This window comes from Pelophylax lessonae, assembly GCF_965119305.1.
Source record: "Pelophylax lessonae genome assembly, chromosome: 10".
In the NCBI taxonomy this organism is placed as follows: Eukaryota; Metazoa; Chordata; class Amphibia; order Anura; family Ranidae; genus Pelophylax; species Pelophylax lessonae.
The window spans coordinates 78,175,054-78,319,232 of NC_138777.1; the positions used below are offsets into that span (position 1 = coordinate 78,175,054).

General features: G+C 43.5%; 2 protein-coding genes across 2 annotated transcripts; both read left to right on the forward strand.

The window, feature by feature from the left end:
- The first annotated feature begins 5,166 nt into the window (after window positions 1-5,166).
- On the forward strand, window positions 5,167-75,919 carry TSPAN32 (tetraspanin 32). The gene is made up of 7 exons (XM_082271094.1): window positions 5,167-5,376; window positions 9,837-9,951; window positions 27,307-27,404; window positions 37,410-37,484; window positions 56,002-56,103; window positions 63,627-63,710; window positions 75,670-75,919. The coding sequence occupies exons 1-7, from the start codon at window positions 5,311-5,313 to the stop codon at window positions 75,832-75,834; spliced, it is 705 nt and encodes a 234-aa protein (XP_082127220.1). The 5' UTR covers window positions 5,167-5,310; the 3' UTR covers window positions 75,835-75,919.
- A 57,421-nt stretch (window positions 75,920-133,340) lies between these two features.
- LOC309565691 (vacuolar protein sorting-associated protein 26C) lies at window positions 133,341-134,305 on the forward strand. Its single transcript, XM_082270663.1, has one exon. It carries the CDS (start codon window positions 133,378-133,380, stop codon window positions 134,269-134,271), a length of 894 nt encoding a protein of 297 aa, XP_082126789.1. The 5' UTR covers window positions 133,341-133,377; the 3' UTR covers window positions 134,272-134,305.
- Window positions 134,306-144,179: the final 9,874 nt, after the last annotated feature.

The window sequence follows — 144,179 nt, forward strand, 5'->3', positions numbered from 1 at the left end:
CTGAAGCGCCTCCAGAGGCTCCTCAGAGAGTCAGTCCACATCTTGGCGATTCTCCCATTCTGGCTGAAGAGACCTTAGTTCCCTCTAGCCTTACGTCTCAGTGTCGGGTCCCCTGTCAAGATCCCTCTGTTTCCCGATCTGCTGTCTCAGAGGGGCCTATGCCACCCGAATCCGCAGAGGCTGGATCTTCAAGTTTGGAGGCTGAGAGGCGAAGGTTTCAGTCCTTAGGCTGTTCTCCTGGAGTCATTTATACTCTCTTGAAGGCTAGAAAACCTGCTAACAACGCAGTCTATTCCAGGATCTGGAGTAACTTTCTAGCATTTGCAACAGGGAAAGATTTCAACCCTATCAACCCCTCATCTTCCAGCATACTGTCTTTTCTCCAAACAGGATTGAACGTGGGGTTAGGCCTAAGCTCCCTCAAAGTACAAGTCGCCGCAATCTCGGCAGCAACCAATAAAAGATGGGTGGAAGATCCTTTGGTAGTCACTATCCTTAGAGGAGTACTAATGATCCGTCCACCCGCTAGGCATCCTTTTCCTCAATGGGATCTATCTCTAGTTCTTGAGGTCCTGTCCGGTTCCCCCTCTTCCCCTGTGGAGCAGGAGTCCCTATGGATTGTGGCACTACAAACAACCTTGCTTGTAGCCATCACCTCTGGCAAGCGGATTTACGCCCTAGGAATAGGCGAGGAGCATATCGCCTTTTTCCCAGACATGGTTGAGCTTCGTCCTTTGCGAGATTTCATTCCAAAAGTTTCATCCTCCAGTCATCTTCTCGAACCTTGGGCGTTACCGGTTTTTCTGGACCCAGAATCAAACACCCATCACAATCTAGACATCTTTAGAGTTCTTCATGCTTACTTGGAAGCAACAAAATCTTTTAGGTCCTTTGGAGAGGTTGTTCATCGTTCCCTTTGTAAGGAACAGAGGCAAGAAGGCTACCAGCAGGACCCTATCCTGCTAGATAATCAAATTAATCCAAAAAGTCTACAAGATCAAGGGCTTGGTTTCTCCTTCCCAAGTGAATGCTCATTCAACCAGGGCGGTTTCAGCTTCTTGGGCGACAAGGGCTAATGTGTATTTGGAAATGGTTTGCAGGGCCGCCTCGTGGTCATCTCGACACACCTTCTTCAGACACTACCGTATCGATCCTGGGTGTCTCACAAACATTGAGTTTGGAAGAAGAGCTATTCAATCAGCTATGTCTTTTTCCAATTAAAAATTTACTTATTTGGTATTACCCACCCTTTTTAAGCTAGTTATTTATCACTGGCATGCTGCCATGTAGGCAGCAGGAAAACGGAAAATTATATGATACTTACTGTAATTTTCCTTTCCTGGTGCCTATCCATGGCAGCATACGCTCCCTCCTGATGTATTTTATATGACAGAGAATGCTGGGACAGGGGGTCAGGCCTTAATTTCTGCTATTCACTAGTAGGGATGATCGAACGGTTCGGGTCGACCATCGGTTCGGCCCGAACATTGGGTGTTCGAGGTTCAGCCAAATTTAGAACTTTTTGCCCAAAAAGTTCGGAATTTGGCAACCAGAACCGACCAAAATGCAATGGTTCAGGAAATGGGCTTTAAAAGCCTGTGATTGGATCAGAACCATTAACAAAACCCAATTGAGGGGGAAGGAGAATGCTAGGAATGTGATTGGAGTGACTAGGGGGTCCATAGTCCAATCATTAGTGAATACGCCCCCCAGTATATAAGATAGCCCCCGCCAAATTCCTAGCATTCTTATACGGGACATGGAAGAGAGTGGAATGCTGTTCTGTTACTTCTGTTACAAGTGTTACAAAGTGTCATTTAGCAATTTTTAGTGTGAGGAAAGGGATATCTAGTGTAGTTAGAGTGCTCTTTTACACTTTAGTTAGCTTTAATTTATTTAGTTTCTGTAGGAAAAGTGTTAAGTGTAAGGGGACCGTAGTGTAGTGTAGGGTTAACTGACAGTGACTGCTATGGCAGGGTGACCAAACCCTTCCATAGCAGGGTGACCGCTATAGAGAAAAGCTAGTTTCTCTCAAGTCACTTTTGCTTCTGTAATATGGCTTCGCCGCCGCCAGCATTCCTTTTGGCTGCAGGCGTTGCTAGTGATTTTTTGAGCACATGTTTGGAGTCAGACATGACATCTGAACATGTGTATAGGGGGTATATATACACACCCATGTCTGTATATATACACCTAGACATATATAGGTGTGAAAGGAGCAGAAAAAACGACTTGCGCTAATGAAATAATTAACACCAATATAGTTATCACACCTATATATGGCTAGGTGTGTATATACATATAAGTATGTGTGTATATACACCACTATACACAAGTTCAGATGTTTTACCTGCCTCCAAAGAACCCAAAAAAATGCCCAAAAAAACGCTAGCGTCAAAAAAAAACCGCCCAGGTGTGTTGTTGCAGGTATTTTTTTGGGGTTTTTGGAGGCAGGCAAAACATCTGAACTTGTGTATACGGGTATATATACCACTATACACAAGTTCGATGTTTTGCCTGCCTCTAAAGAACCCAAAAATATGCCCAAAAAAAAGCCTGCTACTAAACTGGCAAGGTGTGAAAAGCGAGAAGCCAACAACCTGTGTTCTAAGTGACAAAATACAAACAATCTTTTTTTTTTATGGTTCTGGACATGCTACAGAGCTGAAACTTCACAGGTACACCTTTTAGAATCTCTTTTTTTTTTTTTTTTTTTTTTTTTCAATAATTGTCTCTCTATCAAAAATGACAATTTTTAAGAACTTATTTTGTGTGATTAATAGTCCCTGGGGCATGACCCAGAACCCTAGGCACTTTTTAGGGGCATTTATTGCGTTTTTGCTGCATTTACTAATACTAGTGTAGCCTGCCCTCCTGAAACTTTTCATGCAGTATATTACAATGCATTTTTAATTGGTATCTGCTCACCATTTAAGCACAGTCAGAATTGTTAAGCCCTGATGAATGGGTGTGTTCTTTGTGCTGCAGCCATCTAGGTAAGTTTGTATGTTTATTTTTTTAGTATCCTGTACTTCTCTTTTAACTACTTGCCGTTCCGGAAGATTTAACGCCCTTTTTGCTTTTTGGCACTGTGTTACTTTAACTTACAATTGCGCGATCGAGCAGAGCTGTACATAAATGAAATTTATATCCATTTTATCCCACAAATAAAGCTTTCTTTTGGTGGTATTTTGCGCTCTAAACAAAAAAACACTGACAATTTTTCACTTTTTGCTATAAAACATATCCAATAAATGATCAGTGGTGATAAGTGACTTATAGCGGGATAGCGATATTGGGGCGGACATTCTGATACTTTTGACACTTTGACAGTGATCAGTGCTAAAAATATGCACTGTCACTGTTTGTTCATTCATGTGGTGGAGCACTTGACTACCTGAAGAACAGCACACATTATTAAATAGGTTGTGTATTTTTATAGACTTTTGGCACATATAAAAACTGATTATTTGCACGTAGTTTATTCTTTTGGATTATAATATAATACGTTCTTGCTGTTATTATTTTACTTTTAGTTTGCTGTATTCTCAAGCCTATTATTCACCATTGGGGATGCATGACTGTCACAGAAAGTTCATCACATATATAAGCACTTTATAATAAGGAAGATTTTCACCTCTCTAACAGGACCTTACTTTATTTTGGTTCTTTTATTTTTAATGTGGTTCACATTTAAAGGGGCGGCAGTTAGTGGTTATGTACACCTATTGGGTTGGCTGCTTCAATGATTATTGTTAAGCAGGAAATTATATTTCTGATGGGCGTTCTGCATACATTCTGTGTACAAAACAGCTCCAGGTAGCCATATTGCATTTTACAGCAAATTACAGCAGCTACAGATTGTAATTTTTAATAACATTCAATTACAATAGGACTTGTGTCACAATTGTATACGCTATATTATTCTTTATTTGCTATTTATTTTTCCCACGAAAGTGGAGTTACCCTTTAAGAATTTGATAAACTAAAGTAAAAAAGAAAGGTGACATAAATTGAAATCTGTCAATGCCAAACATGGCATCCAACCCTAAAGGCCCGTACACACGTACCGATCGTCGGCCGAAAAGCTTCGGCCGACGACCGATCTGCCGATTGTAGGCTTGTTAGTATGATGCCTCCGACAGCCGACAGCGCACATTCGGCCGAAAAGAATCTGTCATGCAAGCATTAAAATTTTTGTATGCCGACACCAGAGCGGCCGATTGTTCGCCAGTCAGTTCAGATTTCGGCCGACAGACCGCAGATTTGCAAGACTGGGCATGCTCAGAAAAGGAAAAACACACGGAAAGTTAACCATTACATGACATCACTTCTGCAGTCGGCTGTAGTCGGAGGACAAAATTCTTGTGCAGTCTTTTGCACTTTTCAACAGACACCGACAGCCCTGGACAAAAGACGGCCGATCGTTCGCCGACGATCGGTACGTGTGTACGGGGCTTTAGGGTCCTTTCACGCGGGTTTTCCGGCCAGCAGACTCCGTTTTTCTCAATGGGGATCGATCCGCTGATCCCGCTGAGCAGGCGGATGACAGCTCCGTCTCTGCTTATTTTGCAGAGGCAGAGCTGTCAGATCCCCGCTCTTCTCTATGGGAGATCGGATGATAAAGGACCGTCTGTTCGTTTTGATCCGATCCGATCCTCCAGATAGATGGAAAATAGCGTTACCATCCGTCCAGATTTCACAGACAGGATTGGATGGAAGAGCAGCGGGTGTCAGAGGACATTTCACCGCTGACATCCGCTGCTCCATAGAGGTACATGGAGCATCCGATCAGGTGCACCTAAAAAACTGACAGGCAGACCGGATCGGAAAGCTCGTGTGAAAGGGGCCTTAGCAAGTAAAGGGTTTTCTTTTTTTTTTTTTTTTTTGTACATGATTGGACATTTGGAGGGGACACATGTTTACTTCCAATCATATTTAAAAAGGATTCTCTGATCAAACTGCAGCATTTACAGCAGAACTATAAGGGTTTCCACTTTTACCCTGTACAAAAATACAAAGAAAAACATGGATACCTTTGTAAATCCTGCAAGTTTCATAGAAAACTTTACGATGACCTAGAGTAAACTACATATCCCATCATGCATGGAGTTCCTGTCTTGGCCAGTTTGTCACTTATCACAATCTGCAGTGTCGACAGCAGGAAGGCGTTAGTCAGAGGGGTTAATGTGTTTAACATGTTGCAGGCTCAGTTTCTTTCAGCATGTGTGTTAACGTGTTTTCCGCAGTTTAAGGGTCCATGCCAGCTGTACCAGTATACCAACGACGTGTGGCACTGAAGGGACAACCATGGGACATGAGATGTTGGTTCGAGTCGCCAGATGCCAACTGCTGGTCAGCTGCCTCTTCATCCTGGTAATGACATCATTTCTGTTATTTCATAAGATATCGGAACTTACAGCAATGCTTGCAACTTTGCACCTGTGAAGTATACATTTTATATCTCAGATCAATGATTTGTGATGCGCATGTATTTCTGTGTTTTTAAAGTGATTTCTGTGCTATAGGCAATTTATAAAGAAAAATGTGATGTATGATATAAGACGTGATAAATGATAAAGCAAATTAAATATGTAATGCAGTCATACTAAATCATGGCAGTTGCAGCAAAAATGATAGTGAGAATAAATAGTGCAGCGCATAAACAAACAATATAAATAACTTAAAAAACAAAAAAAAAACCCCTGATAAACAATAATCAATGTGAAAGTGTTAAAAATTAAGCAGTGCATATCCAGAGTGAATAAAAGTATATAATGTCCCAAAATATAAATGTTTCCTTCCCAGGAAAATCCCAAGTGACACTCAGGAAAGAAAGCAACACAGGAGGCTTGCCAGAAAGCCAGTGACCCCCTTTTTATAGAATGGTCGATACTCGCTTTGTTAGCAAAAGGCAACGACCTGCATCATATAAGGTTCCCAATTCCAATAGATGTCATGCAATGGTTGAGCGATCGTCCATTAATCCTCAGCCGCCCAGATCATATAGGAAATAAAAGCTCCACATAGCATGATACCGTAAAATCCAGATAGTTTATTAACCAGTTCTGGACCGGAAGGATTTGCTGCCTTAATGACCAGGCCATTTTTTTGCAATTCGGCACTGCGTTACTTTATCTGAAAATTGCGTGGTCGAGCGACACTGTATCAGAATAAAATTGATGTCCTTTTTTGCCACAATTTGAGCTTTCTTTTGCTGGTATTTGATCACCATTGCGATTTTTATTTTTTGCGCTATAAATGAAAAAAAGCGATAATTCTGAAAGAAAAAATAATATTTTTCACATATCCCCCCCCCCCCCCAAAAAAAATTAAAATATTTTTCATTCTTTTAGGCCAATTTGTAAAAAAAATTTACAAGAAGCATATTTGGTTGGTTATCGCATCTACAAACTAGGGGAAAGATTTATGTAATTTTTATTTATTTATTTATTTTTTACTGTGATTTTTAGCGGGACTTCGACATAGCGGCGGACAGATCGGACCTAACTGACATTTTTGACACTTTGGGGGGATTACTGACATTACTACAGTAATCAGTGCTAAAAATATGCAGTTACTGTAATAATGACACTGGCAGGGAAGGGTTACCCTAGGGGTGATCAAAGGGTCAATTGTGAGCCTAGGGGAGTGTTTTCTAACTGTATGGGGGAGGGACTTGTGAAATGACCACAGAGACCTATTATCCTATATAGAAGGATCACAGACGCTTTGTGATCATTTCAGTGAGAACAACTGTCAGTTGTGTTTACAACAGCAGACCGTTGTTCTCTCAGCGGTGAGCGATCGCAGGTGCCCCGCAGCAATCGCACCCACTGGTCCCGTGGATCAGCATCCCTGCTGCCTAGTGGGGGTGGGAGCCCGCCGGTGGCAGCATGCACTCGCCTCCCAGCACCACTCCCGCAAACCAACCTACCCCTACGTTGAAATGGCCATTGAAATGAATGGGATTTTGCTTGTTGGGCGTTTTGGAACTTCAGAGATGAGCGTTTTACGAGCTGAAAAACGCTCAGGTGTGAACAGGGCCTTAATGCTCCGGTGCTGTACGCTCATTGTATAGGCAAGGAACTACACTTTGCAGGGTATGTGGCTTCCACATACTATTGGCTTATTATTCTATGCAACTGAGACCACTGCTTTTATTAAAATGTTACAGAGAAGTTAAACTATTTAAGCTCAAGGCCTTTTTCTGACACTTTTGTTTACATGTATAAATCTGTATTTTTTGCTAGAAAATTAGTTAGAACCCCCAAACATTATATATTTTTTAAAGGAGGGGCCCTAGAGAATAAAATGTTGGATTTTGCTATTTTTTTTGGTTATGTGGTATTTGCAGTTTTTCAAATCCAATTTTTCTGGAAAAAAAAACACCATACCAAACTTGTTCCGCTTTAAAATTGCGCATGCCCCTGCAATGGCCACAAACAACATAACTTACACAGGAGGTCTGGTGTTAGAATTACTGCCCATGACCTGACGTTTGCGGTGATACCTCACATGTGTGGGACGATCGTTGTTTGCGTGCGTGCGGTATCGACGCGTGCGTTCACCTTTGCACTTTACATTTGATTTTCTTTCATTATTTTTTTATTTTTATGCTGTCACTTTCATTTTGTTTTTTGATCACTTTTTTGATCAGAATGTAAATATCCTTGTGACAGCAATAGGCATGTGACAGGCACTCTTTATACATCACAGATCCCTCCTTTGCCCTTAAAAGCATTTGATCACTCCAAGGTTTTTTAAAAATGGCTCAGTTTACATCTGAGTAACCTGAAAGTGATGTGATGTCAACCCAACAAAGCCAGGGGGAACGTCAGCAGATCCAGCAATCCAGCAGATAGTTAGCCGCTAGGATTTCTTCTACAAGAGAGCCAACTGTCAGCTCTAAAAAATGGTCTTGCCGACCGCTCACATGGGTGCTACTGCGGCAAAGTGGTTTGTTATCGTCCATCGACGTAGACCTACGTTGCTGGACTCCTCCCCTTGTGGGCGGTGCGCGCGCGCCGCCGGAGGCTCGCTCCCGCTGTATTCAGTTACAGCGGGAGTCGGGCCAGGGGAGGAGCGGCGGTGATCACCGCCGCTCTTCCCCGATCGTCGGGGATGGAGTGTGGAGATCCGGCCGCTTGTGTAAACAAAGCGGGCGGATCTCCTAAGTGACAGGCAGGGTCAGATTGAATAGCTGAACCTGCGATCTGTGCCTATGTCACATAGTCCCCTCCCCCCACACACGTTAGTAAGCACCAGGCATACATTAACCCCTCCCTCTCCAATAAAAGTTAACTCCTTCCCTGCCAGTGTCATTTTTACAGTAACAGTGCATATTTATAGCACTGATTACTGTAGTAATGTCATTGGTACCCCCAAAAGTGTCAAAAATGTCAGTCAAGGGTCCGATCTGTCCGCCGCAATGTCGCAGTCCCGCAAAAAAAATTGCAGATCGCCGCCAAATCGCCACCATACAAGTTAAAAAAAGTTAAAAAAAAACAATAAAAATGACATAAATTTCCCGTAGTTAGTAGCTGCGATAACTTTTGCGCAAACCAATCAAAATACGCTTATTGCTATTTTTTTTACCAAAAATATGTAGCAGAAAACAAATTGGCCTAAAATTTTAAAAAAATTTAGATTTTTACATTTTTTTTTGGGGGGGGGGGGAATTTCATATAAAAAATTTTGAAAAATATTGTTATATTTTCAAAATTGACGCGGTTTTTTTGTTCATAGCGCAAAAAGTAAAAATCGCACAGGTGATCAAATACCACCAAAAGAAAGCTCTATTTGTGGGTAAAAAAACAGACATAAATTTAATTTGGGTACAGCGTCGCACGACTGCGCAATTGTCCGTTAAAGTAACGCAGTGCCGAATCGCAAAATATGGCCTGGTCAGGAATGAGGTAAAATCTTCCGGTCTTAAAGCGCTTAAAAATACGCTCATTGAGAATTTTTTTTTCAAAGACATGTAGCTAAATACATTTTGGCCTAAATATATGACAAAAATTTAATATATTGGATATTTTTTTAACTGTCAAAGTAGAAAAATATTGTTATTTTTTTAAAATTGTCGCATTTTTTTATTAATATCGCAAAAAATATAAAAATCGCACAGGTGATCAAATACCACCAAAAGAAAGCTCTGTTTGTGGGAAAAAAAGGACGTAAATTTCGTTTGGGTACGGCGTTGCATGACCGCGCAATTGTCAGTTAAAGTCGCACAGTGCCGAATCACAAAAAGTGGCCTGGACGTAAGACAGCAAAATCCTCCGGTGGTAAAGTGGTTAAACCCAAAAGCAAACATTTATCATATTGTGATGTCTGCATTAGTTTCCTTTTTTAGGCTTTATTTTCTTTATTTTCACAAGGTGATCTGGCCAGTAAGTTTGTTGTTTTTCAATAGAAAAAGCTCTCCAACAAATGTAGCAGTTAGAGGGTTGAGACAAATCATTTACCACTGACAGGGGTGCTTATAATGATCAGCTTTTATTTATTAATGTAAATCCTTTATTTCAAAAGGAACAAAACTGTTGTTGTAACTGCTTGTGTAACTGCAGTGTGAGCTAGAGTTTGGCGTCAATTTGTTTGTGTATTTCAATATGCTGGTACACCTAACACTCCTCTTGCCCCAGACTGACAAGGTTTATGTCCAAAGGTGCCTCCTGTGCTCCTTCATCCAGAGTGGAGGCAAAAATCCTAAAAAGAAAACTAATGATTAGTAAACTGCAATAAATTACATTTTTGGTTTTGGGATTAATACCGCTTTAAGAGATATAAAACAGGAATTTCTATCTGAACTCTATTGGTGTTTTTTTTTTAAGATCTTGGCAGCGGGATGTTGCTTTGTGACAGTAGTGACCGGTCTGAGTCCTCACTTCACCATACTCATAGGAGCTTCCCCATCTGAGAGTCCTATCAGAGACCTGCACTTTTCCAGTAAGTAAGATTGCTTATCTACTTTACAGTTCATTCAGACAGTATTCACAGAGCTTCACTTTTTCCACATTTTGTTATGTTACAGCCGTATTCCAAAATGGATTAAATTCATTATTTCCTCAAAATTTAACAAACCATACCCCATAATGACAATGTGAAAAAAGTTTGTTTAAAATCTTTGCAAATTTATTAAAAATAAAAAACGAAACAAATCCCATGTACAGTATTGACAGCCTTTGCTCAATACTTTTTGAAGCACCTTTGGCACCAATTACAGACTCAAGTCTTTTTGAGTATGATGCTACAAGCTTGGCACACCTATTTTTAAGCAGTTTCTCCCATTCTTCTTTGCACAGTAATTTTCAGATCTCTCCAGAAATTTTCAGTCAGGTTCAAGTCTGGGCTCTGGCTGGGCCACTCAAGGACATTCACAGAATTGTCCCATAGTCACTCCTTTGTTATCTTGGCTGTGTGCTTAGGGTCGTTGTCCTGTTGGAAGATGAACCTTCGCCCTAGTCTGAGCGTTCTTGAGCAGGTTTTCATCAAGGATGTCTCTTTGCATTGCTGCATTCATCTTTCCCTCAATCCTGACTAGTCTCCCAGTGCCTGCCACTGAAAGACATCCCCACAGCATGATGCTGCCACCACCATGCTTCACTGTAGGGATAGTATTGGCCAGGTGATGAGCCGTGCCTGGTTTCCTCCAGACATGATGCTTGTCAGGCTAAAGAGTTCAATCTTTGTTTCATCAGATCAGAGAATTTTGTTTCTCATGGTCTGAGAGTCCTTCAGGTGCCTTTTGGCAAACTCCAGCCAGACTGTCATGTGCCTTTTACTGAGAAGTGGCTTCCGTCTGGACAACTCTACCTTACAGGCCTGATTGGTGGAGTGCTGCAGAGATGGTTGTTCTTCTGGAAGGCTCTCCTCACTCCACTGATAAACACTGGAGCTCTGTCAGAGTGACCATCAGGTTCTTGTCCACCTTCCTGACTAAGGCCCTCCCCCCGCGATCACTCAGTTTGGCAAGGGGCCCGCACTAGGAAGAGTCCTTGTGGTTCCAAACTTCTTCCAATTACAGGTAATGGAGGCCACTGTGCTCGTTAGGACATTTAATGCTGCACAAATTTGTACCCTTCCCCAGATCTGTGCCTTGATACAATCCTGTCTTTGAGGTCTACAGACAATTCCTTGGACTTCATTGCTTGGTTTGTGCTCTGACATGCACTGTTAATTGTGGGACCTTATATAGACAGGTGTGCGCCTTTCCAAATCATGTCCAATCAACTGAATTTACCATAGGTGGACTCCAATCAAGTTAGAGAAACATCTCAAGGATGATCAGTGGAAACAGGATGCACCTGAGCTCAATATTGAGTGTCATGGCAAAGGCTGTGAAAGTGTGAATTATTATATATAATGAGATTTTTTTGTTTTTTATTTTTAATAAATTTGCAAAGATACCAAACAAATTTCTTTCACGTTGTCATTATGGTGTATTGTTTGTAGAATTTTGAGGAAAATAAAAAAAATTAATCAATTTTGGAATAAGGCTGTAACATACCAAAATGTGGAAAAAGTGAAGCGATGTGAATACTTTCCGGACGCACTGTATCTTCAGCGTATTGTGCGTTTTATTTCAGTTTAACATTGCTTAGTACTCATTGACTGGCAACTAGGCTAAAATCTAGAGTGAAAGCGTACTAGCACACCAAGCTGTGTACGTCAACAACATGGAGAGACGCACACACAAGAAAGTTCCCTCAATGTTAGGTGCTGACCTCATCTATATTTATAAGAACAGCAAACTAAAATTATGATAACCAGTAAGAAAATAATAAAACTGAACTCCAGCAAAAAGCTAAACACACTGTTAGAATACTAATTTAGGAGTTGTTTTAGTTACAGAATGATTTGTGTTTTTGTCCATCCACTCTTGCACTGCCACACAGTATAGCTGAGCTTGTGATCTTATTTTTCAGTCTTGTAGTGCATAGAAAGGGGGGGGGGGGGCATGTCACACTGTCTGTGTCTAAAGACACAGGCAGCACAGCTAAGGGTTGAGCCTGCATGAGTGCCCCCATAGCTAATGGCCCCGCCCCTCACTTCCTCATCAAATGAATTGATTGACAACAGCAGGAGCCAATGGCTCCTGCTGCTGTCAGTCTGCCCTGTGAGGAGCGAGAGAGCAGAGAGCCACTGCTCTAGGGCACAGCACTGGATCGAGATTGGGTTCAGGTAAATATAAGGGGACTGGGGGGGGGGGATCCTGTGGCACAGAAGATTTTTTACCTTAAAGTAAAAAAATATAAACCTTTAGAACCACTAAATAAAATTATTTTTAATAAATTTGCAAAGATTTCAAACAAACTTCTTTCACGTTGTCATTATGGGGTATTGTTTGTAGAATTTTGAGGAAACAAAAAGAAATGTAATCCATTTTGGATTAAGGCTGTAACATAACAATACGTGGAAAAAGTGAAGCGCTGTGAATACTTTCGGATGCACTGTAGACTTCCATTGCTTGACTCTCTCTGGAAATTGATTTTACTTATCTCTGATTTTAGCGCTTTCTGAAGCTCTGCGTGACACTCAGGCAACCAGTATTTTGGACATATTTATTTTAGCCCTGGTTTGCTTTAACAGTGTAGTAATATTCTTTATGATAAAAAAAAAAAAAAAAAAAAATACATCTAATAAACTCCCCCAGTTTATATCTGGGACGCCTGATTTTTCTCCCATTCTGTGCTTGGCCATATAAAAGTCACCATACTACACTACTAAAATTGTGATACCCACTTCCAGCTAAATTTGATTTTATTTTCAAAACAGCGGGTAGGAGTCAGAACTTCTGTATATATATTTTTGTTGTTGTTGTCTGTGTCTTCACTGAGGAAATTTCCCCTCGCTTTCTGTCCTGGTGACATCAGAACAGGAGAAGAGGGGTTCAAGTGTCATCCAGACAGGAGGAAACAGATGGTGCTTTTCCACTGCATGGAACCGAACGGTTCAGCTTGCTTTTGCATGGTACCGCATGGTACGGTGTTGGAACGGTTCGGTACGGTACTGCGGCGCTTTTCCACTACATGGTACCGAACGGTACGGCTCTCTAAAACAGTACCATCCTTTGCATGCAGCTGACTGTTTGTCTACTAGCCACTGATTGGTCAGAGAATCGTTGTTATCCCACCCACTTACTTTAGTACTACTTTAGTGGAAAAGCAAACCATACCAAACCGTACCAAACCAATCCAACACCGTACCATGCGGTACCATGCAGTGGAAAACCAAACAGGGCCAAGCAGGGCCAAGTAGAGCCGAGCCGTTACTTGCGGTGGAAAAGTGCCAATAGAGAAATAAAAACCTGGCAGATGTTTTAACCTCTTCTGACTCCAATAAATAAATGTGCATTGTTGCATCACTATAGCCATTAGAGAGAATTACCATCACGCGATGTATCTGTGAAACCCTATACTAAAGAAAGGCCAAACCTCCCCAAATGGAACACAGACTGCAATAAAAAAAATCGACATATAAATAGTCTAATGAGAACACCAAACCAAGGTCCAAGAGTCCAATTTGTTTTTTAATCTTTATTTATAGAAACATTTTCCATACAATACCATATTTAAGAGAAAGCACCAAAAGGTACAACAATAAAGTGGTTCAGACATTGCACAGCTGTAATTGGTCGAAGGCATAAATAATACCAGCAAGAAATTGGAAGGGGCATGAGGCCATCATGCCTCCAAGCCCCAAAAGTTATAAGCATGTACAGCAAAAGCACGTTAGGTTGATAAAAATAAAAAGAAGATTTATATTTTTATATAAAGGCAAGATAGGTACCACAAATATGAGCATTTCTGCAAGACAAAAAAAAGTTTACCATACAGCCAATGGTCATCGGGAATTACTAGGGGGGAGGGGGCCCACTACACAGCCTTGAGGCTGTGATAAGGGAGAACTCCAAAGGGAGCTAGATGTACCATCGGGTCTCAGTTGTATTTCTAAGACATCAATTTTCCATGTGGCATGTTTCCAACCATCTGCTTGCCAAGTTCAGTAGTAAAGTAGATACAGTGCCTTAAAAAAATATTCATACCCCTTGAAATTTTCCACATTTTGTCATGTTGCAACCAAAAATGTAAATGTATTTTACTGGGATTTTATGTGATAGACCAACACAAAGTGGCAGGAAAATGAAAAATGGTATTGCAAATTCTTCACAAATAAATATCTGAAAAGTGTGGCGTGCATTTGTAGTCAATATTTTGTAGAACCACCTTTCCCTGCAATTACAGCTGCAAGTCTTTTTGGGTATGTCTCTATCAGCTTTGCACATTTAGAGACTGAATATTTTGCCCATTCTTCTTTGCAAAACAGCTCATGGCGCTCTCAGACTGGATGGCGAGCGTCTGTGAACAGCAATTTTTAAGTCTTGCCACAGATTCTCAATTGGATTTAGGTCTGGACTTTGAGCCATTCTAACACATGAATATGCTTTGATCTAAACCATTCCATTGTAGCTCTGGCTGTATGATTAGGGTCCGCCCCAGTCTCAAGTCTTTTGCAGACTCTAACAGGTTTTCTTCTAAGATTGCCCTGTATTTGGCTCCATCCATCTTCCCATGAACTCTGACCAGCTTCCCTGTCCCTGCTGAAGTAAAGAATCTCCACCCTCCCCAGGGTGATGTGCAGTGTTTGTTTTCCATCACACATAGCGTTTTGCTTTTAGGCAAAAAAGTTCAATTTTGATTTCATCTGAGACTGAGGCTGTATCAAAACCTGTGTACCCATTGGCCTGGTTTCCTCCACAGTACAATATGCCTCCCTATTGGACCAGTATGGACACTCTCTAGACCAGATGAATCACACACTGAGCACCATGAGCAGACCTAACTCACAGATCCTGCACTCTGTTATGCAGAAAGCAACATAGAATTTGCCCTGTGCTCCTCTGATAGGCAGAGCAAAAAACGATATTCACTCTCTAGTACCTACCTAGGAGGGTGCTACATACACATAGCTTAATATAACCGCTGGCATCGGGAAAACGCAAATTGCAGCAAAATCACTTCACGATTTTACTGTAATTTTGCAATGTTTTGCGGCTTGCGGTCAAAACATTTCTATCCTAAATGTGATTCTTCCGCAATTAGTAGAGGGGGGCCCAACCTCCCCTAACCGCAGCAGCTTCTAAACAATCCTAAAAGCCGATGTGTACTGTACTGCAGTTTTTGGCTAAAGCTACTGGCATTTTTATAATGTCCAGTGTGCATGAGGCCGAAGTGTAACCTTGTGTTAGAGTTCTATTATATGAGTGCAGTGGAAGTTTTGTAGTGTGGGAGGTGAGCATGCGAGGACAATGGTTATCTCTATAGATTGCCGTTATAGATGATGCCCAGCAGGAAGGGCAACATAAAAAGATTAACACACAATCTACCAGTCCAGTTCACATCATCACTGATAATATATCTACAATTTGTAATGACATGCACTCTTCCATGTGCCTGGGAATCGCTAACATACATATACTACACGTGTCTACTGTCTGAGTGAGCAAATTAAGATAGCCAAAGGCAGACCTTTTAGGAAACAGCAGACTTTTTGGGATTTAAGTGCTTTTTTTTCTGTTTTTTTTTTGCAAAATTATGTTTTATAATATATATATATATATATATATGCTGTGTAATGTAAATAATTAATATTACACATTACTTTAAAAACACAAACTCATATTATATAATAAAAAAATACTAGGCTCCATTCAGTAAAGCAGAACGCATGCGGTAATGCGGTATTTTGGTGTCCAGACATATTTTCCGTAAATATCGCATTCAATGCTGAAACTGTCAATTAACTATGCCGTACCTTAAAACACTGAAAACGTTTGCTAAATACCACATGATAAGGTTTTGAATTCAACTCACAGAAGGAAATAAATAATTGAATGCATGCGGTAATTAAGTAGTGGTCCAGGCATGCAGTATTTAAGGAATGTAAACATATAATAGCCAATTTTGAGTAGTTTCTGCCTTTGTTCTCTCAACAGTAATGCAAACAAACCTAAATATGGAAATAATTGAGGTTGATTAACTTAAAAATTAACTAAAAGAAAAACTTTTTTTTTCGTTTTGGGCAGGGTGGAGTTGAATTAGAATGAAGGTGGATTTTATTGTTGTCTGTGCCCCTATTAGAGTGATTCATCTTCTCTATTGTCCTGTTTACCATTATCAGTGAAAGTGAAATGAAAAGAAAATCCCACATTTTGGGTTGTCCCCAGAAAAGTTATAGAGGGGAAATCTTCCAATGGAGACACAGATGGCAAAAAATTTAAGAAAACTAGCTTAGGTTATAACCCTCCCTTACTTTATCTCTACTCTATAGTTCTACTTTAAGGCAAAGAGACTGTGCAATTTGCAAGTTGCTCCAGAGCTTCAGTACACGAGGTAAAGCTTTACTTCACAAAGAATACCCAATTACATGCAAGGAAAAAAAAACACATTTCTCTATCGTCCATTGACAAATGCAGCCTCCATCTTCATTAGCCATTGGGTATGCTGCCCCCTGCAGGAATAGTTCTAGGCAGGAAAAAAATTATTTTCCATGCCCACGGGGCTGTTCCCATAGGCATAACCCACACACCCTCTGCTCCAGCAAACCAGTTTATTTCTGCCTAGAGAAGGAGTAGGACTTAGGTTTCCTGCTGGGATTTCGGTCTCAGTTTTTTTATTCTTTTCAGAATATTTTTTTTTATTTTTCTTTACACACTTTGCTAGCTAGTGTTTAGGGGGATCCTCCTGGTGATCTACAAGCAATGCTGACTGGGGTTTTCGCACTGGATAATCTAGATCCTTAAGTTCTCCCCAGACCGTGAGCAGGTTATACAGTAGTCCCGCATTAGGCCTCGCCACGACGGTGCCCCTTTCCGGATGGGGACGAGCCTGTGAGTGGATGTCTCGCTGGGACGCGATGACCTGGAATGCCCTCAGTTCCAGCGTACCCCTCGGCTGGCAGCACCCCCACTGGGAGGTGGTCTGCCCACAGTGGAGCCCACCCGGTCCATGGTATGGTGAGTAAATGTGGCCACCTTGCCCCTTGGGGGTCTTGAGGGAATGTGGGCCCTCTCCTGGGGATAATAAGTCCTGGGCTTCCTAAAAGATCCCCCTGGCCTGTCAGGTACCCGGCCCTGTGCCCTGTCTCCCTCTCCTGTTCCCACAGGGGGCGATATAGCTGGGGCACCTGGCATCCTGAGAGGGGTGTCATTTGTACCTTGTTTCTTGCTGGGCCTGGTTGTAGATCCTTGAGGCCTTCATTTTGGGTTCCCTGACCGCATGGCACACCGTGGGCACTGCCATCTTTAGTGTGGGCAATGTAAAAATGTTTCCCATTGACTTGTATAGGGCAGCCATTTTCCCTGTGCTTCCTATTGATTTGCATTGGCATCCATTTTTGTGTAGTCCTCTGGTGCTACACAGGCAACGTGACCTTTTACATCCAGGCTGATGTCAAATCCTGTGATTTCTTCTTCCTGCTGCTCAGGCTGATTCAGGAGGTTTCCTCTGGAGGTGGTACAGTACTGGGGTCTTTGTGGGCATATCCCTGCACACTCTGTTGTTGGTGTATATTTAAGGTTGGACTCCGCAGGCCGCTGCTATCAGCGGTGGGAAATGTAATCATCATTTTAAAGTGACAGTACTTTTTTCTGTTACATTGAATATGGAGTCCCAAGCTGTAAATTCACCCTCAGACCAGCTCAGTGCGACGTCAGGACAGTCCGGATCGCAGACGCTGACCGCGATTTCAGCAGCTCTGAAAAGCCTGGCATCAAAAGTTGATTTTGTAATGAAAAAGGTTACTAGCCAAAAACGGCCGCTGCCTTCTCCATCATGGTGGGGTCCTCTGATTCAGAGACTGATATGGTCACCACAAACGCCCCCTACTTGAGAGGTCACTGTCCTCGCAGTCAGATGGTGAAGAGGAACTGTCTTCTTTAGCTGCAGCACGGGAACACGCTTTGGTGGAAGCCCTGATTGTTTCAGTTAAGGAAACGTTAAAATTGGCAGTTGAGCCCACGCCGGCAGGGACGCAGTGGCTTTTGGCTCCCGTTAGACCCAAAAATCGGGCAAGGTTTTCCCTTGTCCCGAGATTTTTCATGATATTGTGAATGACCAATAGCGGCGCATAAAGCACGTGCTAGTAGTGCCTAAGCACTTTAAATGCCGTTATCCCTTTGGGGAGATGGTCTCCAACCATTGGACGGTGCCGCCGAAGGTGGACCACCCTGTTTCCAGGTTGAACAAATCTACTATAGTGCCTGTGGAAGATTCCCGGGTTTTTACGGATCCGGTGGAAAGGCGGGTGGAATCCCTTTCCCACCATCTTCACGTATTGGTGGGTTCTATTCTAAAGCCAGTTTTTGTGTCTGTTTTAGTATCACAGACGGTTATGGAATGGATTAAGGTTCTGAAAGGGAACTTGGACCCTGACATAGTTCCCCAGGAGCTGATGGAACTTATGGACCAGATGGCTCAGGCCCTGGTGTTCCTGTTTGATGCGTCCATAGATGCAGCTCTCCTGGTGGCCAGAGTTTCGGCTGTGGGGATTGCCCTATGGCGCATGGTTTGGCTGGAGAGCTGGTCGGCTGACCAAGCTTCCAAGAAAGCCCTGACAGATCTTCCTTTTCTGGGAGAGCATTTGTTTGGCGACTCACTGGATGAGTTGATCAGGTCTGACTGGTGGGAAAAGTACTCTTCTTCCTCAATCCTCCAAGGGTAAAACACCCCGTACTAAGCGGGGGCCTTCCTTTATCGTGGTTTTTGCATGCCTCGCGGGCGCAAGAAAAAGGTAAGCCGTTCAAAGCTTCTGGAGGGACTAAGAAGCACTAGGGCAAACCCAAGGCCAGTCAGCCCAGTTCTGTGGACAAGTCCTCTTCAGCATGAAGGGGCACCCTCACCTGCTTCTGGGGTGGGGGGATGTCTGCGCTTCTTTTGGGAACCCTGGACTTCCTTCATTCAAGACAAATGGGTTCGCAAACTGATTTGTTTCGGGTACAAGATTGAATTTTGGTCCCGGCCGGGGGACAGGTTCTTTCAGTCAAATCTTCACCTGTCCCCTGAGCATTTGAAAGATCTCCAGGAGGCTGTGCATGATCTCCTGGCTCAAGAAGTGATTGTGCCGGTTCCTCCGCAGGAACACTCTCAAGGTTTCTATTCAAACCTGTTCACAGTGCCCAGAAAGGAGTGCAAGGTTCGTCCAATCCTGGATCTCAAGGCTCTGAACCGCTTTGTGCGGGTGCAGAAGTTTCGAATGGAGTCCATTTGGTCAGTGGTGGCATCCCTAAATCAGGAGGATTTTCTTGCTTCCATGGATATCAAAGATGCGTACCTGCACGTTCCCATATTCGAGGGACATCAGCGGTTTGCAGTGGACGAGGAGCGTTTTCAATTTGTGGTGTCACCCTTTGGTCTCGCCTCCCCTTCCAGAGTTTTTACCAATGTCCTGGCCCCGGTACTGGTTTTGTTTCGTCAGAGAGGTATTTCAATTTTGGGATATCTAGACGATCTCCTGTTGCGAGCAGACTCTCATTTGGATCTGTTGGGCAACATCTCAATTACGGTTCAGACCCTTCAAGAATTCGGGTGGACAATCAATTTCAAAAAGTCTGCTCTGATGCCATCCGTATGGGTCACTTATCTAGGGCTGACTCTCAACTCTGCCCTGGCGAGGGTCTTTCTCCCCTTGGACAGGCTTCAGAAGTTGCAAAGGGTGATCAGGTTGCTGATGGAAACATGAGGGCCTTGGGCCTGATGATATCAACCTTCGAGGCGGTCCCGTTTGCTCAGTCTCACTCGAGGCCTTTGCAGAAAGAGATTCTGGCGAAATGGAACATGGACCCTCGGTCATTGGACCAAAAGATTCACTTGAGCCATCTCACGAAGTCGGCTCTATCCTGGTGGCTCCAGTCATCTGCCTTGTGTCAGGGCAAGTCCTTCCTGCCGCTGTTCTGGACAGTGGTCACCACAGACGCCAGCCTGTCAGGCTGGGGTGGAGTGCTGGGGAAGCTCTGTGCCCAGGGGATTTGGTCGACAGAAGAGTCTTCCTTGCTGATCAATATTCTGGAGCTCAGAGCGATCAAGCTTTGCCTGTTTCACTGGACGTGTCGGCTACGTGGGTCCCTTGTTCGGATTCAATCGGACAATGCCACGGCTGTGGCTTACATCAATCATTAAGGGGGCACGCAGAGTGTCCTGGTGGCCAAGAAAGGTGGCTGAGATTCTGGTATGGGCAGAGGACAATGTTCCGGCCCTTTCCGCAGTCCACATTCCGGGTGTGGAGAATTGGCAGGATTACCTGAGTCGTCAGGTACTGGATAGAGGGGAATGGTCCCTTAATCCGGAGGTTTTTCATCTCCTCTGTGTCCAGTTGGGGACTCCAGAGGTGGATCGGTTTGTGTCTCGCCTCAACAGAAAAGTCCAGCAGTTTGTGGCCAGGTCTCGAGATCCTCTGGCCAACGCCACAGATGCCTTGGTGGCTCCTTGGAGCCAGTATCGGATGATTTATGCCTTTCCTCCACTCGTACTCCTGCCGAGGTTTCTTCACCGAGTGGAGGTGGAAGGCATTCCGGTCGTTCTGATGGCACCAGACTGGCCTCGATAGTCTTGGTACGCAGACCTGCTAAAGCTGGTTGTAAATCCTCTGTGGAGACTTCCTCTGTGGAAAGATCTGCTGTCTCAGGGACCGATCTTGCATCCTGCTTTATGGTCGATTGCTTTAACGGCTTTGCTGTTGAAAGCCAGGTGTTGAGAGATAGAGTTCTTTCTGACTCTGTGATTCCCATGCTGTTGAAGGCTAGGAAGGCGACTTCTCAGAAGATATATAATCGTATGTGGAAATCGTACATTTTGTGGTGTGAATCGCTGCAGCTGCACCCTCGCTTGTTTTCTATAGCTAGGGTTTTGGCCTTTTTACAGAAAGAGGTTGAGCAGCGGTTGGCTTTAGGCATTATCAGGGGCCAAGTGTCAGCCTTGGCTATTTATTTCCAACGTCAGTTTGTGTGATGGTCAGTGGGAAGAATTCATAATTGTGAATAAGTAAAGTATCTCCACTACATATGACAAATATTCCTAACAAGGGATTAGACGAGTAGACCATTGTGATATGCATGGACATTGTATTATATTTAAAGAGATTGAGAGTTTTTTTGCAACAAATGATGTACTGTATTTACTTGTATTTTCACAAAAAAAGTCTCTAAAAATCTGGCGAAATTACAGGAGAAAATTAGTATTTTTCACGTTGGATAGAGTAATGGAGGGTTAGAACCCCTATCATTTTTTTTCTTTGCCAGCTGTGCCCCCCATGGGGAGATTTGCCTTAACTTCCTGTCCTATTGTCAAAACAGGAAGTAAGAGGAAATCCCTGCAAATTAGGGAATCCCTTAGTGTCCCACAGGTCACCAGAACTAGTGTCCCTATTGGAAAATTTCCCCTTTATTACTTTTCAGGGGACAAGACAAAATTTGGGTTTTTCTTTTATTTCACTTACACTAGGCAGGACAACATTTGTTAGCCAGCCATCCAACTTTGAGATCAGTAGATATTAGGAAGGCTTGACGAGCAAGAGTAGCCAGCCAATTTAATAGTGTGTAGCTAACCAGGCTCTGACAGGCCATATTCTCTGAGACAGACTTAACAAGAGAGCTTATGAGAGAGAGATTTTCTATGAAGCAGGTTTGAACAGCTTTTCTAGCCTTCAGATTCAGACCAGGCAGGCAATATTTGCTGCTTCAAATGTCAGACAGCCACTAAGCTTTGTGAGCAGTGAACATACAGCTACAGGAGAAGATATTTAGGCTAGATATGAGCCAGAGAGGTAGAGCCTTACAGCTTTTGGTGCCATTTATTAGATAGACTTGATGAGTAAGAGGAGCAATCATAACTAGTGGTGTGCGGCTACCTAGATTTTTATAGACCATCTTGTCTAGACAGGCACAATTCGAGACTCCATAGGAGAGAGTAATTGTCTTCTCTTTTCTGATTATCTAGATTCTCTTTTGGCTTGATTATTTATTATTGTTTGCATTCAATCATCAGTACACTATTGGCCAACCAATAAACCCACCCTCCCTTTTTGTACATGTATACAGTCCAGACAATGGTTTATAGGAATGAATAAAAGTTATATTTTAAATACCTATGGTTTATGGTGCGTAAGGGAATGCACCCTTCGTTCAGTGTACCTTTACATCCTGGTCATCGACAAACCAGCACTGCAGTAATACTTGGTGACGTGGCGAGTCCAAAAAGTGCAGTTCAAGCTGGTGCGGTGGCTAGCACAAGTAGTGTCCCACAGCCACCAAGAATTCAAAGACAGGCCTGTAGAGTCCATAGTGTCCTTCCTGATGCACTTGCAAATCCTGATTGGGAGCCCACCACTTCTGCAGTGCCCGCACTTCCTCCATTCACTGGCCAATCAGAAATTAAGGTTCAAACAGCGGATTTTACTCCCCTTGGATTTTATGAGCTGTTTTTCACAAAAGATCTGTACAGATCTATTGTGGACTAGACGCCGATCAATTTATCACCGCAAACCCAAATTTGACCCTTGCCAGAGAATTCGCATGGAAACGTATCACTGTTTACAAATTTAGAACCTTTCTAGGCCTATCCCTCATTATGGGCATTACTAAAAAGAATGAGTTGCAGTCATATTGGTTCACTGACTTAATTCATCATGGCCAGGACTAGATACGAGCAAATCTTGCAGTTAATGCATTTCAATGACAATGAATTCTGTCATCCTTGGCTCCTCGTAAATTACTTCAACCAAAATTTGCAGCCTTGTATACACCCCAACAAGCTGTCTGCATTGATGAGTCCCTGATTAGGTTTTCTGGCTGCCTTGTTTTTCAAACAGTTTCTCCCCAGCAAGCGTACCAGATATGGGGTCAAGATGTAAAAGCTCTGTGACAGGGCAACTGGCTATACATGTAGTTTCTATATTTACTAGGGAAAAGATATTAGTGTTGAGCCCCCTGACTACCCAGACTACATAGGGAGCAGAAGCAAGACTGTTTGGGACTTGGTGTCACCCTTATTCGGAAATGGGTAGCATTTATACGTGGACAATTATTACACAAGCATGCCACTTTTTAGGCACCATTTTGATTCTGGAATTAGGGCATGCGGCACCGTGCAACCTAATCACCAGGGCTTCCCCCAATGGCTTGTAGATGCTCAACTTAAACGGAGGGAAGAAAGCCTGCTTGAAGTGTAATAAATTGCTTGCAATGAAGTGGAAGAATACACACTGATGTTTTCGTTCTGTCTTCCATTCAAGCAGATTTAGCAGTCCAAATTATAACGGCGACTGGTGTTGTTAAGAAGCCCCTCTATGTCCACAACTAACATGGGAGGGGTGGACTTCAACGACCAGAAGATGGTGTCCATTAATTGTCCATAAGGCCAGATGCTGGTACAAATAGTTGTCTGTATACTTATTCCAATTGGCTCTGCTGAACGCTTACGTGCTATGCAAAGCATCAGGAAGAAGTGGATCCTTCCTAAAATTCCAGGAAGAGATAATCACAGCCCTTCTGTAGCCAGAAAGTGCTGTGGTCCAAATTCAAAATCCAGGTGCAGTGAGCCGGCTGCATGAGAGGCATTTTCCAGATGACCTCCCTGGTACCTCTACCCAAAGGGCACCCCAAAGAAGAAGAAAACACGGATTTAGGCGTGGCACCCGTTATTTTTGTCCCTCCTGACCTGGCCAACCTGGTCTCTGCATCGGGGACTGTTTCCATCGCTACCACGAACTAATGGAGTATTAGTATAGGGTACAGCACGGCACAGTCTAGGGCACACTTTCACGCAGGGTCTCGAAAGATGTTAAATGGCTATTGCATTTTGAAAGACCCTAGCCCGGAATGTTTAAAGTTTTTTACAGTTACAAAAAAAAGTGTAAAACAAAGTTTTAAAAACAAAAATAGTTGTTTTATTGAGTTCATTGTCTGTTCTTACTGTTTTACTATACTTTATAATATACTGCTATACTGTAATGTTTTATTGTTACTGGTTTTCATTGTTAACCATAGTTTGCTTTGCAGATACCGCCATTCTACTGTTTTACTGCACTGTATACTATTATATTGAAATTCTTTATTGTTACTGTGTTTTATTGTTAACCATTGTTTGCTTTGCAGGTACATCCATCAGCTGCAGCGCTGATTTGTTTATCCTGACAGCAACAGCATTGGCTTTCAGCATATATGTAAATCAATGATTGCAGCGCTGTAGGAGGTGATTTCACCTCCGCAGTTAAAAAAAGAGCATATATGGCGAAGCATATGTGATGGGGTGGACACAGAGGGCGGATCTCCCCAATGCTTCGCCAAATATTTTTACCACTTTTCTTGGCAGAGATTTCTTCATCCACATCGATCAATGTGAATGGAGGATTCTGTTATGTTCTTTTTTTTTTCTTTCAGCCTATGCACGTATGCCCATCATTAGAAGTAGGTGGATGCTGGGAGGTCTAATGGTTGGCATACCACACACTTTCTGGCAGAGATTTCTTCATCCACATTGATCAATGTGAATGGAGGAATCTGTTAAGGTCTTTTTTTCGTTCAGCCCACAGGCTGCTCGGAAAAAAAAAGAACATTACAATATATGCCCAACAAGGACTTTGAGTGGTCATACAGGGATGGTGCCTGCAGGTTTAGGCATCATCTTGGTATCGTTTTTCCATCCGGTGGTCGGCTTTCCTGTAAAAGCAATCCTAGCAGCTAATTTACACAAAGTTGTCACCTGAATGATATATTGCTCACACATAACATGGGTATATGTGGAATTACACCCTAAAATGCATTCTGCTGGTTCTCCTGAGTATGGGAATACCACACGTGTGAGACTTTTTGGGAGCCTAGCCGCTTACAGGTGCTGAAAACCAATCACCGCCATCAGGATTTCAAAGGGCATAAATTGCTAATTTCACTTCCTTACTACCTATCACAGTTTTGGAAGCCCTAAAATGGCAAAATAGCACAAACCCCCAAAATGACCCCTTTTCGGAAAGTAGAAACCCCAAGCTATTTGTTGAGAGGCAGTTTGTTGAAAGTTTTGAAAATGTAAAAAATAAAAAAAAACAGCGTCTGGCGTGGGCCAAGAAATAAGAACAAATGTATTCAATTATAAATATAGATTTAAAGTAGTTCCTCATTAAAATCTTATATATATTTTTGTAATTCCAAAAAACTTTAGATTTTTGGTCTCTTTTATATCAGCACCCAGTGCTTTTTAAGCCGCTAGAAGACAGAAGAAAAAAAAGGTGCGTTGCAGAGATGCAGGGATTAAAAAAAATATATAGTTGCAGGGGTGGTGCAGGAGGTGAGGCAAGATGAAAATCTGGTACTCAAAGGCAGGTTGAAATATGGAGATATTCTGATTTCTTTAAAAAAAAATTAAAAAATAAAGTAATTAAAGCAAATCTAAACACAATCATTAAGACTCCGTTCACACTGGGGCGACCTGTCAGGCGACCTGGTCGCCTGACAAGTCGCCGTGGGTCGCCTGCCATAGAGCAGCACAGGACCCGTTCTAATAGGAGCGACACAAGTCGCTTCCGACTTAGAAAGAGGGTCCGGAGCTTCTTTGGGGCGACCTGGAGCGACCTGCATTGACTTCAATGATATGAAGTCCGTGCCGGCCGCTCCGAGGTCGCTGTGCGAGCTGCGCACCGCGACTTCACAGGTCGCCCCGGCAAGTCGGGTCGCCCCAGTGTGAACGGGGTGTAAATCTGAAACAAGTTGTAATTTCTTAATAATATTTAACCACTCCTGGTTTTACCCCCTTACTCCTTAATGAACAGGCCATATTTTGCGATACGGCACTGCCTTAATTTAACTGACAATTGAGCGGTCATGCGACGCTGTACCCAAATTAAATAGATTTTTCTTCCCACAAATTGAGCTTTCTTTTGGTGGTATTTGATCACCTCTGCGTTTTTTTTGGTTTTTGTTTTTTGTGCTATGAACAAAAAAAGAAGAAGAATTTTGAAAAAAAAAAAAAAAATGATTGTTTACTTTCTGCTACTAAGCACAGCCAATAAAAAAATAAAAACATTTTTTTAATACATATTTTTGGTAAAAAAAATCCCCAATAAGTATACATTGATTGGTTTGCCCAAAATTTATCATGTCTACAAACTAGGGGATAGATTTATGGCATTTTTATTTATTTATTTATTTTACTAGTAATGGTGGCGAACAGCAATTTTCAGTGGGACTGCGACAATGCGGCGGACAGATCAAACACCTGACACTTTTGAGGGGACCAGTGACATCACTACAGTAATCAGTGCTAAAAATATGTACTGTTACTGTACTATTAACACTGGCAGGGAAGGGGTTAACATCAGGGGCGATCAAAGGGTTAAATGTGTTCCTAGCCAGTGCTTGTGTAGTTTGGGGGAGGCGCTTTTATTAAGGGAAGGCATAAGATCTGTGTCCCTGCTTTGCAGGAACACAGGTTCAGTGACTTCACTATTGACAGAACTGCGATCTACCAGCTCGCCTTTCTGCCTGTGTACTAAACAATTGGCTGATGCTGGCTGACATCGAGTCCACGGTACCCGCCGCTGGACTCCTGCTCTGTGTGATCACAGTGGAAACAAACCTTCCCAGGCAGTGTCATTAGTACAGTGACAGTGCATATTTTTTTAGCACTGATCACTGTAATATTGTCACTGGTCCTCAAAAAGTGTCAAAAGTGTCAGTTAGTGTCCAAATTATCTTCCGCAATATTGCAGTCCCACTATAAGTCGCTGATCGCTGCTATTGCTAGTAAAAATAAATATATAAATAAATCCCAGTTTGTAGACGCTATAACTTTTGTGTTATAGTTAAAAATGTGTTATAGTTAATTTTTTATGGAGCAGAATACGTATTGGTCTAAATTGATGAAGAAATTCAATTTTTTTTTCATTTTTTTATTGGATGTGTTTTATAGCAGAAAGCAAAAAAATATTGTGTCTTTTTTTTTTTTTTCAAAATTGACAGTCGTTTTTTTTGTTTATAGCGCAAAAAAAAAAACGCACAGAGGTGATCAAACACCACCAAAACAAAGCTCTATTTGTGGGAAAAAAAATAACATAAATATTGTTTGGGCACAGCATCACACTACCGCGCAATTGTCAGTTAAAGTGACACAGTGCCGTATTGCAAAAAATGGCCTGGTCATGCAGGGGGGTAAACCTTCCGGAGGTCAAGTGGTTAATTACAATGAAAAAGTGTATGCGAAAACATATTTACTAAAGTCAGCACTATCTTCTCTATTTAAAGTCCTTTTCTCTCTCCAGTGATCCTATATGGCAGCAGTGTCTGTGTGTTGCTCCTTCTCACAGCCCTGGTCAGTGCCGCCTCTGTTCAGCGTGAATCTCAAACCTTCATGGCAACTGTAAGTAGATAGAGAAAGTGTGTATGGAAAATATGCATTAGTATAAGAACTAGGAAAAGAAAAATAACCATTCCATTCCTTAAAAGAGACCGTTAAAGCAGTAGTAAAGTCCACTTTGTGATTTTTACCTACAGGTTAGCCTTAAAAAAAGCTTACCAGTAGATAAAATAAATCTCTCCTAAGCGTGCACTGTTTAGGAGATATTCCCCATGGATGCCGCCGGTTAACTCCACCAGTGCATGCGCTCTGAAGATCCAGCATACCGTGCCGTATCTTCAGAGCTTTGTGCATGCACAGGAATAAAGTCATCGCGGCTTCGACCAATCATACAGCTGGAGGCCACAAACCCGGGAGAAAGACCAGGGGGAAGATGGAAACCCTTTCAGGTGTGACAGTGTGCCGCTGGAGGGCTTCGTTCTAAGGTAAGTATTTAACAATGTGCTAGTATGTGATGTTTACTAGAACATTATGCAATTGCCTAACAGGTGTTTTTTTGGGGTGGTTTTTTAAACTGCTGCAGTTTACTACCGCTTTAAGCAGAACTAAACCCATATATTTAACAGTGTTAGAAAACAGTGCTGGGTATGCTAACTGTGCTAACTGTCACATTTGCTTGTGCCCTCAACCAAACTGTCAAACCATCAAATGGCTGGTATCATAACTGATCACATGTGCAGCACCTTGGCAAGTATAATTATTTGGAACACTGGTGCGCTGCTATGGTATGATAAACTAATAAAAAACGTGTAACTGTAGGTGCTGGTGAACTGCTGCTACCACTGTATCAAGCTCTCTGAGTCTTGAAAAAATGCTACTCTAAAATAATGAAAATGGTGCGCTGTTCAAAATAATCTCATATCTATATAAGGGGAAAAATCAAGAAAAATAATATGTTCAACATTCGTGTACCAATAAGCATACATTCATTTATATCTGTGTAATAATATCCAAATCAGTGCATAACATTACAAAACCATATAAAGAGTGATGAAAAAAAAATATATATATGCAAGTGCACAAAAAAGTATTATAAATATATAATAGGAGATTCTGTTCTCAAAAATGCCAAATAGGTGAATAAGGCCACAAAGAAACAGTGCATATGGCGCTCCACAGAAATCTTTAGTGATGTGTGGGTGATTTCAAATAATTCCAACCACCTGGTATCCACCTCTATGTGCAATGCACATTCACCAGCAATCATATCAAGGTATTCCTCACAGGGATCCAGCTATCTTCCAAAATGAGTGAGCTCCATGGGCATATTTGAATAAAACAAGATGGGTTCATCGTGCAGTACGTTTAAAATGTATTAATAAAAGCAATTTCATGTATCACACATTTCAAAAACTTATTAAAAATGTATCAAATGGCACAGGGCAAATGAAGCTTGTATTGCGGCTCCAGCTCATCTGGCATGGGTCACCGGACCTAACATCACAGGCTCTTCCTACGCGTTACGTCACTTGTCACGTGACTTCCTACATTTTTAAGGCAGATTACAAGTTTATGAAATGTGAGTGTAATGCATGAAGTTGCTTTTATTATTACATTTTAAAATGTACTGCACGATGAACCCATCTTGTTTTATTCAAATATGCCAGTGGAGCTCACCAATTTTGTATTGAGGTGAATGGGGAAGATAGCTGGATCCCTGTAAAGGAATACCTTGATTATACTGCAAGTTTTTTATATGTTTGCAGGTGAGTGCGCATTGCACATAGAGGTGGATACCAGGTGGTTGGAACTATTTGAAATCACCTACACATCACTGAAGATTTCTGTGGAGCATCATATGCACTGTATTTCTTTGTGGACTTATTCACATATTTGGCATTTTTAAAAAAACAGAAGCTCTGTGCACCTATTATTGAGAATTTTTCACACTGCTTGTTTATATTTTTCATCACTTTTTATATGGTTTTGTGATGTTATGCACTGGTTTGGATATGATTACACAAATATATGAATGTATGTTTATTGTTACACAATTGTTGAACAGTGCACCATTTTCATCATTTTATATTTTACCTTTGCAAGTATAGAGTAAACCAAGACTAAGATGGCAGCTTCATTGGTTATAACAGATAGAAGGGTTTAGTTCCGCTTTATTATAATATCTGCTATAAAAACACATTTCTCTTTCGTTCATTGACAGACACAGCTCCATGTATACATAACCATTGGGTGATACTGCCCCTAACAGGAGTAGGACATTAGGCAGAAAAAATTCTGGCTACACCCATGGGCAGTCCCAGGGGATATACTTCCTCTCTCTGCTATAGCCACCCAGTTTTTTTCTGCCTAGTCAGGAGTAAGGACCTAGTTCCTTAATGGGGTCTTTGGTCCTGGCAACATTTTTTAGATAGGAAATGTTTTCCTCCTGAATTTTTCCTGTGAGATGTACAATCAACTGTTGGACTAGCCGACGGGCTAAGTGACTAGATCCAGTGGTCACCGCAGTCTGGCCAGCGAGCACGCGCAGACCTCGCAGTCTGGCCAGCGAGCACGGGCGTGACATAGCCCCACTGGACGGAGCTGGCCTGCGAGTTAAATGCCTTGCGAGGTCGTATACAAACAGGTCTCGGCCTGGGTCGCTGCGTTCCTCCTGGCTGACAGTCCCCCATTTCGATGGAGGGGATTCTGTCTGGTTCCTGGTATGATGAGTAACTGTCCCCCTCTCTCCTCCTGGAGGGTTTTGGGGTAGACATGGGCCCCTCCTTGGGACAGTCAGACCCCCAGGTCCCTCTCCCTCCCGCAGGCCCCCCCCCCATCCTTACCGAGTCCCTAAAAAAGGAACGGACAGAGGGTGCACCAGCCTAGCGCATTATCTTTAAAAAAATGTATTAAAATAAAATGGCATACACATTGTACTCACAAAACAAGTTGGAACATGGGCAAACATGTGCAATCAAGGACTACCAAGACTCTCCACTGGGCTTCCTCTGCTGATGCAGGCTGTGGTGGGATGTGGACCTCCAAAGAACCGCTTACGCTTTTCGGGGTGTCCCGCCTTCATCAGAGCTTGCAGAGTCCCTCATTCTGCTCCCACCCCCTCCACATACGCTTGGGCTGTTTGGGTGGTCTGGCCACTTTCTGGGGGGGGGTGGGGGGGATGCATCGCCAGCGACCGGATGATCGACTGTGCGGGTCTGTACCTGGCCGCGGCTCTTACCAGGGCCCCCCGGCCTGCCTGGATCTGTCCTTGAGGCCTGGTCTCCCAATCCTGCTAAATCCCAATCCCTGTATGCCTTGTGGTGCCGCGCGGGGCTGCCATTTTGTTGTAGCCTGTGTGTTCTATACACAGGGGCCATGTTTGTGTAGTCCAGCGGCCATTTTGCAATGGTTTGCCATTGTAAATAGAGGCAGCCATGACAGTGGAGCCCTGTGGGCATCGATTTCGGTGGTGGGAGCCCCTCCTCATCCCTTGGTGCTGACCCCTGGATCATTTTACTTCCTGATCATCACACATGTAGTGCAGATTATCCGCGTGGCTACAGGTGCTTATCTCTGCGGGTGGTAAGTCTGGTGAGGTTCTCTCCCTCTCTGCTGAGGATTGCTTGGTGCTTTGTGCCTGGTGACCGGGTGGTTCTTCCAGTGCGGTGGGGGTTGTCCCTTAGCAGTGTTTTACACTTTTTTATGTGGTCCTGGTGACCCATGGAGTCTTTGGAGCAGCTTTCTCCACCTGATTCTGAGGCTGCGGGGCCCTCCGGGTCCCAACCATCCATTCATGCACTGACAGCAGTCCTGGAGTCCCTTGTGGTGGAGGTGGCTTGCAGGCGATGGGCTTGCAAAAAGCGCCCCCCGCCTTCCCCTGCCTCATCTGTCTCATCAGATCCTGAATCTGATTCAGCTGCTGCGAACGTGGGTCACCCTGATGGGTCTGCAACATCGTGCCTGGAATCCTCTGATAGTGAGGATGATTCCTCCACACCTGCAACTGCGCACAAAAAAGGCGCTGGTGGATGCACAGATTGTTTCTGTGTGTGAGACCCTGAAGCTGGAGGGCGCATCTGAAGCTGCGATGGAGGCATAGGTGCCCTTTGGCACTCACAAGTCATCCAGAGTGGCAAAGGTGTTTCCTTTCCCCGCCTATTTTGACAGAATTGTTGGTAAAGAGTGGGGGCAACCAAAGCATCCCCATGGGGTCCCTAAGCGCTTTACTTGGTGTTACCCCCTATGAGAAGTCCCTTCTTAAAAAGTGGACTGTGCCGCCGGTGGTGGACCCTCCTGTTTCCAGATTAAACAAGGCAACCATGATTCCGATTGAAGGTTCCCCTGCCTTTAAGGATCTGGCAGACCAGAAGGTGGAGGCTGTGGCCCGCTATATTTACACTCTGGCTGGTTCAGCAATGAGGCCGGTATTCACCATTACCCTAGTGTCACAAACTCTGACCGAGTGGGCTAAGCTCTTACACCGTGACTTGGAGGGGGAACAGCTCCTCCCTGCCTTTGCCGAGCTGCCGTTTATCTGTGATGCTTCTTTGGATGCGGCTCCCCTGATGGCTCATGCGGCTCCCCTCTCTATTTTGGTGGTGGTCCTTCGGCATGTCTTTTGGCTCAAGTGCTGGTCTGAGGATCAGACTTCAAAAAAGGCTTTGAATGGTCTTCCCTTTCAAGGAGATCGCCTGTTTGGAGCTACCCTGGATGACATCATTAAAAGCCTCACAGGGGGGAAGACCCTCCTTCTCAGCTCATAAGAAGTTTTTTTGTCCCTCAGGGTCAACTGACAAAATGTTTAAAGCCTTTCAGGGCCTTTTCAGGAGGATCCAAATGAACCTGGTTTGGCAAGCCAAGATCGGGCTTCTCCAGACCCCTGGACAAGGCTCCTTCAGCATTAAGGTGTGCCCTCACCCATATCGAGGATGGGGGAACGTCTTTGCGGGTTTCTGGACCAAAGTCATTCGGTCTGGCTACAGGATCGAGTTTTGCTCTTGTCCCCCGGCAAGTTTTTTTCCTTCCAACTTGCGCCTGTCCCCAGACCGCTTACAGGGCCTGTTTGGGGCGGTACAAAACCTGTTCCTTCAAGGGGTGATTATCCCGGTTTCGACTTTGGAATGGTTTCAGGGTTTTTACTCAAACCTGTTCACAGTTCACAGGAAGGAAGGCAAAGTACGTGACGTCCAATCCTGGAAACTGTTTTGTGTGAATACAGAAAGTTCAGAATGGAGTCCATTCGAATGGTGGTGGCATCCCTGCATTAGGGGATTTCCTTGCCCCTATCGATATTAAGGATGCCTACCTTCACATTCCAATATGTGCCAGTCACCAGCGTTTTCTCTGCTTTGCTGTGGGAAAGGAGCATTATTAGTTTGTGGCGTTACCCTTTGGTCTCACTTCTGCTCCTCAGGTCTTCACAAAAGTGTTAGCCCCAGTGCTAGCCTTGCTGCCAACAGGAGATCCCGGTACTGGGCTACTAGCAGGATTTCCTTCTGCGAGTGGAGTCTCCCTCTGCTCTGGTGGACAACCTGGAGATCACAATACGAACTCTGTGGGAGTTCTGCTGGATTCTGAACCTTCAGAAGTCTGCTCTGGTTTCGTCCATGAAGCTGGACTATCTGGGCCTGACTCTGGACTTCTGTCATCAAGCGTCAGTGACGCAGGTTTGCAAGGCGGCCACCTCGTCATCAGTGCACACTTTTACAACGTTTTATAAAGTGGATGTGTTGGCATCTGCGGATGCTTCTTTTGGCTGCAAGGTTTTGCAGGCTGCTGTTTAGGACCTGATCCTCTTTGAGGGTGTTTTGTTTTTTTCAGGTGGGAATTTTTTGGTTGTTCCCACCCCTCATGTGTAACACTGCTTTGGGACGTTCCTATGGTTATGAATACCAGGAACTGTGTTCGTCAATGAACCAAAGGGAAAATGGGTTTTTTTGACTTATCGTAAAATCCATTTCTCTGATGTTCATTGACGGACACAGCACCCATCCCTCTGTGGAACTATTATTCTCCTGCTGGTTACAAAACTGAGTGGCTATAGCAGAGAGAGGAAGTATAGCCCCTGGGACTGCCCATGGGTGAAGCCTGAATTTTTTTCTTCATAGTGTCCTACTCCTGTAGGGGGCAGTTTAACCCAATGATTATGAATACAAGGAGCTGTGTCTGTCAGGGAACATCAGAGAAATGGATTTTACGGTAAGTCAAGAAGACAATTCATCTTCGCTTTTTCTCTAGGTTGCAATTTGTGTGTCCTGAGCTACGTAATCTAATTTTTTTTCTCTCTCACCATACTCTCCCCTCTTTTGCTCGATTGTATAGACCTCTATAAAAAATTTACTATTCAACTATCAAAAGTGTCATAATACAGTATATTCAACTTTTTATCAAGTCGTTAAATGATTGCATTTGTAATTTTCAAATAATACTATAAATAAAAAGTAACATTAAAAAAAAAGCATCAGTGAATTTAGCCAATCATTTTTTAAGCACAACGTTTTTTACGGCTCACATAAGTAGGAGCACAGCAGTGTTGTGTTGGTTACATAGCTTGTATTGCAATAAAAAGTCAAAGGGCAAAAATGGCCAAGCTAACCATTGTTGGCCTTTATAGCTAAGCCCCTTTAGTTTTTTGGTGTGTAGCAGAATTATGACTCGCTATAAAGGTAACATCTGTAAAGCTGTTCTGCCCTCTACTGGTACTGTATATTGTTGCTCTGCTCTGTTCAAAAGAAAGAAAACCTAAACGTTCCTACCAATAAAATAAATGCTTGACACAAATGAGTTTTATTTGGTCCCACATCAACATCCAAAATGTCAGCACTCCATAAAATCAACCATTTTATTGAAAATGCATTAAGAAACTCAAGTGGGATAAAGACATAACCCCATCAATTGATTTAAAAACATGGTACATAGAACAATGTGGTGGAATAACCTACGATACCCAGCCAGGACAATTGGTTTATTATTGGTGCCAGATACTCGACACTGTTAGTTTCTGGCTTAAGGCTGCCAGCGCCAAGAACATTTTAAATACCTGCTGGCAATTATAAAAAAAAATAAAAAACGTTACTATTGTTTATATTACACATGAGCACAGCTTATGTGGAAAGTGCTTTGCTGTACACAGCACTGGCCTATCTCTTGGGGAAGAGATCAGCATTTGAATAGGTTTACATGAAAGCCATAACAGATCACAGTTGGAATGCTTGCAAGACATTTTATGAAATTATTTTTTATTTAAGTGTCCATTCTGCATCACTACACCTAGGACCGAACACATGAAGACAAGGGCAAAATGTAAATGCATAACATACTATTGTGCAAGGCCACCACCTATGAGGATCCAGCCCAATCACACTGGCAGACAAGGTGGCAGTCTGGGACCTTTTATTATAAACAGTAATGTCTTATTAAATGTCAGCAGCATGATGTGTGAGTGGGTGTGTGCCACTCCTGGCAGCACTGCTGCCCTTTGCTATGGCATTTGTTTTTTTTTAATACAGTGGCGATGGGTGGGAACGCTTGTTGGGTTCATACTGCTGGATCAAGGACCAGTGTCATAATGACTAAAAGCGAGGGAAGATTCTAAATTATAAGTTGTCACCCAAACAGGAATAGCTAATTTCTTCTCACTTCCTGTTGTGCTTCCAGGAGAGGTAATAAACGGTGTTCTTCACAATTAGAAATTGTGATACAGCTAGCAAAAAAAAAAAAAAAAGCATGGAGGTTTTAATATTTCCAATTCTATTCAAAATGGAAAAAAGTTTTGGGCTTTAGATATACTTTAAGGGCATATTTATGTGAAACAATTAAATTCAGGTATATAGTGCATCCTAGAAGTATTCACAACTTTACTTTTTCCACATTTTGTTATATTACAGTCTTATTCCAAAATGGATTACATTCATTATTTTCCTCAAAATTCTACAAACAATACCCCATAATGACAAGAAGTTTTTTTGAAATCTTTTAAAATTTATTAAAAATATAAAATGAAAAAAAATCACATGTACATAAGTATTCTCATTGAGCTCAGGTGCATCCTGTTTCCACTGATCATCCTTGAGATGTTTCTACAACTTGATTAGAGTCCACCTGTGGTAGATTCAGTTGATTGGACATGATTTGGAAAGCTACACTCCTGTCTATTTAAGGTCCCACAGTTAACAGTGCATGTCAGAGCACAAACCAAGCCATTAAGTCCAAGGAATTGTCTGTAAACCCTCCGAGACAGGATTGTATGGAGGCACAGATATGGGGAAGGGTACAGAAACATTTCTGCAGCATTGAAGGTTCCAATGAGCACAATGGCCTCAATCATTCGTAAAAGAAAGAAGTTTGAAACCACCAGCTCTTCCTAGAGCGGGCTGTCCAGCCAAACTGAGCGATCGAGGGGAGAAGGGCCTTAGTCAGGGTGGTGACCAAGATCCCGATGGTCACACTGACAGAGCTCCAGCGTTTCTCTGTGAAGAGAAGAGAACCTTCCATAAGAACAACCACTTCTGCAGCACTACACCAGTCAAGCCTGTATGGTTTAGTGGCCAGACAGAAGCCACTCCTCAGTAAAAGGCACATGACAGTCTACCTGGAATTTGCCAAAAGGCATCTGAAGGACTCTCAGATCATGAAAAGCAAAATTCTCTGGTCTGATGAAACAAAGATTGAACTCTTTGGCCTGAATTACAAGCGTCATGTCTGGAGGAAACCAGGCACCGCTCATCACCTGGTCAATACCATCCAATACAAGTGAAGCATGGTGGTGGCAACATCATGCTATTGGGATGTTTTTCAGTGGCAGGAACTGGGACACTAGTCAGGATCAAGGGAGAGATGAATGCAGCAATGTACAGAGACATCCTTGATTAAAACCTGCTCCAGAGGGCTCTGGATTTCAGACTGGGGCGAAGGTTCATCTTCCAACAGGACAACGACCCTAAGCACACAGCCAAGATAAAAAATCGTGAATGTCCTTGAGTGGCCCAGCTAGAGCCCAGACTTGAACCAGATTAAACATCTCTGGAGAAATCTGAAAATGGCTGTGCACCAACGCTCCCCATCCAACCTGATGGAGCTTGAGATGTCCTGCAAAGAAGAATGGGAGAAACTGCCCAAAAATAGGTGTGGCAAGTTGTAGCATCATACTCAAAAGGAATGCGAGGCTGTAATTAGTGCCAAAGGTGCTTCAACAAAGACTGTAAATACTTATGTACATGTGATTTTTTTAATACATTTGCAAAGATTTCAAACAGACTTCTTTCACATTGTCATTATGTGGTGTTGTTTGTAGAATTTTGAGGAAAATAATGAATTTAATCTATTTTGGAATAAGGCTGTAAAATAACAAAATGTGGAAAAAGTGAAGCGCTGTGAATACTTTCCAGATGCACTGTATTAATGTGCCATTATTTTAGCACATTTACTGGTTGTTCTGTACTATTTGCCATCTAGATGAGTGGTAGGTTCAGATTGAATCTGTACTAGGTGGTAAAGGACAAAAGTCAGCATATGCAGATGAGGATTTTAGGCTAAATTCTTTTTCTGCAGCACAGCAAATGTGTATTATAATGTGGTAACTCCCAATAGAAATCATTGGTGAATCCTAAGTTTGTTCACCCTTTGTATGTTCAGCATTGAAAACCATTTTGAAAACCATAAATATTCCAATGCCTTAAATGCTGGTTTGGATGATGATTCCACGACCCACATTTTTATTTGACAAAAGGAATATCCAGATTCTGTAGTAATTGCAGCAAATAAGACTTTAGTGCACAAATGTGTTTTAAATATTTGAAAGATCTTCCACTAAATCAGGCAATCATCTTCATAATTATGTTACCTCATCAACTTTTTTTCTGGTACTTAATTATGTAATTTAATATTTTTAAAATAAATGCACTATGCAACTCATTTGTGCTTTTCAGGTTCCACAACAAGTGGCTGTACTATCTAGCATTGCCAGCAGGTGTCAGTGGTATACACCATACAATTTTCCGTTGTCTTGGGAAATAGCGAACTATACATTTCATTTTATTTTTAATTAAGAGTCATTTCTTTTTTCTGCAGGCATTCATTGGGTTTGGCTTCCTGTTCTGTATAATAATGGCTGGATTAACCTGGACCCAAGAGTATAAAAGTCAGGTAGATTAATCATTCTGTTTCTATCATACGTGTGATCTTTTATTATATATGGAATGTATGTAGAATATGAACAAAGCCATACATAGATCCTCAATACATTTTTGAATAAGATTTTATGTATAAATTGGAAAGTTAGATTTAGAATCATAAAGCAGACTATACACAGAGAAGATCTCCTTGCTGGGGTAAAATATTCCCTTCTCAGCAAGAACTGCTGGTAAAGATCATTCTACATTATTGCTAATTTTCGGTGGGTGTGAGTATTGAGGAGCACCCTGTACAAAAGTTCATAATGCTCAGAGGTCTTTTTGAAATATTTATCGGTAAAGAGCATTAAGTAAATCCAACGTGTTTTAAAGCATCATGTTTATCCGACGTGTTTTGGGAAAAGGCCTTCCCCTTCCTCAGGGCTGGAGCAGTAGAAGTAATTTGAATCATGATGAGTCCGTAATGCCGATAAGATGTGACAGTTTTTATCAAGCCTAAAAAAAGGGTCCTATTGCATCTCATTATTGTTCTAATTACATGTACTGCTCCAACCCTGAGGAAGGGAGAGGCCTTTTCACAAAACACGTTGGATGTACTTGATGCTTTTAACCAATAAACATTTCAAAAAAGATCTAAGTGATATGAACTTTTGTACTGGGCCCTCCTCTATACCTACCCCGGAGTTAGTTGTCTGCTGAGAGTTCCTTTTGTCACTAACGAGGACTCACTCCACTGTGTACCCATCAGAACCGACCCTTGTTCTACTAGTCCATTGCTATCATACACACACATTAGATAGCTTGTTTTCTGTGGAAAGTTTAGGTTCTAACAAGTTGTTGAGTCATGCAATAAGAAGTGATCCCCATGTTTTTCATAAAGCTCTTTATGTTGCCCCTATACTTAGGACAGCATAGGGAGGTAGCTCTAACTGCCAAGGCTCAAAACAATATTGAAGGGAATGTTGTCTAATTCTATAGTTTCTAACTACTACATAAAACCTAATAACAATAATTCTAATAACAATTCTAATAATAATAATTCAAATAATAATAACAATAATAATTCTTTGTTTTAAACTATTAAGTTAATAAAAAATGAACCAATATTGTGAACCACCAGATACCTAGTATATCTTGATGCATGTGTTCTTCACTAATTTAACATCAAGAGCAACCAATGGAGGACATGCTATGTCAGCTTCCACCTCTGTAATTTACATTTGTCACATACTTAGTAGCAGAATTGGCAATTCATTGCGTTTTTTTTTTTTAATTCACTTGTTTATGGCTGTTAAATCCTGGGATTCCATCGGGGAAGTACAGGTACTACAATACCTGTAAACGGATCTGGGCGGAAATCTTTTGGCCATTCAAACATCATATGTACTGGGCTGACACTCCCATTCTATTATCTGATGGACCACAGCCTCCTTAAATTTGCAAGTCTGCATTATTCAATCCTGACCTGTAACAATATACAACAGTACAATATTTCAAAGAAGCTTAATCTTTTACCATTAGCAGTCCTTGCGATCCAGTTCGGAGACTTTGTCTAGGCTGAGATGATGTATTTAGAGAAATCAATAGATTTCCCTATGCATGCTAAATAGCCTGGATGGAAGAAGCTCCCCTGTCGGCAGTTCCTGTGGCTGTTGGAATACCTGATTGACTGTAGTCACTGTTTGGCTAAGAATTTTCCACCCTGCGCCTTCATATTGTCAGATCAAAGTTTGTTGAGCTGGGTGGTGTCGAAAGGGCCAAATACAGCTCAGACTGAGCAAGAATCGGCCAAAATTCAAGCCATGAGGCTTCTCTCCCACATTAATCATACTGCAACACTGTCATTTTGTAGAAAAATCACAGGCTGAGAGACTACAGCCAGGGCTGATCTGTCTTATTTCTGAGCCTGTATCCCAGTTTAGGAATCAGTCCCTTGATAGTCCTTAAATAAAGATGGTGTTCTAAGAAAGCATTGCTATGGGGAGTACTGTGATCTCTCTAAGAGGTACCCAATACCTGGAAGTTGTTAAGCTGGCTATACGTGGATCGAATTATGGAACCACAAAAATTTTGATCCATGTATGGTTGTTCCTGTTCATGAGAAGTCAATCTTTCAATTGACTTATCATTAACTGTCCTGCTGGAAAAACTTTGCTTGATCAGTGCTTGCAGCCAATGGGCCACAGAGCTGATCAGTGTATTTTGATGGCAGGGGAGTCTGACAGCCAGAATACAATGGTGCAGCAGGGAGGATTCTCCCATCCACCTTGAATATGTGGATGGGACAATCTGCATAGTTTTTTGTTCCGTTCAGCCAGAAAAAAACTGTACCATCTATGGCCAGGTTTACATTTACACATTACATAGCATGCATGTAGTTAACATTGAAAAATAAATCTGGTACTAGGTCCACTTTATGGGTATGCTTCTAGCTATTGAGCCAGCATTCAGTAATCTATCTTCATAGGGACAATGTTTGGGCCACTGTTGGCAGACTGCAGTCAGGTAAAATAACTGTTTCTAGTCCAAAGAAATAAAATCACAACTACCTTGCATAAGCAGTTAAGCAAGATATACCTCTCTGGTGGCAACTTAAAGCGGAGTTCCACTCAAAAGTAGAACTTTCGCTCATCTGGCTCCTCGCCCTATCCGGTGCCACATATGGCACCTTTCAGGGGGGAGAGGGGAGCAGGTACCTGTTTTTGACAGGTACCCTGTCCCCATTTCCGTCAGACCTCACCGCGGCGAGGTACGTCAGAGGTTCGGCCCCCTACTTCTCCCTCTGCTTCCAGGCCAATTACCGAGCACAGCGTTGCTTCTATTTTTTGGGTGTATCATAACCTGAATGACTCTATTTTTCTTAGCGACCACACTAAGTCCTGACATCTTCCACGCTTTGGCTATTGTCTGCTTCGCAGCAGTCACAATAGAAAAGAAGAGGCAGCATTGGTTCCTTGACAGATCCCAGGTTTAAAGTTCAACCGGGCTATTCATAGATCAGGTGAAATGGATTTGTCAAATAACGAAGACAGAATGAAAAAAATGTCTTCCCAATAGGAGTGTACAATGGGACAAGACCGCCGTGTATGTAGATAGGTATCCCTAAAAATAGGCAGATGGGTAGCCTGGGACATATTTAGCTATCTTATTAGGCACTAGATACCAACAAAATAGGAATTTGTAGGCTGTCTCCAAAGCAACAACATTTGGAGACATCTTATGGGGAAAGGTCACATACTGACCTTTTTGCCACCACTTCGCTTCAGCCACTGCAAGAATTCAACCCATAGAGACGAGAGATCCAGCAAGACGAACCACTGCATGCAGCAGGGGAGCGAGTATTATACACAACAGGATGTGTGGATATCTGCTGCAGCTGGAGGAGAAGCGAAGCTGCAGCGTTTCATCCACACGAGCTGCTGTAAAGGTAAGTATATTGCCTCCTTTTTTTACAGGGTGTTTCTTCTGTACAAGCAGAGTTGTATAAAGTACTCGAAACCCATACTTGAGTAAAAGTACAAGTGCTCGATCAAAAAGTGACTTGAGTAAAAGTACTAAAGTATTCAACATTTTTTGTACTTAAGTATTGCAAGTAGTTTTTTTAAAAATGTTGCTACTCAAGTACTGAAAGTAAAAGTACCAGTAGTTTTGAAAAAAAATGCTACTCAAGTACTAAAAGTAAAAGTACAAGTACTGTGTTATGTAGTTATTAAAGAAAGAAGTCAAAAGTTTGAACATCATATTGTTTTTTATTATTTCAAATTCAGCTTTTATTTATACATACAGTAGCTTTTATTTTCGTATGCGCTGATAATACACATGTTTTGAGCTTCATGAAACCTGCCATCTACTGTTCTGGCAGTGGTAATGTTTATAATAGTAACGAGTAACTATGCAGCACAAAAAAAAAATATCGAAGTAGAAGTATTGAAATCATTGAAAAAATGTAGTGAAGTAAAAGTGGAAGTAGGAGAAAAAAATTCTACTCTAGGAAAGTACAGATACTGCCTTTCGGTACTTAAGTACAATAGTGAAGTAGTTCTACTTAGTTACTATACATCTCTGTGTACAAGTGACTTTGTGGTGACAGGGTCACTTTAAGAATCTGCTTGTTTTAATAGGTAAGCTACAGTAAGATTTACTAAAGCTGGAAGCAATATACAATTCCAGTATAAGCATATTACATTTTTATTCCTTGAGCTGTGAGGTGACCCTTTGCATTGATCCATGACTTGAACAGTTGATGACTTATCCTCACAGGATCTATGCGGCACACCACAATCCACATAATGTTCATATCTGTGCATTGTGGTGATCTGTATATGTGTTTGTGCCACTCATCACTGCACCACTCAAATATACCACACGTTACTGCAACGCAGTACTGGGAATGGGCCCAAAGTGAAACAAAATGACACTTCTGACAATTTTTTCCCCACCATGTATCATTCTGTATCAAGAGTCAATAAACTTTCTGAACAAAGGGCATTTTACTGTCCTTCAGACTTTAGGGGGGGGGGGGGGGGGTGGACTGGCCAGTGGGAGTAGAAAATGCCCCAGTGTTAATGCATGCCCCAGTGTTATGCTTGGTGGTAAGTGGGAGTAAAAAAAAAAAAAAAAAAATCACATATGTGTATTGTCAGTAGGCTAAGGAATAGTGCCCAATAGTTGAGTGTGAGGAATAGTGCCCCATCATTGGTGTCAGTGGGAGGAATAGTGCCCCATCATTTGTGTCAGTGGGAGGAATAGAGCCCCATCATTTGTGTCAGTGGGAGGAATAGTGCCCCATCATTGGTGTCAGTGGGAAGAATAGTGCCCCATCATTGGTGTCAGTGGAAGGAATGGTGCCTCATCGTTGGGGTCAGTGGGAAGAATAGTGCCCAATATCAGTGGAAGGAACGGTGCAGAACAAGCAAAGGTCTGCAGTTTGGAGACCACTGCTTTACAGTATATAAATATTTAGGAAACTTTCTTAGACATACTAGGTGGTCTGGTATCTGTCTGTGTTAACATACACTATATTACCAAAAGTATTGGGACGCCTGCCTTTACACACACATGAACTTTAATGGCATCCCAGTCTTAGTCCGTAGGGTTCATTATTGAGTTGGCCCACTCTTTGCAGCTATAACAGTTTCAACTCATCTGGAAAGGTTGTCCACAAGGTTTAGGAGTGTGTCTATGGAAATGTTTGACCTTTCTTCCAGAAGCGCATTTGTGAGTTCAGGCACTGATGTGGACGAGAAAGCCTGGCTTGCAGTCTCTGCTCTAATTCATCCCAAAGGTCTTCTATCGGGTTGAGGTCAGGACTCATGTCTTTATGTGCCTTGCTTTGTGCACAAGTCCAAAACATTTGGTTGAGGGGGGATTATGGTGTTGGGTTGTTTTTAAGGGGTTTGGCTTGGCCCCTTAGTTCCAGTAAAGGGAAGACTTAAGGCGTCAGCACAATAAGACATTTTGGACAATTTCATGCATCAAATTTTGTGGGAATAGTTTGGGGATGGCCCCTTCCTGTTCCCACATGACTGCGCACCAGTGCACAAGCAAGGTCTATAAAGACATGGATGAGCGAGTTTGTGGTGGAGGAACTTGACTGACCTGAACTTGTCCTGACCTCAACCCAATAGAACACCTTTGGAATGAGTTAGAGCAGAGACTGCGAGCCAGGCCTTCTCAACCACATCAGTGCCTGATCTCACAAAATCGCTTCTGGAAAATAGTTAAACGTTTCAATAGACACACTGCTAAACCTTGTGCACAGCCATCCCAGAAGAGTGGAAGGTGTTATAGCTGCAAAGGGTGAGCCAACTCAATATTGAACCCTACGAACTAAGACTGAGATGCCATTAAAGTTCATGTGCGTGTAAAGGCAGGCATCCCAATACTTTTGGTAATATAGTGTATTTCCAGGTCAGGCCTGATCTTAGCATTTAGCAATAGAGCAATTTTTGCTAGAGCTGTTCATTGCTAAAAATTTGCAGCATTTCTAAAGGGATAAATTTCTAGGCACAAGTCTTTGAAAAACCGGAGATGATTCAGATTCAGTATCAGCTATGATACTGATCTATAGTATAAACATCCACATGGTAAGTGCATAAGCAGTGTAAATTACACCACACACCACCAACCCCTGAGAATAATTCAGTCACTCTAGGATGAAACACTGGCTATTAATTAAGATTTCAGTGATCTCCAGCCAGTGTTTGATGTTAAGGATAATAATTTCGCATTACTGACTGTCAATAACCAAACACATATGTGCTATGGTAAAATGGTGTAAAAAAAAATGGAATGTAACACCATAAAAATTTTCAAATAAGAATTTTCTATTCTTTAATATATGTAAACCCTAATTTTTTTTTTGTTTGGGAAGTTGGGCATAATTTTTGTCAGTGTAAATTTGCTGTCCCCTCAAAATATCTCCACACACAGTCATTAATGTTTAAACCGCTGACAACAAAAGTGAGTACACCCTTAAATTAAAATGTCCAAATTGGGCCCAAAGTGTCAATATTTTGTGTGGCCACCATTATTTTCCAGCACTGCCTTAACCCTCTTGGGCATGGAGTTCACCAAAGCTTCACAGGTTGCCACTGGAGTCCTTTTCCACTCCTCCATGAGGACATCACGTATCTGGTAGGTGTTAGAGACCTTGCACTTCTCCACCATCCATTTGAGGATGCCCCACAGATGCTCAATAGGGTTTAGCTCTGGATGGACTGCTTGGCCAGTCTATCACCTTTACCCTCAGCTTCTTTAGCAAGGCAGTGGTCATCTTGGAGGTGTGTTTGGGGTCGTTATCATGTTGGAAAACTGCCCTGTGGCCCAGTCTCCGAAGGGGGGGATCATGCTCTCCTTCAGTATGTCACAGTACATGTTGGCATTCATGGTTCCCTTGATGAACTGTAACTCCCCAGTGCCAGCAGCACTCATGCAGCCCCAGACCATGACACTCCTACCACCATGCTTGACTTTAGGCAAGACACACTTGTCTTTCTACTCTTCACCTGGTTGCCGCCACACATGCTTTACACCATCTGAACCAAATAAGTTTATCTTGGTCTCATCAGACCATGGTTCCAGTAATCCATGTCCTTAGTTTGCTTGTCTTCAAGAAACTGTTTGTGGGCTTCCTTGTGCATCATCTTTAGAAGAGGCGTCCTTCTGGGAAGAAAGCCATGCAGACCAATTTGATGCAGTGTGCCCGTATAATCTAAGCACTGACAGGCTGCCCACCTCTTCAACCTCTGCAGCAATGCTGGTAGCACTTATATGTCTATTTCCCAAAGACAACCTCTGGATATGACGTGCACTCAACTTCTTTGGTCAAGCATAGCGAGGCCTGTTCTGAGTGGAACCTGTCCTGTTTAACTGCTGTATGGTCTTTGCCACTATGCTGCAGCTCAGTTTCAGGGTCTTGGCAATCTTCTTATAGCCTAGGCGATCTTTATGTAGAGCAACAATTCTTTTTTTCAGATACTCAGAGAGTTCTTTGCCATGAGGTGCCATGTTGAACTGCCAGTGACCAGTATGAGAGAGTGAGAGCGACAAATTTAACGATCCCTATTCACACCTGAAACCTTGTAACATGACACCGGAGAGGGAAAATGGCTAATTGGGCCCAATTTGGACATTTTCACTTAGGGTGTACTCACTTTTGTTGCCAGCTGTTTAGACATTAATGGCTGTGTGTTGAGTTATTTTGAGGGGACAGCAAATTTACACTGTTATACAAGCTGTACACTCACTACTTTACATTGTAGCAAAGTGCCATTTCTTCAATGCTGTCACATGAAAAGATATAATAAAATATTTACAAAAATGTAAGGGGTGTACTCACTTTTGTGGGATACTGTAGATGAGGAGTTTACGTAGTGAATGGGATAGCTAAAAGATTACTGGGGGTAGTAGCAGCTGTTTATGTTTAGCAATTTCTCAGGGAGTTGAGAAGAACAGTTACAAAAGCCAAGCATTTCCCCCAGGACACTGTAATTTTACTTCATAGTTACTAGAGTGCTGGAGAGGCTACAAATTAGTACTTCAGCTGTGATGGTGTCAGCAAGAATAGAAGAAGCTTCCAGACAAAGGGGTCATTTATCACTCGGGTGTACAGTACAGTTGTGCCACTTGACTCAAGTCTCTATGAGCAATACATTTGCCCATCTGCTCAGATGATACTGCCCATTCATTGTGACATGAAACCCTTTTGTATGTACATCACTAAACTAAATTTTTCTAGAAAAAGCTTTTAAAGCAACTATGTCACAAAAATTACATTTTTAATAGCACAGTAGAACACAGTAGTGACACCAGGGCCAGCATGAGGAACCACTGGGCATAGGAAGGGACACAAGAAAGCGACACTCCTAGAATTGGCCAGGCATTGATTTTATTTTACTGACTGGCATGGGAGGTGGGAAAGATAAGTATTTACTCTACTTTTTTGGGTACATGTACTATGGTCTATGTGGACAGTGTCATTTAAAGGCCACATGCACATCCCAGCATTTTAATGTGTCGGGGAAGCACAGTTGCAGCGTCTAGCCCATTGCCTGGAGCCTGTCAAAGTCTATGACAGGCTGAAAGCTGCTGCTGTTGGATAGGGCTGGGCACTGTACCAGGTGATATTAACATATAGCGCCATATGCACCCAGGGATGAATGCCTGTAACACAAAGAGTCTGTGTTATAGGTATATGTCCCTGAGCACATACAGCCCTAAATGTTAGTATCAATCAGAACAGTATTAAGCCCTGTCCAGCCAGAGCAGCTTTCAGCCTCTTCTAGACCTTTACAGGCTGTTGGCAGCAGGGCTGAATTTTGCACCTGTGCCTTCCACCTGCAGGAAAACGCTGGAATCTCAGACATAGGCATAAGCAGTTGCAGTCTATTTTCTCCACTGAAGGTGGCACTCATCAATGTGGTCTAATATAAGGGTGTGCCTGATTGGATATAAAATCAATTGATTGCTTGAGTACACCTTCACACTACATACAGTAGTTTTGGTGAATCAAATGAGATTATACATAGATTGTGCAATATGATTGTAAATGAAATAATTCCAAATCACCTGTATCGGGAATTCCCATAGTAACAGCTGTAAATTAGGCTGGCCATAGATGATTCATTTTTTTTTTTTTTTTTTAACAGCCAGTAGGCGGATCAAACAAAAAAAAAAAAAAAAAACAGATCCCCCATCCACTCATTCAAAGTGCATAAATGAATCCTCCCCACTGTGTCATTATATTCTGACAGTGGGACTTCTCCATGGAATACACTGATCAACGCTGCAGCTGATTGGCAGCATATGCTGATCAAAGAAACATTTTCCAACATTCCCATGAGAGAGCAGTTGATGACTATAGTAACTCCCCTTGAATGGGAATGGCCATAGGTAGATACAAATTTGTCTGGTTCCTGCTGATCAAGCTGAATTTTGATCCATCTATGCCCAGTTTTACCCTCTTATGTACTTTACATAAGAGGGTAAAATTGGCCATTGATTGATCTAAATTCAGCCGGTTCAGCAAGGTAATTTGCAAGGATTTCCTCTCACTTCCTGTTTTGGCTTTGGGACAGGAAGGTAAAATTCTCCAATGGGATACAGATGGCAGCAGGAAAAACAGGTTATAACCCTCTCTTACTCTATCCAAAATGAATGAAAAAGTTTTGCTTATAGTTCTACTTTAACCACAGAATATTAAGCAATGCCATAACCTGTAGACAGTTTTATTTGACAGTGCAAATAGGACCAGAATGATTACTTACTTAATAAGAGAATGGTTTTCAAAAGCTTAGATCCTGGTATGGTATGATGCTGTGTTTAACCACTGTGGTCAACCCTAAGAATGCTTATGTATTTGCTGTTGCTCATGTACACTGACCACCAACCATAAGGATAGTAAGGCTAAGCACATATACATGAGTGAGGAATGCACCTGTACTTGCATTTTAAAGTATTTAGGTAATTTAAATTGTGTATATATAGTCAAAACTATATAATACTATATAAAAACTATATAAAAAATGATTTAGCTTACACTACTACAGGGATTATTAGTTACTCACTCCATCCATGACAGCATGCAGGTAAGCATGCGCTGTATTCTGTACTGTGGCAATTCAAGACAAAGGCACAACATACAACAGGCAATGAAGTGGCGGGGGACACAGGTTTTTGACACACCTGGAAGTGTCTATTGCCAAAGAAACTGACAGTCACAGTGCTCTTATAGAGGAGTTGAAGAAGACACGTCCACTGGAGAGGTGAGACTTCACATGATCTCTTTAACCCATTTATGACAACAGGTTCTGGACCTTTAAGGTATGCGATGCCTGGGGTCAGCAGTAAGAGGGTCTCCCAATTATGTGGCACTGTCATTGGCTGCAGAGTGGTGACAACATTAGAAGCCCATCCCACCTGCTCCTGATTGTTGGAGCTGACCGTTAACTATTGGTGTAGCTTGATCACAGTTGTGGGGCCAGGGAGTGAACGCTCTCAAAGAACACAGCAACTCATATATGCGACACATAGTCATCAAGGTCTGCCAGCCATGCTACTGCATATATTTGTTAGGCTTTTGTAAATGGGTTAATGTAGGGGTTTATATTGTCTTGATATATTGGGGGGGGGGGGCTGCCAGGTAGGCTGTATAGGGCCCCGTGATTTCTAACAGCAGCCCTGGGCTTAGGGCTCCTCATTGTCCTGTATTTTGCCGGCTGTATCTATTCTTGCACAATATGGATGAGTTAAATCCTAAAGGACTGTGCACAGCAACAGCTTGTACTGCATTAGAAAAAAAATTCTACAAGTGTGAAAATATGCATACTGCGACATTCATTGCTATTAATGTAAATCTGTAGAATTTACAAGCAGATGAAACATTTTGACATACAATCTCAACATACTGAGTCTTATATGTTGACCAGCCCACTCTCCATGTTACAAGACAGATGCTGGATAAGATCCAGATATAATATACTCAAAAGCCAGATCTAGCTATTAATTATAAGCATCATTCTTGATTAAAATGTACATTATGGTTTATGTACATTCTGTAAATTCTGCCATGTATTTGTAGAGTGTAACACGCACCCTCTATATGCAAGGTTAAACTCATTTCGTAAATGGGAAAGCGGTGACAGGACATATTTGACTTTTTATGCAGATTTTGACTTTGCGAGAGCTCACTACTGGCTGCAATAATATGGCATACACTAAATTGTCAAAAGTATTGGAATACCTGCCTTTACACGCACATGAACTTTAATGGCATCCCAGTCTGTTAGGGTTCAATATTGAGTTGGCCCACCCTTTGCAGCTATAATAGCTTCAACTCTTCTGGGAAGGCTGTCCACAAGGTTTAGGAGTATGTTTGTGGGAATGTTTGACCATTCTTCCAGAAGCACATTTGTGAGATCAGGCACTGATATTGGACGAGAAGACCCGTCTCGCAGTATCCACTCTAATTCATCCCAATGGTGTTCTGTCGGGTTGAGGTCAGGATTCTGTGCAGGCCAGTCAAGTTCCTCCACCCCAAACTTGCTCATCCATGCCTTTATGGACCTTGCTTTGTGCACTGGTGTGCAGTCATGTTGGAACAGGAAGGGGCAAACCCCAAAGTGTTCCCACAAAGTTGGGAGCGTGAAATTGTCCAAAATGTCTTGGTATGCCGACGCCTTAAGAGTTCCCTTCACTGGAACTATGGGGTTAAGCCCAATTCCTGAAAAACAACTCTACACCATAACCCCCCCCCCCCCTCCCACCAAATGATTTAGACCAGTGCACAAAGCAAGGTCTATAAAGACATGGATGAGCGAGTTTGGAGGGGAGGAACTTTTCTGGCCTGCACTGTGAGTCAGGCCTTCTAATCCAACATCAGTGCCTGACCTCACAAATGTGCTTCTAGAAGAGTGGTCACACATTCCCATGGACACACTCTTAAACCTTGTGGACAGCCTTCCCAGAAGAGTTGAAGCTGTTATAGCTACCAAGGGTGGGCCAGCTCAATATTGATAAAGCAAAAAACCAAGAAGGTGGGGGGAATAAATCAACATCATAAGCATACCATGTCACCAATAGGGTACTTGTCTAATAACCAAAGAAATGCATAAAAAAAGGTGATTTGTATTCTTCTCGAGGGTAAAGCCCTCTAGTGATACAAAGAAGCGGTTAGTATAAGACAAGTTAGACAGGTAGTGATGGCTAAAGTGCATGGGTTTATTGGATTATATTAATTAAAAACAGTGGCATCACTAGGGGGGGCCAGAGGGGGCCATGCCCCCCCCCCCCTCCAACATTACACTGTACACCTGACAGTGGGCATCAAATGCATAAACATGAAATATTCTTGACAATGGGCACCCGTCAGGAATATTTCAAGTTTATGCGTTTGATGCCCATTGTCACGAATATTTCATGTTTATGCATTTGATGCCCATTGTTAGGAATATTTCATGTTTATGCATCTGATGCCCATTGTTAGGAATATTTCATAATTATGCGTTTGATGGCTACTGTCAGGAATATTTCATGTTTATGCGTTTGTTGCCCATTGTTTCTTGACAATGGGCATGAGACACATAAAGATGAAATATTTGTGACAATGGGAGTCAAACGCATAAACATTAAATATTCCTGACAGTGGGGATCAAACGCATAAATATGAAATATTTCTGACAATGGGCATTAAATGCATAAACAGGAAATATTTCTGACAGTGGGCATCTAACGAATAAATATGAAATCTTCCTGACAAATTCAAAATATTTCATGTTTATGTGTTTGATGCCCATTGTTTCTTGACAATGAGCATCAAATAAATAAACATGAAATATTTGTGACAGTGGGCATCAAACGCATAAATATGAAATATTCGTGACAATGGGCTTCAAATACATAAACATGAAATATTCGTGACAGTGGACCACAAACGCATAAATATGAAACATTCGTGACAATGGAAATCAAACGCATAAACATGAAATATTCCTGACAATGTGCATCAGTCTTGAATATTTCATGTTTATGCGTTTATGCATTAAATGCCCATTTTCAGGAATATATCATAATTATGCGTTTGATGCCCGTTGTCAGGAATATTTCATGTTTATGCATTTGATGTACATCGTCAGGAATATTTGATGTTTATGCGTTTGATGCCTGTTGTCAGGAATATTTAATGTTTCTGCGTTTGATGCCCGTTGTCAGGGTTATTTCATGTTTATGCGTTTGATGCAATGGGCATCAAACACAAAGTTCTGGTGACTATAGTGTCCCTATAACAAAAATAATTACAATTATTGTTTTTCATTTAGTAAGTGTACTACAAGCTGCAGCAACAAACAAAAGCTGGGGCTATTATCGTATATACTCGAGTATAAGCCGAGTTTTTCATCACATTTCTTTGTGCTGAAAATGTCCCCCTCGGCTTATACTCGAGTCATAAAAAAAAAAAATGTCCCCGGCCGGCCAACATGCTCCTGAGGAGCACTAGATTTAAAAATGGCGCCGCCCAGCACCAACATGTCACCGCGCATGCGCCGCCGCCGCTTTGGAAAGGCCGTACATGTTGGGCTATTAGCGGGAATAGCCAAACGTATACGAGCTTTCCCGAGCGGCGGCGGCGTATGCGAGGTGACGTGTTGGCGCCAGGCGTCACCATTTTTAAATCTAACACGCCTCAGGAACAGGTAAGTGAGACTCCTCCACAGCCGCGCTACCTGCCATTATGCGGGGCTGCGGGCATACTACAAGAGATGCAGTGCTGCGGGCATGGTACACCCGCAGCCCTGCATTCTCCTGTACCATTACCATGCCCACAGCCCTGCATTCTCCTGTACCATTACCATGCCCACAGCCCTGCATTCTCCTGTACCATTACTATGCCCACAGCCCTGCATTCTCCTGTACCATGCCCGCAGCCCTGCATTCTCCTGTACCATGCCTGCATCACTACATTCTCCTTTACAATGCCCACAGCCCTGCATTCTCCTGTACCATGCCCGCAGCCCTGCATTTTCCTGTACCATGCCCACAGCCCTGCATTCTCCTGTACCAAGCCCGCAGCCCTGCATTCTCCTGTACCATGTCCACAGCCCTGCTTTCTCCTGTACCATGCCCACAGCACTGCATTCTCCTGTACCATGCCCACAGCCCAGCATTTCCTGTACCATGCCCACAGCCCTGCATTCTCCTGTACCATGCCCGCAGCCCCTGTTTTGGGTCTCGTGGTGGTCCAGTTGGGTCCAGTAGCTGCGGCATTTCCCACCCTAGGCTTATACTCAAGTCAATCATTTTTCCCATTTTTTTGTGGTAAAATTAGGGACCTCGGCTTATATTCGGGTTGGCTTATACTCGAGTATATACGGTATCTTGTTTTCTTCTGTTTTGACACTTTAATAGTTGCAATAAGATATGTTATTTATATTATGGTGCACCTATAATAAGAACAAAACTGAAGGATGCACTAGCAGCGCTGCTAGTGCATCCTTCAGTTTTGTTCTTATTATAGGTGCACCTTGTTGTTTGATCTTTGTTTAATAGCAGCAGCTGATATATGTTTTATCTTTGTACTGATTATGGCACAGACCAAACCACACATTTTAGTGTTGAGGTTTTAGTGTGATTTTAATATTTTTTTGAGTGCCGGGTGAGTGGGCCTCTTTGATGATTTATTGATCCTACTCGGTGGTTTTAAATGTTATTTATATTGTTATTATTATTATTGCCTATGCTTTGGGAGCAAAATAGGTATTGCAATTCATTTTGCAATGTTTACCATTATGTGGTTTAATAATGTTTTTTTTATAGGGGATTTTAAATTATTACGTACATTTCATCTATAGACATAAATTAGCATTATGAAGGGCCAACCCTTCTTGAAAGTAGAGCTAAATCAGCTCTTCTTACAGGACATGCTAGCTCATTAGAGTTGGCCCTTCATAATGCAAATTTCTGTCTATAGGTCATGTTAAAGGGACTCTCCAGCTTCCTTCTCAGAAGTACATCTAAGGGACTTTTTAGCATCTTAATGAAAGTCCCTAGTCAGATTGAAAAGTTAACGCTCAAGTGTATGGTATATTGAAAAAATAAAACAAAGGTGAATTTGTAACAAGAGTGCATTCTGTTCTTGAAGTGTGTATATGTGTGTGTGTGTATATATATATATATATAATTGCATTTAATAGTTGCCCCCTACTTTTGTCCCTGTCCCCCCATGTGCCCCCCCTAAATATGAAAGCTGGAGGCGCCACTGATTTAAAAAGAGAGCCAGTACAAATAAAGTTATAGCTCTTATGAAAACCATAGTAATATAAAAATTACAGTTTCTCAACCACCAAACGTGATGTAATCCACACAAAACAGACAACAATGAACATAAAACAAAAAGTCACTATATGGCATCCGGACGCAGTGAGATATGTGGAATATGTAAGTCAGCACGGCATAGCCGTATATGTATAGCACCGGGTAGACCCAAAGTCTCAGCTATAGGTGGTCCCCTAGAAAAAATGGCTAAATACCTGGACCTACTACTAAAAGACATGGTAACCCAACTTGAATCATTTGTACAGGATACCAGAGATGTTTTGATTAAAATCAAGGACTTAAAGGTAGGAAGCGACATGTGGCTGGGGGGTATAGCAGTGGAAAGTCTGTATACATCTATCCCTCACCACTGTGGACTACAGGCAACTGAATTCTTTCTGAACCATCACTACCCTGATATGGGCCCACAAAATGAATTTATATTAGACCTTTTGGAATTTGCCTTAGAAAAAAATGTCTTTCAGTTCTCTAGCAGATTCTACCAGCAGACTAGAGGGACATCAATCGGCGCACCATGGGCACCAGCATTTGCGTACCTTTACCTCAGAATGTAGGAGATATTCGATGTCTTTACCTCACCGATGTACCTGGACCACGTATTTACGTGACTAAGGTACATTGATGATGTACTAGTCCTATGGAAAGGCGATATAACTATCTTACATTCGTTCATCAAATATCTAAACTCCAATACTAGGAGTATTCACCTTTTGGACCTTCTGATCACCACTGAACACGAAAGCTTGGTCACATGTACCTTTCGGAAGGATACGGCAGCAAATACATTACAGCAAGCTGATAGCCACCATCCGGAATGGTTTAAATATGGGATACCAGTAGGCCAATTCCTCCGCATTAAAATAAACTGTGTAAAACAATGTGACTATAGACAGAAAAAAAAAGACTTATACCTAAGATTCCGCGAACGGGGATTATCTCACATAGGCAGTTGTGAAGAGCAAAACAAAGAGCTGCTAGTTGTGATAGAGACACACTCCTCCAAAAAAAATGAAACCAAGGAAAAAAGAGATAAGATCGAAGCCCTAACCCAAGTCAGACTTATTTCCCAGTTTTGCACACATTGGAAGAAATTACGGAAAATACTAAAAAAGCATTGGGGCATCCTCCAAAATAATACTAACATAGCCAAATATGTGGGTAGGACCCCCAACATGGTTGCCCAGAGAGCCCAAAACCTGGGAGATATTTTGACCCATTCAGAATATACAGAAACTCCAGACAGCAATTGGTTGTCTGAATATCCCAGAACAAAGGGTATGTACCCTTGTGGTAAATGCTAAATGTGCCCATTTGTGGACCGGACGACAACTTTTATGGACACTGAAAAATAAAATAACTTCTTCATAAAAGATCTTAAAATTGTGCAACCTCGAAGGGGATCTATATGCTCACCTGCCCATGCGATAAGTTCTATATTGGCAAAACAAAGAGGCAACTACGCATTCTAGATTGTAAGCTCTAACGAGCAGGGCCCTCTAGTTCCTCCTGTTTTGAATTGTATTGTAACTGTATTGTCTTCTCTCACATTGTAAAGCGCTGCGCAAACTGTTGGCGCTATATAAATCCTGTATAATAATAATAATAATTAGGATAGGTGAGCATATGAGGGAGATGAAGGAGGAAGATCCAGAGAAACCCCTAGCTAGGCACTTTCAAAAGGTCCATTGGGGCAGCTTGGAGGGCATGAAGGTCAAGGGCATCTATGCCCTCAAGGTGTCACCCAGAAGGGGAAACTTTGATAAATCTCTTTGAAAAAAGAAAAATGGTGGATATACAAGCTCAAACCTTTAATTCCTCTTGGCCTAAAAACGGAACTAAATCTCCAGGTGTTTTTGGAGGAATAAAACAGATATAGACTAGTGGAATCTAATATAGACACTCAATCCCTTTTGAATTAATAACGGAAATTCTATTAAAATTACCCTGATTGATCCACCCTGCATAATGCCACCATTTCCCTTCAACGATCCCTATAGTAATTGTAAATAGGAACCCTAACTCCTTGAATTAAATCTAAACACAAAAGAATGGAAGCGACTTGATTAAATGAACACTGTGTGTGAATGTCTGTATGTTCAGTCTGCACATAAATAAAGAAAAGGCCTTGAGGACAATGTCACTTTAAAACAAAGGGCGACCCCTTCCCTGGAATGAACCGTATATATGGAGAGCAAGGAGGAGGACACGCTATCCTGAAGAAGCTATGCAAGCATGTAGCGAAACACGTTGACGTCACTCGTGCATCATGGAATTTGACAGTGGAAGCCCGAGTTGACACTCTGTACTAAGCGAAGGAATATATATCGGACCATCATTACTTCCTCGTTGCCGCAAATAGAAGTAAGTCCAGCGGACTGATAGAGGGCAGTGGATCCTGTCTGGGATTGATGTCCATGAGTCTCGGACATTCTGTGATATGGTGGGCATGGTGATATCACGGAACTACATTGAAAACTGACTGGATAAGCTGGAGCTGATGGACTGTCAGTAACACCCCATGCTGACTACACTTTCATTGGATCAATCCCTGCATTGAGTAAGGTGTGGTAAGATCAACTCGCTCTTCACTAAGATAGTTCCCACTGTCTATCTGCGTATGCTACACACAATGATTGCCCTCTTTATTTCATGGAAATGGCATTTTCCCACTGCCATTAAAGTTAGGACACACTAGGGCTAAGTGCAATATGCAGTCAGCATAGACTCGTGATATTTTTCTTGCTATACATATACGGCTATGCCGTGCTGACTTACAGTTTCCACATACCTCAATACGTTTGGACGCTATATAGTGACTTTTTGTTTTATGTTCATTGTTGTCTGTTTTGTGTGGATTACATCACGTTTCGTGGTTGGAAAACTATAATTTTTATATACTGTGGTTTTCATAAGAGCTATAACTGTATTTGTACTGGCTCTCTTTTTTAATCAATATAATCCAATAAACCCATGCACTTAAGCAATCACTACCTGTCTAACTTGTCTTGTACTAACCACTTCTTTGTATCACTGGAGGGCTTTACCCTCTAGGAGAATACAAACCCCACTTTTTTGTATGCAGCTCAATATTGAACTCTATGGACTAAGACTGGGATGCCATTAAAGTTCATGTGCATGTAAAGGCAGGCACCCCAATATTTTAATAATATAGTGTATATAACTGTCTAATTTCTTTCCAGGTTGAGGCCTCCTTTCTAGACGTGTATGATGATATCTTTGAACAAGTTCTTAGGAGGTCTTCTGAAGATGCAAAGAAGCAGCTTGTACAAACCCATGATACAGTAAGTATCTTTGCAGGATTATAAATTATACCTTCTATTTACTATTAGAGGGGGCACCAGGGACTCATATGGGAGGAGATAAACATTATTCTTGTAACTTCCTTCTTTGAAAGAAGGTTTTTTTCCTTTTTTTTTACTGCAAGCAGAGGCAAATAATTATGTTATGTTCTCAGTTTCAGTGCTGTGGAAAGACTGGGGGACATCTGAACATACCTGATACCCACAATTTTTGCAAGAGCAGAGAAGGACAAGTACGTTAAATTTTTCTTAAATAGAATTAAAGGCGCCTACCCTTGTAATAATACAAACTGTGAAGCTGCCCTCTAAAGTGAAAAGTGATACCTTCAATAAGTGTAAATAGGAAAAAGAATATGATGCTAACACAACCAAATTAACACAAAATTGCAAACAAATTGTAAAAATGAATGTCCATAAACATGCGCAGTAGACCCAACACCACGTGGAACAAGTTTTCTGTGTTCTGATGGATAATCTTCTAAAAGTGCAACACCATAAATTGAGCCTGCGGCTTAATTTGATCCAACATTGGAAACCACACTTGGCTCAGACACAGAAGAGATTGATGGATTGATAGCTCTTACTCGATTCTGTGGGTGGTGGTGCATGGCCATTCATAGTTGGTGGAGCCATTTGATTGATTAATTTCGATAAGGAATGAGATTACTCCATGCTAACTAGTTATGTGACCCCTGGCATGGATTGGATTCCGATATATCCATGAGAAGATTTCCTAATGGACTTTGAATAACACCTAATTTTAAAGTCCTGAAATATATTCTACGAAAGGATCCGATCCAAGGAATCTTCAGTAATATCAAGTTATGAGCTATGTTACATGGAATACATAATTATAAGGTTTTATCATTTTTACAAGTTAAAACTGAACTCCTGGCAAGTATAAAAAAATGCACTTATGTATTTGCAAAGAGGTAATGCATTTTAAATGCAAGTAGTGCAATTGACTGGATTTTGTCTTGCTATCAACCTTTTGTAATCCTTTGTTTGGTAGTAATTGGCCTAGAAGAGGAAGGGCAACACTAAGTGCCGGTTCACATTGGTGCGATGCAGGAACCTTGCAAATCCACTGTGGGTTCCCATATCGCTCCTGACTCGCAGGTGGTTCACACTGCCATATGCGAACCACTGGGAGTATCAATACAAAGTTAACGACACCCACAGATTAGTTTGCATATCGCAGAGCGAACTGTCAGTTTGGACAGAAATCGCATCACAAAGGTGTGACCACCCATGCTATCCAATTCTGGTGCGGACCAAAAAAGGGTCCTGTGCGACTTTGGTCCGAATGTGATGTGAATTCAGCCTTGAAATCTGCATGGCTGAATTTGCATCACACAGACATCGCATGTGATTTGCACAGCAGTGCGGTGTGAATCACATGCATTGTCTGACATCACATTAGTTTGAACTTGCACTAAGAGCCTATATCATGTGTGATGTATGCAGATGTGCTTGACAGAGACAGGGAAAGAGTATAGAGTGAGCAGGGGATGAGCTCAGTTTGCTACTGTTTCTTCATTGTCTAGTTTTAGCCTGGGGACAGGGAGGTGACCTAGCTATCAGGGTCGGTCCTGGGCGGGTGCACGGGGTGCACCACACCCCGGCCGGCGTGTCCTGCCCGCATTTCAGTGTGAAGGCAGCTCCTTCAGACCATGCTGCTCGCGGGGCGGGGGTGGAGCCGCGGCGGGAAGAAGGTGAGTACCCGAGTGTGTGTGCTATATAGGAGGGGGATGGGGCAGCTGCATATGGAGGAATTGATCTTTCCCTATTCTTCCTGCAGCCGCCAAATGCCTGATTCTCCTCCTCTCCCTCCTGCAGGCATTCAGCGGCTGCAGGAAGAATAAGGAAAGATCAATTCCTCCATATGCAGCTGCCCCATCCCCCTCCTATACAACTTCTTTTGCTGGCCCCCAGTGCTCTCCAGCCCCCCCCCCCCGTGCCCTTAACCCGCCCCCTTCAGTGCTCCTAACCCCCCCTCAGTGCTCTTAACCCCCCCTTAGTGCTCTTAACTCCCCCCTCAGTGCTCTTAAACCCCCCCAGTGCTCTTAGCCCCCCTCAGTGCTTTTAGCCCCCCCCACAGTGCTCTTAACCCCCTCAATGCTCTTAGCCCCCCTCAGTGCTCTTAGCCCCCCCTAGTGCTTTTTAGCCCCCCCCCCCAATGCTCTTCAGCTCCCCACAGTGCTTTTCCTTCCCCCCCCCATGCTCTCTGGCTCCCCCAGTGCTCTCCACCCCCTGTGTTGCCTGGCTCCCCCTCAGTGATTTCCAGTTCCCCCCAGTTCTCTCCAGCCCCCCCTCCCCCCTTGCTCTCCATCCTCCTTGTTTTCCCTGCCCGCCCCACCCCCCAGTGCTCTCCACCCCCTGCGCCTTCCAACCCCCCTGCAATGCTTTCCAAACCCCCCTTAATTCTCTTAAGTCCCCCCCATTCCCCTCTGCCCTTCAGTTCCTCCTGTGCTCTCTGCTCCCCCTGTGCTCTCTGGCCCCCCTAGTGCTCTTCTATCTTCTATCATGTCCTCAGTCTCTGACCATCTCTTGTATCATGTCCTCAGTCTCTAACCATCTCTTGTATCATGTCCTCAGTCTCTGACCATCTCTTGTATCATGTCCTCAGTCTCTGACCATCTCCTGTATCAGGTCCGTAGTCTCTGACTATCTCTAGTATAATGTCTGCAGTCTCTGACCATCTCCTGTACCATGTCCTCAGTCTCTGACCATCTCTTGTATCATGTCCTCAGTCTCTGACCATCTCTTGTATCATGTCCTCAGTCTCTGACCATCTCTTGTATCATGTCCTCAGTCTCTAACCATCTCTTGTATCATGTCCTCAGTCTCTGACCATCTCTTGTATCATGTCCTCAATCTCTGACCATCTCCTGTATCAGGTCTGTAGTCTCTGACTATCTCTTGTATCATGTCTGCAGTCTCTGATCATCTCCTGTACCATGTCCTCAGTCTCTGACCATCTCTTGTATAATGTCCTCAGTCTCTGACCATCACTTGTATCATGTCCTCAGTCTCTGACCATCTCTTGTATCATGTCCTTAGTCTCTGACCATCTTTTGTATCATGTCCTCAGTCTCTGACCATCTCTTGTGTCATGTCCTCAGTCTCTGACCATCTCCTGTATCAGGTCCGTAGTCTCTGACCATCTCCTGTAGTCTCTGACCAGTCTCTGTAGTCTCTGACCATCTCTTGTATCATGTCTGCAGTCTCTGACTATCTCCTGTATCATGTCCGCAGTCTCTGACCATCTCCTGTAGTATGTCTCCAATCTCTTACTCAAACTTAAACACATTTCTAATAATATTAGCTATCTGTTTATGCCAAAGTAGGACTGTGCAGGGGAGGCAGAGAGTGGAAAAGTGGGAAATGTGATTAGAGAGACAGGGGGAGGGCAGACTGCAAGGGGCACTGTGATGGTGGGGGCTGTGAAATGTGTGCAATAAATTGTGGGTGTTTTTACATTTTAAAGTTGGGGGGGTGCCAGATATAGGATCCGCCCCGGGTGCCAAATGCTCTAGGTACGCCACTGCATAGCGGGAATCTCCCGCTGTGACACGGAGCTTCAGTGTGAAAAGCCGGGCGGCCACCGTAACAAGGTCTGGCCCCCTTGACCGGCTCCTGTGATAGGCGGAACACTGATCCAATGCCAGGAAATTAAATCAGTATAACGTGTATCATAGGAGCCCGTCTAGGAGGCGGGACCTTGTTACAATGGCTGCCCGGGAAATTCAAAAGCTCTGTGACACAGCGGGAGATCACAGCTCTGTAATCTAGGCACCGGTAAGCTACATTTGGTGGGCACTGGTAGGCTGCATTTGGTGGGCACTGGTAGGCTGCATTTGGTGGGCACTGGTAGGCTGCATTTGATGGGCTCTGGTAAGCTGCATTTGGTGGGCTCTGGTAAGCTGCATTTGGTGGGCACTGGTAATCTGCATTTGGTGGGCTCAGGTAGGCTGCATTTGGTGGGGCCTGGTAAGATGCATTTGGTGGGCACTGGTAGGCTGAATTTGGTGGGCACTGGTAAGCTGCATTTGGTGGGCACTGGCATTTGGTGGTCACTGGTAAGCTGCATTTGGTGGGCACTGGTAGGCTGCATTTGGTGGGCATTGGTAAGCTGCATTTGGTGGGCACTGGTAGGCTGCATTTGGTGGGCACTGGTAGGATGCATTTAGTGGTCACTGATAAGCTGCATTTGGTGGGCACTGGTAGGCTGCATTTGGTGGGCAATGGTAAGCTGCATTTGGTAGGCACTGGCATTTGGTGGGCACTGGTAAGCTGCATTTGGTGGGCACTGGTAAGCTGCATTTGGTGGGCACTGGTAGGCTGCACTTGGTGGGCACTGGTAGGCTGCATTTGGTGGGCACTGGTAGGCTGCATTTCATGGGCTCTGGTAAGCTGCATTTGGTGGGCTCTGATAGGCTGCATTTGGTAGAGACTGGTAAGATGCATTTGGTGGGCACTGGTAGGCTGCATTTGGAGGGCACTGGTAAGCTGCATTTGGTTGGCACTGGTAAGCTGCATTTGGTGGGCACTGGTAGGCTGCATTTGGTGGGCATTGGTAAGCTGCATTTGGTGGGCATTGGTAAGCTGCATTTGGTGGGCACTGGTAAGCTGCATTTGGTGGACACTGGTAAGCTCCATTTGGTGGGCACTGGTAGGCTGCACTTGGTGGGCACTAGCAGGCTGCATTTGGTGGGTTCTGGTAAGCTGCATTTGGTGGGCACTGGTAGGCTGCATTGGTGGGCTCTGGTAAGCTGCATTTGGTTGGCACTAATAGGCTGCATTTGGTGGGCACTGGTAGGCTGCATTTGGTGGGCACTGGTAGGCTGCATTTGGTGGGCACTGGCAAGCTGCATTGTTGGGCTCTGGTAAGCTGCATTTGGTGGGCTCTAGTAAGCTGCATTTGGTGGGCTCTGGTAAGCTGCATTTGGTGGGCTCTGGTAAGCTGAATTTGGTGGGCTCTGGTAAGCTGAATTTGGTGGGCACTGGTAGGCTGCATTTGGTGGGCACTGGTAGGCTGCATTTGGTGGGCACTGGTAAGCTGCATTTGGTGGGCTCTGATAGGCTGCATTTGGTGGGCACTGATAAGGCTGCATTTGGTGGGCACTGATAAGGCTGCATTTGGTGGGCACTGGTAATCTGCATTTGGTGGGCACTGGTAAGTTGCATTTGGTGGGCACTGGTAAGTTGCATTTGGTGGGCACTGGTAAGCTGCATTTTGTGGGCGCTGATGAGGCTGCATTTGGTGGGCACTGATGAGGCTGCATTTGATGGGCACTGATGAGGCTGCATCAATGCATTGATCTCTTGTATCATATCCGCAGTCTCTGACCATCTCTTGAATCAAGTCTGCAGTCTCTTACCACCTCCTGTATGGAGGCTCTGTTTAACAGACTGTTTAACATATGCCCTCTTTGTGTCTATTAGAGAGACCCCCCTCCAGTTCCCATTAGAGTTCTCTGCTTCTCTTAGTGTAATTTGTTTATTGTTAAGAGATCGTGGGAGGGTCCCGGGGTAAGGAAGACTTCTTAGGGGAGCATCTCTGTGTTCGAGTCGTTGCCATAGAAACATTTGTAAAGGGGAGGAGTGAGTAAGAAGATCACACCCATGTGGGGGCGCCAGAAACATTCCTGCACCCAGGCGTCTGTGACCCTAGAATCGGCCCTGCTAGCTATATTGCTTATTTGTCTCCCACTGAGATGGATTACACTTGCACATTTGCATATAAAGTGGCCAGGACAGCGCAGGGGGCAAAAATGTCAGCTGCTATCCACTGACTCTAGGGTTACCAACTTTTGGTCCATGGAAAACCAAATATGAAGAGGGTAGTTTTATATTCAAAAGTGGTGCCGCACTCCTAATTGCTAATGTGCAGGTATCCCTTTGAATCTGTTTGCATAGTAAAGGGGCCAGTTGCAATGTGGTTAAAGTGGATCTTCACCCTCAAATCAAAAGTCTTTCCTCTCCACCCTCTTGTTCCACCACTACATCGTTATCTGCTTTTTTTTTTGTTTATCTTTTTTTAATGAAAAAGGGTTCGGTCCTTTTTCCTATACATGTCATTCACCTAGGCAAATGACATGTACTGTGCTCGGTGTCCTTAGTTTTTCATTAAAAAAGAACAAGGGGGTTGGGCCCAGCCGCTCATCATCGGGAGCCCCACCAATTGAACCTCGAAGAGACGGAAGCCTCCCGATGATGTCACACACAAGCATGGTGGCACAAGACCCGATCGGCAGCTTTAGAGAAGAAGAGGATACGCTGATCTGCAGAACAACGTTGGATCTTCTGGGGGGGGGGGGGGGGGGGGTGAGTATCTAAACCAGTCTTTTTCAAACTTTTCAACACAGAGGAACCCTTCAAATAAATTTCTGGTCTTGGGGGACCGCTGCTAAAAGTTTAAGTTCTACAACAGTCAGTGGGAAGAATGTTCCTTACTCTTGTCATCATTGGGAAGAATTACCCCCTTACAGATAGCTAAAAGGAACAATGGCAGAAATTGCCCATTGCTCATGGAACCCCTAGCAACCTCAGAAGGAACCCTGGTTGAGAAACCGTGATCTAAACTGTGGAGAACCCGTAACGAGGTAAGCAGGGGTTTAAAAAGGTAATTTAATCATAGCAAGTATGGTGAGTCAGGATTTCAATTATTATTTATAAAAATATTGCACATTTTAAGCTGTACAAAGCATTTTTTATGTGGTACTATGAAAGCAAACAAATGCAAATCTTGAAAGTTTATAGACTGTACAAATGATCAGAAAAAATACCCCAGCAATAAAAAGTCGCTTAGAAAATCAAGTAATGGTGTTCATTATTTGTGAATATAAATGATTAAAGTGCTGAACTCAGGGACAGAGGCAGCTGTCATAGCATTTGACTGGCAGCTGGAGGCAGAGTAGGACGGTGCACCTATGTCCTCCAGCCACAGCTAAATGCTGAAGCCTCTTGCATTGGTAGTAAACACCCAGTATGAATGGTGACCTTAAACACTGGTTCGGTCCTGATACAAAGTGGACCGGCTGTCACACTGACAATAGAGCTCCACTGTAATCTGCAGAGCTAGGCTGTAAATCTGACAGTCTGGTCCTGCTAGGCGCTGAAACAGTTGGTTGACACAACAGCAGGAGAGGCTTTACCTGCAGATGTGAACCACTACAACCTACCACCTAAGGTGGACATCTCTCCTTCCTCTGCATCAGCCCAGCCCTGGGAAGGTATTGTCAAGGAGAGGTATAATAAATAAAGGTGGAAAGAATAAAAAGGTTAGAGACATGAAGTCAATTTTGAAGCAAAACTACCGGTAAATATGAAATCGGAAGCGTCTTTCAGTAAATCCTCCATATCGTGTTATAGTAAAGGGATTTTAATGTAGACGGTAAATGAAAATCAGTGTAGTTTGGTTTATAAATGTATGTTATATTGACAACTATGTAAGTGGCATGCGTGTCTATTAAACTCCGCCTTTTCTCTGTCCCCTACAGGACTGTGTGTCGATAATATCGAAAGCGTTGCACATACATTTACACTGGGTTAGAATGGTGCTGCTCTTGTCTCTAGGATTCACGGTAGGTAATGCACCATGCTTTGTACCTACAACTGAGACATACCAAAATACATTGAACTGCAACTTTAAACAAATGTTGACTTTATTGGATGAATAAGAAATAATGGAAGCAACAGAAGATTCTTACTTCCTTTCCAAATATGCTGCCCTGGATCCTTCCAGTGATGAACTTCCACTTCAACAGAGATCTCATAAGCAGAAGTCTAGGCCAGCGGACTCCAAACTGCAGCCCTTGGGCTGGATACGGCCCTTTGCTTGCTTTTATCTGGCCCTTGAGGAATTATTCCTACTACTGACACCAACAATGGGGCACCATTCCTTCCATTGACACCAAGGTTAGGGCATTATTCCTTCCACTGACAACAAAAATGGGGCACTGTTCCTCCCACTGACACCAACTATTTCTCCCCCAAAGATCAGGCATTGTTTACTCCCACTGGGTACAATACCGCCCCCCTAAAGTCTGAAGGACATGTAGCAATATTTCTAGGCATTGGGCCTGATATGGGTCTGCCATGGTTACCGTTACCACCAATAGCACATTTAAGCTTGTTGCCCAAGTGTGAGATCTGAGACAATGAACAGTGCGGCATCTTTGGTTTTTAGTTTTAGTGTAGGAACTTGGATGGGAGAAGGGAATGAGTGGGCTACTCCACTGGCTCAACTAGGTACAAACTTGGGACACTTGAGAAAAATGCTACCTAACGCTGTCTTGGCGCCGGCTGAATGCCAACCAACGCTTACTGGCGCTTGTAAACCTGACTTGCGGTCTGTGAAACTTGACTTCTTGATGCTTCCTCACAGCTCAAAAGTCCTGTGCACAGCTCCCTGTAGTCTTCTCTGACTGAGGTAGCCATTAGCAATAACTCTGCAACACTTAACACTTTACACTTCAGGGCCCAACCGCTGGCACCCCCTTTACTCTTCAGGGTAATCTCTGGCACCCCCTTTCTATATCCTGTACCAGCTAGCTAGCTCCTGGGTCCCTCTGACCTTCTCCGGAGTGGTCCCCTCTGCTAGGCAGACCCCCAGTGGTAGTTTGCAGTACTCTTGACTCAGAATGCTTTCCTGAAACTCGACCCCAACACTCCGCTGGTCCTCAGCACACCTGGATCCTTCTCTGCAGCTCCGCTCAGCCCTGTGTCCCCTCAGGCAAGCTGCCTGGGACACCCAATTCTTCCTGACATGAGGGGAGACAGCCGTCACCTCCCTCCTGGGACTCTGCTTCCCGCCAAAGACAATCTGTCATGTGCTCCCCATAGACTTATACCCTCTCCCAGATTGCTGTGCGGCAGAATCTGCCCTTCCAGGATGGGTACAAGCCCTGGTGTGCTATTGGTCAGGTTTCCTCCACTGCCCAATGAGAACCCTCATTGGGATACAGTGGGGAGACTCCCCAACACAAAAGGCACACCTGGGAACACATGCCAGCCTAGCTGAAAACATGGCCTTGCTGATAAGCAGACAAAGCCCACTATACTTTACCTAGCACCTACCTTGGAGGGTGCTACAGACAGAAAACTGGCCTTTTCTTTGGAAAATTTGGAAACCCCTGCTCTAGGCAGGGCAGCCATCAAAAATGTTGGGGCCCCTTACACAGCTTTATCCTGACATGAAACACTACCTGCTTGCCTGCACAAACTTTCCTCAGTCCGCAGCTCAGCTCACCTCCCTCTCTGCAGTGTCAGCTTTGACTGTGCTCTGCAGGGCCGATAGGGCGGTACAACCAGCCCTGTTGTACCGGGCCCGGCCTCATCAGCAAGACAGGGGGGCCCGGGCAGCTTTATTGTTCATTCCTGCCTATAATAATAAATTGATTTCCATAGCTCACACTCCTGCTTCTACTTACTACCCAGGGTTAAATTAAGTTTCCCTGGGCCCCATCAGGTCAAATGAGGGTCCCAGGAGGCTGGAGCAGAGCAGGAACTTTTTTTTAATTTTCGGGCGTAGGTACATGAAGTGCAGTTGCATGCGCCGCTACACATTATAGTTCCGGTCTGCCATCTGCCCGCCTACTGCCTATGCTATGCCCTCCCTGGCGGAGTGATTCTTTGTACCTCCGCTCCCTCAGCAGGTGCCGTGGAGTGAGGGAGAAGCTTCTGAGGTGGCTGAGAGGGCGCAGATCGGCAATCCCATCAGTGGGTGGCAGTGCACAGGCAAGCGACACACTGACAGGCAGCATGACACACAAAGTCGCATGACAAGTCACAGCCCATTGGTTTCAATGGCACCTGTTCCTATCTATGCCAAATCAGTGACCTTGAAAAGGTACCTGCACTACTTTGATGCAACTTTTGATGTGACTTTGATCCAGAGAGTGTAAAGTCGGATTAAAGCTGTACTCAAAGTTGCACTTCAAAGTCACATTCTAGTCTAGTGGCTATGTTTCAATTAGTGCGACTCTTAAGTTGTGCGATTTAGAGTGCGACTTTAAGTGCAGCTTTGATCCAACTTTACACTCCCTGGATCAAAGTCGCATCATAAGTAGTGCAGGCACTTTTTTAAAGTCGCTGATTTTCAAAGTGGCATATATAGGAACGAGTGCCATTGAAATCAATGGGCTGTGAATTGTCATGCGATTTTGTGTCCACAGTCGCATGACAATCCGCACTAGTGGTAACGGAGCCTAAAACTCATTACTGACATGTAATGAGCATTAGAAATCAATCTGTAGCCTTCTAAACTTTCAAAAATTTTCCTTTGTACCCTATTTCTTTCATATATTGCGCCGGTCACACGACCCCCCCCCCCCCCCCTCTCTCTCTTCTCTCTCTCCTCTCTCTCCTCCCTCTCCTCTCTCTCTCGAAAAGCTGCTAGCCTAAGCGAGGCTATAAAGACAGGAGATCATGTTCTGTGAAGGATAGGAGGGATGGAGGTGGGGCTGGGCAGGTCTAGGCATGTCTGTCTAAGAAAGACTGACAACCTTTTCAGGAAGTGAAAGACAGCTTAGCAAATTCAGATAAAGGGAGAGCGTTGCCGGTGAAGAACAGGAAGAAGCTGATTGTCTAGTTTAGATAACACTTTCTAAGCTACACAAGTAGCTAGCCAGAAAATGAATAATATCAAAGATAAAGATATTTAAATTACTATTAATAGGAATAGTATATTATGAGTAGTAGTATGCCTCTCACAGCGGTTATCCCCCAATGGATCAGAGCATTAATTTCATTTCTGCTATGGACTTGTTTATTTGGTAATAACTTTGTCCTTACTAAAGATAACAAGGTAATACATATATTTTTTAATGCTTTCTTTTCATGATCTTGTCTTGCAATAATTTTTTTTTCACAATCCTTAGACAATAAAACTAAACAAACGCACTTTCCTTTTTTTGAGCAGTGTTAGTTTAAAAATAAACTATTTATTTATTTTTTGTTTTACTAGTAATGGCGGCGATCTGCGATTTTTAGTAGGACTGCCACACTGCGGCAGACAGATCTGACCTCTAACTGACATTTTTGACACTTTTGGGGGAGACCAGTGACATTACTACAGTAATCAGTGCTAAAAATATGCACTGCTTCTGTACTAATGACACTGGCAGGGAAGGGGTTAACACCAGGGGCGATCAAAGGGTTAAATGTATCCCTAGGGGGTGCTTTCTAACTGCGGGGGGGGGATGGGCTTGCTGAATGAACACAGAGACCAGTGTTCCTAAATAGGAGGATCAAAGGATCCCTGTGTTCATTACTGACAGAACAGCGGTCTGCTGTGTTTACAATGAAAGACCGCTGTTCTCTCTCCATGGGGAGCGATCGCGGATGCCTGGCGGTCATCGCGGCCGCCATACCCGCTGATTGGCCAATTGTGGCACAGACGCCCCCACTAGCGGTCCTGCGAAGCGACGTATAGGTATAACGTTTCACGGTGCAGAGCCGACCTGCCACAGTAAAACTACGACAGCTGGTCGGCAAGCGGTTAAAGAATTCCAGTTATTGATACTTTATGCACGTTGCATCGGCCCAGTTTGGATCAATGTATCTATGCATATACCGCCCCTGGCCAATCCCCCTGGAAGCTGAAAATCACTGAATCACTCAACTACTCCAGTGATTTCCACTTGCTTTCAGGTTCTGTGCTGAGCGGCTGCCCTACTGCATTCTGAACACACAAGGTCAATGGCTCAGCCCCAGCACCATTCATAGAATGCTTTGCACTTTCTGAATGATTGCAGGAGCTCTCTGATTGTCAAAGCTGGAGAACGTGAAGTAACCTCTCTGTGTCTTCTCTGATCCTCCCCTTCTTCCACAGTCTCCAAACCATCTCCTGATAGAACAGAGCCTTAGGGGCACTCTGCACATGCTCAGTTTGGTGTGTATTGCAAGAGAGGTTTTTTTTTGGAAGGGTGCATGTGATTAGTACAGAGTCAATCAGCACTGTCCAGACAGAGGGTCAGGGGTTCTGCAGCCTCTTAGGACAGTCAGGGGAGAGATGAAAACTCCTCCTACAAGCTTTAACCAGACACTGATAGAAGTCACAAGACTGCTATAAAATAATTGCATTTCCATGTTCTGTGTACTGTGGGAGAGCAGATATAGTGAATGGAGGCTCCTGGGTTTAGTAAAACTTTAACTTTGTTGATTGTGGTTATGAGTTTCGTCATCTCTCAGTAAAATAACATTTGTTATTCTCTGTAGCTCATCTATTATACATCTGATTCCCAAATAGGAGATGGTTTCTGCAAGGAAATCTTCAAATCTTCTTTGTTTAAAAAAAGTGCATAGATGGAAAGGAAGAAATGACAAAATAAACAAAGCTTGAGGGAAAAGTGTTCTTGTGGAACAAAATCCAGGCCAAAATCTACCAGACTCTTCAGTATCGAGGATGTGGAATGAAACTGCTGTTACACTGTGCAGCCTTCTCAGGGAAAGTCAGATTCTCTTTTGGGGCTTGGTTACACCATACGCAGTCAATCGCGTTTTTAAACGCAGTGGGGGAGATTTACTAAAACTGAAGTGTACAAAATCTGATGCTGCTCTGCGTAGAAACCAATCAGCTTCCAGGTTTTAGTGCCGATTCCCACACATGCGATGTGGGAACCCTGCAAATCCACTGCGGGTTCCCGCATCGCACTCGACTCGCAGGCAGTTCACTTTGCCATATGCAAAATAGCTGGGAGTGTCAATGCAAGACACCCCCAGATTAGTTTGCATATCGCAGTGTGAACTGTCAATTCTGACATCAATCTAATCGCATAGGTGTGAACACCCATGTGATCCGATTCTGGTGCGGACCACAAAAAGGGTCCTGTGTGACTTTGGTCCGAATGCGATGCAAATTCAGCTATACAATCTATATGGCTTAACTTGCAACGCACAGACATTGCATGTGATTTGCAGAGGAGTGCGCTCTGAACAGTGCCATCTTAAGAGCATTAGGGGCCCGGGCAATGCAGTGCACTGAGGGCCCTGCCTACACAATCACCCACAAGAAAAAAAATGCAAATTATCCATAAGGCGATATTTATTGGTACAGCAGTGCCAGGCTAATGACAGCTTCCAACTTCGGCGGCTGGGTCCGGTGAACACACACACGGACGGGAGTCAGACTCAACTGTCCTGTGTGTGCCTGTTCCCGTGGAGGCAGAGAGGCATTCCTGCAGTTGTGGACTCCCCCTCCATGGCCCAAGTGGCCTGACAGCAGCGCAGGGTCGGCAGGCACTTGCCAACTGCTAAGTTCAGCAGCAGAATGCACAAGGTAATTGGGACTAATGTTTGGCTGGGGCTGTGTTGCTGGGCAGGTGGGGCCCACGGGGCAAGTGGGGCCCCCGGGCAACTGCCCAGCATGCCCATTCGGTAAGATGGCCCTGGCTCTGAATCACATGCGATGTCTGACATCGCATATGTGTGAACGGGCACTTATTGTCAAAGCTTAACTGAACAAGCTGAAGTTAGAAGCTGATTGGCTACTATGCAGAGCAGCACCAGATTTTGCACTCTCCTGTTTCAGTAAATCAACCCCAGTATGTGTTTTTACATGCATCTAAAGTACAGCATGCTGCATTTTTTTCACACCCGAATGCACATAAATGCACAAATTCAAATGAAACTCTGTAAAAAAAAAAATTAAATAATGCTATAAAATGCACCACAATCGTACAACAAAAACATTGCAAACAATGTAAATGCGCATACAGAACCACACACTGAATACAGGGATTGCGGTCTCAATGAGACTTTACTGTATGTGCTTTTTCAGATCAGTGCATTTTTTTACTAACGTTTACCACTCAGGAAACACAAAAAAATCTAAATTCAGCCCCCCCAAAAAAGCAAGAAAAAAATAGCTAATTAAAAGGTTAAATAACTAAACTGCTGCAAAATTCAATATCATCCATCAGGTTCCTCTGCCGTATTTCTTTTCTGCCATTAGATGTCCTCAGTGTGATGACCAGCATCATTCTGCCCACTTCCTCTGAGCCCAGGATGTCCTGGATCTGCTCCAGTCTGTGACTGTCACACAGCGATGAGCTCATCACTTTGTTTTCTCTTCCTGTCAGCACATGAACTGATTTGCTCCTTGTGCTGCTTCTTCCTCTCACACTCCAGCCCTGCTTTTGGGGGACTGCAAGAGGCTGATACCAGGTCAAGTGCAGGTTCCAACAAAAAAATACATGTAATGGTGTAATAATGATTACAGGGCTGCATTAACTTTTACATAGTTGCATAATTAGTCAGGTTGAAAAAAGACCCAAATCCATCTGGTTCAACCAGCAAAAATAAAAAAATAAATACATAAAATACAAAAGAAATCATACAATCGCATATACACAATCCTATACCCACAGTTGATCCAGAGGAAGGTGAAAAACCCCAGCAAAGTATGATCCAATTTGCTACAGCAGGGGAAAATTCCTTCCTGATCCCTTGAGACGCAATTGGATATTGCTTGGATCAACTTTACCTATAAATGTTAGTACCCAGTTATATATTGTGCATTTAGGAAAGAATTAAGGCCTTTTTTAAAGCAATCTACTGAGCTGGCCAGGACCACCTCTGGAGGGAGTCTATTCCACATTTTCACAGCTCTTACTGTGAAGAAACCTTTCTGTCTTTTAAAAATACTTTTGTTATTTTAATCTTACTGGATTTCAGCTTTAAATGTCAACCCTTTCAGTAACTATTTGCCAACCAGCGACATACCCGTACATTGCTGGACTTCAAGCAGTTATACCGGGGATGCAGGCATCACCCCAGGTACTGTTTTTTAGAGCCAGCAGTTTTCTCTCCAGTAGAAGCAATCCTAGTGGCTAACTAGCTGCTGGATTGCTTTTACAAGACGTGGTAGGGGATGTCCCCCTCCTCCTGTTGCCTTCTGCAGCTTGATCAGGATCTGCCATCCCAGCAGGAATCCTGATTGACCAGCCAGCACTTGCACCGGCCAATCATAGAGCCCAACAAAGACTGGATCGGCTTTTCTGGGCTCTATGATCTAGTAACCCAAAAGCGAAGACGTCGCTTCCAAATTACCCTGATGTAAACGATGCCAATATTAAAAAATCAAAAATATTTGATCTCACCGATCAGGGTGTGATCAAATGCTTTTAAGTGCAGAGGGATTTGGGGTCTTTTAGACCCCAGATCTCTCCATAAAGAAAACCTGTAACATACCTATTGCTGTCACAAGGGGTGTTTACATTCCCTGTAACAGCAATAAAAGTGATGCCATTTTTTTTTTTTAAAGCAACAGTGTAAAAAATAAAAATAAATAGATAATTAAAAAAAAAATGTTAGTGCCCCTGTCCCCACGTCCTTGCATGCAAAGGCAAACGTTGGTCCCACACACACACACAAACAGCGATTGTCCCACACATGTGAGGTATCACCACGAATGTCAGACAATGGGCAGTAAATCTAACACTAGACCTTCTCTGTATATCTAAAGTAGTACTCTGTAAAGGCTTTTGTAATGTCGCCTATGGATAATAAAACTTACATTGTTTATCGCAGTTGCATGGGAGTGCAAAATTTTAAAGTGTGACATGCTTGTTATCTATTTACTCGGTGTACCATCATCTTTTATATGTTACCAAAAATTGGGTTATGTATTGTGTTTTTGCATTGAAATTGCATTTAAAAACCCTCTGCAGAAATACCGCGTGGCATAAAAAAAATTGCAAAGCCCGCTGATTTATTCTCTAGTGCCTCTGATTTAAAAAAATAAATAATGTTTGGGGGTTCTAAGATATTTTCTAGCAAAAAAATACCGCTTGTTACATGTAAACAAAAAGTGCCAGAAAAGGCCTGGTTTGTGGTAAGTGGGTAATATGCCTTCTTTGTTGCACTTCCAAATTTCTGCATGCAATAGCTTGGAAGCAGCATAGATAGGGTTCAGTGATAGCCAAAGACAAATGTCCTCCAAGGAAATTTACCACCACCACCAACACACCTAAACTGCCATTTGAAATCCTTAGGTCTTTTTGAGGCATTTGTTTCCATGGGCTGCACCAGAAAGCTCAAAGAAACATGTATGTGTGTGTGTGTGTGCGTATATATATATATATATATATATATATATATATATATATATATATATATATATATATACTGTGTGTATATATATATATATATATATATATATATATAGATAGATATATACAGTATCTCAGAAAAGTGAGTACACCCCTCACATTTTTGTAAATATTTTATTATATCTTTTCATGTGACAATACTGAAGAAATTACACTTTGCTACAATGTAAAGTAGTGAATGTACAGCTTGTATAACAGTGTAAATTTGCTGCTCTCTCAAAATAACTCAACACACGGCCATTAATGTCTAAACCACTGGCAAAAAAAGTGAGTACACCCCTAAGTGAAAATGTCCAAATTGAGCCCAATTAGCCATTTTTTCACCCCGGTGTCATGTGATTTGTTAGTGTTACAAGGTCTCAAGTGTGAATGGGGAGCAGGTGTGTTACATTTGGTGTTATCGCTCTCACTCTCTCATACTGGTCACTGGAAGTTCAACATGGCACCTCATGGCAAAGAACTATCTGAGGATCTGAAAAAAAGAATTGTTGCTCTACACAAAGATGGCCTAGGCTGTAAGAAGATTGCCAAGACCATAAAACTGAGATGCAGCATGGTGGCCAAGACCATACAGCGATTTAACAGGACAGATTCCACTCAGAACAAGATTCGCCATGGTTGAACAAAGAGGTTGAGTGCACATGCTCAGCATCATATCCAGAGGTTGTCTTTGTGAAATATATGTATGAGTGCTGCCAGCATTACTGCAGAGGTTGAAGGGGTCAGCCTGTCAGTGCTCAGGCCATACGCCGCACACTGCCTGAAATTGGTCTGCATGGCTGTCGTCCCAGAAGGAAGCCTTTTCTAAAGATGATACACAAGAAAGTCCAAAAACAGTTTGCTGAAGACAAGTAGACTAAGGACATGGATTATTGGAACCATGTCCTGTGGTCTGATGAGACCAAGATAAACCTATTTGGTTCAGATGGTGTCAGGCGTGTGTGGCGGCAACCAGGTGAGGCATACAAAGACAGGTGTGTCTTGCCTATGGTCAAGCATGGTGGTGGGAGTCTCATGGTCTGGGGCTGCATGAGTGCTGCCGGCACTGGGGAGCTACAGTTCACTGAGGGAACCATGAATGCCAACATGTACTGTGACATACTGAAGCAGAGCATGATCCCCTCCCTTTGGAGACTGGGCTGCAGGGCAGTATTCAAACATGATAATGACCCCAAACACACCTTCACGATGACCAGTTGACCACTGCCTTGCTAAAGAAGCTGGGGGGTGAAGGTGATGGACTGGCCAAGCATGTCTCCAGACCTAAACCCTATTGAGCATATGTGGGGGCATCCTCAACTGGAAGGTGGAGGAGAGCACGGTCTCTAACATCCACCAGCTCTGTGATGTCGACATGGAGGAGTAGAAGAGGGCTCAAGTGCCAACCTGTGAAGCTCTGGTGAACTCCATGCCCAAGAGGGTTAAGGCAGTGCTGGAAAATATTGACACTTTGGGCCCAATTTGGACATTTTTACTTAGGGGTGTACTCACTTTTGTTGCCAGTGGTTTAAACATTAATGGCTGTGTGTTGAGTTATTTTGAGGGGACATCAAATTTACACTGTTATACAAGCTGTGCACTCACTACTTTACATTGTAGCAAAGTGTCATTTCTTCAGTGTTGTCACATGAAAAGATATAATAAAACATTTACAAAAATGTGAGGGGTGTACTCACTTTTGTGAGATACTGTATCTATACATACTGTATATCATTTTAGCACACACTCCCTCTGGCTTCTTCTGCTGAGTGCACATGTGACACACCACTAGAAGTAGGCGGGCCGGGTGTGATCTCCAAGGCCGGGCGCGTCCCGATCCTTCCCACATAATTGCAGTACTAGAAGAAAGCAAGGAGTAGGCTGGGACCATCTTGGGCATGATCCTGCAGTCCTCCTGAGATCTGGGTGTGCCTGAAACTGCTGGGGGAGGAGATAGGGTTAGGAGATTTTTCCTGATAATGTGCCTGTCAATTCAAGACAGTTGGCTACTATTAGTGATTAGGATGTGCCCAGGAACACCTGGCACACCCTGTGCGCATACCTATGATAAATGAGTGTCTGCATAAATATGGCATTTATAGAGCACAAGCATGTTAAGTGAAAACTTCACCAAAGTACACTTAGTCTGTGTAGCACACCTTGTCCCCCTTCTACTGCCGATTTCCCCTATCGAATGTTTCGGCAATTCACCAGCTGTCAAAATGACAGGGGACATGTCTTGCAGTGTTACTATAGCAGCCTCTAGCAACTGCTGTCAAAAACAAACCTTCTGATCAGTGTTTGTAAACAGTGTTCAGTATGATTCAGAGATACAAAGTAACATTGTTACTTCATATTTACTGTGTTTCATTCTTCTGCAGATAATTTTTAGTTAACTTAGTTAACTCCAGTCAGCCCAAATTATTTCCTTGCACTCTTTTTTTTTTAACGAAAGAATTTCCTGCACTCCTAGCTATTATTTTTTTAAACGTTTTAATGTATATTTTTTCAACCTATTATTTTCCTTTTTTTTTTATTCATATTCATTTTGTTTGTTATTGAAAAAAAAAATTGCAGGTTTTTTTTTTTATTTTTTTTTATTTTGCAAATATCTTTTATGCTTTGTTCCATAATTGTGGTTTTAGTTTCATTATAAATGGGAAAAATTATAGAATAAATTTGATACTGTTTATGTACTGTAACACTATTTCTTTTTAATACTATTAATAGAAAGATCTGCAGTTTTTTTAATGTTTCTACATATTTTAGTTATAGATTGTGTCAAATAAAATAATTTTTGCAAGACAAAATCACCAAAAGAAACCTATTCGCCTTGAAACAAATATTTAGAGTATCTCATTGTTATCTTAAGTAGTTATTGCAGAATAAACATGCCCCTAGCAGAAATGTGACATTTGCTTTGGTCCACAAGGGGTAAACAGGTGCAAGAGCTGAACTTCTTAAGAGCTGAAACAACTCCTGGCTTCCAACCACTGTCTGATGTGTGTGTCCAGCCAAAGGATATTTCAGTAACCATCTATTTTGGCAGAAATTGAGAAGGAGTGAAGATAAAATACTTGAGCTCTGGGCATTTAACCAGCAATATCCAGGTAGAGTGAGCTACAAGCCAGTGCCGGGACAAGGTCATCCAGCGCCCAGGGCAAGGATGCAAAACTGCGCCCCCCTTCCGTTAGGGTTAGGATCAAGGTGCCCCCCATCCCTGCAATAAACCATTGCGCCCAGGGAAACCGTCCCTCCTGCCCACCCCTTGTCCCGGCCCTGCTACATGCTAATGGTAATATGGTATTATAAACTTACAGATGAATAGAACTAGAATACGGAAGCAAACAATATATTTTAATAGCTATTTTATAGGTATTTATGCCAGTTTTATCATTATATAACCATCTATAAGTGACCCTCAACATTTATGTCCTCTATCTCTTTACAGGTCTATGGCATGGTGCTTACATCTTTTCTCTACTTCTCTCTGCCAAAAGGAAATGTCTGGGATCGCAGAGGGGAATACAGACTGAACAATGCTTTAATCTGCCCTCCGGGTACCACACAAGATACCCCACTTTCTCAGCTTCTGCCAAACCATTCTGTACAATGAAGGGTTCTCTACTTTCAATTAGCCAGCCATAGCCCCTGTAAAAATTGTCTTTATCTCTTATAGCAGCTATATTACTGTTACTTATATTTCCTACTGCAGTTTAATAGGAAATAAAAGAGGGAATATGACGGCTGTGTAACAGCTTCACTTTAATCGCAGACATATCATTAATTAGGATGATTAATGCTGCTCAGAAATTAAGACCAAAATTGGGGAGGGAAAATACTACTGGGTGTACAATATGGCAGGGCAACAAAAAAACCATGCAGTATATCTAAGCAATACAGTCACATTTCTCCATGTTTTTTCTTTTCAAGAACCTGCCATTATCTGTTGACATGCCAGAAGAACAATAAGATTCAAATTTCCTTGATCCACCAGTCGGTATCAGGGGTGCCCAGACCAGACACAGAATCCGTCTTTTCCCTCAATGCAAACAACTCTGCTCAGGGCCAGTGCAAGGATTTTTGACACCCAAGGCGAAACCTAATTTTGCCGCCCCATTGACGCTGCCCCCTTGGCTCTGCCCCTGACCCCACCTCCTTTGCCCTGCCCATGTATTCCCCTACATTTTTAATGACTGCTACCAAGGAGGGGGGGGGAGGAGGAGGAGGGGAGGAGAAGGAGGGGAGGAGGAGGAGGAGGGGAAAGGAGGAGGGAGGGAGAAGGAGGAGGGGGGAGGAGGAGGTGGTTGAAGGAGGGGGGAGGAGAAGGAGGAAGGGGGGGAGTAGAAGGAGGAGAGGGGTGAGGAGGAGAAGGAGGGGGGGAGGAGGGAGGGAGAAGGAGGAGGGGGGAAAGGAGGAGGGGTAGGAGGAGGGGGGAGGGGGAGGAGGGGGGGGAGAAGGAGGGAGAGGGAGAAGGGGGAGGAGGGGGAGGAGGAGGGGGGGAGAAGAGGGAGGAGAAGGGGAGGAGGAGGAAGGAAGGGGGGATGAGATGACATCACACATTTAAGGAGTATACACACTATACAGTGAGTTAAAGAAAAACTGTCCAGAGACTGTCAGGACTCTAGAGACTGGTGACACGTCTGTTCCTCAGTGCTGCCGTGGCGCTTACACTTAGTGATGTTCAGGACAGCTGCACAGCACAGGCGGCGGTGGGACTCGGGAGAGTGGGACTGAGTAGAGAAGCCAGCTGCAGGGTGCCCCTAGGTAGCAGTGTGCCCTAGGCGGCTGCCTAATTTGTCCTTACTGGTAGCGCCAGCTCTGACTCTGCTTCATAGCTTGCAATTCACACATTTTCCCCCTGGGCATGGTTTCTTCCTGGATGCATTTTTACCCCTTGTTAGGGCTTGCTCCCTATGATTAAGTCCTAACTAAAGCCCCGTACACACAGGCCATCAAGAGACATCAGCCAGTTTAAAAAAGAACAGCCAACATTTGGCCTGTGAAAATACCAGCCAGTCCGACAGAAGTAAGAACACAACAGCTCAGTGGGGGAGATCGCTGTACTAACCTTGGATTTTTTTTTTCATTTATCCCTGCTGGGTTGAGGCGGAAAAAAACTACTAGTGTGTATGAGGCTTTAGGGTGGCATTCATCAGACAAGGAGCCATGCCTAGAGGGAGAGTTTATACATTGTAAGCCATGTTGTTGTAACAATGAAGTCCAATTAGAGAAAGAAAATGTTGTGCAACCTAAATGTTTGATATTTGTCCTCTAGTTTCTTGTTGTGGGAAATTGTAAGAAATGGTGTCAGCCCTGTCCAATTGTCTCTTGCTAAACCACAGCATCCTTTCCCCTCTCATCCACAAAATAAGTAGAATTTTTTGCAGTCCAAGATAAAAACTGGGAGGGCTCCATAGACTCCTTGGGATAACGTAGACAGAGAGAACAGAACATGTAACAGCTATGAATTTCTGGCAGGATCAACAGTTTTTTTCACTTATTGAACAGATATAATGCTTCTGCTTTGCAGCTCTGGAGTCTTTAGTTGGAGTGCCAATCAGGACACTATCTGCATGGAGTTTGCATGTGCTGCATGTTCTCCCTGAGCTTGTGTGGGTTTCTGCTTGGTACTCCAGTTTCCTCCAACCCTACAAAGTCATGTTGGTGGGTTAAATAGCTCCTGTCTAAAACTGGCTCCAGTATTATACTCTACCGCCTTACCATCTGCCCAAACAGCAGATAAAGCGCTTTGAGTCCCCACGGAGAGGAACTCTATAGAAATAAAATAAATACAACAAAACACTTTTAATTGTATATGTAACAGATCGAAATGGAGAAAATAAGAGAGAGCCATTAATAGGAATATTTTTTAATATATTAATATAGTATTATAATTTGAATAGTATTTATTAGTAATTAAGGGCACTTGCTATACAGATTGACTTGTTTTTCTGTATATCTATTTTTTTTTTTTTTTTTATGTACATAAGCATATCAGAAACTTGTATATTTTCATGACTTCAGATTAAGTAAATCTAGATATTTTGTGAGCAGATTTATGTTGATATTGGTCTGGTGAAACTATAATTGGTATGTTTTATTGTATGAATATTTTTTTTTTTTCAAAAACATTATTGTAAACAAAAAATAAACAGTTTTAAAAGTGTTAATTTTTTTTTTCTTTTTTTAAAATAAGGAAAATGTTTATTATATAAAACTGATAACATAACAGTCCAATACAGTACAGTTAAAGTGCTTCCTTTTACACATTCAAAGACATAAATGACATAGACAGTAGCATCTATATAAATCCATGCCCTCACATTTATATCAGAGAATATACCAGCGCAGTTAAACCATGCCATCGGCCCACCATAAGTACAATTATTGATGAACAGTTGGTTTATTCGGGCACATAAACAATCTTTGGTATACAAGTTTCTGAGGGCTGAGTCCAAGGGTATCTAACCACAAGCTCCACAGCTTTTCAAATTTACCCAGGCAGCCACGTTTTTTAAAGATATGGCGTTCTAGGAGTAACGCATTTCCCGCGGCTGACTTTTCTTGGACTTTACAAATTAGTATTCCTTTGTGTCCTTACAGAAATGGGTTTGTCAAAAAAAAAATCCTGATCTTATCAAATTGTTCTGATTGCTATCATACTTTATGGACCCCAAAGTTGTTCTTTTCAGATGAGGCCGCACACTAAGACAGTATTGGTTAACAGCTCAGTAGTTCTCCAGATAATAAAGGTGCACAAAAAAAAAACTTAAATAAATAATTTATCAGTAATCGCCCACATTTACTGTAGCCAAAGGACTGAAATAATTATTTATCCAAATTCAATATGAATTTGTATCTAAAATAAAATTGCTTAGAGACTGTAATATGTTGCACTGGGAACTTGTATTGTATCTGTCGCACTCCTTAGAGTCTCCACCACAGTTTGTGTAGGGTGCTGTGATGAATTGGTGTATGGCGCCACCATACAATCATCGTAAAGTAGGGATCTTCACCAACAACACATCTTGGTATTGTGACAATCTTATCCTTTATTCACATAAAGTAACAGGCATCACAGGCCTTGGTTGGTCTGTAATGTTCGTTAGATTATTTAATACTTTCCAGGATACAGTGGCTACCAGGAGTTTTAAAAAAAAGTTTTCAAGAGGGTACCATCCTTGGAGCCTTCATGGTGGTGGCTGCAAGTGTGAAGTCAATATATGCTGTACATGCCATCCGCCTAACAGGTATTACCCCCAAGTTACAACTTCCTAATGACGCCATTTGATGAAATGCATTGAGGTTCAGTACAGCGGCATCACTTCTGGTTTCATCACATCCGACTCTTGGAACGCAGGTTGAACGTACGCTGATACGGATTGGCGATTACAAACAAACCAGACGATTTAGGTGGATTCCGCTTGCAGGCACAAATACATGTGAGTTTTTTACTAAATGTTTTAATTATCATTGTAATAAAAAACGATATTACGTGATTATCCGTTTTAGATTTTATAATTTGGGAGTTTTGGGAGATAAAAACTCTGCTGCTGATTGGACACCCATCCATTATGTCTTTAAACCCAAGAGGCAATATAGTGTTTCTGGCTGATTCATACTGAAGGGCATCTAAGTTGGCCTTGGAGAAAAGGGAGTCTATTATAAGTGGTGCGGATCCTGGTGGCCCTCAGCTATCTGGTGAGTGGCCCTTTTAAAAACAGGTGGAGGAGCACTAATAAGGAGCAACTATATACAAGATGAATACAGAGCACATATCACACGGGGTAATTTGAAGAATTCAAGTATTTATGGACTATGTTAAAAATTGTTACTTTGTGCAATATTATGTATTTTGAGTTTGTATAATTTTTTTCTTTGAGCTCACAAAAAAAAAAATTTCTTGCAGCAATATACAATATAATAGGAGTTTAAGGTTGATCAATATATTTTCTTAACAGCGCCTCAAAAACAACTCATGAACGAATACTTTACATGCACCAACATCCACATACATAGGGCACCCAACATTAAAGATGATTTATTCTCCCACAGCAAGCACAGGTTTGCACACTGGTACTGACTAGTATTCTAGTGTTTTTCTTCTTGCTCATTTTCTCTCCCTCACTCAACGAATATGACCCCAGCGATGATAGAAAGGGCATCTTTGAGGAAGGAGCCATGGGCGGCTCTGAAACGCGTTAGCCAGGCCCAGTCCATACCCCCTGTGTTGACATCACACCCACACCAGGAACTTGGTGGTGTGTACACCCGCGGTCCCGTAGGGGCAGGCAGGAAACCTTCTGCTCAGAGCCGGAGCAGATTGTGCAAAGCCGGAGCAGATCATGCTGAGCCCGGATATGCTGGTTGTGTTGCAGCCTCCTTTGATTCCTGGAAGGTCTGATGTACACCTTTTTCATTCATCCTGTAAGTTACTGATTGACCAATAAAAGTTACTTTTTATACTGCACTCAGAGTGGCGCTTCTGTTGTTTGTTTTCGTGCCTCATCCATGTCATGTCAGTGCTCATCCGTGCCACATCTATGCCACATCAGTGCTCATTCGTGCCACATCCATGCCACGTCAGTGCTCATCCATGCCACATCAGTGCTCATCCATGCCACATCTGTGCCACATCAGTGCTCATCCGGCCACATTAGTACTCATCCGTGCCAGATCAGTGCTCATCCGTGCCACGTCAGTGCTCATCCATGCCACATCCATGCCATGTCAGTGCTCATCCGTGCCACATCCATGCCATGTCACTGCTCATCCATGCCACATCCATGCCACGTCAGTGCTCATCTGTGCCACATCCCTGCCTTGTCAGTACTCATCCGTGCCACATCCATGCCACATCAGTGCTCCTCCGTGCCACATCAATGCTCATCCGTGCCACATCCATGCCACATCATTGCTCATCCGTGCCACATCCATGCCACATCAGTGCCCATCCATGCCACATCAGTGCCACTAAAGTGCTTATCAGTGCCCTACAGTGCCTCACAAAATTGTAATGGGAAGTCAGGAAATTACGGTGATCCCTGCATGTCGGGTCTCTGTACATGGCCAGGCTGTGTAAAAGTGTCACACATGTGGTATCGCCATACACAGGAGGAGTAGTAGAATGTAATTTGGGGTGTAATTTTTGTTAGAAATATCTTATAAATGGACAACTTTGTGTAAAAAAAATGCGTTTTCATTTTCTTTCCACATTTTCCAAAAACTTGTGGAAAAAAATGACATGTTCAAAAGATGCATTCTGCCTCCTAGATTATGTGTTGGGGTGTTTGCTTTCCAAAATGGGGTCATTTTGTGGGCATTTCCATTGTTATGGGGCTCCAGGGCCTTCAAAAGTGTGATAGGTTGTCAGGAAATGATATGTGTAATTTTTGCTTCTAAAACACCTGGAGGTGCTACTTGAATGTTGTGCCTCTGCATGTGGTCAGGCTGTGGAAAAGTCCCACACATGTGGTATTTCCATACTCAGGAGGAGTATCAGAATGTATTTTGGGGTGTCGTTGCAAGTATGCCTATACAGTATGTGAGAAATAACTTGGTAATATGACTATTTTGTGAAAAATAAATAAATAAAAATCTTCATTTTGCAAAGGACTGTGTAAAAAATTACAACTTCAAAAAACTCACCATGCCTCTTCCTAAATACCTTTTAATGTCTGTGTAACGGATCTTAGTACCCCAGGTGGGCACATCCGCTGGACCTGTGTCTCCTGTCCTCCAAACGCACCCACAGCCTGCGGAGAAGCCATACCCAGCCCTTAACCCCTCAATCATGAGACAATCCACACAGGTGTTGAGGGTTAAACATGCAGAGCTTAAACTGTTTATTAAATTCCAAGACATACAGTTTTACACACAGTTATGGGACACTCCCCTTAGCCTTGCCAAAGGGGGGGAAGGGGACAAGGATCAGCCAATGAGAACGGAATATTTGTACATTGAAACAGGCAGTCCCTTAATACACACCCCCTGCGGAGAGATGTCTCCAGTCCAGACCATTGTCTGTGTCATGAATGCACACAATTACACACAGAAACAGGAGGGGGGGGGGATGGGGGGAGAAGGGCTGTAGCATTACATTACATTAACTCAATTCCATGAGTCATGCCATCTTCAGCTGTTCAGAAGATGAATAAAGGGAACATAAAATGAAATTAAAAGTCAATGTCCCTAGGTCTCCAGTATCTTCTGGCCCATAGTCTGTCGGTAGGAGGCTTGCGCACAGTCCCCTCCAAAACACACAGTGACAGTGGGTTCTTTCACAGTCTGCTTTCCAAAAAGGGGTAATTTGGGGGGTATTTGTACTTTACTGGCTTGTTAGTGTCTCAAGAAATTTGCAAAATTTTAAAATTGAAACAAAGAAAAATGCATTTTTTTGCAAAATCTTTGGACTTCTTTCATTTATAGCGCAAAAAAATAAAAAACCCAATAATTAAATACCACCAAAAGAAAGCTCTGTTTGTGTGAAAAAAGGTTGAAAATTTCATATGGGTACAGTGTTGCATGACTGAGTAATTGTCATTCAAAACGTGAGAGCACTGAAAGCTTAAATTGGTCTGGTTAGGAAAGGGGTTTAAGTGCCCAGTGGGTAAGTGGTTAAAACATGTGGCTTTGTGTAACTAAAAGACAGGCTTGATCCATCCACTGGCTTGTATACAATTTTTGGGCAATTTTTAGGCATTTTCCCAAGGCACCCCTGAAGAAACTGGAAGGCACCCTGGTTGAAAAAGGCTGCTCTAGCGCTCTGGACATAGATTATTCTTTTGAGATGAATTATTCTGGAGTGGCTTCTAAGGTCTACTAAAGTCCAGAGACATAGGTATTCCATGTGCTGACCTTTCTCAAACAAACTCACATGACAATCTACATAGTTATTTTTATTTTACTTAATATACTTTAGTGATATAATTTTACAAGATCATAAGTAGCTTGGTTAGTCAATGTCAGGCTAGGAAATTCAACCCTCTTATAATTTCTAAGACTATTGTTTACTGTACATTCACAGAAAAACCGGTGACCTACTACTTGAACTCTCACAGTAGAGTTTGGGATTTTTTGTTACAAAACCTTGGCAGATGTAAAATAAGATAATGTATTCCTTTAGTACACTCCACCCACGGTCTGCTGCTAGTCGAAGGGATAATAATAGCTGCAATGTTTACACTACATAAAGAATGAAAAAAAAAAAAAAAATAGGCTTCATACCAGACTTCAAAATGATGGTCGAGGTTATACCATGCCTTTTTTTTTTTTTTCGGCGCCCTCCAGTTTAAGGGTTTTTTCACTTATGCCAAGACAGAGGTAAACCACTCTGCAAGCACAATGAAGTCAACTTGTGGGAGTAATCCATTCTGATCCCCACTAGCAACCAAGGAGCTCAGTACATTAATGGCTGACAGGCAGGGCCGTTGCAAGGATTTTTGCCGCCCTAGGCAAAATAAAAATTGTCACCCCCCCCCCCCCCCATATGCTTGGCCCACGATGTGACATCACAAACCCATATGATCTGCCCATATCATGACATCACATATGTCCCACCCCTTTCTCAACAGCAATTCAGCCTCACCAGTGCCCATCAATGCAGCCTCACCAGTGCCCATCAGCTCAGCCTGTTAAGCGTCCATCAGATCAGCCTCACCAGTACCCATCAATGCAGCCTGATGTGAGGGTCACCTGTGTTATGATCTCTCACCTCAGCGATGGCAGCACAGCCCCCCTCAGTTTACAGAATCCCCCTCCTCCCTAGTCTTCACACCCCCCCCCCCCCCAGAATGCACAGCCCCCCTCAGTTTACAGAATCCCCTTCCTCCCTAGTCTTCACAACCCCCCCCCCCCCCGAATGAACAGCCCCCCTCAGTTTACATAATCCCCCTCCTCCCTAGGCTTCACAATCCCCTCCACCAGAATGCACAGCCCCCCTCAGTTTACAGAATCCCCCTCCTCCCTTGTCCTCACAATCCCCCCCCCGAATGCACAGCCCCTCAGTTTACACAATCCCCCTCCTCCCTAGTTCTCACAATCACCCCCCCCCAGAATGCACAGCCCCCCTCAGTTTACCCATCCCCCTCCTCCCTAGTCCTCACAATCCCCCCCCCCCAGAATGCACAGCCCCCCTCAGTTTACAGAATCCCCCTCCACCCTAGTCCTCACAATCCCCCCCCAGAATGCACAGCCCCCCCTCAGTTTACACAACCCCCCTCCTCCCTAGTCTTCACAATCCCCCCCCCCCAGAATGCACACCCCCCCCTCAGTTTACACAATCCCCCTCCTCCCTAGTCCTCACAATCCCCCCCCCCCCCCAATGCACAGCCCCCCCTCAGTTTACACAATCCCCTTCCTCCCTAGTCTTCACAATCCCCCCCCAGAATGCACACCCCCCCCTCAGTTTACACAATCCCCCCCCTTCCAGAATGCACAGCCCCCCTCAGTTTACACAATCCCTCTCCTCCCTAGTCTTCACTGTAAGAAATGACAAGGAAAGAAGAGTAGCAGGGGGAGAGAGGGGAGGTTGTGCAGGGTGTAGCTAGTTCACTCACAAATTAAGTTCCCCCCCTCAGGCTGGTCTCCACAGGTAGACTGAGCACAGACGCACAGTGCCTGTAGGGGGCTGGAGTGTAGGCGGGGTTTGGCTAGAAACAAATGGGAGGAGTGTCAGATTAAACAGGCAGCCGAGTGTGAGGGAGGAGCTAGAAAGACAGTGGGTGGTGATGGGACGGGACGGGTGGCAGATTCCCAGGACAGCGAGCTTTCTCTGCAATATCTAGCTGTGACAGGAAAAGCGGAATTGATAGCTTCCGCTGTCTGAGGTATGGTTAAGCAGCCTATTTACAGTCCATCAGAGCTGCCTGGGGGCTGGGAGGGAATGCATGCCTGCTCCCTGCTGGGCCAGTCCGCCCTTGGCCGCCCGCACCCGCCAGCGGTCATTACTTGATTGATTCCAAGTGCAGCAGCAGGATGCTGGCGCCCCCTGCTGGATTGCGCCCTAGGCGGCTGCCTGGGTCGCCTTACTGGTAGCACCGGCCCTGCTGACAGGTGATGGGTGGGGGAGAGAAGCGGACACAGGCAAGGAAAGCAGCAGGAGATCGGATGCCACAGAGTGGCTTGGGAAGAGCGGGGTGGCATCAATGTGCACAGAGCGGCAGAGGGGCACTACAGTATGCACAGAGAGGCTGAAGAGCACATCGTTGTGCACAGAGAGACAGAGGAGCACATTAGTGTGCACAGAGGAGAGGCAGTGGAGCACATCAGTGTGCACAGAGGAGAGGCAGATGAGCACATCAGTGTGCACAAAGAGGCAGAAGAGCACATCAGTGTGTAAAGAGACGCAGAGGAGCACATTAGTGTGCACAGAGAGGCAGACAAGCACATCAGTGTACACAGAGAGGCAGAGGAGCATATCAGTGTGCACAGAGAGGCAGAGGAGAACATCAGTGTGCACAGAGAGGCAGAGGAGCACATCAATGTGCACAGAAAGAGAGGCAGAGGAGCACATCAGTGTGCATAGAGACGCAGAGGAGCACATCAGTGTGCATAGAGACGCAAAGGAGCACATTAGTGTGCACAGAGTAGAGGCAGAGGACCACATCAGTGTGCACAGAGGAGAGGCAGAGGAGCACATCAATGTGCACAGAGGAGAGACAGAGGAGCACATCAATATGCACAGAGAGGCAGAGGAGCACATCAGTGTACACAAAGAGGCAAAGGAGCACATCAGTGTGCATAGAGAGGCAGAGGAGCACATCAGTGTGCATAGAGAGGCAGAGGAGCACATCAGTGTGCATAGACATCATCAGTGACACTAATACAGTGATCAGTGCTGATACTATACATTGTCACTGTACTAATGACACTGGCTAGGAAGGAGTTAACCTCTCAAGTAATCAATGGGTTAAATGTGTGCCTAATAATGTGTAATGTGTGCTGATTATTACTAAAGATCTCTTTGCAAAGCAGGTAGAAGAAACAGAGATTGTTCCCTCTGTTAAAAAGCCCAACAATTGTCAACACAGGGCTCTGGGCTGTGATTGGGCATAGCCGATCAGCAGATCCAGGCCATTAGTCATTGGTCGGGACCGGTTGACAGACTCCCGTTGTGTAAAATCACAGTGGGGGCTGGCAGGGGGCTCGCATGCACGTGCCCTACACCCGGAAATAGGCAGCAGCATACCAGCTTAATACCGATTATTAAGGGTTGATTGGAGGTATCTGAAAGTCCTACTGATTTGTTGCCTATATAGGCTCTTGACATGCAGGAGCTGGAACAATTTCACTTGGGTATGCACCCAAACAGGTAGGATCTTGGAGAAAAGAACACCCTGCAAAAAAAGAGATCTTGTTTCAGGTGTGTCAGAATTTGATAAGTGCTTTGTAAAGCCAGCTCTACCTATTGCTAAATTATGAATCTTGTGGGGATTTATCCTTAAAGCGATAGTAAACTCTCAGTTTAAGCACTTTAAGCACATTTTGGATCACTTTCTAAGTATGCAGTTCTTTATCTTTTGATTATTGCTTAAGTTCCAGTTTAAGCTGGTGCCATAACCACTGCCCCAGGTTTCCTGTTTCAGGGTGGCTCCTTTCTCTTGCAGCATCCTATGGAGTCACCCTTGCATGTAGGAACACACAGCCCCAAAGCCTAGGATGGCAAGCCACTCCTATGCTCCTCTCTCCTCCCCTTCTCCAAGCTAACAGGCTGGCTCAGTATGATCAGTGTATACAACTATACCTTACAGTGTCGGCTCTCTCGTCTCAACCCAAGCCGCCCAAATCTTTGTAAATTTCTAGGACAATTGCATCCCAGATAGGTATGTTTATAGAGTGGCTGGGCCACATTAACCATAGGCATGCGCAGGGGGGTGTCAGCTGTGACTGGGCACACCCTAATCACCCCATGCACTAGCGCCATTCAGTGTTATATATTATATTATATACAATGAGGATCAAAAGTTTGGGCACCCCAGGTAAAAATTTGTATTAATGTGCATAAAGAAGCCAAGGAAAGATGGAAAAATCTCCAAAAGGCATCAAATTACAGATTAGACATTCTTATAATATGTCAACAAAAGTTAGATTTTATTTCCATCATTTACACTTTCAAAATAACAGAAAACAAAAAAATGGCATCTTCAAAAGTTTGGGCACCCTGCAGAGTTAATATCTTGTACTGCCCCCCTTTGGCAAGTATCACAGTTTGTAAACGCTTTTTGTAGCCAGCCAAGAGTATTTCAATTCTTGTTTGAAGTATCTTTGCCCATTCTTTCTTACAAAAGTCTTCCAGTTCTTTGAGATCTCTGGGCTGTCTGTCATGCACTGCTCTTTTAAGGTCTATCCATAGATTTTCAATTACTGTATGTTGAGGTCAGGAGATTGTGAAGGCCATGGCAAAACCTTCAGTTTACGACCTCTTGATGTAATCCCCCGTGGATTTCGAGGTGTGTTTAGGATCATTATCCATTTGTAGAAGCCATCCTCTCTTTAACTTCAGCTTTTTCACAGATAGCATCAAGTTACCATCCAAAATTTCCTGAAATTTTATTGAATCAATTTTTCCTTCTACTCGTGAGATGTTCCCTGTGCCACTGGCTGCAATACAACCCCAAAGCATGATTGATCCACCCCCATGCTTAACAGTTGGACAGAGGTTCTTTTCATTAAATTCTGTGCCCCTTCTTCTCCAAAGTACCTTTGCTCATTCCTAAGCTCTGGAGCGACTGCACTTGCAGAGTGAAACTACACTTTGCAAAGTACACAGTCTATTTGCCTTTAGTAAATCAACCCCATACTGCCTGGATCTCAGGGTGAAACCACAGGAAAAAAAAAAAAAGTGCCCGCTATATACTGTATCTAAGCAATGGTGAACTGAAATGTAATATATTCTCCTTTTTGGGTTTAATACCACTGTAAGCATTTATTGTCTGATTCCAGACATGCCTGTTAGCTTGGTAGACAGTGTACCAACACTGTAAGAGCCTGCACTTTTTATATATCACATATGTCATTGTTTGAATTAGAAATACTAAGAGGTTATCCTTGAACCCCCATTATTATTCATGGCTTTGTTTATCATTTCATTTTAGGGTATGAACTTGGATCTATTATCACCAGTATTATGCAGTGCCTCGCTCACATATCATTTTCTTGCTATTATTAACCTCATAGTGACCCAGCACACTTTTGCTGCCACCATCCCAAGCTCCCTATTACAGCTTGAAGATTGTATTTTACATTAGGGTTGATGTACTAAAACTAATGAGTGCAAAATCTGGTGCATGGTAGCCAATCAGCTTCTAACTTCAGCTTGTTCAATGAAAGTGATTGTTTTTCTTTTTCTTTAAAAATAGCAAACATGTTATACTTACCTCCTCTGTACAGTGGATTTGCACAGAGCCTGCCAGATCCTTCTCTTCTTGAGTCCCTCTTTGACGCTCCTTTGTCCCTCCCTCCTGTCAAGTGCCCCATAGCAAGCAGATGCTATGGGGGGCACCCGAGCCAAGCCGCTGCTAGGTGTAATCATTCAAACACGAAGCTGTGGATCAGGCTCTCTCTCTCCTGATTGGCTAACTGAGTTTGATTGACATCAGCGGGAGCCAATGACGCCGCTGCTGTGTCTCAGCCAATCAGGAGGGAGAGAGGCCGATCCGCAGCTTTGTGTTTGAATGAACACACAGAGCAGCGGCTTGGCTCGGGTGCCCCCTTAGCAAGCTGCCTGGATGGCCGAGGCACTCCTGGACATCACTGGATAGAGATGGGGCTCAGGTAAGTATTAGGGGGGCTGGGGGGGCTGCTGCACAATTCAGGAATGCATTAAGATAAAAAAAAATTCTGACTTTACAACCAAGCTTTAAATTTAAAAAAAAACTGGAAGCTGATTAGTTTCTATGCAGAATTGCACCAAATTTTGAACCCTCCAGTTTTAGTAAACCAACCCCAGTGTTTCCTGAAATCTCTATTCGCAGCATATTGTCTTCATCTGTAGATATTATATCAGCCCATACAAATAACTGTAGGTGCAGGTAACCAATCTGACTCAGAAAAGAATAGGGTTCAACAAAGTTCAGCTGAGTCTTCCGGAATAAGCAGGAAGGCAAACAGGATCAGGAAAACAGGACTGATGGTGGATGTTTAGATTGGATTTCCGGCAGCTACAACCGAAGAATCTTGCAATCCCCTCTAACAATAGTTAGGCACTATGCATTATTAACGCATAGAGGTTTCAGATTCATCAGAGTGTTGTAAGACAACAGAGAAGAGTTTTTTTTTTTGAGTAATTTTCCCTATTAAGGACTTGATTGATTGGCAGTTCTTTGAAGCAAAAACAAAAATGCATCATTGACTGTCTAGGGATTTGCTAGTTATTGTTCCATATATTGGGCTCTTAACGCCGTCTTAATCACTTAGGGAGAAAGGAAAAAGGCAGATGGGGATTTTTATCATCAGGTAACATTAAAGTGCTTGACAGAAAAAGCAAATGTGTTCAGTGCAGTTTTATGTATGATGGATGATTTATGAATGAAAACGATTTTTGTAAATTGCTGTAATGTACGCAGGGTAAGGCGTTGTCAGGAAATATGGAACACAATTGGCTGCATGCTAATGTCTGTATTTATTCATTGGACTGGCCAGAAACACTGTGCTGAATATAATGATATTCCTTCACCTTCTGGCTTTGACTTACATTTGGAATTGCTGATGGAAATAACTGTAACATGGCTGTAATAAAATATACTCCCCTTCCAGGAAATTCATATAGGACCACAGGTTTTTCATTATGCAGTGGTGGATAAAGACTACACAGGGCTACGGTTTTAGACTTTCTTTAACGGGTATCTAAACCAAAAAAATAAAAATCTAATATTCTGCAGCTTTCCACTCCTAAAATGTGGTGGCAACATTATTTTTCTTTTTTTTTTTCAAGCTTCTGTTCCTTTCCAGTAGAGATGGGCCAAAGGACCCCCTGTTTGGTTCGTGGCAGAACTTTCGAACATCGCAAAAGTTTGGAAGCAAAAATGAACCCCAGTGAAGTCTATAAGACCCGAACTGAAAAAAATCTAAATTGCCCATTTTAACCACTTGGCGACCGCCCCACGCAGATTTACTGTGGCAGGGCGGCTCGGCTGCGCATAATCATGTAGATCTACATGATTATGTGCATGCAGTCTCGGCAGCACGTGCGCCACCCGAGCCGTGATTAGACACAGCTGTAGAAGACCGGGGGAGGAGCGGGCACGATCGCCACCGGCCTTCCGCAATCTTCAGAGAAACTGACAGGAGAGCCGCTTGCCTATCTAAACAAGGCAGGCGGCTCTCCTGTCAGACAGGCACAATTAGATTGTGTGTCTCAGCTAAGCTGAAACACCGATCTCTGTGTGCCTGTCACAGAGCCCCCCCCACAGTTAGTAAGCACAAATTAGGCTCACACTTAACCCCTTGATCACCCTCAGTATTAACCCCTTCCCTGTCAGTGCCATTTATACAGTAACAGTGCATATTATATAGCACTGATCACTGTATCGGTGTCACTGGTCCCCAAAAAGTGTCACTTAGTTTTAGATTTGTCCACCGCAATGTCGCAGTCCTGCTTAAAATCGCTGATTGCCGCCATTACTAATAAAAACAAGAAAAAAAATAAAAAGTCAAAAAATCTTTTCCATAGTTTGTAAACGCCATAACTTTTGCACAAGCCAATTAATATACGCTTTTTGGGATTTTTTTTTTTACTAAAAATATGTAGCAGAATACAAATTGGCTAAACTGATAAAAGAAAAAATGTATTTTTTTTTGTTTATAGCTCAAAATCTAAAAACCGCAGAGGTGATCAAATACCACCAAAAGAAAGCTCTATTTGTGGGAAAAAAAGGACATAAATTGTATTTGGGTACAGCGTTGCACGACTGCGCAATTATCAGTTAAAGCAACTTAGTGTTGAATTGCAAAACAATAGCCTGGTCATTAAGGGGGTAAAACCTTCCGAGGCTGAAGTGGTTAAAGGCTTATTTGCAAGAAATTGGGCATACAATGGTTATGGGGTTCCGGGTATTGCCCTGGGGTCCCCTTAGTCTGCCTGTAAAGTGGCACATCTGTACTGTGTATGAACCTGCTGCAGCAGGTTCACCTTCTGGCTTTGACTTGATGAAAGCAAGAATTGGCCTTGCTGTCAAAAATTGCAATTATATGCACTTGTCAAACAGGTGCAGAAAAATTCCTTGGGTGTTAATTGTGCCCATGAAACACACCAAAACATTTCTTCCAGATAAAATCAATAACCACAAAGCTAGGTAGCTTAGACAGTCTTTCAGAGATTCCAGATCTAGAAAGCCCTTAATCAATGACATAAGCATCAGGGGCTTCATAGCTGCTGCTAATCCAGGACTGATTCATTTTTATAAATGTCAGAAGCCTGAAAACTACGTTTTCCACCAGACTGTAAACAACCAGAGTCAGGAAAGGCGTTACTTAAACTCCTTTTTAAGGTGTCCTCAAGAGATTTAATCTTCTGCTCCCTCTGTGGGGACAGGATGAGTTCTGAAACTTTCCCCTTGTAACGGTAGTCAAGAAGGGTTGCCAACCAATAGTGATCCTTCTCCTTGATGCCACCTATTCTCGGGTCCTTTCGGAGGCTTTGAAGAATGAGGGAGCCCATGCACTGCAAGTTTGTAGAGGCGTGAGAAGCAGACTACTCGGGGTCACTGAGGATTACAGTATCTCGAACTGCCTCCTCCCAGCTACGTACTACTCCCAAAGGTTCTGGGGATGGAAAATCATCTGTTAAGGGTTGAAGAATGTCATGCTCTGCTTCAATGCCTCCAAAACTGCCAGAATCCTCCTCCCTCTTCTCTTGTGTGTTCTGTTGCATTTGCAAGCATGGTGTCTGCATAAAGCGGGCCTTGAGGGGAAAGGAAGTCACCCTCTTCCAGGGCCATCTTACCGATTGGGTACACTGGGCAGTTGCCTGGGGGCCCCACCTGCCCAGGGGGCCCCACCTGCCCAGCGACCCAGCCCCAACCAAGCATTAGTCCCGATTCCCATGTGCATCCTGCCGCCAAACTTAGCAGGTGACAAGCACCTGTCGGCCCTGCGCTGCTGTCAGGCCACTTGGGCCGTGGAGGGAGAGTAACACACAGGACAGTCAAGTCTGACTCCCATCCATGTGTGTGTTCACCAGACCCAGCCGCCCAACCTAGAGGCTGCCATTAGCCTGGCACTGCTGTACCAATAAATATTGTCTTTTCAATAATTAGCATTTTTATTCTCGTGGGTGATTGTGTAGGCAGGGCCCCAGTGCACTGCATTGCCCGGGGCTCTTTAATGCTCTTAAGATGGCACTGCCCTCTTCCTCTCACTGCGCTGCCCTGAGTGCCCTGTCCATAATGCCAGGCAGAGTCTGCTCCAGCAGGAACACAACAGGGATTGTGTCACTGATGCATCTATTGCCACAGATCACCATCCTTGTGGCCTCCTCAAATGGTGACAGTACAGTATATGCATTCTTTATCAGCAGCCATTGGCATAGATGAAAATAAGCTTAGCCAGCCTGAGCCTGTCGTTGAGCCATACTGACACAGGTACTTGTTGACGGCCCTCTGCTGCATGTGCAGCTGCTGCAGCATTGCCAAAGTCGAGTTCCACCTCATGGGCATGTCACAAATCAGGCGGTTTACAGACAGGTGGAATTTACGCTGAATTTCAACCAACCGAGCACTGGCTGTGTATGACCACCTGAAATGGCTACAAACTCTTCTGGCCTGCTTTAGCAGATCTTCCAGCCCTGGGTACATATTTAAGAAATGCTGCACCACCAAACTGAGGACATGTGCCAGGCATGGTTCATGTCTGTCTATGGGCAGGCTGGAGCTTTGTGCCATTATCGCACACCACCATTCCTGGCTCCAGCTGGCATGGCATGAACTACCTCTGGGACTGCCCCTGCAGAGCTGCAAGAATCTCTGCTCCGGTGTGGCTCCTGTACCATAGACAGACCAGCTGAAGTACTGCATGGCACCTTTTAGCCTGACTAATTGAATAACCCCTTGAACGCTAAGGGGGTACTTGTGGTTCATAGGACAATCAGCAGAGGAGGGAATGGTGGAGGAGGAGGAGGAGGAGGTGGAGTTGACAAATCTTGCATCATTACCACTAGCTGTATAGAGACATGGCGGCACAACAAGCTGCAGCACTGAGCCCTGTCCTGAATCCTTCCTGGTTGCAAGCAGAGTTACCCAGTTTGCTGTGAACTAAATATATCGTCCCTGACCATGCTTGCTGGACTACATGTCAGCAGTAACGTGGACATTGCGGCTAACTGCCTTGTTCAACGATGCCACAACATTACCTTCCACGTGATGGTAGAGAGCTGAAATGTGGATATGTGAATGCAGCGCTGCTTAAAAATACGAATAAATAAAAGTGTAAAAAACTGACGATCATATACTCATAATTATCATAAAATTATACAAACATATATTTCTAATAATCAAATAAATAGGATTAAATAAATATAATGTGCTTGAAATAAAAGTCCATTAATAAATCCTTCCGGAGTAGTGTGTCCTTCCCCAATATTTATAAAGTGCTTGAGTGCTTGATCTGTGCTTTACATGGGGTTTCCCCCTTCAGATGTCTACTTACCACTAAGTAGATACAAGCAGGCATGAATAATTAGACTTTACACTCCGCATCTCCAATAAGGGAAGGGAAAAATGTTGCTGGAAGATCAAGGTTCATTCCCCGTGTCCTCAAGGAAAAAAACTATTCATAGTGAAGTTCGTTTAAACATCACATTTATTGGATATACAACGGGGGTTTATACTCACAAACATCACACAGTTACATGCAGGGAATAAAACAGAGCGGCTCGGTGGTGTGCTGATCCCGCAGCATGCAATCCTCCAGCCGGAGATCACGTGGTACTCGCTCTACCTATCGCTAGACGCGTTTCGCTGTGACACACAGCTTCATCTGTAGCTGACATGAGAGGCGTACCACTCGGTTTAAGTATGTTGCATTGCCACTCCTACTTGCTTTCAAGTCCGAAAACTTATACTTTGTATCGTATATGTTGCTACTACTCTCAATTGATTGGAAACATCGGAGTGGATGCGGGCGGTGGATGCGGGCGGTGCGTCTGTACAGGGGCTGCGGCGCGCTGTGATAGGTACAGAGAACTCCCCGGCCTGGATGTGACGTCAGCTGCCGGGAGAGGAAATGGGCGGTGCGTCTGTACAGGCCAGGGGCTGTGATAGGATAATACAGTCACATCCAGGCCGGGGAGTTCTCTGTACCTATCACAGCGCGCCGCAGCCCCTGTACAGACGCACCGCCCGCAGCTGACGTCACATCCAGGCGCGGCGGTGGTCCGTTACTGGGGAGTTCGGTTCCTGTGCGGCGGACTACGAGCTGGCTGGAGCCCCAGGGTGTGTGTAGTTATGCGGGGGCTGGCTGCACATGCGGAAAAAGGCGAAAAAAACATAGTACTTTCAAGTTCTAATAGCGAACGTTTTATCGTTCAATTTTTTTATTGCTATCGATCACGTGACTATCGCGATACATATCGGTATCGTTTTATCGCCCAGCCCTAACTGACGTACTGCAATATACTGTGCTAAAGGTGCACTAACGCACTGAAATATACCGCACTGAATAAAACTGCGTTAAACATGCACTAACGCACTGAAATATACTGCATTAAACATGCAGTAACACACTGAAAGATACAGTGTTAAACATACAATAATGCACTGAAATATACTGCGTTAAATGTGCACTAACACACACTGAAATATACTGTGTTAAACGTGCAGTAACGCACTAAAATATACTGCGTTAAAAGTGCACTAACGAACTGAATTATACTGTGTTAAACGTGCAATAATTCACTGAATTATGCTGCGTTAAACGTGCAGTAATGCACTGAAATATACTGTGTTAAATGTGCAGTAATGCACTGAAATTTACTGCGTTAAACATGCACTAATGCACTGAACTATACTGCGTTAAACGTGCACTAACACACTGAAATATACTGTGTTAAACAGGCAGTAACGCACTGAAATATACTGCGTTAAACATTCACTAATGCACTGAAATATACTGCAGGAAACCTGCCCTGACAAAGTAAACTGACACTAAAGTAAAAATGAATGGTCAAACTACACTCAGGCTGTGCTACCACTAGATTCAGACTAAACTGACACTAAAGTAAAAATAAATGGTCACACTACACTATCACTAGATTCACGCTAAACTGATATTCTACACTATCAATAGAAGCACAATAGCACACTATAGCAAACCAACTCGCTAGCAGCACTGAACAGAGCCCTTTTTATTCTCTCTCCACACCAATATCACACTGCAAATGGCCGCTATGGAGAGAATATTTTTATAGTGTGGGGTGGGACTAAGAGAAATGAGCCATGATTGGGCACAGTCATCATTACTTTCTCCAATCATGGCTCTGACAGTGCTCTGTGCCCTGATTGAGTAAAGCTTTCATTGCTTCAGTCAATCATGGCTTCCAATGTCTGGTGCGGTTTTCCATTCAGCGGTTCAAGTGCGGTTCAGGTGCAAATTTGACACTTAACCACTTTACGACCGGTGCACGACGATCTACGTCGGCATTCAGCCCCCGCCAGGCAAACTGACGTAGGGCTACGTCAGCACTTTTTGCCGGCCCTGTGCCCGCTCCCGCGCGCCCCCGCCTCCGCCGATGGCTCGATTGGGTTCAGAACCGATCAGTCATCAGGTCCAGGCCAATCATTTTTGGTCTGGACCTGTTGATCGGTCCTGCCCAATCAAATGTCACTCTAAGCCTGTGAAATTTAAACACAGGCTTAGAAGAGATGTGCCCTCCCCCCACAACGGTCTTTTTGGATCCAGCGTGAGAGGAGAGCACATCTAACTGTGAGTATTGCACCAAGCACACCCACACACAGCTAGATAGGCACATTTCACCCCCGATCGCCCCCCCGATTAACCCCTACAACACCTGACACAACACACACTATATACAGCATATAGCAGTTACCTATATACCTGTATAAGTGTGATTTGTGAACAGGTGTAGCACTTGCGACCCCCCCTTTTCCACTCAAATAACCCCCCACCCCCCCTAAAAAAGATTTAACCCACTGATCCCCCCTGACCCCCCCCCTGATCACCGCCGTTAACCCCTACACCCTCTGTCACATCAGCACTAATACAAACGTAATATACGGTATTTTTGTATTAGTGTCATTGTGATCAGAATTAGCGCAGGCGACTAAGTTTCTGTCCCAAGAAGGTTTAGGGTCCCCGCCACCCGCCCAATAAAGATTTAACCCCCTGACCCCCCCCCCCCCCCTGATCACCCCTACACCCCCTGCCACAACACACACTGTATACAGTATATAGCATTTTCTATATACGCGTATAAGTGTGACTTGTGACCAGGTTTAGCGATTGCCACCGTTTCTTTTATCCGTAGGATACCCGCCAGCCCCTTCCAATAAAGATTTAACCCCCTGATCCCCCCCCCCCTGATCACATCCAGTTAACCCCTACACCCTCTGTCACATTAGCACTAATACACACATAATATACTGTTTTTACTGTATTTTGTATTAGTGTCATTGTGACTTGAGGTTGCGCTAGCGAGCTAGTTTCTTTCCCAAAGGAGGTTTAGGGTCCCCGCCACCCCCCCCCCCCCCAGATCCCCGGCGCATAGTTTAGAAGTAACCCCTTGATTACCGCACACGCACGCACGCACATACACTTCCATTTCTAGTATAGTGTTTCAACAGATCAATATCTGATCTGATCAGAACTATACTAGCGCCCCCATAGTTTAGGGTTCCCAAAACGCGGTGTTTGCACGATCAGCACTGATTCCGGCCAGCACCTGCGTTTAACCCTTTCACCCAGGCAAGTGTAGTAATCAATAGATTACTGCCACTTGCAAAAAAACACAAGACACAAAACCGCTGTGTTAGCAGAGTCAGGCCTGATCCCTGCTAGCATTAGCAGTTTTTTTGGTAGCGCTTGAAATAGTCTTCGACAACCAGGTGCTTTTATTACCTGTGAGTCGCATCACTGTAAAGGTAAATTTAGTTACCAAAATGTCTAAACGTTTGTACAGTGATGAAGAGGCTTATAGTTATATGCTGACCGAGTCATCTGATAGCGAAGGGGAAGCTACAATGACCGAATTAGTGTCAGTATATGAACCTGATGACGGCAGCGGCTCCCTGACAGATAGCTCCGACGACAGATGGGTCCCTGTTAGACCCAGGCGTACCCGACCCCATTCTGAAGTTGTTGAGATGCAGGAATCGCAGGGTGCTCGTATGGAGCAGAGTGTGGTTACTAGTGCCGCTCATCCTTCTGACGACCTGGCAAGCGCCAGCGGCCTAGTACACCCTGGACCTAGGTCAACCAGCACTGCAGTAACACCTGGTGACGTGGCGAGTCCCCTAAGTGCAGTTGAAGCTGGTGCGGTGGCTAGCACGAGTAGTGGCCCGCAGCCACCGCGTATTCAAAGACAGGCGCGTAGAGCCCATAGTGCCCTCCCTGATGCGCTGGCATTTCCTAATTGGCAACCCACTGATTCTACAGCGCCAGTACTTCCCCCATTCACCGCCCAACCTGGAATCCACGTGGAGACAGCTGGTTTTACGCCCCTGAACTTTTTTGAGCTGTTCTTCACGGAAGATCTTTACAGATCTATTGTGGATCAATCAAATTTATATGCACAACAATTCATCGCCGCCAACCCAAATTCGCACCTTGCCAGACGATTCGGCTGGAAACCTATAACGGTTTCTGAATTTAAAATCTTTCTGGGCCTTTCCCTCCACATGGGCATAACTAAACAGAGTGAATTGCGGCTATATTGGTCCACTAGCCCACTTCACCATATGCGCATTTACTCTGCCTCCATGTCCAGGGCGAGATATGAGCAAATTCTGCGATTTATGCATTTCAGCGACAATGAAATCTGTCGTCCTCGGGGAGACCCTGCATACGATCAGCTCCACAAAATTCGGCCCCACATAGACCACTTCAATCAGCGGTTTGCAGCCTTGTTTACCCCAGAACAAGTTGTCTGCGTTGACGAGTCCCTGATTAAATTTACTGGCCGCCTTGCTATGAAACAGTACCTCCCCAGCAAGCGTGCCAGATACGGGGTCAAGCTGTACAAGCTCTGTGACAGGGCCACAGGCTATACAGTTAGTTTCCGGGTCTATGAGGGAAAAGATAGCTGTGTGGAGCCCCCCAACTGCCCAGACTACATAGGGAGCAGCGGTAAGATTGTTTGGGACTTGGTGTCACCCTTATCCGGAAAGGGGTACCATTTGTACGTGGACAACTTTTACACAAGCGTGCCACTATTTAGTCACCTGCTCGAATTACAAATTGGCGCATGTGGCACCGTGCAACCTAATCGCCGGGGCTTCCCCCAACGGCTTGTAGATTCCCGTCTTAGTCGGGGGGCGAGAGCCTGCTTGAAAACGGACAAATTGCTTGCGGTGAAGTGGAAGGATACACGGGATGTTTATGTTCTGTCCTCCCTTCACGCAGACACGACAGTCCACATCCCTACGGCAACTAGCGTTATGGAGAAACCCCTCTGTGTCCACGAATATAACCTTAATATGGGAGGGGTGGACCTTAACGACCAGCTTTTGGCGCCGTATTTAGTTGCCCGTAAAGCCAGACGCTGGTACAAAAAAGTGTCTGTTTACCTTTACCAATTGGCTATGCTGAACGCCTTTGTCCTATACAGGGCGTCAGGACGAACTGGATCTTTCCGGGAATTCCAGGAAGAGATAATCCTTGCCTACCTGTACCCAGGAGGCATGCCTGCCCAACTTCCCCTTCCAGATGCAGTGATCCGGCTGCATGAGAGGCATTTTTCACATGTCCTCCCGAGTACCCCTACCCAAAGATGGCCCCAAAGAAGATGTCGTGTCTGTAGCAGGCGCGGATTTAGGCGTGACACCCGCTATTATTGTCCCAAATGTCCTGACCAACCTGGTCTCTGCATCGGGGAATGTTTCGAGCGCTACCATACACTAGTGGAGTATTAGCGTAGGGTACAGCACGACACAGTGTAGGGCACACAAACACAGGGTCTCGAAGGATGTTGGATGTCCATCGACCTTTTGAGAGACCCAAGCTGGAAGATCGCAGTCCCAAATCAAGAAATCAAGGAACAGTTGGAAAGAAAAATAAAAGGATCCAAAAACTGTTGTGGTGTCAGAAATTTTATATGTCCTTCTACTCTTCCTACTGTACTTTTTTAATGTCCTTTGTATGTTTTTCATTCTTTTGTGACCTGTTTCTCTTGCAGGTACTCGTCGGCTACCACGCATTGATTTTATATATTCTGACACAAACAGCGTTTGCGCTCAGCATATATGGATACCTTTGCTGATAGCAGCTGTGGTGATTTTCTGATTTCAGCACTGCAGTTAAAATCCTATTTTGGTATACGTGGATAGTGCCGTGTATACCCATCATTAAATTCAGTGGGTGGTTGTTTGGGCGGTTAATGATGAGTAATACTACGCATTATTCCTGTGCTGATTTCTGATAGGTTCTCTTTTTTTCCGTTCAGCCCACAGGCTGCATGAAAAAAAAAAAAACCTATATGCCAAACAAGGACCAGCAATGTACTGGTACGTTGCTGGAATTTGAGTGGTTATACCAGGATGATGCCTGCAGATTTAGGCATCATCTTGGTATTGTTTTTTACAGCCAGCGGTCGGCTTACATGTAAAAGCAATCCTAGCAGGTAATTGGCCGCTAGACTGCTTTTACATGCAGTGGGAGGGCCCCCCCCACCGCCGCCTTCCGCAGCCTTCCGTGGTTTTTCTCGGGCTCTCCTGTCCCACCGGTTAACCCGAGAGTGCAGCCGGTGGTTCAATTATAAATTATCCAACTATATTGGAGATGAGAATGGCTCCAATCATCTCTATGGCCTAAGATGGCCTAAGATGCCGGAGGCTACGAGCATTTTATGACTTCTGTTTCGCCAGAAATAAACAGGGCCATTGGGAAATTGGGAAAGTATTTTATCACACCAATTTTGGTGTGGTCAGATGCGTTAAGGTCAGAGGAGAGATCTAGAGTCTAAAAGACCCCAATTTTTTAAAAAAAGAGTACCTGTCACCACAGATTGCTATCATAGGGGATATTTAAATTCACTGTGATAACAATAAAAATGATTAAAAAAAAAAAAATTAAAGGAAAGGTGTCAAAATAACATAAAAAAGCAAAAGAAAAAAGAAAAAAAAAATGGAGCCCCCCCTTTCCCCCCGTGCTTGCGCGCAATGGCGCACGCAAGCGTTGGTCTAGTGTCATATGTAAACCGCAATTGCAGCATGCATGTGAGGTATCGCCGCGATCGCTAGATCGAGTGCAGTAATTCTTGCAGTAGACCTCCTATGTAAGTCTAAAGTGGTAACCTGTAAAGACTTTTAAAGGTTTTTAAAAATGTACGTATGTTTTTGCCGCTGCGCAGGCATGCGCAAGTTTTTAAAGCATGTCATGTTAGGTGTCTATGAACTCGGCATAAGATCATCTTTTAAATTTTACCAAAAAAAATTGGAATTATATAGTGTATTTGTGCAATAAATTAAAAAAATATTATTTTTTTCGCAAAAATTGCGTTTGGAAAATATGTGCGCTAATACCGTGTGACAAAAAAATTTGCAACATCCACCATTTTATTCTATAGGGCCTCTGCTTTAAAGAAATATATAACGTTTGGGGGTTCAAAGTAATTTTCTAGTAAAAAAAAAATATTTTTTCATGTAAACAAAAAGGCACAGAAAAGGCTTGGTTTTCAAGTGGTTAGAAGAGTGGGTGTTGTGTGGCTAAGATTGAGCATAAAATGCCGGGACAGTTCAAACAACCCCCAAATGACCCCTTTTTGAAAAGTAGACACCCAAAGCTTTTTTCTGAGAGGCATGGTGAGTCCATGGAGTATTTTATATTTTGCCACAAGTTTCGGGAAAATTATTATTTTTTTTTTGTTGTTTTTTTACAGAAAGTTGTCACTAAAGAATATATTGCTCATGCATGCCATGGGAATATGTGAAATGACACCCCAAAATACATTCTTTTGCTTCTCCTGAGTACAGGGATACCACATGTGTGAGACTTTTTGGGAGCCTAGCTGTGTACGCGACCCCGACAACCAGTCCACATCTTCAGGTTTTCTAATGGCGTAAATTGCTGATTTTACCCCTGACTACCTGTCACAGTTTCAGAGGCCCTGAAATTTCAAGATAGCACAAAACCCCCCCAAATGACCCCATTTTGCAAAGTAGACACTCCAAGCTACTGGCTGAGAAGCATGGTGAGTCCATGGAATAGTTTATATTTTTTTTTTTTTTTTTTTTTACACAAAGTTGTCAGTAAATGATATATTGCTCACACAGGCCATGGGTATATGTGAAATGACACCCCAAAATACATTCTGCTGCTTCTCCTGAGTACAATGATACCCAATATGTGAGACTTTTTGCCAGTCTAGCCGCGTACATGACCCGGAAATCCAATGCGCACCTTTTGGCTTTCTAAGGGCGTAAATTGTTGATCTCACTCCTTACTACCTATCACACTTTTGAAGTCCATAAAAAGCCAAGATTGCACAAAACCCCCCCAAATGACCCCATTTTGCAAAGTAGACACTCCAATCTATTTGCTGAGAGGCATGGTGAGTATTTTGCAGCTCTCATTTTTTTTGGAAAATGAAGAAAAAACAGGAAAATGCATTTTTTTTTCCTCTTTTTTCAATTTCCAAAACTTTGTGACAAAAAGTGAGATCTGCAAAACACTCAACATGCCTCTGCAAATAGCTCAGGGTGTCTACTTTCCGAAAAGGGGTCATTTGGGGGGGGGGGGGGGTTGTGCTGTCCTGGCATTTCATGGCCTCCAAAACTGTGATAGGTAGTCAGGAGTGAAATCAACAATTTACGCCCTTGGAAAGCCTGAAGGCGATGATTGGTTTTCGGGGTCCTGTACTCGGCTAGACTGCAAAAAAGTCTCACACATGGGGTATCCCTGTACTCAGGAGAAGCAGCAGAATGTATTTTGGGGTGTCAGTTCACATATACCCATGGCATGTGTGAGCAATATATCATTTACTGACAACTTTGTGTAAAAAAAATATATATATATATATATATTTCCCGGAACTTGTGGCAAAATATAAAATATTCAATGGACTCACCATGCCTCTCAGCAAATAGATTGGGGTGTCTACTTTCCAAAATGGGGTCATTTGGGGGGGTTTTGTGCTATCTTGGAACTTTAGGGCCTCCGAAACTGTGATAGGTAGTCAGGAGTGAAATCAACAATTTACGCCCTTGGAAAGCCTGAAAGTGGGGACTGGTTTCGGGGACCTGTACTCGGCTAGACTGCAAAAAAGTCTCACACATGGGGTATCCCTGTACTCAGGAGAAGCAGCAGAATGTATTTTGGGGTGTCAGTTCACATATACCCATGGCATGTGTGAGCAATATATCATTTACTGACAACTTTGTGTATAAAAAAAAATATATATATATATATATTTCCCGGAACTTGTGGCAAAATATAAAATATTCCATGGACTCACCATGCCTCTCAGCAAATAGCTTGGGGTGTCTACTTTCCAAAATGGGGTCATTTGGGGGGGGGGGGGGGGTTTGTGCTATCCTGGAATTTTAGGGCCTCCGAAACTGTGATAGGTAGTCAGGAGTGAAATCAACAATTTACGCCCTTGGAAAGCCTGAAAGCGGGGACTGGTTTTCGGGGACCTGTACTCGGCTAGACTGCAAAAAAGTCTCACACATGCCTCTCAGCAAATAGTTTGGGGTGTCTACTTTCCAAAATGGGGTCATTTGGGGGGGGGTTTGTGCTATCTTGGAATTTTAGGGCCTCCGAAACTGTGACAGGTAGTGCAGAGGTGACATGCACAATTTACTTCATTAGAAAACCTGAGAGTGTTGATTGGTTTTCGCGGTCCTGTACACAGCTAGGCTCCCAAAAAGTCTCACACATGGGGCATCCCCATACTCAGGAGAAGTGGCAGAATGTATTTTGGGGTGTCATTCCACATATACCCATGTCATGTGTGAGAATTTTATCTTTTAGTGACAACGTTGTGTAAAAAAAAAAAAAAATAGTAATTTTCCCAAAACTTGTGGTAAAATATAAAATATTCCATGGACTCACCATGCCTCTCAGCAAACAGCTTGGGGTGTCTACTTTTCAAAATGGGGTCATTTGGGGGGGGTTTTGTGGTATCTTGACATTTCAGGGCCATTTCAGGGCCTCCTATAAAATATAAAATTTCAGTATTTACACCATAGATTGTAGACGCTATAACTTTTGCGCAAACCAATAAAAATACGCTCATTGAATTTTTTTTGTCAAAGACATGTAGCTAAATATATTTTGGCCAAAAAAAAATACATAAATTGAGTATATTGGATATTTTTTAAAAGACAAAGTTGAAAATGTCATTTTTTTGCAAAATTTTCGCTCTTTTTTAATTAATATCGCAAAAAATAAAAAGCGCAGAGGTGATCAAATACCACCAAAAGAAAGCTCTGTTTGTGGGAAAAAAAGGACGTAAATTTCGTTTGGGTACCACATTGCATGACCGCACAATTGTCAGTTAAAGTCACGCAGTGCCAAGTCGTAAAATACCCCCTGGTCGGAATGGGGGTAAAATCTTCCGGGGCTTAAGTGGTTAAATCGCACCTAAACCTGACTAAAAAGCTTACAGGACCCTTTTAAAATCTGCACCGCAACCGGCTCGCATATATGTGAACCGTCTCCATTGAAAGCCGGTCTGGCTCACGTTATGCAAATTGGACGCGTCCAATTCGCATATATGTGAACCAAGGAGTCAGTACAGGCAAGTTTTCAGCTCACAGGCAATAAAAACAGATATTATTTGTACTTACCAAACAGATATCCAAAACTCCTCCAATGGTATATGTGGACGAACAAAGGGAACCAAATAAAATACATTTATTGTCAGGGTTTACCCTTTAAATCTTACCGTTGTTGTGGACATGACCCTCTGGCTGCTGTTTTTACCAATAATCGCAGTTGCCAGGTTGGCTGGTGTCCAAATTGAGCTACTTTGTAATGTTGCTGGCTATAAAATGTAAGATTTACAAAAGTTGATATGGATCTAAACCCCAGATTGTACCCTGTGGGGGTAATTCACTAAGAATGTTTTTCTCATCTCCAAGTAAACCTGTGTTCACATCAGGCAATTAGTCATGTGCGGAATCAATTCAAAACCGGAATTTTCTTAGTGAATGAGTAAATTATTAAAATGGACATTTAATGGTCATTTAAAGTTGGTTTTACACAAAGATTTCACTTGTTCAGCTTTTTGCTGTGTAGATGGACAAATCTTCTAAAGTGACGCTAGCCCAAACAGGCTACAGCTGATTGGTTGCAGTCACTGGTCAACCACCTTTTTTTCTATTCCTTTCCATTCCTTTGATTTCTCTTGAGTTCTTCAAGCTGGGCGGTGTCAGCAGAGTCACAATGGCTTGAATTACGCACAATTTCTGTGAAACATTCAAAATTTGAGAGGTGTACAAGTCTACACAATTGTCTCCCTAACTCCCACCTTCACTTTTACTTTACTCCCTAGAAAACATCTAATGTCACAGCTACAGTAAATAGTTCTGATATTCATTTAATTTGATATATTTATATCTGTCAGTTGAAGCATGAATTACAAAATAACTGTGTAATATAGTTACTATATATAAACATGTTTAGTACATGTAAGTTTAAAGGGTATCTACACTTTTGTGGGGAAAAAAAAACAGCAAATAAAGAAAAAACAATATAATGTATACATTTGGGACACAAGTCATATTGTAATTGCATGTTATTAAAAATGACCTTTCCTTTTCAACCTGCAGCTGTTGTAATTTTCTGAAAATGCAATGCAATATGGCTACCTTGAGCTGTTCTCAGAATTCTCAGAATGTGTACTGACCACACCCCAGAAACATAATTTCCTGCTTGTGTGATTGGCTCACCAATTTTCTCAGAAGTCTGCATGAGATACAAGTCAGATTTCTGGAATCCCCTGCAAAAAAATTTCATTTTTGGTGAGATACTCCTAATAGGAACACGTCTAAAGGGATGCAAGCCCAGCAGCTTTCCTCATTAGAATCCTGCAGCTGCCACAGCTGATAGATAATTATAAAACCACTCCCATTAGACCCACTCAGCACAGAGGTACAGAGGGACAAATATGGATTTCTTCAGAATAACAAAAGGTAGGAATCTGCAACAAAGTTTGGTAAAATCCCTGCAATGTACAGAGATCACCCAGAGCGGAATGTTAAGCTTTAAACCTTGGTATGAATAGGAAGAGGTATGAATGGCACTGCCACAGTATACGTGTATATAATAGTGCTAGGTCTCATACACTACCCCTTTAAGTAGTGTGTAATGTAATAGATATACAATACACAACTAAAAAACAACAAATATGTAAAAACTATATCATGTGCACTATACCTTTAGGAAATATCAAGTGCTGCTTTACTCTTAAAAAAACTTTCTCATATAATCAACCAATGTGACCTTTACCTACTCAATATAATTAGAAAGTGCTAAAATACATATGTGGAAAAAAAAAAAAACGCTGTCAAAAACAGGAATATGAGCCCAAAGTAAACTGTCCAAATCCAAAGTGACTTGTGCATTAAAATATATGCAACAGTATCTAGCCAGTGAATGGGTGAAAATATTTGTGCTCCGCCTTTTGGCTCTACACTCAGCAAATGGTTGCACCCCTGCAGGGGCAAAAGGTATTATATGTGAGTGGTTCCTTGGGAATGAAAACATCTGGTCTCTCCTTCTCCTCCTTATTCCATGCAGTCAGTGGATATACTCATACAGGGAAACAGGTGAACAAAAGAGACTCCTCATAGCGCAAATCAGTTTGGTGAATTTATTTACCATAAAGCCAAAAACTCATAATATACAGGATGTAAACAAGCATATAGGGAATGCTATTTCCGTGATGCCCTGCGTTCCACGGATGGAAGATCCGAAACCAGAAGTGATGCAAGGGTGTGCCAAACCCCGCCCCACACGTTTTGTCAGAGTGCCGTCATCAGGAGCGGTCCTATTTACCCTTGTTAACACGGGGCGTACTACAGCATACGCCCATGTTAGAGGTGTGTTTACACACACAGGGATGCACTGATGTTCTGTGCATCCCTGTGCAGGCAGTCTATTTGATGTCAGTTGGGACACTGCAACTGCTGGGACACAGTAGCTGCTCTCAAATTGACACCTCTGTGGGTGCACAACACCAAACGCACACTGTCTGCATTTGGGGCCATGCACCCACTCAGAGTTTAAATTGGGAGCAGCAGCTGTGTTAATGCCCAACTGACATCAATGGGACTGCCAGCACCAGGATGCATGAAACACCTGTGCAGGTAAACACAGACCCCACAGGGGCGCACGCTGTAGTATGCTCTGTGTGAAGGAGTCCTAAAAAAGGCCCAATTGAATGGCAATATTATTTTTTATGCAATATCTGGTTATTCAAAATTCTAACACTATCAACCATTTGTCTCAGAAAGATAAGTGTCCTCATTGTTTAATCCAAATCCATATAATTATACAGTAAAATATATTAAAAAGTGCATTTATAAGGTCGATCATTTGATAAATGTTGTACTAAAGTAGAAAGCAGTGCAAATAAAACTTCGGGGGTAACAGTTCTCCTTACAGAACCGAATATACAGTAATTTGAAAGGTGGAGTTTGACTGCTGCAGCTGCTTTCAAGCAGAATGCCATACTCATGGTCACAGTAGGAATGTAACAGCTGTGCCAGGATATCTCCAACTGACAGATCTTAGTGCTTCCAACCAACATTAAACCAGCACTCCGGGAAGCACTACTGAGATCTAAACCGTCTGCTTAGTTAAGCCCCCCTGCAGTTTTTTCTTGCAATTGCCAAGGAAAAATATTCTATGTACCACACTTTTAATACATAAGCCCTTTCTGGCTTTATTGTTTGCAAGGCTCCAGCAGTCATATGAAACAATTTCACAGCAATGCTGAGGATCCCATAGTTTACCTAACAATCTTCCTTGATATCCCAATGATATCCCAGTAAGTCATATATTGATTTTTATTTTTTTGTGCTGGCAGAGGTCAGCTTTTGTAAGACAAAATTAATTTGTATTTTTGGACCCAGAAAAAGCATTCTGCTACAAAAAAATGCTTAAACCTGGCAATAGACTTTGTAGTTTGTCGGACATGCATTTACAATCTGAAATCCATGCATAGCATTCTACTGTCCAACTCAGTTCAGTCCAATAAAGGAGGGGGAGCAAAAGACAACCAGGCAAGGCTGCCAATTACAGTTTATCAATAAAGGAGCAATAGCCATTTTAACCACTGCCAGGACAAGGTCCTTTAGAATCCAAGCCAATGGGGAGTGTGCCTCCCCCTATCCTGCATCCCTAGGAGTTGAGAATTACTTCATCAGAATAGGTTGCAGGTCTTGTCCTTTTATGCCCTCCCCTCCTGCTGAAGTGCCCATGCAGCCGTCTCTTCTACCTACCCCTTGGCACTGTCCTTATTGAAACAGATTTTCTAGCCTGCCCTATTGCTCTAGCTCACTTCAAAAACTGCCATTTGCAAGGTTCAGGAGTCAACCATAGGCATGAGATTATTACCCGGTGAAAGCCACCAAATCTGGTCATTTTCATCTCACTTGTGCCGGGAACATTTATAATACTCAGAGCTATTTTCAAGCAAACTTAGCCATTTTTAACTTTCTTGAGATCTCAGATATGATTGAATAGATTTTTGCAAACAACAGGCTATGGTCCATACAGAAACTGTGGAATAATTGAAGTTGTGTTTGGTAGGCTGCCTTCATCAATTCTGTCTTTTATGCAATTGAAAACTGGTAAAAAGTGCCTAAAAATACCTTATAATTGTCATTGGTTTATTCATTATTAGCCCAGAATAAAAAAAAAAAATGATTTTCTATTATTTGCTGATGGTTTACATAAACACATTGGGGTTGATTTATTAAAACTGGGGAGTGCAAAATCTTGTGCATCATCAGAGTGTTCAATTAAAGTGGAGTTCCGGCCACGAAAAAGTTTTTTCAATAAAAATACCCCCGGGACAGCCAGGGCTAGTACATTCCACCATATACTGTACTGTCCCGGGTCGCACTTACCTTTTAGAAGAAATACTTACCTTGAAAATTTCTTCTCCAGCGCTGCCATCTTGGATGTGGGCAGCTGAAGCCAGCGCGTCCTCTTCTGCGTCCTCTTCTGCGTCCTCTTCTCCCAGAATGCGCCTGCACCGGCCCCGCTCGTCACTTCCGGTGCGGGCGCGTCATCCCTCCACAGCTTCTGGGCATCCCAGGAATCAGTGCAGAGAGGAAGTGACAGCGCGGGCCGCGGCCGCAGAGGGAGGAAGTGGAAGAAAGGTGAGTATATTTTTCTTCAATAACAAGGTAAGTAAACAAAAAAAAGAAAAATCTTAACTATCCATTTCTTTTTCAGGTGACAAATAGCAAGCAGATGGCCAAAAATCGATTATGTCGATTTTGTGGCCGGAACTCCGCTTTCAGCTTTGACAAAAAAAAAAAAACTGGAAGCCTATTGGATACTATGCAGAGCTGGACCAGTTTTTGTACTCTTCAGTTCTAGTAAATCCACCCCAGTGTGTACATTTTTGGGCGAGTAAAAGAAAGACATCCTAAATTAACTATGTTACATCAGTGTAAACATGTAGAGAAACAAAGAGCAGAATAGCCTGTCAGCCTTTCTCAACCTTTCTCAACTCTTGCAATAATGTTCTGGTCACAGAGAACCTCTGCAAAAAAATGTATATATCTACAGCTCATGAAACTTTATTGTGAAGGTCAGTTAGAAGAATGATAATTTAGTGTGATGGTCATTGGAAAGAACTCCTCCCTTACAGCTAACAAGATCAATGGTGTCAGTGGGAACTTATCTGAAAAGCAGACATTGCTCATTCCTAAAAGAACCCCTAGCAACCTCTGGAAGAACCCTAGGGTTACATGGTACTCTGGTTGAGAAACCCAGATCCTGGTGAATCAAAAGGGAAAGAACGTCTAAAGTTTCTTTAGACAATTTAAATCTTCCCCATTTACACTCCAACAGACCTCTTTGGAAAAACTCCCACTGTCCCCAGATAAGACCAATCTGATCTCATCATATTATTTCGAGCTTCTAGCTGTCAAAATGTCCAGTAATTCATGAATTCACTCTAGGTGGCATGATATGATATTGCAACTGACATGAGAGAAGTGGGAGGGTGTTCAGAATACCTACACAAACAATGTCATATCTTCTTCTAAGGACAATCTTATTGAACTGAAACCCTATCACCAAAGGTATTATACACCATTGAGATTACATGACCTAAAATTACACAATCCCCACTTTGCTTCCACCTTTGCATTCAGTAAGCGGATTTCTATCATGCCATAGTTTGTGCCCCAAGATTCAGGCATGGTCCCAAATGTGTGGTTTTATTGAATTAATCCTGGGTCTTCCAAATGTAATATGACCCAAGACATGTCTACTAGAATGGATGGAGGACTGCCCTATTAACTAATATACGAAGAAACTGTTAAGGATACTGTTTTTCTTTGCAAAAAGTTATATAAATTACCTAGAAAAGACCCCTATCTTGTATTTTCTGCAATAAGGTAAAAAAACCTGCATGCAGCTTCGCCCCCCCTTATACCTTTTTAGACTAAGCTCAATCCTGCAATGTGAACAAGAGCAGAAGCTCTCTCTGCTCTTTCCTTCTTCATTGGCTCAGATACAGTGAGCTCCCACTGCTGTCATTTACAGCCAATGAATGGGAAGCAGGGGGCGTGACCATCCCGCACTCTGTGTGTCTCGTGGACAGAGTCAGCTTGGGAGCGAGCGTGCACGAGTACCCTATAGCAAGCAGCTTGCTATGGGGGCACTCAGCAGTGGGGGGACCCTAGAAGAGGAGGATCAGGGCATTTCTGTGCAAACCATCTGCACATAGCAGGTAAATTGACATGTTTACTATTTTAGGGGGAAAAATCTAGCATTTACTATCACTTTAACCACTTTACAGCAGCAGGCAGCTGCTCCTGGGCAAACCGCCGTAGCTATACATCGGTCGTGCACAGGAGGCTAGGGGGCGAGCGCACACTGCTCGTCAGCGGGGAAGCCGATGCAGCAGGCAGACGGCTCCGATTGCCGCCTGATACCCGCCATCACTCCCTGCTGAGAGAGAAGAACGGTCAGCTGTTGTAAACACAGCTGACCGTTCTTCTCCCTAGAATGATCACAGAGCCCCTGGGATCCTTCTATATACACAGGTACACAGGTCTCTGCGGTCATTTAACAAGCCACCCCCCCCCCCTCCACACACAGTTAGAAACACGCCCCTAGGTAAACATTCAACCCCTTGATCACCCACAGTGTGCATATTTTTAGCACTGATTACTGTAGTAATATCACTGGTCTCCCCAAAAAGTGTAAAAAATGTCAGTTAGGGGTCCGATCTGTCCGTTGCAATGTCGCAGTCCCGCAAAAAATCGTAGATCCCTGCCATATTTCTATTTAAAAAAAAAAAAAACAATAAAAATGACATATATCTTTCCCATAGTTAGTAGACGCAATAACTTTTGCGCAAACCAATCAAAATATACTTATTGCGATTTTTTTTACCACAAATATGTCGCAGAGAAATAATTTAGAGCCTCTGGACTCAATTCAACGTTACCACCTAACCACACTATGGTCCTATGAAGACCTACATTTTTAAGCCTTATGTCTTCATATATACCATAAAGTGCAAATAGTATCAATCATATGTAAAGTTTCCACTATGTGAAATCTGTACTGATATTATGTAGAGACATGTCACATGTGAACTAATTTCCTGTTACAAAGATGTTTCTTTTTGTAATTATTTGACATGCTTAAACAACAAATAGCATCTTAAAAAAAATATTTAGCAAACTTGTTTTTTTCCTGTTCGCTCATAGAAAGAAATCACATACATATTGTGCAACAACATAAATAACACAATCTTGAAAGGTTATCTTAAAGCAGCACTATCAGTGAACACTTATGTGTGCTATGTGTTGGCAGCTTGCCCTATTTGCATCTGTGGTCTGGTTATACAAAGGAAATTGATGAGGAGGGTGGAGATGTGAATTTCTGTTGTTTTGTTTGAACCTGTATCTAGCATTTAATAAACACATCTATAAGAGCCGGTTCACACTGGGGCGACTTGTCAGGCGACCTGGTCGCCTGACAGGTCGCCGTAGGTCGCCTGCCATAGAGAAGCTGTGGACCCGTTCTAATAGGAGCGACACAAGTCGCTCCGACTTAGAAAAAGGGTCCGGAGCTTCTTTGGGGCGACCCGGAGCGACCTGCATTGACTTCAGTTATATGAAGTCCGTGCCGGCTGCTCCGAGGTCGCGGTGCGAGCTGCGCGCCGCGACTTCACAGGTCGCTCGGCAAAGTCGGCTCGCCCCAGTGTGAACGGGGTCTTAAAGTACTAATTGTGTAATTAAAGGTTTTCCTAAAGGCTCGTACACACTTGATGAAAATCGGACAAAATATCCTCCGATTTTTCTCTCTCATGCTCAGCGGTCATACCCGTTTTTAGTTGACAGTGCATAACGTTCACGAAATTTCTCATCCGATTTTTTTATTTTTTTTTTGGGACATTTGTTCCTAGATTTTCGGGTCGTCAGCAACTTCAGATCATATGCGCGCTTTCGTATCCGATTTTTCGCGGACGTACTGCATACACATTAAACGAAAATTGGTCGTCTGGGGACGTACGATAAAAATTTTGGTGTTTGTCCTTCCGTTTTTTTTTTCATTGAAAATGTAGGCATCGGCTGCGGAAAATTGCGTACATACTAGCCCAAAAAATCGTACAATTTTACCCCGGACGGGAATTTTCGGCAGATATTCTACTAGTGTGTACCCCACTTAAAGGTATACTACAACCAAATTCAAATATTTTGTATTTAATCCTATTTGGGGGTGCATAGCAAACTTGCTGGGTTACTTTGATGTTCTTGGTTTCCATCTTCTACCCTTAGCTACTCTGTATTGTGCCCTATGATAGTTTATTTACTGGTTCAACGCCCACCCTCTTCTACATCTTACACTGTAGTATGTGTAGCAGTATTTCCAGGTCTTATGCCTAATGTGGGTCTGCCATTGTTACCGGTGACACCTACAACACATTTGAGTTGTGACCCCAGGTGTGAGAACTGAGACAATGACCAGTCTGGCATCTTTGGTTTGTTTTATTGTATTTGGGGATGGGAGAAGGGAATGAGTGGTATACTCCTCTGGCTCAACTAGGTACACTTTGGGATACTTGAAGAAAAATACCTGTTGGCGCTGTCTTGGCACCAGCTGAATGCCGACCAGTGCTTCCTGACACCTAAAGATTCTGTAGGACTGAAACTGTGCTGGAACCTCGACTTTAACTCAGAAGATCCAGGACTGTAGAACACTTGACTCCTGACACTGTTTTAGCTCAAAAGTCACTGAACAGCTCCCTCCAGCCCTGCACTGGCTGAGGTAGCTTTGTGTAGATACTTGTGCTGCTGCAACTCTCAACTTGTACACTTCCCACTGTACACTGACTATTCAGGGCCCAAACTGCAGGTACCCCCTCTAATACTTCAGGGTCCTCTGACTAGGCACCCCCTTTCACAACTAGCTGACTCCTGGATCCCTAGAACCTTCTCCGGACTGGTCCCTTCTGACACTAGGCAGACCGCCAGGGGCAGTCCACGACCTTTGTAGGCTTTCCTGGAACTGTACACCTCTCTCTCTCTCTACGTTGGTTCTCGGCACACAGGATCCCCTCTGCAGCTCAGCTTCACACTCTCTGGATTCCCAGGCCGCCACCCGGGACACCCGCTTCCTCAGACAGGAGGAGAGACAGCCGTACTCTCCCTCCTGGGACTCTGCTTCCCACCAAAGACGCTGCATCATGCATTCCCTTCAAACTTATACCCACTCCCAGAATCCTCTGCGGAAGAATCTATCAGGACTGTCAGAACTCTCTGTCAGGACTGTACTTCTTCTCCCTGAGGCCTCTCCCTCTTTCATGACTTTTTAGGAAGCTCTGTACTACAGCTAGACCCAACCAGGGGGTCCAGGCTGCTAGGGAAGGCACCCTAAGCACACCGGTCTCTTCATTACAGGGACCCTCCATCAAGGGCTGCTGATAGAAATCACGGGGCCTCAAAAGTCTACCTGACAGGACACCCCTCTCCTGAAAAGATCAAATTACATTTTGGCAAAAATGTAATGCCCGCAATGCTATAGCTGAAATGATACCCCCCTATTGGACAAGACCTATTTAGGTGAATAGCAGCATGGAGGCAATGTCTGCACCTCCACAGTGATCACTCACTGTGTTCATTCAGGGTGAAGTGTTTATTCAGGACAGTGAGCACCCTGCTCACTATCTTGAAATAACCCACCTGTGTGCCCTCAGCAACTGCCGGTGGGAGAGGAGAAAAAATGGCAGCACTGCGGGGTAAAGGGGCACACAGGGGTCCCAGACAGCAGGGAGAAGGGGGTGCGGATACTAGAACCGATTCTCCTGTAGTAGAGCTAAAGGAAGAAAAGAAAAGTAGAAGCCTGCAGCACTACACAAGAGTCACATGTTTTAGCATAAGGCAGTACTGCTGGCCCTCCTGCTTGGCTGGTGCCCGGACCCCCTTTTGATGATGAGGCCTGGGCCCAGTACAGGGGGGCTGGCTGTACTGCCTTATCAGTGGCCCTGCCTCTGTCACCGCTGCCAAGTCAAATAATGCCAGGTCAGTTGGTTGCTATATTTTGTAAATCTCCAACCAACAAACATTCTCTGTGACACCTCCACAAGGGTTAACTCATATTCTCATATAGAATCCTCTTCCCCGAACCCAGATGTTTTTTCTGTGGTCATTCCCCCCAGAGGATGCTACTTAATACACCGTATACACACCACTATGTATGCTTCAATAAACTCAGACCAGGCAAAGGTTCTCTACAATTTAATACTTTTACTGGCAATGTTCTGAGAAAGAATAGAATAACATATAGTCAGTGCCATTGCCCTTATGCCCCTGCCCAGGTCTTAGTTAGATAATTCAAGTCCAAATATTTAGCAAGTGTCCCGTTCCTTGAACTCTAGTCCGGTTCCAGGCAATGGGCTGCAGAACATCTCGTTTCAATCACATAATAGCACAAATCTGCTTAACTCTTCCCACACATGGACCAACCTTCAGGCCCGCCTAACCCGGTATTTACTGTATGTCCAACTACAAGTGGGCGGTGCCATGAACACCAGGGACCAGGCTGGCTGCACACTTAACCCTCGCTAGATCAGAAGTCACATTTACAATGTACAATGCAAACAGTTGTAAACAAAAAACGCATTGCAAGGAACATTGCAAGGTGAGTGAGATAGACCATTTGGTAGGGATCCGCCTACACAATGAAGTTACACAATGAGGTTACACATGCATTTATCAGCCATGGTAGTGTTGCATAGCAAAAACACTGACAAAGTCTACAGCGCTAGGACTATTGAGTGGGAAGGGGGGTTAGGAGACACAGGCTGCTGGGGAGGAAACTACAATGGCTCTTTTCTTACAGGGCACAGCGAATACATTTTTTTTCAGAGATTAACAAAGTCTCTCTAAAGCTGAAGGCTGGGACAATCAAATATTGACTAAGAGCCCATTCAGACAGGGGCGACACGACTTGCTGGGGCGACCTGTGCACCGCGACCTCGGCGCGACTTAAACGGACTTCATATAATTGAAGTCAATGCAAGTCGCCTCCAGGTCGCCCCAAAGTAGTACAGGACCCCTTTTCTAAGTCGGAGCGACTTGTGTCGCTCCTATTAGAACGGGTCCTGTACTACTCTATGGCGAGCGACCGTCCGCGACTTGGTCGCCTGACAAGTCGCGCTAGTGTGAATGGACCCTTAATCTGGGTAATGTAAATTCTTACTCGGATCTTGGTGTGCTTTGCGTATTTCTTCCAGATCTGTAGAGTAATCCAGTGTGAAACTTGGCCTCTGTTCAGGAGCTTCCTGTACTATAGACCAGTCACTGCTGCTCTCTCACCTAGTGAAGGGTGACTGGTCTTGTCTCCGCCCCTTCCTCTAATTTTCTGCATTTGCCCTGTAGTGGGCGGGCCTTCTTTGTCCCTCTCACAGCCCTGTTCTCTTCCTAGACTATTGTGCAGCCCAGTGATGACAGCACTACTACTTTTTCAAGAAAATACCTGGGTATGTGAAAGAATTTGGTGCACACAAAGTGGATTTATATTCTTTATGACTAAAGTGAAAAATATTTAAATTCTTTTTTTTTTTTATTTACCGAGAGTTCAGCTTTAAGTTTGGTTTTACATCTCCTTTCAATCATTATAGTAGAGTTTTAGTTAACGATAATGTGCAGTAAAAAGGAGTGAAAGAAATGTATGCACACAGCTGCTAAAAAGAGGAAATAACATATCTGGGACCTTTCTTTCTCAATGTCCCTGGGGCATCTGTATACTATATTATGTACAACCATATTGTCTGCAAGTACATCTTTAAATTCAAATTAACACTAAATTTACTATTTATTTATTTATTACAGGTATTTATAGTAGAGATTGACCGATTATCGGCAACACCGATATATCGGGGGGCGATATGCACTTTCCCTGATATATCGGAATCGGCCCCTGAGGTTACCGATATTGCAGATATTTAGGGAAAGAGCATGTATTGGGGTGATGCCTGCAGCTAGAGGTATCAACCCGGTACCGGTGTCCATAGCCGGTCAGCTGACTTGTAATGACAACCGATGTGGCTGAGAAGCCGCTCGGATGTCATTAAAAGGAGCGGGAGGGGACTTCCCCTCCCGCCGATTTCCAAGGCTCATCCGGGTCTCCCGTCCCACTCATTGAGAATTTTTTTGTCAAAGACATGTAGCTAAATACATTTTGGCCTAAATATATGACAAAAATTTAATATATTGGATATTTTTTAACTGTCAAAGTAGAAAAATATTGTTATTTTTTCAAAATTGTCGCTTTTTTAAATTAATAATCGCAAAAAAAAAAGAAAATCGCACAGGTGATCAAATACCACCAAAAGAAAGCTCTGATTGTGGGAAAAAAAAGGGCCTAAATTTTGTTTGGGTCCGGCGTTGCATGACCGCGCAATTGTCAGTTAAAGTCGCACCGTGCCGGATCGCAAAAAGTGGCCTGGACGTAAGACAGCAAAATCCTCCAGTGGTAAAGTGGTTAAAGTGGTTGTAAAGTCAGAAGGTTTTTTATCCTAATGCATTTTATGCATTAGGATTAAAAGCCTTCTCTGTGCAGCAGCCCCCTCCCCCCACGTCCCCCCCCACTTCGCTAATACTTACCTGAGCCCATCTCTATCCAATGATGTCCACGCGTGCCTTGGCCGTCCGGGACTCTCCCTCTCCCTGATTGACTGAGACACAGCATTTGCGCCATTGACTCCAGCTGCTGTCAATCAAACTCAGTTAGCCAATCAGGAGAGAGGGGGCCGAACCACAGCTCGATGTCTGAATGGACACACGGATCTGCAGCTCGGCTCAGTTCCCCCCATAGCAAGTTGCTTGCTGTGGGGGCACTAAACAGGAGGGAGGAGCCAGGAGCTCCAGCCAGGGACCCGAGAAGAGGAGTATCCAGGCTGTTCTGTGCAAAACCACTGCACAGAGCAGGTAAGTATTACATGTTTGTTACTATAATAGAAAAAAAAACAAGACTTCACAATCACTTTAGGGTTCCTAGCTATCTTACATACATATCTACACATACTAGGGCCAATTTAGAGAGGAGCCAGTTAACCACTTTACCACCGGAGGATTTTCCTGCTAAAAGACCAGGGGTTTTTTTGCGATTTTTTACTGCGTGACTTTAATGGACAATTGCACGGTCGTGCGACGCTGTACCTAAACGAATTTCACGTCCTTTTTTTCCCACAAACAGAGCTTTCTTTTGGTGGTATTTGATCACCTGTGCGATTTTTTGATCACGCGCTATAAACAAAAAAAGAGCGTAATTTTTGCAAAAACAACAATATTTTTCACTTTTTTTTATATGAAATTCCCCCCAAAAAAATGTAAAAATCAAAATTTTTTAACATTTTCGGCCAATTTGTTTTACGCTACCTATGTTTGGTAAAAAAAATCGCAAAAAGCGTATTTTGATTGGTTTGCGCAAAAGTTATCGCGTTTACTAACAAAGGGAAAGATTTTTGTCAGTTTTGGTGTTTTTTTTTTTAACGAGTAATGGCGGCGATCTGCGATTTTTTTTGCGGTACTGCGACATTGCGGCGGACAGATCAGACCCTTGACTGACATTTTTGACACTTTTGGGGGTACCAGTGACATTACTGCAGTAATCAGTGCTATATATATGCACTGTTACTGCAAAAATGACACTGGCAGGGAAGGGGTTAACAGTATTGGACAGGGAGGGGTTAAGTGTGTCCTAGAGGCGTGATTCTAACTGTGCAGGGACAGGTCTACTAGTGTAAAAACAAAGATCAACAGTTCTACATAGTAGAACTGTCTGATCTTCACTTTTACACAGGGAGAACTGACAGGCGGCTTGTTTACATAAGCCGCTCTGTCTTTCTCCCGCTGTACCGGCGATCGTAGTGTGACCGGCGGACATCGGGTCCGCCAGTCACACTCCCGCACTCCTCCGTGAACGAGCCGAGGCGGGCGCGCGCCTCAGCGGGCGCGCGCCCGCCCGCTATTGGCTCTAGAAGGAGTGACAGGCGAGCGACGTAGACCTACGTCACTCTGCCTGGCCGGGGCCGACTGCCGCAGTAAATATACTGTGCGCAGTCGGCAACCGGTTAAAGAGGAAGTAAACCCTCCTCTGCAAGTTGTTGAACTGTAAATATCTCCTAAACATGTCCTGTTTAGGAGATATTTACCTTACATGCAGCCAGTGACGTCACTGGTGCATGTGCTCTGAAGGAACGGCCGCTTGTGCCGTTCCTTCAGAGTCCCGTGCCGTGACCTTCGGCTCCTGCGCGCGTGCGTGGGAGTGACGTCACCGCTGCTCCGGCCAATCAGATGGCCGGATGCCGCGATCCCGGAAGACGGGCGACTGGACTTGTCGCCCGTCATAGAGGTGAGCGGACGGCACGGCGGGGGCTCGTTCTAAGGTAAGTATTGCATAATGAGCTAGTATGCGATGCATACTAGCTCATTATGTGTTTCTCTTTCAGGGTGAAAACAAAAACAAAAAATTAAGTTTACAACCTCTTTAAGCTACCAGCCTGTCTTTGGTGGAGTGTGGGAGGAAAATAAAAGACCTGGAGGAAACCAATTTCATGTTTTGTATTTAGCCTGTATGCCTACACTCAATACGGCTGCCTAAGTCTTTATTTCAAATACGTGATAATTTCTTGAACCAAGAAATTAGTTTCAGCTCTTCTTTTTAGCACCCAGGCACTTCCCGTGCCCTCCTCCCTTTCTTGTCTGCGTTGTTTCACTTCATGTAGCATCTTCTCTGTCTTATTCTGATTCCTCTACTTTCTCCAGCACCATTTTCTCACCCCTCCCTTTTTTTCTCTCACCCACTCTCTAAATCTGTTCTGTCGCCATCTTTTCCCATAGAAATGTTTTCATCTTCCACAATGACCTCCCCCATCTTCCGTCTATAAATGAGATCACCGAATTTCTGCTTCTCAGCTGCAATGCTGTGAATGAAGTGTCAGTACCACAAAAATGACATTTGTTCCTTATATAAATGCCAGGTTATCATTGTTCCTGAGAATGTGTAAACTAATATAAATGCCAGCAAAGCGGAAACAATAAATTTGACTGCATTTCCAGGGCTAAAAGTAAAGCCGAATCTTCCCGTGTTTTGAAAAACCACATTAAATTATATTTAGTACAAGGAACTCGTTTTATTTATTAAATTGGGCTTCTCTTTAGGTTTCATGTAAGGGAAAACTGAACTAAGGGGTTTATAGTGGTTTATTATTGTGCAGAATGTCCAAAAGGGTGAAACAGTTTAAAGTGGAGTTCCACCCAAAAGTGGAAGCTCCGCTTATCTGCTTCCTCAACCTGCCCCTCCCCCCATCGTCAGTGCAACATTTGTTAACTTTTGGGGGGGGGGGGGAGGATACCTGTCAAGAACAGGTACCCGCTCCCACTTCAGTGTAAGGTTCCCGCACCGATCTATGTCATTTATGACCCCTCCTTCTTGGCCCCTTAGTTCCAGTGAAGGGAACTCTTAAGGCGTCAGCATACCAAGACATTTTGGACAATTTCATTCTCCCAACTTTGTGGGAACAGTTTGGGGGATGACCCCTTCCTTTTCCAACATGACTGCGCACCAGTGCACAAACAAGGTCCATAAAGGCATCGATCAGTGAGTTTGGGGTGGAGGACTTGACTGGTCTGCAACTTGATAGAACACCATTGGGATGAATTAGACCAGAGACTACGAGCCAGATGTTCTCATCCAACCTCAGTGCCTGACCTCACAAATGAGCTTCTGGAAGAATGGTCAAACATTTCCATAGACATATAAAAAATATTGGCGTTAATCGCCAATAGTATCTGCGCAATGGAAAAAATGGGTGAATAATATGTGTATATGATTAAACACGCAGAGGTAATTAATACTAAGGGGTTGGTGCTTTCTGGTAAGCGCTCCTATACACCGTGTGTCCATTTGGTGAAGGGACTGAAGAAATATTACATCTGGAAAGTCATTCTTAGAGACTTCACAAACCCCTTAGTTATAGGGGGTCAATGCAAGCAGGTTTATATACAATGTAGAGATCCAGATCGGGTGCAGCTATACTCTGGGATCTGGATCTCTACATTGTATATAAACCTGCTTCACTGTCAACCAATTTTTTAGATTGTCGGTGTATGGGACTTTATTCACTGATTCATTTGTTATTCACCAATATTATGTTTGCACACTGTAACTAGTTATTTTGATTTATGTTACATTATGTATCCTCAGTTTATTCACATTATTAGTTAAGTGCACTAGTAGGTGAGCGCAACATTTTATACTTTAAGGTATAGTTATTTTCTATTTCCATAGACACACTCCTAAACCTTGTGGACAGCCTTCTCAGAAGAGTTGAAGCTGTTATAGCTGCAAAGGATGGGCCAACTCAATATTGAAATCTACTGACTAAGACTGGGATGCCATTAAAGTTCATGTGCATGTGTGCATGTAAAGGCAGGTGTCCCAATACCTTTGACAATATAGTGCATGTATTCCCCACTATTTAGGTTGTGTTCCCTTTAGGGGGAAAATGGGAACAAAGTTAAAGTACTCAGGGGTTCTGGCCTTTGCAGGGTGGGGTGTTCTGGGGCAGTCCAGTTAAAGTGAAAAGGACTGACTTACAATGGTCTCAAGTTATTAAATCCAAGTTTTGGACCCCCGAATTCAGAGACTCAGTGGGACATTGGGTGGGAAAGAGCTTTTGGTTCTGAAAGGAAGGAGTCAGTACCTGTCTATTAGGTGGAGTGTGAGGCAAGTCACAGCTGTGAGGAAGTGTGAACTGTCTGGTGACTGGGACAATGTTTGCTGACCTCCTGCGGCCTTTGCAGGCCCCCAAAGCAGACAGGAACTCTAAAACCCTGGTGCAGGATAGGTACACTGGCGGTGAGCCATTGTATTGTTTTCATTATGTGTTTGCACTGTTTACATTTACTTTTGCTGAAGAAAACTATTTTTTTTGTGGCTGAACTTCTAAACCCCTCAACATTGTATCATTTTTCCCTAAATAGAAAACATAATTTTATTTTGTCATAGCTTTTGCAAACACACAATGGGATTGTGAATGTTGGATTTACAGTGCAGAAATTAATTTTCACCTGTAGTCCTGTGTTCTCACAGAATAAATCTTGTCTTTCAATCTTCCAGGTGTTGTGTTAACACTAAGAAAATATTCTTCTATAGGCACTTGTTAACCTTTTAAATAAAACATTTGAAGAAACTCATAATTTCCTCAATAATTGGCAAAATAATATACTGTACTAGTTATTGGATTGAGCTTCACTGTAAATTATATTACCTCCCCAAAAGCAGTAACCACCCTACTCTTAGAAGCTGAAATATATAAAATTCACCATTTAATGCAGCTTTGTATTCATTAATACATCATTACATTTTTTTTTTTTTTTTAATGCAAGCAGGGTAAGGATCTGAATTTTACTTGGTATCAACCTTCCAATTCCTTTACAGCAGAGCTCAGACTAAGGGAAAGAGAAGCTGCAAAGGACCCAATCAGATATTCTGTGGTGCAAGGAGCATACTGAGAGGATGCTACAGCAGAGCGACAGAGGTGAGCTCATCAGTATGCTGCTTCTCCTTTCACTCTCCAGTTCCAATATGGGTGTTAGGGTGGGGGTCTGTGTAAAGTAGCCTTGCCAGGCAGAGTTGTGCAATGTTGCAGAATTTTTGAATTAGTTGGGTAGGAATACAAATACTTTGGAGAGTTAAACTTCTCCTTGTTACATATTTCATCTGTGTGTTTAACTGCTTGCTCAGAGTTCAGGATTAAAGAAGTTGGCTACCTGTACATTTTTAGCACCCATGGCCAGATCTGCCTCGTAAGCAAAATCTGTAGGGTCTATGAAGAAGTAAAGCATGGAGGAGGCCAGGATTCATTGAGGCTCTTCACTTCACATGCACACAGGGCCGGTGCTAGACTATTTTACGCCCTAGGCAAGACCAGCTACTTGCGCCCCCCCGCCCCCAAAAAAAATAAAAAGGGAAGGGGTTAAAAACTCCTCTATGTCATACCCAGTGACCCTGATCTGATGGCTCCTCTATGTTATGCTGTCATACCCAGTGACCCCCATATTCCTCCATGTCACACCTGGGGACCCTAATGTCCATCTATGCCACACCAAGGGACCCCGATGATCCTCCATGTCACACCAGGGGCACCTGATGTTTTTCCATGTCATACCCAGAGACCCTGATGTTTTTCCATGTCACACCTGGGGACCCTGATGTTCCTCCATGTCACACCTGTGGACCTCAGTCCCCCATGGCACAACCAGGGACCCCAATTCCTCATTGCACACCTGGTGACCCCGAAACCCTGTTACACCCAGTGACCCCTATCCCCCATGGCACACGTGGTGACCCTGATTCCCTTTCACACCAGGGAACCTCCATGTCACACCCAGGGACCCTGATCCCCTGTTCTGGGGATACTCGCTGAGCGGTATGAAGAGAGTGGCCGCACTCTGCCCTCCTTCACCGTGATCCTGCTGATTCCTTCTTCTTGGATGCTCCTCTTCTGGACCACAGTGCTCACCACAGCTCCAACCGGCTCCTGGTGAAGGGAGAAGCAGCAGTCTGAGAACTCCACACGTCCCTAATCCCAAACCTCTCTTTAGACTATTCCGGTGCCTCGTCGTTTCTGCTCCAGTAAAGGTGCCACCCTCCAGTGCCAAGCTTGGGGTCAGGTTCAGCTCTCCTCCGCTCCCTACCGACCCAGGGAAATGAACGGCTGCCCACCAGCTCAGTGCAGAGAGTCACTTCCTGCTCAGGGTTTACACCATTCAGCTCCAGCCAAAAAGGATCATCATGCAGGCAGCACTCTTGTGGGCTCCCTTCCTGCCTCTTGGGCCCCCCAACAGTGGTGGAAAGCCAGGGCCTGGTAGTTCAGCCACTGCCCCAGACACCTGGCATCTTCCTCTGTCCATTCTTCCTCCCCCACTGCCGCCCCCTCCCCTCAGCTCACAAGGATCATTCATGATGGACAGAGAGTGCCAACTCATGGCTGCGCCCCTAGGTTGCAATGCGCCCTAGGCGGCTGCCTAGTTTGCCTAGTGGAAGCACCGGCCCTGCATGCACAAGCAATATCTGTAGGGTCTATGACCCATCCAGGATCACCATCCTTTTACTGACCTCATAAAGGCTCCTCGCTTTACATGCACAAGCAATATCTGTAGGATCTATGACCCTTCAAATGCACAAGCAATATCTGAAGGGTCTATGACCCTTCACATGCACAAGCAATATCTGAAGGGTCTATGATCCTTCACATGCACAAGCAATATCTGTAGGGTCTATGACCCTTCACATGCACAGGCAATATCTGTAGGGTCTATGACCCTTCACACGCACAAGCAATATCTGTAGGGTCTATGACCCTTCACATGCATAAGCAATATCTGTAGGGTCTATGACCCTTCACATGCACAAGCAATATCTGTAGGGTCTATGACCCTTCACATGCACAAGTAATATCTGAAGGGTCTATGACCCTTCACATGCACAAGCAACATCTGTAGGGTCTATGACCCTTCACATGCACAAGCAATATCTGTAGGGTCTATGACCCTTCACGTGCACAAGCAATATCTGTAGGGTCTATGACCCTTCACATGCATAAGCAATATCTGTAGGGTCTATGACCCTTCACATGCACAAGCAATATCTGTAGGGTCTATGACCCTTCACATGCACAAGTAATATCTGAAGGGTCTATGACCCTTCACATGCACAAGCAATATCTGTAGGGGATAATATAGCGCTTGCTGGTAGGAACAGGAGCAAATAGGGATAAAATTACAATTAAAAAAAGCTAATATCATAAATATCTAAAATCCATATCCTTAAAAAATATGCACAGTGAGAAAATATATATAAATAAATAGCAATATAAGTAATAAAAGTGTATAAATGTGCCAAGTGAAGTCCAAAATAGTTCATAGGTGACTCAGTGATAAATAGTCCAAAAGAGTGCCAGAAAAAGGTGCAAGTGCTTGGTGCTGGATCCTCCAATTGTCCAGGAAATCCAATCATAGGTGACTTCAAGAAAAGATAAGGTGTAAACTCACCAGATATGGTGGGTCTCAACTGCCTTACGACAAATAGACCAATAGCGCTTTATGACCCTCCAGGTCAGAGAAATGGTGATTGCTGGGCTCTGATCCCCCTAGACCGGAATCCCCCACGCTGAACGGATAGGGTCCTCAAGGTCCTCCTTGTGCTGGCAGCCCTTTCCCTCTGCCCTTCCTGTCTTGTGCACTCTGACGTCTTTTTATTTAATCACTTCGCACTTTATAGCAGCTGCTTTTATACTCATTATATTTTTATTAATATTTCATATTTATTAGTGTATCCACCCATTTAACTAGGCACTTCTAGGCGCAAGGAATATATTCGTTTGAATATATATATTTATAATATCTGTAGGGTCTATGACCCTTCACATGCACAAGCAATATCTGTAGGGTCTATGACCCTTCACACGCACAAGCAATATCTGTAGGGTCTATGACCCTTCACATGCACAGGCAATATTTGTAGGGTCTATGACCCTTCACATGCACAAGCAATATCTGTAGGGTCTATGACCCTTCACATGCATAAGCAATATCTGTAGGGTCTATGACCCTTCACATGCACAAGCAATATCTGTAGGGTCTATGACCCTTCACATGCACAAGCAATATCTGTAGGGTCTATGACCCTTCACATGCACAAGCAATATCTGTAGGGTCTATGACCCTTAACATGCACAAGCAATATCTGTAGGGTCTATGACCCTTCACATGCACAAGCAATATCTGTAGGGTCTATGACCCTTCACATGCACAAGCAATATCTGTAGGGTCTATGACCCTTCACATGCATAAGCAATATCTGTAGGGTCTATGACCCTTCACATGCACAAGCAATATCTGTAGGGTCTATGACCCTTCACATGCATAAGCAATATCTGTAGGATCTATGACCCTTCACATGCACAAGCAATATCTGTAGGGTCTATGACCCTTCACATGCACAAGCAATATCTGTAGGGTCTATGACCCTTCACATGCATAAGCAATATCTGTAGGATCTATGACCCTTCACATGCACAAGCAATATCTGTAGGGTCTATGACCCTTCACATGCACAAGCAATATCTGTAGGGTCTATGACCCTTCACATGCACAAGCAATATCTGTAGGGTCTATGACCCTTCACATGCACAAGCAATAACTGTAGGGTCTATAACCCTTCACATGCACAAGAAATATTTGTAGGGTCAATAAAGGAGTAAAACATAGAGAACACCAGGATTCCCCATCCCCATCCAGGATCACAATTCTTTTTCTGTCCTCACTGAGCCTCTTCACTTTACATGTACTTTAAGTGTACCTTTCTTTATAATATAAAGCTTTCCACTGAGACCTAGGCATTCCCAAGATGTTCCTCAGAGACCACAATCTTTGAAAATGATTCTGTCCATATTGCAGCTCTCCTTTACTTACAGTCATTTCCTTCCTGCTTTTAGTGTGCTTTTCCTGAAAGTTATGAATGATTTTCTAGTAAATGTGTTATAATTTAAAAGGGCTTTCAAAATCATGGAAGATCAGAGTTCTGATTCTCCATTCCCCTACCCCACCCCAGCCGTCTCTATTACCGCAGTGCTCCTGCCTGCCCTTCAGACGTCAGAGGACCTTCTGCATGTTGGCTGTTACACAATTCTGTTTCTGAGCTAGGATCTAGGTTTAATAGAATAATGTAAGGATTCTGGTTTCAATTCCCACATGCATCAACAATACTATGCACGGATCTCATCAAACTATGGGGCATATTTATTAATTAACGCAGAATGACACTCAATTTTTTGTTTATAGTAAACAGGTCCCAGGGGCTGTTAGCCATAATGTGCTAGTATGTACATATTGACACATGATGACACACCTAAAGCTGGATACACACTATACAACTTTTGTTGTTAGATTTACCTTCAACTTTGTAGTGCAAGGGCCTGACTGACTACATACAAATTGGGAGTGTTTAGGTTTGACCTCATATATTATATGGTTTTGGTAAATCTAAAGGAAAAAATCTAAAATAAATTGTATAGTGTGTATCCAGCTTAACTGTCAAATGATGATGTCAGTACCTCTGCTGATCATGGGTGCTTCCATCTTTCCCCAATCCTCCTTCCAGGTTTGGTCTGTTTGACTGCTTGAATGGCCAGGCAACGATGATGTCACTTCCACGGATGCACATAGGAGTCACATCATCATGGTACAGCTCAGTGTACTAATGCTGACAGGCAGGGAGAAGCATTTATGACAGAAGAGACCAATAGGATCTCGTCTGTCATTACCCACTTTAGCACTGCTCACATTGCTGCTACTGCAGCAATGTGGCTCGTTATTGTCCAGCGACGTAGACCTACGTCGCTGGACTCCGCCCCTTGTTTTCAGTCACAGCGGGAGTCGGGCCAGGGGAGGAGCGGCGGTGATCACCGCTGTTCTTCCCCGATCGTCGGGGAATCGAGTGTAGAGATCCGCCCGCTTGTGTAAACAAAGCGGGAGGATCTCCTAAGTGACAGGCAGGGACAGATTGCAGGGTTCAGCATAGCTGAACATGCGATCTGTCCTTGTGTCACACAGTCACCTCCCCCCACACATGTCAGTAAGCACCAGGCATACATTAACCCCTCCCTCTCCAATAAAATTAACCCCTTCCCTGCCAGTGTCATTTTTACAGTAACAATGCATATTTATAGCACTGATTACTGTAGTAATGTCACTGGTATCCCCAAAAGTGTCAAAAATGTCAGTCAAGGGTCCGATCTGTCCGCCGCAATGTCGCAGTCCCGCAAAAAAAATCGCAGATCGCCGCCATTACTCGTTAAAAAAAAAACACCAAAAATGACATAAATCTTTCCCTTAGTTAGTAAACGCAATAACTTTTGTGCAAACCAATCAAAATACGCTTATTGCGATTTTTTTTACCAAAAATATGTAGCAGAAAACAAATTGGCCAAAAATTATAAAAAATTTGGATTTTTTACATTTTTTGGGGGGAATTTTATATAAAAAAATGTGAAAAATATTGTTGAAAATTTTCGCTCTTTTTTTGTTTATAGCGCAAAAAGTAAAAATGGCACAGGTGATCAAATATCACAAAAAGAAAGCTCTGTTTGTGGGAAAAAAAGGACGTAAATTTCGTTTGGGTACGGCGTTGCATGACCGCGCAATTGTCAGTTAAAGTTGCACAGCGCCGAATCGCAAAAAATGGCCTGGACGTAAGACAGCAAAATCCTCCGGTGGTAAAGTGGTTAAAGAAAACCCTACCGGTCTGCATAATATTTTTAGTTCAATTCCACTTTCATATAATAGTCACCAAACATTCACTGCAGGGGAATCTTCCAGGTGTATGTGTTTTATATGAGAATGATAAATTCACCATCAGTGAATGTTTGGTAAAAGTCACATTCGTAGTTTATAAATATGCCCTTATTCGCATTAGAAGCATGTACAGAGCCTATATTAATGAAAATTATGTTGTTGCAACAGCAACCAATTTGCGTGGGCAAAAGCAATCAATTGGAAGATTACTGTATTTTCCTTGCCTATCGTGCACACATTAACCTTATGAAAAATGCCAAACCACAAGAAAATAAACCTTGTTGATGCATCTCTTGTTAGAGGTGAATACTAATGCCTTCTTCATAAATGCGAGTACACAGGAAAGTAATGAATTAAATGTTCCTTATGCTCAAACAACTAACTAATTCTGTAAAAAAAAAAATACTAACACATAAAAAACCCAGTAAAAAAAATCAAATTACCACCATAAAAATAATCCTACCTATACACATAAAAAACTGTTACCCAACAACTCAGCCATGTTGTTACCCACAGGTTGTAGAGTAAAAACATTGCTGAGTTGTTGTTTTATGTAGAGTAAGGATTGTTTTGTATGATGGTAATTTGATGTTTGAACTGGGTTATATAAATTTTATAAAGCTATGAAAACTTCTGTTTTCCAGAAGAATTTGAGTGGTTGACTATAAGGAGCCCTACATTTATTACAAATAATTGGTATTCTGATTAGCTAATGTGGCTCTTACCCCCACAGGAGCTCCTTGATATGATGGGTTTTCTGTTCTGCCACAACCCTTTAGGCTGCTTGGTCACTGCTGACACACCTGTGCAACTTAAATGTTAGTATGCTACCACTCTATAATAATACACAGAAAGCAAGCAACAAGCAGCTTGGCTGTAGATTGATTACGTTTAATATGGCAAGGCAAGTTAGATAATGCATAATGCATGTAAACAGGTAATTGAACACGTTTGAAGATGCTGCACTGGTTAAGGTGAACACTGGCCTATACTTTGGCAATTAGTTAACTGCAAACAGAATTAAACCAAATATCAGCTGGTATAAACAGTGGGTAATATAACAACATTACCTAACAAAAATAAATATCCTCGAGCGCACTTTATGCATACGGCCTTAATAGAAGGTGGGTGTATGTGTTCCTGACAAGGAGTACACCTGGAGATGGCTATAAAGTACCTGGCGCATATTTAGCAGTACTATTGTTGGGGCCAAGTTGTAAGGTGGTGCACATAAAGCTGTCCCTTTAAGACTGTACTCAATTGTTGGCTGATGGACTGTTAAGTAAGGAGCAGTCTCCCTTGGGGTTAACTGTGGGCAGCAAAGGATTAAGCTTGGTAATTCTGCTCACCACTCCTGGTATGCACAGAATCCAGTCCAATTTGCTTGTTGGTCAGCTGTACAAGAAAGCTCAGTCCTCACTATCAAGCCCTCTCTGAGGTAGGCACACACAGCAACCCCTACCTCGGCCCCCAAGACACAGCAACTCTCTGTAGCTCAGTCTCCCAGCTCTCTGGGTGCTTAGAAAGGCTCATTCTCTCACACACAGACACCAGCCGTGACTCAGTCCCAGCCTCAGCTCTCTGCAGCAGGTCTGTCCTCTCTTTGGTGTGGTGTAGGGAACACAGCAGCAGGTCTGTACTCTCCGGCTTTCACTTGACTCCCCAATCTCCAGGTGCAACTCACTTGCACTTGACTCCCCAATCTCCCTACAGATTTGCCCAGGAAAAGTCCTGTGCTCTCCTCCTCTGTTGCACAGGGAATACTGGGTAGTGAAGTCCATAACTCTATCAGCCTTCATTCACTTGCATTGTGCACTGCCCCTTTAAGGACTACATTTCCCAGAATCCTTAGCAGCCACTGCATAGCAAACCCTCTCTGCCACTATTTGATGGAAAGCCAATTCTGCCAGGAGGGAGCAGGAGTGGCCAGAGTGGTGGGGTTGAAAGGAAGAAGTGGGCACAAGCACTCACAGCCCACTCCTCCAGCCGACTTTAAACACCCAACTACACAGATATGCAAAATATGTCCACTTTCATAAATGTCCAGATCTGGTATTTTTTTATTACCATCAAACTACAATTCAATGATGTTATTAAAGTAACTCTAGAAAAAAAAATGTATGTATTCTTAAAGTGATACTAAACACACACTTTAATGTACATTTGCCCTTTTATTTCTCTATGTGGATGATGGCACTGTAATTATTATTTTAATTAAAAAAACATCTACGTACAGTTTTCCTAATCGATATACAGCTGTCACATGATCCAGATCTTTCCCAGCCTGTCTGCAGGGAAACATAAGCAGGAGGAGCTTCTAGTCTTCTGCTGCTGGTCACATGTTCAAACTTACAAAATACAATGAATAAATACAGAGTAAAAATAAATTATTAGTATCAATAAATAGCTTTAAATTGTCATACAAATGTATATTTGAAATCAAATCTTTATTCATTTTTGACAATAACATGGTGTGGGCAGATTTCTGCCAGTCACAGGCAGTGTCACGCCCCTCCAGCCTGTGTCTTAGAATAAGAGGGTAGTGAAGCCACCGTTAATCTACATGTAATATCCCACCCTATTGTGTTTAGCTGTTTAGTGGACATGGGAGAGAGTGGGCTGTCATTTAGCACCATGTAAATGCCCACATGTGGGACTCTATAGTCACATGGGCTGCTCAGATGTGATAGGGAGGAAATGCTCAGCATAGAAAAATGAGCATGTGCAGAGTTGTAACTACAGCTGCAAAATCCCTAGCTAAATTGAGGACATAAACAGAAGGTAGAGATTTATTTTGCTGATGCTGTGATCTGACTATCTGTTAGAGGGTGGCTACAATCATTCTCCATGGTCTTACTGTATGTAGGAACATAGCCACCCTCTCTTGGTAGCTTCTCAAATGAATTATGGGATTTGTAGTGTGCATAGAGAAGTGTACATGACTGCAACTAACATGCACTGCTTGTTCCAAACCAACAATTAGGGGGAAAAGGAAAGGTTCATGAGCTCACAAAGTAGGTTACAAGGAGGCAGCGCTGACGTCACCCCCATGCTTGTACAAGAGTTCATTCATCTCAGCATTGCTGAATCTGTACGCTGAGGAGCGTGTGCGCAGCTCAGTGTACAGGGCGTACAGGCAGATAAGGAACTTTAATGAAGAACAGACATAGAGGACCAATTCAATAAAGAATTCCGAATGCCATATGGTCAAGTAACTAATTTTTCGAAAATATTGCATGAGATAAAATAAAGTCAATTCATCAAAGTAAAATATCTAATGTGAAGTAAATACCCCACATTTGTTAAAAATGTGAGGTAAATACCGCAAAAAAATGAGATAAATCATTAAAGTCGATTCATTCAGCCTGGGTTCACATTTGTGCGGTGCGGGACACCACATGTGATTCGGATAGGTATTGCACTGCATGCCTATTCAAATCACATGCAATTCTTTGCTGTGCGATTTGAGCCCATTCATTTTGTATGGGCTAAACTGGCACTGCACCACACAAAAAAGGTGCAGGCATCTTTTTTTTTGCACTGGAACACCTATGCGATCCAATTCTTGCAATCACACTGCGTTTTTTGCGACCTGTTTTGGGGTGTCAATAATTTAACATTGACATTGGTAGTAGATTGCATGAACAGAGTGCGATTTCAATGCGGTGAGGGAAACATTCAGGATTCGCTGAGTGTGCGGCACCGCATATACAGTATGTGAAGCGGCTGTGAAGAACACACACAATCATTGTTTATCACCTGCCAGTAGGCAGTCTGTATTTCACAAATGTACAAAATAACAATGAGGGGAACTCTGCACTGGCCAGTAAGGGAAAAGTATACAATGTATCAGTGTGAAAATGTTCTGCTCTGAGCTCAGGAATTAAAATAAATTGTAATATGTCACCAGAGGGAGATGGTTCTATAATGCCTCATTTCCACTGATTGGTACGGTTCGGTTCGGTACAGTTCAGTACGGTTCGGTACGGTACACCTTGATCAGGCTTGCGTTTCCACCGCCAACAGTACCTAAGCTCAACAGTATCTCAACAGTATTGCTCCACCCTGTTGGTAGGGTACTAATGTGCTTGGTACCCCAACTAAAGGGTACTAAAAAAAGTGGTACGGTTCGGAATTAGGATACCATTTACAACTTTTGACAATGGAAACAGCAAAAAATTGCGTACCGTACCGAACCGAACTGTACCGTACCACTCAGTGGAAACGAGGCAGAAAGCTCCATTCATACCATGGCGTTCTGCCCGCGATTCAAAAATGCTGCAAATTGAGGGATGCCCTTGTGATCCCTGTTACTTTTAATAGCACCCAAAATGCAGCGTGATTTTGCCACGAATGTCGCACGAAGAATTGCCGTAAAATCACGCAAACAGAATCATGGGACGCCTGTCACCCAAAAGAAGTAGTTCTTTCCTTTGGGCGACAGGTGTCTCGTGATTCTGTTTGCATGACTTTACCGCAATTTGTTGGGCGACAATCGCGACAAAATGGCGCTGCAATTTGGGTGCCATTCAAAGTAACGGGGATTGCAAGGGCGTCCTGCAATTTGCTGCATTTCTGAATTGCGGGCAGAATCACAGCGACTCCGCATGCAAAACGGAGCGCCATGGTGTGAATGGAGCCTGAATGAATTCATGCTGGAATGTTTTCACAGTTTTACAATATTTCTGTGTGAATGAAATATTGATGGTCATCCGCTGACATCCGTATTTACATAAAAATGCATTGTCTCCGTTTTTCATCCGCAAACGGATGGGATGAAAAACGGACATACGGAACGCCCGTGTGAAAGGAGCCTTCCGCTGATATTCGGCCCGTGTGTATAGGGCTTAAGGCTGGTCACAACTGGATCTTTTTTTTTTTTTTTTCAACTGAATGAACACAATAAATGCAAAAGAGGTGGATGGAGGAATCCTCCCTGCTGACAGCAGAGACTTCTCTGTTGTCAGAATACATTGATCAAATGAAGATTTTCAAACATTCCCATCCAATGGAACTCAATCATTAAATCGACTTCTGTCGAGCAGGAGTGGCCATAGATGGATTGAAATTCGGCTGGTCCCAACCAGATCGGGTGAATTTTGATCCATCTATGGCCTTCTTAAACCACAATCGCCGTGCCTGCAAGCACAATAAATATCTACTGTATATATAAAATACTGTTCCATATCCTTTTCAGGAAGACCACCCCCTACTGTGCACTGGACTAATCAAATATTTCTGCTAGAATTACTACCGTTTCCTTGATATTTCCTGTCTCTCTTCTATTTATACACAGTCTCAGGTCATGGTTATGACATCTGCGTTAAATACTTTTCCTCTGCTTCTCTTGAACATCTCCCAGTCCAGTTCCTCCTTGCTGCGCAGGAACCAAGATCCAGCTAGTATACACACATAGGGAGCAATGCTTCTTAGCTTATACAGCAGTATATACTTGGCAGTCTTTTCCAATGTGTGTTTGAGTTGCAGATCTCCTGGGAGGGTGCATTGTAAGACAAGCATACTTATTGTATAATAAATAATGTTGCTGGCCAGTTGTTATTCTCAGCAGTACTGTGCTGGCCATGATATGAACAGAATGCTAAAAAGGGGCTGCCATGTATACAGCACAGGATCCAGTATTTTAGAAATAGCTTACCAAGACATTTGGAGGCTGAGCTGCTGTTTCTTTGCATACCAGACACATTAGATGACATTAGGATGCAGAAACGCATCTGTGAAATAAAAAACCACAGGTTGGCCGCGCCGTTAAATTCTCTCCTGGGCGGAGGAGATCTCGATGAGAAAGCAAATTGTCAGACACAACCATGCTGCAACCTATAAGTGTATTGTCTTTTAATAGGGTTAGAAGTAGTGACTGGACTTTCTTCTTCCATAGGAAGCACCCTGGTCACAGAGAAGAGATGGGGACTGTGCTGGACATCAAGATCAAGAGGGCTAATAAAGTCTACAGGGAGGGGGAAGTCTTATCGGGAGTCGTGGTGATAATGAGTAAGGACACGGTTCAGCATCAAGGCATCACCCTTACAATGGAGGGGTCTGTTAATCTGCAGCTTAGTGCAAAGAGCGTTGGTGTTTTTGAGGCCTTCTACAATTCAGTGAAGCCAATTCAAATCATCAGCAGCACTGTAGAGATGGTAAAGCCAGGAAAAGTTCCCAGTGGTAAAACAGAAATTCCTTTTGAATTCCCCCTTGTCATGAAGAGCAATAAAGTCCTGTATGAGACGTACCATGGAGTATTTGTCAACATCCAGTACACTCTCCGCTGTGATATGAAGCGATCTCTGCTGGCCAAAGACTTGACAAAAACGTGTGAGTTTATCATCCACTCACAGCCTCAGAAGACAAAGCTGACCCCAAGTCCAGTGGATTTTACAATCACACCTGAAACATTACAGAATGTGAAAGAGAGGGTCTCTCTACCAAGATTTCTCATCCGAGGTCACCTGGACTCCACTAACTGCCTCATCACACAGCCTCTGACAGGGGAGCTGATTGTGGAGACATCAGAGGTCGCCATTAAGAGTATTGAGCTGCAGCTGGTACGAGTTGAGACTTGTGGCTGTGCAGAAGGCTACGCCAGAGATGCCACAGAGATCCAAAATATCCAGATAGCAGAGGGTGATGTGTGCAGAGGCCTCTCAATACCCATCTACATGATATTCCCCAGACTCTTCACCTGCCCAACCTTGGAAACCACCAACTTCAAAATAGAATTTGAGGTGAATATAGTCGTCGTTCTCCAGGATGACCATCTCATCACCGAGAACTTTCCACTCAAGCTGTGCCGCGTGTGATATTGGCTTCTGTTACCGGAGTCATCTGAGAAATGAGGGATGATCAGAGTGGAGCAGTCTGAGTTTATGACAACTTAAAAACCTCCAATCAGTCTTTGTGCAAATTCCACAGCAAGATACAATCTAGAGGCACTTTGGAATCTATTGATACCATTAGGTATTATTGAGGTAAACATTCATCAGCTGGTTGAATGAAGCATACAATTGTCAATCGTCTTCTGGGGAACAGAATTGGCCACTATTGCCAAACTTTTAATAATCTGTGTTCTAGATTGAAAGTGGCAGCTGAAGAATTGACCGAAATCTCAATGACAGTACTTACATTTCACACACAACTCTCTAATAAGGGATTTTATGTTCTTCCTGCTATTTTGCCATAAAGTACAGCTGAAGATAATAAAGTGAATGAAAGTTAATATTCACTTACAAAAAAAAAGAAGTAGTGACTGACCGATATCATTTTTTTATTGCCAATACTGATACCGATATTTTGGTCATCGCATATCGGTATCGGCTGATATTGGCAGATATTTTCGTACATTAAATTTTTTATTTTTTTTGACAGGTACTCTTGTGGAGGGATCTGGGGGTCTAAAAGAGCCCAAACCCCTCCTCTGCACTTAAAAGCATTCAAAACGCCAAGTTTGGCTGTTTTGAGTGGTGTAATTTTTTCCAATTTGGCGCAGAGTATCCGGAAGTGATGTCATGACATCACTTCTGGGTTTTTACATGGAGACCCGATCAGAGCCGAATGCGGCTTTGATTGGGTCTTCTCTTCAGCGGCCGTGCAGGCTGGTTGCCCGGGTCTCCCGTCCCACCGGGTGAGCCGCGGAAGGCAGCAGGAGAGGGTCCCCTCCCGCTCCTTGTAATGACAGCCAAGTGGCTTCTCAGCCGCATCGATTGTCATTACAAGACAGCCGACCGTCGGCTATGGACACCGCTACCGGGGTGATGCCTCTAGCTGCAGGCATCACTCCGGTACAAGTACTTTCCCGAAATATCGTCAATATCGGTAACCTCGGGGGCCGATTCCGATATATCGGGGAAAGTGAATATCGGCACCCGATATATCGGCTTTACCGATAATTGGTCGATCCCTTGTTAGAACCTCTGCCAAATGTTTACTGATCAAAACAAATATATACATCCCAGACATCAAACCAACAGTGAACGGCCTCATTCACACAAATGCTGTCACCCAAACAGCGTGAATGAATCGTTTGGTAACCAGACTGAATACGCTGGGAGTTGCAGTATGCATAGCTACCAACTGTCACTGATTTTGAGGGACTGTCCCTAATTTAGAACAAAGTCCCTCTGTCCCTCTTTCCTCCTCATTTATCCCTCATTTTGGTCTGATCCATATAGTTGTATATAGAATATACTATTTATCTTTCAAAAAGTGTTTCCCGGTGCTAAACCTTCCGTCCAATTTCTAAATTGTTGCATTTTTAAATTTCAAAATCCAGTTTAGGCCCCTTTCACACTAGTGCGACTTGTCCCCCGATTTTGGACCTCAAAATCACATGACAAGTCATTTTCCATTATTTTCAATGAGCCCCATTCATATCTGTGCGTTTTGAAGTCGCACCAACTTCAAAGTAGTTCCTGCACTCGGGCAAGTATGTAGGTTCAGGGCGTGAGCACGCTATCACCCCAACGATTACGTGCTGATTACGGTACGGGAATTCCTGAACGCGGACGGCAGTTACAAGGTTATCCGAGCCTCTCCGAGTGTGGTAGAGCGGAGCCAAGCTAAGGGAGGTGTCCGAACGTCTCCGGGTACAGCAGTTTGTGGTCCGATCCTAGGATTCACGGCAGGGGACGGAGCGGTATTGGTGAGATTGTGGCCGCTTAGTATCCGGTCATCTCCTTTCATTTGAATGCCTATTTTTTTTATATTAACATGTGAGTTTAATGTGATGGGGATGGGCTGGTTTTATTAATAAATCGTTTACATTGGACTACTGCCCTATGAGCCTGTTTTTTCCTCTATACACACATAAGACGCTGATGGGAGTACTGCAGTGGTATTGGCTATTCCCGAGTGTGAGATTCTTGAATATCTGCCGGTATTCAGTGGAGTGATCCTGAGTCCACGATTTTGAAGGCATACAGATCTCTAGCCTTTGGTGAGTGCTGACTGTCTAGGGCGTTCACGTGGTGTGGTGGAAGTAGTTGTTCTCCCAATCATTTCTTCACGCCGTTGTGATGGGTCATCCCTCTGGAGCTGTTTGATGGACTATTATTGCATCGTTCTCACTCACTTATATACATATTGTTATTTATGTATGAATTTCAAGCGCTGCCTATGTGGTTACTTTTTTTGTCGAGACTGACTTTTGAGGGTATTCACATCTTTATATCATTTTGGTTCATTAAGGTAGCAGCTATCTACTAATCAACTCGGTAAAGGAGGAGAGCATATTTAAAAGAAGAAAAACTACCACAAGAGGACACAGTTTTAAATTAGAGGGGCAAAGGTTTAAAAGTAATATGAGGAAGTATTACTTTACTGAGAGAGTAGTGGATGCATGGAATAACCTTCCTGCGGAAGTGGTAGCTGCAAATACAGTGAAGGAGTTTAAGCATGCATGGGATAGGCATAAGGCTATCCTTCATATAAGCCAGGGACCAGGGACTATTCATAGGATTCAGATATATTGGGCAGACTAGATGGGCCAAATGGTTCTTATCTGTCGACACATTCTATGTTTCTATATACCATTTTAGCAATATATATGGTTTTAGCAGTTTTATTATTGTTTTCTCCATCAATAGCGCAGGGTGATTGAGTCCTTTTGGTCTATTACTCTCACTCCTTGTTTTTTCAGTTCCTGCACTACTTTGGGCTGATTTTAATGCATTTTGAGGTATATAGTCTAAGGCATTGCTTTCAAAATCGCGTCATAATCGCGGCAAAATCACGTCAAAATCGCCTCGCAAAATCACAGTAAAATCGCGTCGCATAAGTGTAAAAGGGGCCTTAAAGAAATAGTAGTGGTGAAAAGCACTTGTGGGTTTAACTAATTATTATTATAAATATTATTATATAGGACTTATATAGAAATGGCAGTTTACCAAGCGCTTTACAACTTGAGGGTAGACAGTAGAAATACAATACACTTTAATACAGTAGGGATCAGAGGGACCTGCTCGTTAGAGCTTCCAAACTATTTTTTTTTATTTAGAAATCTCCTTTAAGGGGGCTTGACAGGAGGTGTGTCCTATGCCTACATACTTTTGCTAATAGGTGCCTCCTGTTGCCATCTCAGAAAGTTGGGAGGTATGAGAATGTGCAGGCAGCCTATGTTACTGTTTGGGAATGTAGTGGCTGTACAGACAAAGCTACACATTTTAATTTACCAGGCGTGCAGGGGTGGACGCATAGCTCAGAACGCACATTGTTTGTACATCCTTAGTATACCCACTTAGCGCCCGCCCACATTGTGCTGAAGACAGGCAGCTGCTATAGGCAAAGCGATGTACTGGTACATTACTGCCTATTTCCGGGTTTATAGTGCGCACATGCGCACCCTCCGGTGCACTTCGAGTGTGATTGTACACAGAGGGAGCCTGTCAACAAATCCGGGCCAATGGTTCATGGCCAGGATGTGGTGATCGGCTATGTGCATTTACAGCCAAGAGGCAGGGGCGTAACTACAGGGGTTGCAGGGGTTGCAATCGCTACCGGGCCCCATGCTCCAGGGGGCCCGGTAGCAAACCAGTGGGTGAACTTCTAGGATCTCAAAGGTCACACTTGCGACCGAGCCCTGGCATTTCACCACTGTGGGGAGGCCCCAAGATTGCAGGAAGGGGGCCCACTGCAGAACTTGTGAAAGGATCCTGATGCGGGACCATAATAAAAGGCCATGCAATGAGATTAAAGAGCCCCAGGATTAGTGGGAAGAGCCCCGGGCTTGAAGGGAAGGGCCCCGGCCAGGGGTCTGGGGGGCCCTTCATGGTTTCTTGCATCGGGGCCCTGAAGGTTCTAGTTACGCCTCTGCCAAGAGCCCTGTGTTAACATTCAACACAGAGCTCTGTACACAGGGAATGATCTCTGCAGGGATGAGAAACGTAAAGCGTAACTCCACTTTTGATGAGAAAAAACATTCCCCTCTGGGTGATCTCTGTACATTACAAGGATTTTAACAAACTTTGTTGGAGATTCCTACCTTTTGTTATTCTGAAGAAATCATTGTTTGTTCCTCTGTGCCTCTGTGCTGAGTGGGTCAAATGGGAGTGGTTTCATAATTATCTGTCAGCTGTGGCAGCTGCAGGGCACCAATGAGGAAAGCTACCGGGCCTGCATCCCTTTAGACGTGTTCCTATTGGAAGTATCTCACCAAAAATGACATTTTTGTTCCAGGGGATGCCAGAAATCTGACTTGTATCTTAGTGCAGACTTCTGGAAAATTGGTGAGCCAATCACACAAGCAGGAAATTATGTTTCTGGGGTGTAGTCAGTATACATTCTGTGTACAGAACAGCTCCAGGTGGCCATATTGCATTGCAATTTCAGAAAATTACAGCGGCTGCAGATTGAAAAGGAAATGTAATTTTAATAACATTTAATTACAATATGATTTGTGTCACAATTGTATACGCTATATTGTTTTTTCTTTATTTGCTATTTTTTTCCCAACGAAAGTGGAGTTACCCTTTAAGCCTAGTAAACAGGGGTTTAATGTCAGGCGGCATTGGCCGGTTCAATAAAAACCCGGCCAACATTCAGCTCGTGTGTATTGGAGTCGGTCCGACAGAAGCTGACTTCTGCTGATGGGGGCATGACCGAAAGTGGTCAGCCAATCGGCTCTCTATCACTAAAGTGTTATAGCGGGGACACCGTCCCGCTGTCAGAACGCAATAGAACAGCAGGGGAGATCGTTGTACTAAAATCTGATTGTTAGTACAGCGGCTCCTTCTGAGCTGTCAGTTATTTTTTCATTCAGCCCTGCAGGGTTGAACGATAAAAACCTTCCCGTGTGTACTTGACTTTAGAGATCAGTTTGTTAAAGCAGCACACTGCGCACACATTGCAGAAAGTTAAGCCCCGTACACACGTCCCGAATGTCGGCCTAACGATCGGCCGTCTTTTGTCCGGTGCTGTCCTGTCGGCTGAAAACTGCAAAAGACTGCACATGAATTTTGTCGGCCAACAACAGCCGACTGCAGAAGTGATGTCATGTGATGGTTAACTTTCCGCGTGTTTTTTCTTTTCTGAGCATGCCCAGTCTTGCTAATCGGCTGTTTGTCGGCCGAATTCTGTACTGACTGGCGAACAATCGGCCGTTCTGGTGTTGGCCAACAAAAATTTTAATGCCTGCACAACAGATTCTGTTCGGCCGAAAAGTCGCTGTCGGTTGTCGGAAGCATCATACTAACAAGCCGACAATCGGCCGATCGTTCGGTGGCCGAATATTTACGGCCGACAATCGCTACGTGTGTACGGGGCTTTAGGCACATATTTAACCCCTTGATCACCCTAGATGTTAACCCCTTCCCAGCCGTGTCTTTAGTAGAGTCACAGTGCATATTATTAGCACTGATCACTGTATTAGTGTCACTGGTGATGTCAGTGACAGTTAGTCATTTCCCCCCAGCATCAGTTAGGGGTTGATTTACTAAAACTGGAGAGCGCAATAAACCAATCAGCTTCCAGTTTTTTTTCAAAGCTTAATTAAACAAGCTAAGGTTAGAAGCTGATTGGCTACCATAGACAGCTGCACCAGATTTTGCACTCTCCAGTTTTAGTAAATCAACCCCACAGTGTCAGATTGCCTGCTGCCCTATCACAGCCCCATTATAAGTTGTTGACCACTGCCATTAGTAGTATAAGTATAAAAAAATGAAATTTCAGTATACAGTATATAATACCATAGTTTGTAGGCTCTATAACTACGCAAACCATTTAATAAACAATTATTGGGATTTAAAAAAAAAAAACATGTAGCAAATAAAATTTTTGCCAAAATAATGAAGAAATTCGATTTTTTCTAATTTTTTTTTTTATTTTATCGGATGCATTTTATAGCAAGAAAAAATATTTTTTTTCAAAATTTTCCTTTTTTTCACATATATAGCAGGTAATAAAAAACACAGTGGTGATCAAACACCACCAAAAGAAAGCTTTACTACTGTAAAAAAAAAAAAAAATAATATACATTTTATTTGTGCACTGCGTTGCATGACCGCACAATCGCCAGCTACAGTAGAGCAGTGCTGAACAGCAAAAAATGGCCTGGTCACTGAGGGGATAAAATATTCCAGAGCTGAAGTGGTTAAGAAAACGTGCGCAGCCATTAGTCTGCAGCTAAAGCCGGCCATACACTGTGTGAATGTTATCCATTTCTTGATGAACTGGCCAAAATTTGCTGTGGGTGGGCATGGTGCCCCTTGCCTGCCCGACATCCTTTGACTGCAAAATCAAAGGAGCAGCATGGAAAATTTTTAGCTGAATAAAGAGCTAGATAAAGCCACCGATCAGATATTTTGACAGCCCGTGGGACCAGCTGCCAACATACAATAAAAAAAAATATATAAACTATTGGTTTGTGGTCATCAGAAGGATGATGCTCTCTGTGTGACAACACCAGTCTCTCTGTAGCAGTCTGACACACCACCACCTGCTCTATGGCCCCTTTCACACAGCTTTCGCCATGCTTTTCCAGGGCAATAAAAGTACAAAAAATTCCCCACTAAATCTTATGTAACTGTTCACCCTGCAAGTGTGCTGCGCTTTGAAAAATCCTGCATGCTGCATCTTTGGTGCCGGTTTTTAAAACCACACCAAAAAGAAACCTTCCATTGTACATCAATGGGAACTCATTAAAAACCCATAAATGTAAAAGGGCCCTATAAGGCTCCTTTCACACTATGCGTCCGTCGGATGGATTCCGTTTTTCTCAGCGGGGGATCGAGCCGCCGATCCCCCGCTGAGCAGGAGGACAGCTATGTCTCCGCGCGGTGTGCAGAGACACAGCTGTCAGTTCCCCATGCATCTCTATGGGGGAAATCGGATGGGAACGGACCGTCGGTCCGTTCTCATCCGATCCGATCCGCTGGACGGATGGAAAATAGGGTTTCGATCTGTCCAGATTTGACGGATCGGATCGGGTCAGATGTGAGCGGACATGTCTCCGCTGCCATCCGATGCCCCATAGGAATACATGGGGGGACCGTTCAGATCCGCCAAAAAAACGAACAGGCGGATCTGAACGGTCCGCCTGTGTGAAAGGGGCCTAACTCTGCAAATAACTGGAAGGCTTCTTTCACACGGTCAGAATCCATACACTGATCCCCGCTGAGCAGGCAGATGATAGCTCCCTCTCCGCTCTGTGTGCGGAGAGGGAGGTGTCAAAACCCCATGCATCTCTATGGGGGAATGGGATGAGAGCGGACCGCCTGTCCGCTCTCATCCGATCCGATCCCCTGGACGGATGGAAAATAGGGTTTTCATCCATCCGGATTTCACCGACAGGATTGGATACGGATGCCAGAGGGTGTCAGCGGACATGTCCCATAGGGATGCATGGAGGATCCGATCAGATCCACCTAAAAAACTGACAGGCGGATCTGATCGGATCACTCGTTTGAAAGGACCTGAAGGGTGAGTGCTGCTGATTGCAGAGCTCCAGGTCGGATTTAGGTCCCTTTCACACCTGGGCGTTTGTGATCCCAAAAAGCTCTGCAAAACTGCCAAATCGCACCACACTTGTTCAGTTGCCATTCATTTTCAAGGCACCTAAATGCGGGTGCAGTTCTGCCACGATTGCAGTATGATTTATCCATAAATGGCATCGCATGAAGCTTGTCGCCTAAAAGAAGCTCCTGCTCCAAGCTTGGAGTGATGTGGTTTGCCGCAATTGCAGCACGATTTCTCCCTGTCTCTGAGGACAGTTATTTTGTCAGATTGACCACAGAAATGTTCCATTTTCTTTAACTTCATAAACAAAAATACTCGTTAAAAAAAAAAACACCAAAAAACTACAAAAATCTTTCCCTTTGTTAGTAAACGCGATAACTTTTGCGCAAACCAATCAAAATACGCTTTTTGCAATTTTTTTTACCAAACATAGGTAGCATAAAACAAATTGTCCGAAAATTTTAAAAAATTTTGATTTTTACATTTTTTGGGGGGAATTTCATATAAAAAAATGTGAAAAATATTGTTATTTTTGCAAAATTTACGCTCTTTTTTTGTTTATAGCGCATGATCAAAAAATCGCACAGGTGATCAAATACCACCAAAAGAAAGCTCTGTCTGTGGGAAAAAAAGGACGTGAAATTTGTTTAGGTACAGCATCGCACGACCGCGCAATTGTCCGTTAAAGTCACGCAGTAAAAAAATCACAAAAAACCCCCTGGTCGGGAAGGGGGTAAAATCTTCCGGGGCTTAAGTGGTTAAATTCTGTTCTCAACACATATTTCTATAATGCTGCTAGGTTTCCTGTCAATGTTTCCATTTCCATTAGATCAGAGTGATTCAGAATGCACTTCTCTATGCTATCACTCATTTTAGCTGCAACCCCTCCAACTCCAATGTTTACATTTGTCCTTCACGTTATCAGGCAGTCAGCTTTAGGTTAGGTCTGCCCTGCCATACACACTTAATGTTGCAAATTCATGTTGAATCTATTAAAATAGGAGCCATAGGTGAACCTCTCTGCATCATCCGCCTTGACAAAAGTTGATTGTTCAGATGACGGCTGAACAGCCATATATGGGGAATTTGACAGCAGGGTGTCATCCTGCAATAGCCTGGTAGAAGAAAATTCCTCCATCTCCGTTCTTAGGAATGGATAGAGGAATATAGTATATATTTATATAGTGGGCTGAATGGGAGAGATCTATATGTGTATGGCCAGTTTAAAGAGGAACTTCACTCCCCCCCAACCCACTTTCCATCATTCCACTTCTCCTTTTACTATTATCTTTTGGGGGAACACATTCCTGCACTTCCTAAACTCTGGACTAGGTGAGACTGATGCATTCAGCTGCCCGCAGCCTACTGGGAAAGCTGTGTCATGTATCCCAGGAGACCTCTGGGATCTCCACAGCGTATGCGCTGCGTCATCAAGGGGCCAGCTGCAGGAACCCAAAAAAGACAGCCGACTCCTGATGACATCATAGAAGAAGATGCCGGCGTGCTACCGGGTGAGCAGCAGCGGATCAGCGGATCCCTACAGAACTCCTCTGAATTTGCTGGGCATGTGAGTTTATTATGGATAACCCAGTGAAAAACATCAGGGGGGACATGAGGAGGTAGAGAAGTTCCTCTTTAAAGCTGCCCATGATCTAAATTCTGCTGGTCCAGCACCGAACGGTCATATTTCTATGAGTGTCTGAGCTCCAACACACAACAGAAGTTGGACTGTCAAAGGGACATGTTGGAAAACTTTCCCAGATCAGACACTGTAGTCAATCAGCTGCAGACACTGATCAGTGTGCTTTGACAATGGCGGTTGCTACTGTCAGAATACAATGTTCCAGCGGGGGGGGGGGGGAATTCCTCCATCTACCTACTTTGTGTGGATGGCGGAATCTGCAGGGCTGGTGCAAGGATTTTTGACACCCTAGGCTCTGCCCTGCTGTCACTCAATCCTCTGCTGTCACCCAGTCCTCTGCCGTGCTGTCACCCAATCATCTGCCCTGCTGTCATCCAGTCCTCTGCTGTCACCCAGTCCTCTGCCCTGCTGCCACTCAGTCCTCTGCTGTCACCCAGTCCTCTGCCGTGCTGTCACCCAGTCCTCTGCCCTGCTGTCACCCAGTCCTCTGCCCTGCTGTCACCCAATCATCTGCCCTGCTGTCATCCAGTCCTCTGCTGTCCCCCAGTCCTCTGCCCTGCTGTCACTCAGTCCTCTGCTGTCACCAAGTCCTCTGCTCTGCTGTCACCCAGTCCTCTGCTG

Coding starts and splice junctions, on each gene's coding strand:
- TSPAN32 (XM_082271094.1), top strand. CDS start 5,311: ATGGGACATGAGATGTTGGTTCGAGTCGCCAGATGCCAACTGCTGGTC. Junction 9,952..27,306: donor CAGAGACCTGCACTTTTCCA/GTAAGTAAGATT, acceptor TTCTCTCTCCAG/TGATCCTATATGGCAGCAGT. Junction 56,104..63,626: donor TTGTACAAACCCATGATACA/GTAAGTATCTTT, acceptor TGTCCCCTACAG/GACTGTGTGTCGATAATATC.
- LOC309565691 (XM_082270663.1), top strand. CDS start 133,378: ATGGGGACTGTGCTGGACATCAAGATCAAGAGGGCTAATAAAGTCTAC.